This window comes from Amblyomma maculatum, chromosome 2 (assembly GCF_055883805.1).
Source record: "Amblyomma maculatum isolate TAMU_Amacu chromosome 2, ASM5588380v1, whole genome shotgun sequence".
NCBI classification, from domain to species: Eukaryota; Metazoa; Arthropoda; class Arachnida; order Ixodida; family Ixodidae; genus Amblyomma; species Amblyomma maculatum.
In genome coordinates, this window is record NC_139345.1 from 10,945,367 (window position 1) to 11,089,545 (window position 144,179).

The window sequence follows — 144,179 nt, forward strand, 5'->3', positions numbered from 1 at the left end:
AACTCGTGGAGCTAGGCTATAATGCCATAAGCTAAGCCTGTAATTTTTTCGCTTTAAAAGAAGCGAACAAGTCGTGACAGTACCCCACAACGGCCCCGTAGCTTGGGAGCGTCCAATGAGTGGGCGTGCCCAGCAAGAAAGCCCCTGTTACGTCATTGGGGAGGTTTGCACGCGGGAATCTGTCGCCCGAATCGGTTGCGAGTGGTTGTCAGGGGCGCTTTTTAAAAATTACTTGTGAATTATACGCTCCACGCTAAGCTGTTAAATATTACTCGAAAACTAAGACCACCACTATGGATTTGTTGCCTTATAATATCGCAAGCAGCATTTTGGGGCCCTTTTAGGGGCGCCTTGCGGAACGCATCCTTATCCGATTGCATATATGATATGGTAGCTAAGCTATACCAATTAAATGTTTCAAACATCTCCGCATGTACTTACAGTTATTCCAACAATAAAAAGTTAATAAAAATGCGCGCTAACACGCTTGCAATAGGCTAGAACTGCGAAATCAATAAACTGCTTAGAAAGAATATAGTTATTATGCATTTCTATGGCACCAAAGCATACTTTTTGCGCCTAACCGGCTGCGGCATCCGCAAGTGTCTCCTTTGGGTGCTTGCATATACACTTCCGTAAAATTCAGCCAGTCCGTAGGGTTCCGCCAGAATGGGAATGCAAAACTGCACGCTCCTTCATTCATAACAGCTGCACGGTGGACAAAACCGACCAATTCGCTGAAGCTCTCAACGTGCACCGCCATGTTGCACAGCGTTAAGGAGCCACTTGAGGTAACTACCTCTAATGCTCAGCTAAACTGCTCCCAAATTCAGCTTGGACTAAAGCAGACCGTTAATGGCAAGGCCTGCTTTTAAAACGCGATAAGAAGCCGAAAATGTAAAGAACTATAACAGTAAGGGGAGATCGATTTACGAATACAGCGGTAAGAGGGGATTGCATTGCAACAGGCTACCATAGAGTTGGCCGTGGATTAAGAGTGGAATAACTGGATGATTGCGGTAAATTTCGCTTTCACTTAAGTGTCCTCCGTAATTTTTTATGCACGAAACGACTATGTACTCGACGTACTTGATCATGCTACACTCACCCTTTTTCCACCTATTTCCCTCATCTTAAGCAAGTGTGTGGGCAACAAACCGCCTGACAAACGTTTGCACCGGCCACTGCGGATCATTCTTCCTCCAATGTAGTTGAGTTGAGTTTAGTTGTATGCTACAGGTGGGATTAGCCTAGCTTATTCTGCCGGCAATTGCTCCATCGTAGCGTTACATATGTGTTAGAAAAAAAAGTCCTAATATCTCTGAAATCTGCCGCACTATGCGCACTGTCACTTATAATAGCACATATTTCACTCCAGTAGGCCCCTTATATGCACACATTCCCTCCCAATATAACATGGTCCACTCCAGAAATCATCATCACACATTCACTCACAGTAAAACACAGTCCCTTCCAGCTGCCACCATCTATGCACACATTCACTCACAGTATAACATAGTTCACTCCAGAAGTCACCATCTACGCACATATTCACTCACAGTAGAACATAGTACATTCCAGCTGTCACCATCTAGAGTCAAGATCAGTGTCCTGCAGAAATTGTAAAAGAAGGCGTGAAGCCTCCCTTCTACATGTTTGGTTTCCGCTCGGGTAGACAATGTCCTGAAGTGCACTGTGAAGGGCTCCTGTCTTCTTGAAGGAAGCATGCATCACACACCTTTCCGCGTTGTACTCTAGACAACACATAATATAATGTTCTATATCCCCGCACACACCGCATATAGAACATAGCGGAGGCGATAAATCGCCCGTCTTATGAATCCAGGCAAGAGCACGAGCAGAGCACGTGCGAATTCGATGTAGTAGAGTGGCCTGATGTCTTTTCAGTCCCTTGGTCACACATGGACTGTGGGGCGCACTCCACAGGGTACTAAAATGATTAAGTACAGTTTCTCTGAAGAGTCTTTTTTTATCTTGGGGGTCCTTTTTTTTTTTTGAGGATGTACCTGACAGTGTTTTATGGGCGAGACTGTCTGCCACCTCGTTGCCTCTGACATGTGTGAGGGCACCCGTTGGAAATGTATAGTAAAGCATCTGCTATGCAGATTCTGCACGTAGCGTAGAGAGTTTATAGACCTCAGTAGGGAACCTTTGGAGGATATATTTTCAATCTGTTAGGATGACAACAGGTTGAGCCAGACAAGATCCTAGCTTCCGTAAAGCCACCTCAATAGCAACACTTTCGGCCGTTATGGAGGACACGACTTCAGTAAAGCGTGCAGACCTCGTATAGTCCATAGAAGAAATGTAAAAGCCGCTGAGTTAGTTTCTTTAACCTTGTTTGCAGAAGCATCAGTGTAAAATGTGAATATGGCGGGCGTACTCTCTTTCCAAGTGTTCGTGTACGAGCGAACGCGTTGCCGCTGAAGGAGAACCGCGCTTTGCGCTCACATGGGGAATCGTGACCTTACAGTCAAGGGTTGGAAATGACCAGGGTGGTTTCAACCGTTTCTTTTGCCTTCGAACTTTAATGCCTAGAGAAGTAAGAGTATCAAGTGCCAAGTAAGCTCTCGACTCAGGTTTCTTGCGGGTCCGCTGAAGAAGGTAATTGGCCAGCTACCGTGTCTCCAATGCAGCCAAGTTGCATTAGTAGTCTCTGTGAAGCGATTATTGGCTAAGAGGTTTCGATAGTGACTCATGAAGTGCTGCATGTGTTCGCTGCCGCCTGAGAAACTGCAATGGCTCTTCTTCGGCCCCTTCTATGGAAAACGTCTAGACGTGCAAGCTGTGACGCCGAAGGGGAAATTAAAGGTAATTGGTACATTATGCGACTGATCACCAGCGCTTCATGAAGTTTAACCATTTAAGAAGGATGGCTCCCTCATTGCTAACTTGCAATTCTTCGGATCACATTAAGACGCAAAGATGGAGATGAGACAATCACGTCGACAGCTTTTCGCCAGTGTAGACGGGAGTCAATAATGACCCCCAGAAAACGCGTGTGATTGAATTGGCCAATAGAAGAGCGACCAAGGTCTATCTTTAACCGCGCATAACGTCTTCCTACACCTGTAAACAGAACAAAGCCGGATTTTTTTCCACTCATGGAGACAATTTCCCACACCTTTAACCGATAATAGAGCCTGTCGAGCTATCAGGGCTAATCAGTTGTGTTGGTAGCCAGCAATCCAAATACAAATGTCGTCAGCACATATTGACACCATTTTTATTTGGATTCCTCCAATGTATGCTGACCGAGACCAATGATGCTTAGCTTTGGTGATCGCATTTTGTGCAAAAAGCCACATGGATAGCATATACACTTACCGAATGCTGGGACCCATTTTTCACTGGGGCGTCTTCTAATACACATAAAATAAAGATATGCTACTATAGCCTCCCAGGTCATTCAGTACCCCCCGCTCGAAAATGAGGACGGGGTTCCATGTGACATGATTAGGATTCTGAGCCTCCACAACCTTTGTGAAAGACGAGAATGGCAATCGTGTACGCTGATGTAAATGTTTTTTGAGTGTGTGAAAACTTCATTGAGAGCACGGAATATTGCAGGATGTTTACAGAGTTTAACTACAGCCCGCCGAACCGTTTAGCTCACTTGATTTCGGAGCATATAAATAGTTTTAGTTTCAACGGCACGCCACTGGCGCTTAGCTCTTTCTGTTGTGTCTTTTTTGTGCGCTGCGCGCCTCGTCTGGTATTGAAGAAAAAAAAAATTGAGGGGTTTAAGGCTGCTGAGCAGAATGTGGAGAGAAAACTTTGGCCACTAACGACCGAGCATTGCATCGAACACAATCAGCGTTCCGCTGGACGCATCAAAGTTTGCCGGCGTTCTATTCGGAACCCACTTTCATGACCTGCGCATGCAATGCCGGAAGACGCTTTTCTGCTCCACTCAGCTCTCTGTGGCGGCGCGCGCATGCGCAGTGCGGAAACTAACACACTACGCCGGCGCATGCATCTTCTGATATGTCGCTACCTTCTTCCTCTCTGTTTATTTATTTATTTATAATACCCTCAGGGTACAGTTGTACGTTACAGAGGGGAGGGGCGCATACAGGATATATATTTAAAACAGAAGGTTAACAAAAGCGCACAAATCTGAAAAACAAAGCAAATAAAAAAGAACAAGGTACATGTGCAATTTAGGAAATTTAGGAAAACGGCATAGGCGTTAAAAACAACAATATAAAAATATAATAAGCAACAGTATACAATGATGTTATGCAAATAACCATACAGTAAGTTTTAAAACTAGGCAAAAAAGAAAGATTGCAGCGTGAGCACCACGTACCTGACGAGTCACTTGGTGACCCATTAACAGTTTGCGCATGCGCAGTGAGGCTGCAACGAGGCATATGACGTCATGAGTCGGCGCGGCTGGTCGCCATGGTGACGGCGTATGCACAGTTATGGCCTCGGTCAGACACGGCTAACCTTGCATCTACTAACCTAGTGTAGCTTTCGCTACAAATGCGTTGGGTCCGTGATTAGTGCGCTCGGCTGTTAAACCCCAACACACAGTGGCCGCGTTTTGAAGGACGCGAGATTAAAAATCCGCCAGTGTACTATGCGATGCCACCGCGTGTTAAACGCGTTAAACCCTAGGTGTTCAAAATCTTTACGATGCTCTTCATCACTACGCCACCTCGCGCAATCTTCCTTCTTTTACTGCTTCCTCCACCCTCTCGTTTGATGTGGTTGAGGTGCACACCACGAGTTAGGCGGTTATTGTGCCGTTCCGTTTGACAGCAATACTAATTTTCCTGGACATCATCTCTGCATTTTCTCGCTTATTTCTTCCCCTTTATTTTCTTCAGAACCTCGCCATTAAGCGTTGCTCTTTTGATTTATTTCGCATGAATGCCAATGACTCTTATCATTCTTCTCCAAATCTGCTAACAGTTTCTTCACAAACAGATGTGGCGCACCAATTACCATGAACTAAACCCTCAGCCATGTGGGGCATATGCGGTTATGTTCATCCGACGATGAGCAGACGAATAGAGTCGAACTGAATGCACATTCGAGATATATGGCACAAGCACGTGGAGACGGCTTTTGCCAGGTGAGTTTCCGTCGCAACGCCTCCTTACTTCTTATCGAGCGCGGGCGATACGAGAAGGGATGTTTCGTGCGTCTGACGAAACTTTGTCTCGTGAGTGGTGTTGCATCCTTTACGTGTTCTGAAGCGCTTCGTTGAGGCAACAGCACAGGGCATGACATCCGGTCTGACAGCAGTGCTGATAGATCACCGGAAAAAAACTCCTACTTAATGAAAGCAAGATTACAGACCTTTGGCAGTTTCTGCCATATTTACCCGCGGTGTCACAGCGCCACCACAGCACGATAGTCTCTCCACTTATGAGAGTTTAAATTCGCGCTTAAAAATCTTTGAAACATTTAATGGTTGCGGCTAACGTTCAAAGTATCGAAAGTAATCGAGCCAGTGGACATTCAGCTGAAGTGATGAGTGTGAAGTACTGCAGAATGGTTAACGTTACTATATCCCGTTAAAATACGCCGAACAGCGTTCATTACTTAACGACGCTCTATTCAAAAACCTTAAATTCTGGCCTATATGATGCAAAATTACGGGCCCCGTAACACTAGAAGGAGTTGCGTGTGTTCGGTGCCAATCAAATTCCATCAAAATTCACAATGGATCCCTGAGAAGGTCACTGTCACTGCCCCTGGTGCAACACAAAAACAACAAAACATTTTTTTTTTTCTGGTACAACAAAAAAATTGCCCTCCATATTGCTTGGAGGGTTCAATATGCAGTAAGTCAAATGTTACCTTCAATGATTCTTTGTATTGTTCAAAGATGCATATTTATTTCGCAGAGAAACCTGAAATATTAGCTAGCACCTGTCACACGGTAGCCCCGTTTCTTCGGTAAGAGCAAGTCTATATGGAAGGTTGGCACGTTGTATTACACCTTAGTCATGCAAGCGAACTCTACACAGCTAAAACTAGCCTTCTGATTCTGCTTTTGTGTGCTTTTACTTACTTTTTTTTCTCACTCTCGGCATTGTCTCTCCCCGTGCCTCTCAATATTATCGGCTGTAGATGAAATCACCGGCTGTCGCCCCTCAACTCACATCGCTACTGGCGATACACCATCTACCTAATTCTGTGCAGCGTACGTCAAAAGAAAGAATGGCGAGCAAGTGTTAGAACACAACCTGGTTTTATTAGATGTACAGTAGGCCACGCTTCAAGCAAAATTCAGCTGCGATCACTCTAATTCTGCAGTATAAAAGTTCGATATACTGACTACACGAGAGGCGAATAGCAAGACACGAAGGTTTCCTGGAGAAATATATCAGGTGCCACTGACAACTACACTGACGCGGAATTGTACACGTCTGCAGCATATTTTCTTTCCTGGATAAGCTTTGGCTCCAACCTCCGCAGCGCTGCACAGAACTGACGAGGTGGATTCGCAGAGGGAAAACTCAGTGGTTTCCTACCCTTCCTTTTTTTTTTTCTGCGAACCGATTTGCTTTATCGGACACATTGAGCCACTGGACTACTAGTGAGCGACGGACTATTCGGCTCGTATCATTTGACGCTGTCTCAACGCAGTGACGGTGGTGCGGTCAGCAGCGTGCGTGGCGCTGTGTGCCATGTTCGCGACTGTAAAGCCGTTCGGCGGACTTTTCAAGCCACAGTTTGCCTGCACCATCATCGGCTATGCCAGCGGGGTAAGCAGCGGTGTGTTGGTAGGAAGTGCGTCCTCAAGTTTCAATTTAAAGAGCTGTACTCATTTCTTCGAGCTTTTCATGAATAACTTTCAAGGTTGAGATTGACATAAGCGTAACAGTAAATTATAAACTCGCAAACTAAGGTGCGCTAAATTAAATTTCTGCCACATACTGACACAAAAGCGGTAAATAACTCAAATTTCGGCATTTCTTTTGTGGGAAAAGTTTCACCATTCAGTTAAACAATTTGCCAGGAGATTGGTGCATGCTCGTGGATGCTAACAGCGCAGGCAAAAACATTGGCTAAAGTGTAGACGCACACAGAAAATAACCCTGGATATAGCGAACTATTTATTTTTACTTACAGTTTTGTCCTTGTCAAAGCCGTTAACGTTCTCTTATGTTACATTTTTGTGCTTGTCAAAGTCGTTAAAGCTCTGTAATGTCTACACTGGATCATTTGCGGAGATACATTGGGGCCAAATATTTAAACAGAGGAAAACGGAGTGGGTTAGCGTAAACGGCAAATATAAATTAGCGATTTTTATTTCTTATATAATTGGACATGATACCTGTTATTCTAGATATACTAACTGCTGCTCCAGGTATTTACTTCGTGTGTCAGAAGATTTTAGCAAAATGAACAAAGGTACGAAGGTAGCTCTCGGTCTTAACTCTTGCAACTACACTTATCACTCACGATTATACAAAACACGACTTTGGTGCACTTACATATACACTTAGTGCCACCTTAAATCTTAGAGGATGAATTTCTGGTCCCCATATGGTTATCTGTGACGCGTTATATAAAAATCTGTCCGGCTACAGTTCAACGTACGTATCTGAACAAATATAGCAACTTCACAGCGTTCGGGAAGGCTATGAGTGAGTTGATATGCGTGAGCGAGTAACTGCGCCTTCAGTGTCCTCAACCTTCTCCGCTAGCGCTTCTCTGGGTGCGCCAAGCGTACGCCAAGCGTGCGCCGCTCATACACACATGACAAGCCACGAAATCCCATGGAACTGCTTACGTACAGAGGGCAGAGCATGTGCTTTTTGCCCTGATCTCACAGACCAGAAGGAAATGCTTCTTATGCCATATCTGTTTTTCAAACTTATGCACGTAGTAGTTGCAATATTTCTGACTTTTTTTTCTTTGTATAATGGCAGGCCACCTGGCATTGTCTAGAGTAATGAAGTTGATTCCAAATTTCCTTGAAAGTCCGGGCAGCCAGACATGCGCAGGCTATCTGAGATCATGAGAGCGCCTGCTTGACTCTCATGCTATTTCATTCATAGTCGCTTTGATGACATCACGCCGGATTCCGAACCAACAATATTCATGATCTGGGGCGATTTCATCTTCTCCGCTGCTTCTCCTCACACGATATTCTTGACTGCTTCTGAGAGCCTAATCGATTATCTTCTATTCTTCGTTAGAAAAATATTCTAACAATATTCTTTCTGAGAACCTAATCGACTGCTTTGATTTTACCATAATCATCTGATTACAATCATTTGATTTTACTATCATGATTTTGCTATCATTTACAATATCTGTTACATTTCAGCGCATAGGTGATGCATTCATGCTTTATGGGAGCATGTCATGTGTCAGTAAAGCCTGTGTTGGGTATATACTCATGTTATTGGGGACATCAGACGTTCTTTCTCTAACACGCTCTGGGGCAAGCAAACTCGATGCTGAACTAACTCATCCTTTCTGTTCTCGGTTACTGTTAAACAGTACAAACCGACCTTTCCTTAATAACAAAGACGAAAATGTTTACTCGTGATCTTAAAAAAATGGTTTTCTTGCGATGCAACTTTCCTGTTATGTTTCTGTGATATATAGTTTTGCTGTAGTCACTCGACGTGTCATAGCTCAATGAAGAATTGAAAGCGTTTTATCAATGCAGAAAATAACATTTTAGTGATTGTGCCCACAAATGTAATTAGTCTAAATCACAAATTGGGGACAAATATTCCAGCAGTGTGGGGTGGTGTAAGGTTATTGCTGCTTATCCCCAAGTGAGCGCAAATATTTGTGCGGCGGCAAGGGACCGATTAAAAAAGGGCTTAAAGACTTCGTACCCGCCGAATTCCTGCACTGAATGCTGCACACCGCACACACCTTCACTGCCAAATAGGTGGGGGAAAAAAAAAGCAATCCCAGTTTTGTTGGAAGATTATTCTATTTAGTTTCGGGACTACAGTAGCAAAACCCTGCCAGCTGTGGCTTCTGCAAGTGGTGTGCTGCCGCATGCTGCCGGGTGGCGCATCGCGGCGAGAAGCGCGTCGCTATAGCGTATACAGCCCAATTCTCGTTTACGTATTAGCTTATCTATTCTATTTCATTATTATTTAGTTATCAATATATCGAACTCTTTCGTGATACACTCCGGGTGTGATATATGAAGGCTGAGTGTGGCAATATCCTTGATTTTGAATAATACCTAGACGTATTCAACTTCACTATGTAAATAACAACAAAATTTACTTTTTGTTTGCGCGCCATGTTTCTCTGATTTTTTTTTTATACTTCTTTCATATTTCAGCTTTCTTTTTAATGTATTAAGGTACATTTGGTACGCTTCGTACCTTTCGTAAATGAACGAGCAGACAGACGCCAGTATAGAAGCTACTGTGTGATTTCAAGCGATGACGAGAACACACTGCCACATAGTCGTAACAACAGGTACGCCAGCAGGCTGGCGTAGATTAACAAGCGTTGTAGGCGTAAAGCTTGAGCCTAAATATTTGTTTGAGGGAGCCTGTGGCCACGATGTAAAAGAAAGAGTCTATAGGCAGTCGGCTGCAACCCAAGCGTGGATTGGTAATCGTAGGGTCAAAATGCCTGCGAATGTCCATCGTACGACATTTAAAGAGACAGAATATTTAAGATAACTCTTCAATTCTCGCAAACACTCCTAGGTACCGCACAATCGGCCGCATGTGACCACGATCCTTTGGGAACTGTCCTGTCGTGTCAATTGCGAAGTCATGCCGGATAACGTTCACTGCGCCTGGTGTTCAGAAAGCGATAAGTCCGTGAACCGGTTTCGATAATCTAGGAGCACAGTTTAATCAAATAAACGAGGAAACACACTTTATTGTGTTGTATGGGCCAAATTTCTTGGTGATATTGGCCTTGCTCAGTATTCTAGGCAAATTTCAGCATCCCAGCCCGTATTCTTTCTATTATATGCCACATCGACATTAGTTGAAAGCAAAAATTTGTCCCGAAAGGCTGCCCTTGTACGTGCCTACCTCTTTCTTCCACACAATCACAACAACCATTTGCAACCCATTTGCAGACGCTGAACGCCCGACGAAGGTCCTCCTCCCACCACGGTAGTTAGGACGCTCAACTTTTGAACCCGAGGTTTCGACCCTGATGGCGGCCACGTTTCAGTGGAGGCGAAACACAAGGCCTGCGGGCTGACGGGGTGCGTTAAAATGTCCGAAGTGGTCAAAATTCTTTAGAAGCCTTAAACTAGCGCCCATCATGGCCTACATCACTTTGGGACACTAAACCTTAATATACTTATACGCAAGTCATCGCCAATACTACCCCGTCTCACCAAGCACTTCCTCATCAATGACTTCCCCAATGCCCCGGAAAACTGGTCTTTCCCGACGCCTCTGCGAGGGTCACTGCCGAGTTTTCTAACAGTTGGCAGCCTGTTCCAGCACCCGCGTCCTTCTGAACTTCACAGCGCGTCAATTGTCGATAGTACGGTGATTACACGTTGATTAAATATTGTGCATTGCCCTCCCCACACAGTGCATGGGGCCTCTTCCTTTCCCTCATAGTTCCGGTTCATTAACATCATTCAAAATCACAGCTTTCTGGTCACATCAGATGCAATAAAGAGATAACCGCGGACATCGACGGCGCACCATTAACCCGGTTTCCCGGGTAACTTAATATGCCTTCAGTTCGGCTTCGTGCGCTGCAGCGCCGGAGTACAAGGAAAGTAACATTTAAAAATAATTAAAATCCAGCCCCAAGAGTATTAAATTAGCGCACTGGCTTCTGCGCATTCTCAAGCGGTGGCAGCGGGCAGCAAAAGTTCGCTGTGGCAGGTTGCAAAAGCACGAAGCGCTCGAACGAAGAGCAGGCCTCCTGAGCTATAGTTTTATCGCACCGAAGCGCCATTCGGTCCAGGCCGCGCGTCTCTTAAAAGTGCGCAGTACTATAACAGCTAGCTGCAAATGGCGACAGCTTACCGGTTCCGAAATCCGCGCAAGTTCTAAGTGTCTTGGTTGTGGTATCAATTGACCGTCGCGATTGGTGAGCACAATGGTAGGCGCAGTGGTATCGCCCGACCACGAACTGTCTTTTGGGCCTGCAGTTTTAAGGCCTTTAACGCCTGTAATGGCCTTTAATGCCTCATACAGCCGCGCCCGGCGTTCTGTCCCACTATCGCTGTCAATAATCCTAACAGCCACGTCGGGCACGTGAGAATCGTCTTCGTTCTTGTCTAGCGTCATGCCAGCGCGTTTGCCATGGAGACCGCCACCGCTAGTTAGCGGTAGATAGTGATCAATAATGATAGTTAGTGGTAGTTAGTGATAGTGAGGATGATAATGACAGAGATGACTATGGCGTCATCACCTGGTGATGTCACATCCGGTCATGACATCACGACTGGCCATGGCGTGACTAGGCGATTGACGCATATACGAAGCTGACCCCGCCGGGACCTCAGTTGGTCAGCAGCCCCAGTCCGGGTCGCCGCAAGTGCCAGCCACCTTGCGAGCACGGCAGGCCAGGCCCTTTTGGACCCGACCGACGAGCACCCAAGGAGGAAAACCTCCCAAGCCTTTTCAGTGGGGGTGGGATTTGGAGAAAAATGGCCTTTCGGCTAAGATCAAAGTGTACAGCGGGTATCAGCGACGTTTCAATATATGTTGGTTTACAGGAAAGAAAAGGCGCAGTATCTATAACTATTCTCCGCGGACACCTTACTCTATCCGTAAGGAAAAGGAGGAAGGTGGGAGTGAAAAAAAAAAACAAAGAGGAGTCATAGTGGAAGGCTTCGGATCGCCTCATCGCACTTTAGTGGTGCATAGTGCCCCTTAGAATTTTTGTGAAGGCGGCCGTTGATAGCTGACATCGGCATATTTTGAGTAGCGCTGCATTTCTCTAGTAACGAGTTGAGACGTAGTATCAGTCCCCCGATTATTTCTCACCATTTATTCTGTTAGCCGCTATCACCACTTTCATTCCTCTGCGTCCGATAAATTTCGCGAAGCATGTGAATAGCGTCGCACGCTTTCCATTAAATAGCTTCTTGAAAAAGAGGCTAGAAGGTTAAGAAAACATCATTTTTTGTGGAGGGTTTTTTCTTGATATATCTAGAGGCCGTGCGTGTGCTTTCGAAGTTTTGACCTCTGGCGCTGACGAGCTCATGGTTTGTCAACGCTAACGCTCAATAAGCAGGGGACAGACATTTCAGTACCAACATCAGCGGCGTCATCAAGCAGCTGCTTGCTTGAGACTTGTAAAGACCACAGCAGTACTCCAAGGTCTAAAACGAACAGATTTGTGCCCAGCTATAAGGTTTCTAATGCGCAATTTTCTGGCATCTGAACCGCTGGTCACAAATGCGAAATACGGGGTCATCATCACCCATCATGTATTATGCCGTTAAAGGCCCCGGGCGGAGTATTACATATGGAGGGGGGGGGGGGGGGGGCTGTAACACATAAATATAACAATTGTTGATGGTCTAATCAGAGGCAGAAAGGCAAAATGCTCAAATACAAGCAATTGAAATGAAAGAGGCGCTGCAATAAAATGAAGAGGAAGCAATCGGTTGTGATGCGAAATGACATGTCAGGCGTTCTTTGAATCTAGTAGGGACACGTTCAATTACAATATGTTGGGGGAAACTGGTTCCATTCTTGAATTTCGGCTGCTAGAAAAGATTTGTTAAAGGAGTTAGTAGACCCATGTAAGAGCTGGATGCTCATGGAGTTGAACAGACGAGATGACGTGCGCAATGATGGAACTAGTAGAGAATCACGGAGATGGCAGAAGTTGTGGTGCAGTTTATGGAACAGGCACGGGCGAGGAATGTTGCGTCTTAGGCTAGTGGACTAATACCGAGAGATGCTTCTGATGCTGAAGCGAAAGTCATAATGTGAAGATATAAAACGAGCAGTACGATTCTGGATGGATTCAATATTGTTAATTAAGTACATCTGATGAGGGGACCAAATCGCGGATGCGTATTCGAGCTTAGGGCGAATGAAAGTTTCGTACGCAAGTTTGCGAATGGGTGGCGGGGATAGTGAAAGCGACAATTCTAATGAAGACCAGAGTTCTCAAAGTGTCAGCAGCTAGTTTTCTGATGTGCTCATTCTATGTTAGTTTATTGCTGATTACGACGCCAAGATACCTTTAAGATACAACCGGTGATATGATAGTTGCCTTTAGTTATGTATAGTAAATGTTAGAGCATTCACGTAAGACCTCCATGAATTTGCATTTGGTTACGTTCAGTGTCATCATCCATTCTGAGCATCAGGTTTCAATTCTACATAAGTAGTTCTGAAGGGTCACTTGGTCATCGTGAGAAAAAATGCGGCGGTATACCATGCAGTCGTCGGCAAACAGACGGATGGGTGATGTATGCCAGAGGGGAGGTCATTTATAAAGATAAGAAATAGCGATGGCTCAAGCGCGGATCATTGCAGCACGCTCGAGATTACCTCGTTAATGGCGGGATAATACCCTCCGACGACTGTGTATTGAAAGCGGTTCATGAGGACAGAGTTAATTCAGGATAAAGTCATTGGATCAATACAAAGGTGTGAATGCTTAAACATCAGTCTTTGGTGGGGGACGCAATCGAATGCCTTGGAAAAGTCAAGGAATATGACGTTGATTTGGAAGGACGAATAAAGATTAATGTTAACGTCAGTAGTGAATTCAAAGAGTTGGATCTCGCATGAAATACCGGAGCGAAAACCATGCTTCTTAAAGAAAAATGATTTATTATCAAGGTGGCTTGCAACTTGGGAATAAATGATGTATTCCATGAATAACATCTGGCGAGAAAGCCCATTTAATTTATCATATATACTTTTGTTCACAGACATTTATGCAAACGGCGTTCGAACATCGGCCAGCGTAATGAACCTACAAATAAATGCCCTTTACTGTACTTTTTTTTTATCTTAGTCTCTGTGACTCATCCAGTGCTTGTTTTTTCTCAACAGCCTTTAACTCCAAATTTAGAATGCCTTAAATAAAGAATTGTCCACAAAACAGTGTTGTTGTTCTGATATGAACTGCAAGCCCATAATGTACCGCTTGTTTCTATGCCTGATTCTTCACATAAGGTTTTAATTCGGTGATGCGACTGTTTAACAGCAGTGCCATGTTTTCGGCATAGTGCACGCAACAAGAAAAAATAACTGGATAGTAAGTTATCAGAACCTTCGGTCAACAAATGGGTAGGCACAAAAGAACAGCGGCGGTGACCATGGCGGTGGTCAGCATGTTTTGCTTTTTGTGGAAACACGGACACTTATCAGCCAAATTGGCTGAAAACATTAATGCTGGGTCTTCGAAGCTTGTGAAAAGGAAGTTGTCGAACTGTGTAAACAACAGCTGCCTCTCGATTGCATTCTGTGAGGTAAATTTGGTCTCGAATTACAGACCAAGCTGACACCTTTGCACATTTATCGGCAAGCGTTATCATAATGACACATGTTTCTCCTTCTGCCATTGTATTCTCTGCTTGGTACGATAAAAAAAAATGGCTTCAGCATGCATTGTTTTCTCTATGTTGACAAGTGCCGTTGTATAGAAAGACGCTTTGCTCGCAATTACACCTATAACCGCAGAAATATGCGTCATTCAGACGTGATGCATGTATGTTTGTGCATAGTGTGAACGTATATTTAGTACTCCGACGTGTCCAGAGTGTGTATATTTTTAGTACTCTGGTAAACATGAGTGAGATTCTTAGTGAAAAAACCCCTATGAGTCACAATAACCTCATACAAATTCTCATACTAAACTCGTACAAATATCATACCATCTCATACAAATCTCATTCAGCCTATGAGAAATATGCGAGATTGTATGAAATTTGTATGAGCTTACTATGAGAAGTATGTATGAGGTTATAGTGACTCATGCGGCTTTTTTCACTAGGTATATGCTGCACCTATTCAGACTATAACAAAATATACGATGCATCTTGCTCAGCCTTACGAAAAACTAAATGTCTCTGTAACACCAGTGCAGCCACGAAGGTTGCTAGAAAGCAAACTTATGGGGCATTTGATCTGGCAATCCCCAACAGCTCTCCCGATCTTCCAAGAAGCAAGATGCCCTCTCAGGATGCAAGTCGAAATCGTCCATTGAAAGACGCTCTTCGGTTTTGCGGAGAAAGCAAACCTTTTTCGTATCACCAATTGGAATATGACATTAGTCATCGAAGAAAGAAGAAAAATTCCTCCTCAGCCCGAGACTGGACCCGGAACTATAATGACAAGATGTTGCAGCCGCGATACCAAATAATGTAGCCGGAGTATAGGTTGATAAACGACAGCGCAAAGTCATCAGCAAGTATAAGCGGAAACATTGGAAGGTTGAAAAAACGAAGTGTTTATCAAATTCGCAAGGTGATGGTGCTGGATTCCATTTTCTTTTTCCTTGAAATGTATTTTCCGAGTAGGAATTGGGATTTAAAGGAACCTTTCCGTTCTTGGCCGCAAGCTACAGTTGCGTGAGACACAGAATTCTATGTCAGCATTTCCTCCGCCAGCATATTTCTGCAAATAGTGACTTGTTAGCATCGTTTGCCGGCTTAACTCGCATTCGAAGTATCTAATATAGAGGAGCAAAATGTAAAAAAGAAAAAAAAGCTAAACAGGCTATGTATGCCCAACAACCGCCTCTACAATGGATGACCATTCATCCGCAGTGGTGTAGCGGTTAGGGCGCTTGGCCTCTGTTCCCAAGGACGCAGGATCGAATCCCGGCAGCGGCGGCCGCTTTTCCATGGAAGCAAAAAGCTAGGCACACGTTTGCTGTGCGATATAAGTGCCCGTTAAAGAAGTACAGGTGGTCGAAATTTCCAGATCCCTCCATTATGGCGTCTTTCATAGCGCTTTGGGGCGTTAAATTCCATAAATCAAACAAATTTATGATCGGATATACAGTGCTACGATTATAGTCACCAAGCATAAATGGGCATGAATCATGCGCTTGGGCATTCCGGCTAAGCCTGCACTTCGATACAGCCGTACTCAGCCCTCGTCGCTTCTCGTGAACGCAGGCGCTGTCGGTGGCCGTCTCTCTGGGTGCCTTCCTGCGCATCATGGTGGCTTCCAGTGACAGCCGTATCATCCCCGACTACCAAGGGGCGGTTAAGGGTAACCAGCATTCACTTGACCTTCGCGTTGTCCCCTATGATGTGCCTCTGTGATGCACTGCTGACTGATATCTTTCACTGAATACGCTTTTGTTGTTGTTACAATATTTTGGTTTTCAGCTAGGAAAATTCGGTTGCCGCACACAATACGTTGCGTTAATTGTCCGCAAAAGGCTAGAACAATCCTTTCTCCGTGAAAGATTACTGCGTCACTTCAGCTACCTGTATCACCGCTTGCCATTTATACCTGACGAGGATTAATTACTCACGAAATATAACTAGCTAGTCAGGGAGAAGTGAGTAGCGTCGGTTTCGAGTGGTACAGCATTGGCTTGTTTACGCGAAGTGCAGCCAGCATTAGCTTTTGAAATTGAAAAATGTTTGCCGGAGAATGTGCGTCTGTTAAGCAAACTAGGGAATACTGAACTCGGATAATTGTGTGTTCCCAGTACGCCGGAAGTGAACTCCTATAATGGCATGTTCTGCTATCCGTGACGACGAGTTAATAAGAATTTTAATTGTTTTATTCAAACCCACGCGCGCTTATCGTAATGCACACGTGTACCTGTTTCTTCAGCGTGGTCTATATCTTGATCTCTTTTCATTTATTTCTGGCCCTGCTAACTTTGTTGGTTGCAATGACTCATCGTAAGCGTGTATCGAGTAAATAGTAAATGACCTAATAATAATAATAATAATAATAATAATAATAATAATAATAATAATAATAATAATAATAATAATAATAATAATAATAATAATAATAATAATAATAATAATAATAATAATAATAATAATAATAATAATAATAATAATAATAACAACAATAATAATGGTTTTTATTTCCATCAGTAAAATGTGATGGAGGAGGTGAAAATAAAAGCGACAGGCACTTGCATGACTAAGTTTCACCCAATACAATGAAATTTACGCCATCGATGCCGTGTGGAAACTTTTCTGACCTGCCTTGTGCAATTTGTATTTTGTTTCCTTCATTTTCCTTTAGTGAACACGATGCTGTTTTTATTTCCTGGTATATACTGCCTCCTGAGAACTACAACCTGCATTCTTCTCATCTGGGGAACAAAAATTGTAAGTTCCATCGAAGCTGCAACTCGTTTCACATGTGTATACTCGAGTAGAATGGCTTGTTAATTTAATGCATTTCTCCGAGAGCTGAGCCTTCTCGTTTAGCGCTTTGTACACATTTGTGTGGAATACTGTTTTAAAAATAGGACGCACGATAACAGAAATGCACTTCGGCGACTGCGCATTGGCTAAAAAGAAACCATCGCGAGAAGAACTGAGGAGGCCCGAGCTTCATCCTTCCGTGAGCCTTCTTCAGTACACGCTCTTTTCGAAGGCGCAAAGAAGACAGCACTAGAACGACGACAACAGATGCGCGCACTGCCCAATGCTTACTTTACAGAAATTTATTTGTGTGAACTAAACAGTTTCAGGGGCCAAAGGGTCAAATATTGGGGGCGGACCATCCCAAATTGGAGCTCACCGCTGTCATACTCGATTTAAATTAGACGTCTATTTCGGTCGAATTCTGAGGAGGCCAAATTTTGGGATTCCAAGGGCCAAATTTTTGGGATGGCCTGTACTAATTTTGAGCAGACTACCGAATTGGCCACAGTCTAATTGGGCTAGACATCAATTTTGGTCCTGACGAGGTCAAATTTTGAGGGTCCAGGAAGCCAAATTTTTGGTGTGGCCCATCCAGATTTGGAGGGCATCACCGAGTTTAATATGCTCTAATTAGATCAGATACCAAATTTGGTACTATTATATTAATTACCCAAGCAATTAATTATTGACAGTTCGTGCGGACACGCTCTGTCCGCACAGTCTGTCAATGCTCTCTATCGATGCGCTCTGATGACGTCACCCATGAGCCTAGAAATGATCACCCAATAGCCCGTTATACTGAAGGAAGGGCTCTTTCCTCGCTGGTCAGTTTTTCTCAGTCAGCATGCACAAAGTGTGCTAGGAAGCCACGCTTTTCAATTCAGTGTTCACTGAGTTTCAATATCCTCAAGGTGTCAAGTGCGACTACATTTAGGGAAAATAGTGCTCTGTTACCTGTTGAAGGAGTGATTGAATGGAAGCGTTCTGTTCCGTCAAAGAATTGCATGTATATGTGTTGTATATGTATATGTGATTTGTGTTGTCCCAGAATAACTAGCTTAAGGATGTGGTTGGCCGGCAGTTTGTTCATGCGCGTTCCAACTGCTTCATTGATAACATGATTGCGCGATATCAACCTTAAACAAGTTCCCCCCCCCCTCCACCCCCCCCCCCCTTCTTTTTTTCGAGCTTATACAGTACTGCAGCTAAATTTCTGAACACTCCCATCCAACACATTCAAAAAAAAATCAGCATATAGAAGATATCTGAGAAATCACTCTAGAGATTCGTGGTGGATGTTGAGGTACATGTTCCGTAACTGCCTTCGACTGGATTTCATTTGTTTAGAATTCATGCAATCCTCAGTTTAATTGTTTCGGCGCCAGCACAACAACAACAAAAAAAAAATCATAGATGTAATAAACTTGCCAGCGGCTCTATCCACCTCACAGGACTGTCGTAGGTGACTACTTGCGCATAAATGGCTACTGTACGACTTATCTGGAGTTAAAACTTTCAGATTGGTTCCTGACTACTTTTGTGCAATTGAATTTTTGTTTTGGCGAATTATCTGCCTTTTTTATTAACTGCAGGGAAGCAGGCCAAAAAGGCAAGCCACTATTTTCAAGCCTTTAGCTGTCGTCGCCGCCTATTTACTCACGCGATGCGTTTGGCATGACTCCATACGTGCCACTGGCGTTACGCAGCATCTGGAGAACGCGATACATTAGAACCTATTTCCTCCGTCACGATCTCGCATCCTAGCCACGTTGACGGCCAGCCAAGAGATGGCCGGTCGCCAACTCACCATTTGTCCGGCCACAGAAAAATTTCCCGAGAGCTTCGTTATTCAGACCTTGAGGAAGTTGAGGATTCACATGACAGCGCAGCTCACGTCGGCTCGCCCATTAAGTTTATCTGAAGCTTATCTAACAGCTTTGAGGCTCCCTTTCGGAAGATAACACTGCGTCGGCATTTTAGCAGTTGTCGACGTCGTGAGAGAAAATCCCGAACATGCCTCTGGCAGAAACGTCACTTATCGGTCGGCGGTTTTTTGCAACGTCACGATACCACATGATCCGATATGTTGGTAGACGCTTTAGGACGAGACACGAATAGAACCTGAGACCCTTGGGAGCATTTGGCTACGCAGCCACGTTCGTACAGCTTTGTAAAGCTTAGCTTTATATTTGTCTCGGGTTGCCTTTCATGATGCGGCAGCTTACAACAGCATGCCAATGAGTATATGCAAGAATATAAACGCGCATATCGTCACGTAGTCGAGACAATGCCGAGGAGAGCAAACGAAGTGACTGGTGTTGTAATGAGATTAACACTTTATTGGACTGGCTAGCGCCCTCAAAAGAATTAAGCAACTTGGCGGTGGCGATAGCATCAAGTGTGCTCGTCGATGGCCGAACCAAGACTGCCCATTGCATTCGGCGGTGCTTAATTTAAAGTCGGCGCTGAAACATGGAGGTAAACTATGCAAGGGATATTGAAAATTTAGAAGAACAGAAAGCTAGGCTAGTTGGTTAACAGCGCTGTTTTAATATGGATACTGGAAAAGTCTTAAATAATACGGAAACAGGTGTGCTTACCTGCGGTCATTAGAAACTGATCTCAGTGCGCCTTACTCTACAAAGGAAAATGACGTGTTTCACGGCACCGAGCATGAAAAAAAAAAAAGAAATAGCACGAAATCACTCCGTGCGCTATAGTCAAAGTGATAAGACCGCATGCCGGCGGCTGTTGAAAACAACAAAAACTATTTCAAAAGTTCGCTGCACTATGATAAAGAATTAGGGACTAAGCGCTTTCAGAGTGCATGAACGCCAAAGGAGAATATCAACAGCTGTCGCAGATGGGGACTGTTAACGCAGTCGTCTCCTTTCCATCGGATGAAGGAGCTGTCCAAACGCGTCGTCTTTGAACCGCTGAAAAACCGTGCCGCTGTGGCTTCCAACGTGCTAGCACCAAGTGAAAAAAATGCAGTCCAGCCAGATATGTGGCGGCGCCCAGTGACCAATGTTATATACTCTTAAAGGCGGAACCTTAGCGTTTTCCAATTTTTGTTTTATGCGATGCGATTTACAACAGAGCGCTTGTCCGTGTCCCCTTTCTTGTCAATGTGTTGTTAGCGCTTCATCCATTTTTGAAATGTTGCACCACCTAGCCCCGCATAAACGTTCTTCTAGAAGAATGACTGCTCAGCAGCGGCATCGCACACGAACACTTGCATAGGAATGGCCTTTGCCATGCTTGGCACAGCGCGCACGCGATGAAAATTTTGCTGCTTCCAATTGCTAATGTTTACGAGGAGCATGTGCTCAATTATGTGAACTTGACAAAAACAGAAGCCCACGAAAATAAAGCTGCGCTTGCTAATGGTCACTCTACAAATTAGGCTCCATCTACGAATTCTAGGAAAGACGGTTTTAATGTTTACCATCACAACTTAACTGTGGGCTAAAATGAGCTAGGAAGTTATTCTAGCGAGAACACTATTATTGATCAAATGAGTGCACGCGAACTAAACATTTAATTACTTGTTTGTTTGCAATGTACATGCTATAAATGTGAATTGAAAACGAACCAACCCTTTTGCTCTTTATTATGTTTCCGAATTCAGATTGCTGTCATTAAAATTGTATTGCTGTTTATTTATTTATTTGTTTATTATTAGCTTTAGGTTTGCCTACTTTTGGAATTATTCCCCGACGGCAACGCTGATTCTTGACTACTTCTTTCTCTTTGTACGAAGCATGAAAACATGCTTTTATCGCGAACCATGCGATAGCAGCAACAGTAGCAGAACCCTGCACTGGTGGCACATGTCATTATTCCACCATTGAAGCAGCGAGCACAAAGCTGATAGCGAGAGCTTTTCTGGCAAAGAATAGTTTCACATATTCCTTTATGCCCTGGGGCAATAAACAACGTTATATATATATATATATATATATATATATATATATATATATATATATATATATATATATATATATATATATATATATATATATATATATATATATATATATATATATATATATATATATATATATATATATATATCGCAGCGCCGCTACGCATGACCAAGTGAGAGGAACAAGCATTTTTTGGGCGCATCCGCAGTGTATTTCACGCTAACTGCGTGCATTTACAGGCATGCGTTCGCGCAATGTCGAAGTCACGCAGGGTTTCTAAGTGGACTACGTTGTGGGGCGAGGCACGTTCTAATCCTTACGTGGTCGCGCATTTATCGCGATCCATCGGATCACGGCAGTATACTTTGTGGGCGCGCAACAGAGAATTTTCAGCGCGACCTCGGTAGTGCAAGTTTCCTATATATACCATGAAAAAAAAAAAACAAAAAAAAAAACATTCGCGCTCCAATTCTCCTAGCTAAGCCGCGAGGTATGACGAAAAGCATATTTTGTCGAAAAATTCTAAAGCCCGCGTCATGGGCAGGAGTTGCCAAAATGGTTCTGCCAAGGAGATTCTCCACAAACCAATGTTGGCACAAGCCGATATGAGGCAACAGGAAAATAAGAGTGCTGTTGGCGCTGTACCAGGAGCAAATAAGGTGCTTGGAGTGGCTGTGGTGTCAAAAACATCGACCACTGCTTTGATATGAACGAACAATGTGAACTTCGATTGTCTCCCACGCTGTCCTAGAGGAGAGTGCTTTAATTTCCCATCACATTCAAAGCAGTCTGCAGGCGGTCCCTATCGCACTGTACCGTAGTATACTTGTCCACTATCACTGGATATAAAGTAGGTTATTGACCTCTACTCTTACATTTACTCTTCACTTTATTATTTTGTAGCTTGTTTAGAGTTGAACCTAATTATATGTCCGAGAGCATGGACGACAATGCCAGTGAAGCCGTAACTTTACAGGTCACATTGTCAGCATCAGCTAACAGTATGCGGAGACAGCGCTGCTTAGGGATGGAAGCGAAAATTCTTTAAAACCCTGAACATAGAAATTACTGCATCTCCCACAATCGAGAGTAGATACAAGAATGAAATGGTTACCGGCTCCGTGGCGGCCTTGTCACCTTAGCGAGTGGCCGCATAGTCATGGCGCGCTCGGCAAGAGCTTTAAATTTCGGGGATGACCCACCTAAATTTGAAGGTCACTACTGAATTGACCATACTCAAATTAGATTGGACACTAGTTATGGTCAAACTCACAGGGCGCCCAATTTCGGTCTCCAGGGGCCAAACTTTCGGGGCAGCCCACCAAAATTTGGAGGTCAGCACTGAATTTGTCTGTACCGCAAATTAGGCTGGACGCCAGTTTTGGTCAAACTCGAGCGAATTAAAATTTCGGGCTCTGTGGGACAAATTTCGGCGGTGGCTCACCTGCTTTTGGAAGTCACCAAGGAACTGAACGTACTTAAAATGGACACCACTTTCGGTACAATTAGGACGAATCCACATTTTGGGGATTCAGAGGGCCCAATTTTTGGAGTCCTTACAAACACTTTCTGGGAAACTTTTCCGGTCCTGTACGAGAACTTAGAGAGCGGCAACCCGTCTCATTAAATTTCGCTCGGTGCCCGGATGTTCCCGTTTCGGTTCCAGAAGACGGCTCTCAGTTTTAGCTCGACGTCACCATAATCGCCGACAACGGGAGCTTAAAGCATTTCATGCTTAAAACATTCCCCATTGGTGCTTGTGTGGCGGTCTTGACCTCTCAATGCGAGGGAAGGACAAACCTTAAAATAAATATATTGCTGCCCATCGGAGAGCAGGACGATTTGCACGAATATCCTTAAAACGATGTCTTACAGTATTCAAGGATCGCCTCATAATTAAAACTGTTGTCCAATTAAGGAAGCTGGTCTTGGCCGCGACTTGAAACCTTTTGTGCAGTTCACAGATCCTGTTTTCTGAGCCCAGCCGATGAATTCAGTTTCGCAACAGCCGCGCGGGAAGTTGTTAGGAGCATGGTAGGTAAAATGATATACGTGAAACTTCTATACAATTAAAATTTAATTAGTTAATTAGTGCCCACGATAAAGCTTCTTTGTTTCTTCCATCCCCTCAACCCAGGAGCGTGCTCAGCTGGTGCTGCCGTGGATAGTAACGGGCATCATAGACCTCGTCCTTTGCATCGTCGGCATGGCGGTGCTCGGAATTGCCACTGTAAGTTTCTGTCAAGTTATAATTTCGTTGAGGATGCTTTACAAGTGAGAGTTGACGGCACAGAGATATGTACCAGAGTTGTATTCTTGGGTGGCACCTATTTCGCCATACGTATATAGTTGCGCGCATTATAATCCGCTGCACACATGGTGTAGTGTGGGCACCAAGTTGCGAACTTGATGAAAATGTGTAAGCCCGCGGTTGCCCAATTCCCAGACAGCATCTTCTCCGAGGCGCGTAAGTCGACCATAAAACCGCTTTCTTGTCGGTAGAAGAACACTAGTTTTCATTTGTCATATATACAACATATTATGCAAGTCACGGGTATCAGAAGTCATTTATAAAGCTGTTGAAAATACTGTTAGATTCAGCTACTAAAAAGCACTAATACGCGTCAGCAGTTGTTATTCCTCCACCAGGTCTGTAGATATTCTTTAAAGAAGCATCAGTTTTTATACCTCATACCGAACTGCGCGTTCTTTGGCACTGCTGCTTCATTTTACATATTACTTTTAATTGCGCGACAGTTTTGCCAATGTTCCAAATGGCTCGCATTTTGTATTTTCACTCAGACTCAAAGTGGTGCTGAAGTCTTCGGGTACGGCTACTCGGAATGGTTTGCTGGGGGAGCTGGATTGTGCGCGATCCTCTTCGTTGTTATGGTGAGGAAAAAATGTGTTTTTTTTTTATTCCCTTGCTCTCTCATCCTCGACCTAAACAATCGGTTTTCATTTGTAACAAGAGGTTCGTTTGTGAAGAAAAAAATATGCGCATCACGCTCGATCTGTCATTCAACAAATTTATGATTCCATATCAGATGGAAGTATCTGTTCGCACTGTTACTGTGGCGCTGTTGATTAAAAAAGGTGGTTTGCTTAACCATCACAGAGCAATTACCTTGCTCTATTGCGTGCATAGTTGCGTCGTGAATTTATATACTTTTTCTGTATAAATACAAGGCGTGGACGACATCGTCAGACTTGCTCAAAACGAGAAACAGTTAACTCGAACTGCAACCGCTGCAACTGGCATTTTGCGTGTGCTATACGCATAGCTCCAGTGTAAAATGGAAAAATCAATTTGCACACATGTACTTCAGCAAACGCAGAAGACTACTAGAGCAAAAGAAAAAAAGTGCATTTTGACTCAAGCGCAGAAAGCAATCATGGGTGTAACAAGGATGTTATGTTTCTTTTTGTATTGGGGCTGCCCCTGTACCTAAAATATTCTGTTCGGACTGTGGAGTTTCATCCATATGAGTATAATAAATTTACATGCTTGGAATTACACAGTTGTATGCGCGTAACAAAACCCGACATCAAACTTTCGGTTTCGTTAACGTGCCAGCTTCAAGATTACGATAATGCAAGAACAGACTACCGAATTTCTTGAAATGATTATCTGCTGGAGCACTGGACAACGGTGTAAGCTATACTTACAGCAGCACCAAGGGCATTTTCAACTACAGCTTGAGAACAGGAGAGCCGTACAAGCAGGCGCTTTCAGAAAACCTGGCATTACTACAGGTATGGTACAGGATACTGTGCAACGTTTCGCAAACCAACGCAGCCTATACAGCAACAGCCCTGCGTAATGCACGAAAGTTGTGTTCTTGATGGTGGTGATGAAGATGTCTTTATGATGTGATTATTTACAAAACTAGCGATAAGGGTTACCACAGCCTCAATAGGCTTGAATGGCAGAGCCTGACAGGCCGAAAGTAAAAAAAAAAAAAAAAGAACGAGCCATGGATCTCAATGAAAAGAAAAGTATTACGGGGAGGTCAACCCAATTGACAGCGAAGCAGCTTTCATCCAAGTGGATTTTTGCCTCGATCATTTTGCCCCAGAATCAATCATTGCCAATAAATTTCCTCTATCACACAGCATGTCCTGAACCAATCGCGGTAAGCCGTTTCATGTCTTGCACCAAAGCGAATGATGCGGCGGCGGTCCGGAAAGCGCTGTTTCTATACATTACACAGCAGTGCATGCTGCAGTGTTCTGTAAATATATAAAAATATATCCTTTTAAGAAAGGAGATGTTCAACGTTAAGGATTAAAAAAAAAAAAGAAAGAAAGAAGCGGTAAGGATGGATAGCTGCTGTGTTTATTTTTTCTCTAATGAGCGTCACCGGGACAAGCTGAAGTTAACCTAAATCCCCGCGCCCTGATGATATTAAGGTTATTTTTCCTGAAGACAAAGCTTCTATGTAAGATATGGTCGAATACGGCTTTAAAAGAGCGACAACTGGTAACAACTGGTTACGCCAGTATTACAGCGCTCACTGACTGCAACAGCAGGCTAACTCAGTCTTTTAATGTTTTACAAAATCAAACAAGGAAGACGTGCAAACATTATGTAGGTCATATATTTTTCTGGCGGTTAGCTTTTTGTTTTGGTAACCAGAAAATCTTTAATAACGAACTGCTATTGTTAACGGGTGAAATCTGTGCGACGGTCACTGCAGACTTCAGAATTGTGCCCGACTATAGAAAAGGTTATAAAATGATACACAAGTTTTTCACCAACTGACGGCATCTTGAAGCTCAGCTGCTTCTTTTCCATTTCTCCCTCGTGTCTGTGCTGGTTCGCTGCTTTTCCCTAGAATGCTTCTAAACGGTAATCACGGAGTCATTCTTCGTCTTTCTGTCACGTGTCCAGCAGCGGCGAAACAAAGATATTCACCTTTAAATCCGAAATTTTCTGCAATAGACGCTATTCAGCAGCAAACATTAGCGCAGCCATTACAAGAGTCATACAATGAGATTTTTACAAATAAAAAAATTGAATCTTATTCTGGGTGTCCTAAAAAGAGGTCGACTAACTCCGCCGTACTCTTGTGAACGAGAAGCCGGACGACAATTTTGATGCAGGACGCTTGTGTGATACTGGCGTCTGAGCTACACCTCTCCCTCTCTCTCTACCCAGGCGTACTTCGTCATCTGCGTGATGTCTTACTTCGAAGACTTGGTCAAGAAGCCCAACACAAGTAAGCATTACGTCGTATTAGTTCTCGAATTCTGAAAAGTTTATTCCATTTGGTTTTGGTGCATTAATTTTTGCATTATATTTTAACGCTTTCCTTGCAATGTTTCGCTCCTCTTAATTACTGCCTGATTTTGTACGTCTTCCTGTTTCATGTTCTTTGGCTTCCTTTTACTTATTTGGTACGAATACGAATTGTAGGTTATCTTCGTGTGTGCAAAACAATGTTTATTTTGTGTGGAAATACTGCGTGCTAGGAGGCAGTACTAAGTATCTGCTGTTGCAACGTGACATTATTCTAGCGCGATTCCGGAACTTATTTCAGGCTAACGTACTGGCCGTAGACATACCTCAGTAGCTTGCGGCCAATGGTTGCTACTCCTCGATCTGTAGTTGTTTCTCCTGAGGCGCATGGCAGAGGAATGAAAGAAAAATATACATTTGTCTTTTTTCTAAGGCTTGCTTTTCTCTTGAGCAATACACGCCTGAAGTCAGATGCCGAAGTGAAAACAATTTTTCTTTCATCTAACACGAATGCCGGCGAGAATCGATTTTTTTTAGATTTCCCCCTTCTCGTGAGGAGTTTGAATCCAGCTTCGAGGAAGCAAAATGTGCACCTTTAAATTATTAAATTGTCTACCATGAACACTATTCAACAGCAGAGCAAACATTACCACATTAGGTCGGGTTTGGTTTGGCTTATAAGGTTTAACGTCCCAAAACGACACCACAGACTACGAAGACAACTGAGCCACCGCGGCGGGGCAGAGTTATATGTCCATGAGAGAACAAAAAAAAAAAGAAGAAAAAAAGAAAAAAGAAGACTGTTAATATCAAAAAGCTTTCTTCATGTATGTTGCAAACATGAGGCAACTAAAGCCACTTCTAAGGGAACACATTTCATGTCGTTCGACCAGAGGCCAGATATGATCACCACAGAAGTGTCTCTCACGGCCAATTTGGCAAAGGCGGCTAAGCTGCTTTATTCGTGCACGCACTGAGCGCCTGTGAACTCTTTATCGGAAGCCTGCTGCAGTTTCCTATTGTTTTAGGTTGCAATGCTTTACTGAAGGTGTATTAAATGGCTGTTACATAGCGGAAAATTCTTAAAACGGTATACGCGTGAAACTTGGTGCCCAAATTTTGGGGGCTGACGCCGCTCCCTCTCCCGTCTTCCCGGCACAGATTTCTTCAAGGGACGCGCGTGGAGCGCTGTGATGAAGGAACGGCGCCACAAGGAGGCTGCAGAGGGCGCCACAGTCAACACGGCCTTTGAGGCATGAGCCGCAGGCCGGGCACCGCGGGAATCTCAGCGGGCAACGGCACACATGCCGCCACCCACTTTCTACATTGCCATCGAGAAAAATTCTTTCCCTGCTCAACGCACTCGTCATCATCACAAAAGCCTGCCTTCGCATCCGCCTCGACGCTGAGCTCGGTCGCATTATTACTGTTATTCGCTGTTGAACCGAGCCGTATATTTTGCCTTATGATTGTTATATCGAAAGGCTGACGCAGTGCACTCGAATTGCTCGGTTCCCCTTTAGGCTTCCTGCTCACAAATGTCTATTCATTTGTTCATATAGTTAGTTGTCAGGCTCGATGAGGTTAAGCGCAGGAAACGGCCACTCCATCACGTGCTCTCAAGTACACCAAAGTTTTGAATCCATTTAAATCACGCACATCTGTGTCGTTTACGTCCGTTTCCTTTTATAAATTTTACGCTATGTCCTAACCCAACAGTATTTATAAATAAGGCATTGTTTTATGTCATCATGGATGAAGGTTGTATTTTTATACTGTGAATACTCCTCTCCAACACGATGTCAGGAAGTCGTCTTGAATAAGCTCCGCGCCCATGCGGCTTACACGCCACGTATCATTTCCTATGTGTACTGGTGTCAGTACGCATAGGAAATGATTACGTGCCCCCACAGTACGACTCTAACGCGCGGCGACATGTCTCATCTTCTCTGGGATTGCACTGCTTTTTCTATTGGACGCTCCGAGATGGAACCTTACCGCCTTAAAGGTCAACTCCGGTGGTTTTTCCATCATTCTGTGTTTTTGGTTGAATTACAATCCTCGGCACGTCCTGACTCGAACACAAAAAACCGTTTTTCGAAATTCCAATTAGAAGTATTTTTAAAAAGAAAAAACAGCAAATCGAAACCGAAACTGCTTTCACGACCAGAAACGACATCCCAGGTGACGAAGTGGTGACGTCACACTCAGTATTAGAGAAACACTCGTACGTGCGTTGGATGGTGCAAATAAAGTATGGAAATCATGAAGCATTGCATAAAATGTCTTAGGTACTTCAATATTAGCCTCACAATTTCATAATCATGCGGGAAGTGGACAGTAACGCCGGTATACTGATTGTGACGTCAGAAACTCAGTGTTGCCGGCAGAAATAGTCTCAACTTAAGCCATGAAAACAGCATATTTTAAAGTCGTGTTGCGCGCGAACGGATTATCGTACGGCGCCCAAATTTTGTAGAATGCGTCAGGACGGAGAGGAGAATCTACAGTAAAATTTTTATTAGAATATTCGAATGTCAAAAAACCCCCGGAGTTGCCCTTTAACTACCGTTCCATTCTAGCAACTGACTAACCCGAAATGATATTTGCCAAGTATGGCTCCCTTAGTGACCTGGTCAGAGCAATGTGTGATGACTGACGACCTGTGTCTGCCTACTCCGTTACCCCCATCCATCGCCATGAGCCTTCCTATAGTCAATAAAGGATTTTCAGCTCAACTCAAAACGCCTGTCCTCTCCATGTGAGGCTTTTTTTTTCTGCGCGACAAGAAAGCCTTGCCTTAATTCAAATAATAATTTCGCATCACTTATGTTACGCTACCAGCCATACTGGATTTCTGCTCACTTGTTTTTGTGAGGGACACGAAAATGACGTCCTTACAGACCAAAGGCTCCAACGTGCTCTAAAAGTATAGCTAGCATCAGCAAAGAACAATGTAAAGATTATGGGCGTTTTTCAATAAAAAATGTATGTTTGTGTGAGTATTCATGACTTCGATTCATTTTTATCGCTCGAGTAATCTACAATGTTAGGGAAGCTATTACCGCTCTAGCGAAACCATAATTATCCCCGACAATCCCTTTGTGCACGATGATTAATTTCTAGAAATGCGCAAATGCGATCTTTAGCGGCTCGCTCATCGAAAATCAACTCACAGGCGGAATCACCCCCACAAAGCATTTCTGCAGAAAAAAAAAGAAATTTGCCGCCACCGTCCGATGGTAGTGATAGACGGTTTTTTAGTTATTACAGCATTTGAGACGTGTTCTGTGCATTGTCAGCGCACGTTAGAGATCCTCATGTGGACGAAATTATTCTAGAGCCCTCCACTAAGGCGCTCCTTTCCCTCTTTCATTGTGGTCACGCCGGCAGCCGACGAAACGCACAGCGCTAGAGGCTAGCGCTTCACTAGGCGCACTGCTGCACTCCAGGGACGAAGGGTCATCTCCAGCGGAGCAGGCCTGGGACGCATTCACTCGTGGTATATCTGCTGGCTGCACAGAAAAACATTCCAGCTGTTTCTTTGTAGAAATCCATCATCTCACTGTTGCAGTGTCACGCCGTCGCCACTGCATGTACGCATTGCCTGATGATGATGATGATGTCACTGTCGTGTCTTTTGCAACGGATGGACGCCTGTTTAAACGCCTGTTTTAATGAAACCGTAAAGTCTAACGACATAAAAAAGAAAACAGTCAGTACGAGCGGTGCTCGGCACGTCCCATCCAAGGAGGTTATCATGTGTCATACCCTGCTGGTAGGCTGCCACTGCTACCGGTTTCACGTGGCCAAATCCGAGCGCTTCAGACAGCGTTGCGTCGTCGCGAGCCCCCTGCAACTGAGGGCGAGGTGCTCCATGGTTTCCAACTCCCAATAAGCTCATGGAAAATACCGCATTTCTTCTCCAGCTGGTATAGGCAGCGTGTCCACGTCGTTCAGACGCATGTTGCCGACAAGTATTCAAACACCCGGCGGGCCCACCGGTCTCTGCACAGAAACATCAGGCGGCCGAGTTAAACTAACTTGCTCGTTGCCTCACAGGCTTCGAATGTCAACCACCCCAGGTCGCCATGAATGACATCGTTCGCTACCCAGCCATGGCATCCAAGCGCGGTGCGGCCCACCTCTCGCTGACGCCGCTCAGGCAAATCCCGTGTTGCTGCCGAGGCACATCACCGTGTTGGCCAGTGGGAGGCCCGGCACATGGACCAGCCTCTACAGATCTCTAACCATGATGTAGCAGTTGTATCCCCAGAAGCAGCGACGACGATGCATGGACTGCGCCTGAGAGCAGCCTGCTGAAGATACGCCTCGTGGAGGTCGTACATGCCCGCTCCTGCGATTATACATACCCCGAGGTGCTTGAACGCCCTGCACACCGGAATACTCTCCACGCCCAATGTGAGATCCGCTCTTTCCGCCCCTTTTCCCGCCAGCCAGACGACGACGGACTTCCGGCTGCTAAACCTCGGGCCTGCTTGATTTCAGTGGAGCAGACGTCCAGCAGAGCGTGCATGTTCCCGTGCGACTCCGCCGCTAGCGTCATGTCATCCGCGAAGGCAAGGCCCGGTAACCGACGATCCTCATCAAACCCGCTGGTTGAATACGGAAAGCGGAAGTCAGAGTGTGCCTGTAGCAGGGCCCGCTCAAAGCTGCATACAAAATGTATAAAAGTGGAGAGAGGGGACATCCTTGACGTAGGCCTTTCACTAAGATGATGGGAGCCGATACTGCGTCGCCGAAGTAGGCAATGGCTTCAGTCCTGTCATACAGGCGGCAAATGGTGCTTAGCAACTCTTCAGGCATCCCCAGCTCCGACGGCCGTTTGAACAGGGCGGCACGTGGAACGTTATCATAGGCCTGCTCGACGTCAAGGAAGCAGCATAGTAACGAGCGCCCTACCCATCTAGAAATGTCGGAACACTGAGTGAGAACGAAAAGGTTATCGTTCAACCGGCGAACCGGGTGAAGGCCGTTCTGTAGTTGGTGAGAATACCGGCCATCCGCTTAGCCACTTCTACAAGACGCGCACAAACAGCCGGTAAGCGACACTCGGGACAGTGGCTGTGCGATACGATCGAAGACTGTCAGTGCCACCGCCTCACTTGTGTATAATGACTCTTCCATAACGGCAGTCTTCAGGCACCGAAGCCCCCTAATTATGCTCGTAAAAAGGCCGGCAGGTTGTTCTCTGGCCTCCGGCCCAAGGTCTTTTATCAGGCCAGCGGGGAGGCAGTCAGGACCTGTGGAGGAAAGGCCACTCAGGCGAGAAATGGCTCGGTCTATCGTGCGTGCTGAGAAGGCCCATCGTGATCATTTGCTGTCCGGCTCTCATGGTGTGGAATTATGAGGTTAGCGTCATGTCATCCTGTCTGTGGAGATGGGGGAATGCTCTTCATCTGGTTTCCTATACAACTGCGGGAAATGCTGGACCTTGCTGACCAGCAAACCTGTTTCCGATTCTCTTAGTGCGAGTGGCCTTGAAGCGCTTCTGTCTATACGTCCAGAATCTCTGCGCACCAGAATGCCCCTCCGCTCGGTGAGCCGTCAAGGAGAGCGGACACGTTTCACGTCGACTCCGTGGAATTAGCTTTTTTTCTGGCTGAAAACGACAGTGGACTGCTGATAGTGTGTGTCACTGACATGATAAGGATCCTCTGGACACCATTATCAAAACTGTAAATGAATTTAGGACTTTATCGCGTATTGTGTGTTCGATACGCCGAACGCCTCGCTCAGCGAAATATTAGGCCTAGTGCCGACGTGGCCCAAGAGGCGGCTGAGGGCTTCCGGCTTCGGCTCGTAGAGATTGCGGCGTCACCATGACGATGCAAGTGAGTGTTGGGGGGTAATCAGTCTTCATTCCAATGCCACTCATGTGGCAGAGACCGCTGGCAACACACAGGGTCCCTGAAACTGACCGTTATAGTTTTGTTTTGTTTTTTGAATCTGTTTGAACAGTTTCGAACCGGAACAGAATGAGTCTCCGAAGCCGAAACCAAAAAAATTCCAGTTCGACACCCTGACTGTCACTTCTCGGTGGTCACCCACACTTACAATTAAGGTGCACATGTCATCGGTTTGAATCCCTGTCGCAAGCAAGAATCCAACTGGACCAACAGATGGATGCATTGCTCGGAGCAAAATGACGACCCCACCGTGAACATTGCAAAAAGGGTGGTGCCACATTTTTCATATTTTTCATCAGAAACCATGCACACCTTTTCTCCGTGTATCCGACATGTCCTACGAACCATCAGTCTCAAACTAGGGTATGGCAACGGCTCTTCACCCAAACGAGCCCATTATGCTATTGCATAAAACATTCAGTTATGCTCCGCAGCCAGTGTTCTTAAACCAATGGTTTTAACATGCATGCACATTAAGTAGAAGGAAAGCCTGTTGAACTTTATTCAGAACAAATCTTTTCTCTGTCCAATGAATTAAGCCAGGAGTCAACCTCCCACGTTTTGGAGCGGATATTGTGCTCAAGTGGGGGACACCTGTTCAAAATTTTTCCTTTCCTCTTCGTCATTTACAGGTCGCCAATTTGTACACAATACTTGCAACTAATTAGCACCACCCCTCCAAATCAATCGCGAACTCTACAGTATAAATAAAACTCTACAGTCCAGGGTCCTGCTTGGACCCTGAAATGGGTCTGCAGTATGTACTAAATAAATAAAAATAAATAAATAAATAAATAAATAAATAAATGCTAAATTGTTGCCATGAAAATATGGTGTGCAAGTAATATACTGGAAGGCATTTCTGTATTAAAACAAGTGAAGACACCATAAGGCAGGCAGACTGATTACCAGGTTTTTTTTTATTTGCCATGGCACCTAGGTTTACAAGGGGCATTTTTTCACCCTTTGAATTATGTGCCCGATTGAAATAGCACGTCCTATACAGTATAAAAAAATTTAAATTTAAGTTACTCTTTGTAAACCTAAAGGTAGCCTGCAAGGAGCTTGAAAGGGGAGAGACATCTTTGCAAGGAAAACAAATTTAGAACCCCGCCAAAAAATTTACAGGTAGTATTTGCTTTGCAGTGTATGTACAATGGTCCTCCTTGGAGATATTTGTTTTCCTTACAAAGACTCACCACGACATCTAAAGAGCATCAAGACGCCAGAACTTAAAAGAAAAATATGCACTGCACACTCTCCGAGAGACTCATCAGGACCACCAGCTAGACAGGAAAATAATGCAACAAAAATAACAAGCATTTTTCTTTTCATCTTATGCTGTAACATGCAGTCTTTCGGCAGAGAAAAATAATTTAAGGCATAAAGCCAACCACAGACATTAATTAGTTGACACTACCTGTCAGTTGCTGTCAACCCAATCAATACAACAGGTGTTCAAAACAGGAATTATCACACCTTGATGAACTTGATTCGAGAGCTGAGCAAGCTACGTCTACACCTTGCACATCACATCAGTGACCCCTAGGTACAATTTCAGTAAGGCCTATTAAGGGGGAGTTTGTTGAGCTCATTTTGCACAACTCTGCACTGGCCGCAAGTTTAGTGGTCCGGCAGAAAATATGCTTGCACCAAACACAACGATTCGCCGTCACCAGCTTAAAAATGGCAGCTGCCAGTAACAAGCACTATTTAGCAGCAAACACAGCGCTCCAGGTTTCAACTTCAAGTTCACCAAGCTGTGCCCAACAATGCACTGGATGCACACATGCACGCACACACACACACGCATGCAGCACCCCTGAAACAAGGCTCACGAGGAAACAGAGGGGTTGAAACTGCAGCAGGTTACACTAGACGCATAGTGCACTGTACATGTATGCCATCAAAGTTGTCTACAGGAGGCCCAGAGAGGCTAGAGCAGGAATGCTACCTAAGAACAACACTAAGGACTGCCAGGCCCCATCTCCTGCACACAATTGCACCCTGGTTTGAATGATCCATCAAGGTGAGAGAGAAACCCCCTTTTTTTTTATCGGACAGCATATATCACAAGGCGGTATTTCGATCCACTTGAAGATGGACGTTTGGGAAGCTTTAACATGGCGATCCCTGCATACAGTCAAACTTGCTGCAATCTGCAATTACAATTCTCTGCCCTGATTGGTTATTTTCCCTGCCAGGGCAAATGAGTGGTCGTTTGAGCAATTTCATTGTCAGCACCTAGCGCGTATGGCCAGTCCACAAGGGTGCCAGAAGAATGCTGCTAGCACTGAAAAGAACTCTGATAACATGCTTTCACCTATACTTTGAGGATATGGCAATCGGAACACTCTCCCATGCTCTTTTCTACCATTTCAACACAGCAATTCTTCCAAGTCACAAGCTTCCATAGCAAGACCGGTCTAGCTGTGCCAAGAACCCAATAGGGGTACATCGGAAACCACAACACTAGTGTGTGACATGACTGCCTGCCTCAAAAAGCTCCTGAAAGCTAGAAACACCAAGAAATGTACATAACCAAACACATAAACACATGACTATTGCATATTTACGAAAAATTCAAGGACACAACATAATTCAGTAATTCACCGCCATATGCTACCACTAATGCCAGGCCATCAAAAGTTGCAAGAATGCTCAGAATGACAAGGGAGCAATCGATTTTTAATCGTTCACCTCACAACACACAAATAGACAACGAAAAAAGTGACAAAAAGCTTCTGGGTTTTCAGCAGGCTCAAAACAGAGCATTACTGCAATAGCAGTCACTTGGGTCAAGCGTATGCTTGCCCGGTTTGTACAAAGGTTTCTCCGAATTGTGACACAAATAACCTGTGTCCTCACATGGCTTTACAATTTGTTAATAATACATGAAGCCTACTTATAAACACCTAATGTTTTGCTAAAAAAGTCTGTGCGAGAGCAAAACATGATTGTGATTAAAGCACGCACAACGACCCCCATTGCAATCATGCCAAGACTTAAACCAAAAAGGTTCCTTCTGGCAACATTAGAGCAACTAATGTGTGCTGTGAGCTGGACCACATCAATATTTACACAAGATTCATGCCACCAGTAGGCCCACCCAGGGCGTACCCCAATCTCAGACATGAACCATTTTTTTCTTAAGACTGCTTTGGGAGCTGCTCGCAAAACCCAGATGCTTCCGCATGAACTGCCACTGGGAACAACAAAAAATGGAAGCAGCTTCACCTACAACTGGGCGCACTGGGCGCATAAGAAAAAAAAAAAAAAGAGCAGCACAGTGGCAAGCATTAGTTCCATGGCTTCAACTCCACACACTTGCAGATTGGCACTTCACACTCACTGGCCATGTCCAGCAATTTTCACCACCACCCCGCAGAGCAGTGGTGTCGCCTTGGTCTTCACCCACTGGTCACAAATTTTGTCCCCTTCGTTTTTTATCCAACTTCAAGGGCACTATAGGAAGCTTCCCGGAGAACTTAAGGCACCTGGATGAACAAATGATCTTCAGCAGTGCTATATATTTTTGTGTCCTCTCCTCCTCCTGCAGCTCTGGCCATTGTGCTCAATCAGTCCAGAGGTTTTCCTCATTCTGCAGAAAAGTGGCAAAGTCCACTTCCACTGTGTAGCAGCCTTTGATCGCTTTGTTGCATGATGTCTCCGATATTTGGCTTTAGTGAGGCGCCATTTTCGTCTTCTTTGATGGCCCGTTTCCACACAAGTTCGCCTGCGGCACTTCACAATATGAATAGGCAGTAATTACACACTAGCTTCTCTCTCCTCCCATCAGGAAGCTGTTGAAGTATTAAGACTTACGAAGAAACCAGCATTCATTAAAAGAAGTAAAAACAACAAGTTCACATAAAGATCCGAAATAATTCTGCCTACGAGCACTAATTTGCATTCTCTTCTACAGTTTGTGACAGTCATTCGCAATTTTTGTCTTCTCTCTCCTACTTCTGCTCTTGCTTGCCAAGATACAGCTAGCACAGCGCGCAGACTGGCTACAGTATACGACAGCACTTCTGCTGAGGACAAGACATCTGACACAGCAACAAATGCTTTTCAAGAATGCACACACACACACAAAGACAACGAGAGGAAAAGAAAAGGGGGAGGGGGGGGCAAAGAAAGCATGCAGTTTCACAGTGCTTGGTCCATTTCTCTCCAAGGTAGCACCAGGCATGGGCGACAAAGACAAAAAGAAATAGAAGGAAGGCTACAACCCATGTCAAAGAAAGAGAGTAGAGAAGACGACGGACAAGGCCACAGAAGAGGATGCAGAAGGTAACAGAGGACAACACGAACAGCTACAACCACCTCTACAGTCTAGCTTGACCGGAGGTGTCTGCATGAGAAAGGGAAAATGACACTAACAGGAGAGTGGCGGCAACAAACACTGGCGTGTCAAAGCGCCGGTGGTCAACGGTGGCCGACAAGGGTGCGGTAAGTGTGCAGAACCAGAGGGCGCCACCGGTGATTCACACCTCCACAGAGACTGTCTGAGACATGGCCTTCGTTCGCTCACTCTCCCCCTGCGCACCAGTTACACACACTGCCACTTGGCTGCTGCTGCTGCCAGCTGCGCTTGTTGGAGGTACCGCTCCTTCTCTCCACTCTTGTCCCAGCGGCAGCAGCTTTCCTCCCCGCCCCAGCCGTGGCAGTAGTCACGGGAGGCCCCGAGCCTGGCCATCAGAACTTGAAGCCATCCGTTGGGATGGATGCATTGGGGTCAAACTGGTAGCCCTGGTCAGAGCTCTGCGGCATCAGAGAAGGATCCTCATCCACCTGCAGTGGAACAGTGGTGTAAGTGAGGAAGTAGGGTAGAATGCTAGCAAAAAGAAAAGAAAAAAAAATGACGTTCTGCATTCACGTTCACTAGAAAAAAAAAAAAAAAAAGAACAGGCAGATCTGAGCCTAGCTGCAAAAGCATCAGCTGATACAAGAGGCACGCATGCTGTTATGCTACAATAGCGATGAGTCAAATGTTGATATTCGTTGGCTGTATGCACCAAGCATTGGCATGCTTTTGGGACGGGCTTTTGGCTACATTGCAAGGTACTGCCCTTCCAACGAAAGGATGATGCTGATTGTCCTTTTCTCATTGTGGCAACGCTATGGCTGCGACTCGGCTGGCTTGCATGCATTACACAGCAAACCTCCGAGTGGTGCCATAAATCAGCAGCAGATGCAGCCTCTGAATGCCCACTTTTCTGCTTATCTTACAGCCAAATATCGATCCTGAAGATTAAGAATTCACACGTTAGTAGAAAAACGGCATCAGATTTTGAAAATCCTCTTCCTGAGAGATTTTTTTCACAATTTTCTCACCCAAAAGAGCTGCCACACCCCTTAAGTTCAATAGAAAAACAAGATTTTTCACAAAAACTTTTCACGTAGAAACCTACAGATAAAAGCGCTTCATAAATGCCAACTGTACTGTATGCAGGTAGACTTTTACACTGGTACTATACTGCACAGAAGAATTACACCTCCACGGCGTGGCTCATTGCGTTAACAATGCTGCAATAACCATCAAGATGCACTGCAGCATGCACGACAGAGAGGGGAAGCACCGTAAAGCTCTGAAACCTGACACTCACATCATCCGAGAAGTACTGGTCAATGATCTCGTATGCCAGCTTGTAGATTTCCTCATTCTCATGATTCTGGAGGGCCTCTATCTTGTCAAGGCCTCCACATTCCTCGATGCTGCTGGCCACCGCATAGAACTGGGTTCCAGCTATTTTAAGGATGTTGTTGAGGCCATCCAGAACCACCTGCACCACCTGGGGATCACGCACGGTCAGCAGGTTGCAAAGAGGAGCTACAACCCCCTGCTCCACCAGGTAGGAGACCTGTGCCTTCGTCCCACTGATAGTCAGGTTGGAGATGGCCCAAGCCGCTTCCTTCTGCGTCTGGAACTCGCCCTGCACCAAAAGGCAAACATTTTCTAAACATTCTTCAGAAGAGGCATTTCTGCATGGATGGGAAAATGACGGCAGTTCAAAGCAAAGTCTCAACAGAATAGCACGCCACTGGTTTATACAGTGCTTTTCAAAACACGCTCGAAGAATCTGAACACAGCAGAGAAATATGTGGACATAAATATTTTGGGTGCAAAGCAAGATTCAAACATTAAAAACTGACTGTGAATCAAAAACAAGTACTTTTTTTTTTTGCATGCTGCAAATTCAAATCACACTGAGAATTACATGTTCTTGGGTGCAATGTAAATAGAAATAAAAAACGGGTTACAGATATAATTCAGTTCAGTTCAGGCGTTCAGTCGTGTCCGACTCTTCGTGACCCTATGGACCATGTCACGCCACGCTTTCCGGTCTCTCACTATCTTCTTAACATCACATAGCTTCATCTGCAATGCCTCGAGAATGCCATCTAACCATCGCGTTCGCTGCCTACCCCTTCTCCGGCGACCCTCAACCTTTCCCAACATCAAATCTTTCTCCAGCGACTCCTCTCTTCTCATCAGATGACCAAAGTAGCTGAGCTTTAACTTTAGAATTTGACCCTCCAATGAGCAGTCAGGGTTTATGGTCGACAATATCGACTGATTTGATCTTCTGGCAGTCCAAGGAACTCTTAAGAGTCTTCACCAGCACCACAATTCAAACGCCTCAATTCTTCGGCGGTCAGCCTTTTTCACAGTCCAACTCTCACATCCATACATCACAACTGGAAAGACCATAGCATGGGTTATACGGATCTTGGTTGGCAGACTAATGTCTCTGCTCTTTACTAGGCGGTCAAGGCTAACCATTGCTCTCTTTCCCAGAAACAGGCGTCTCCTAATTTCATGGCTGCAGTCTCTTTCCGAGGTAATCTTGGCGCCCAAGAACAGAAAATCTGTCACAGCTTCCACTTCTTGTCCATTGATGCTCCAGGACTTGATAGGGCAAGACGCCATGATCTTCGTCTTTTTAATGTTCAGTTTAAGCCCAAACTTCTCACTCTCTTCTTGTACGCGCATCAGAAGTCTCTTGAGTTCCACTTCACTTTCTGCCATTAAAGTGGTATCATCCGCATATCTAAGGTTGTTGATACGTTTTCCAGCAATCTTCACTCCAGCTGAAGACTCGTCCAGACCGGCCTTCCTCATGATGCACTCTGCATATAGGTTAAATAGGCAGGGCGACAGTATGCAGCCTTGCCTCACCCCTTTCTCAATCGGAAACCAATCAGTAAGACCATGCCCAGTTCTGACTGTGGCCTCTTGCCCTTCATAAAGGTTCCTGAGGAGACAGATGAGGTGAATTGGAACTCCCATCTCTTGGAGAGCTTGCCACAATCTGCTGTGATCTACGCAGTCAAACGCTTTCGCATAATCAATAAAGCAGAAGTAAATGGGTTTCTGGAACTCTCTTGCTTTTTCCATGATCCAGCGAAGGTTGGCAATTTGGTCTCTAGTTCCTCTGCCCTTGCGAAACCCAGCTTGCACATCCGGAAGCTCCCGATCCACATACTGCTGCAGCCTACCTTGCAGGATTTTTAACATCACCTTGCTAGCAGATATAATATTTTCGTACAATTACAAAAATAGCCAAAATACTTGAAAAAGCATTTTACAAAGTTACAATAAAAAACGCTTCAAATAATCTTGTTTTCACTCATTGTTAACATATAGCAGACTCCCGTTTAAATGAGCTCTGTTAAGATGAATTCTCTAAAAAGATGGCCAATAATAGACCGTTCTGACACTGAGGCATCCAGCACTAAGCACCGGGTACAAAACTGCATCACAATGTTGCATGCCAAGGAAGCAGCATAATCTTGCTAGCTGGCGCTCAGTGCAGTGTTAGGGACAAGAAGTACCAATGTTCACTGCTCTATCACGAGAATTGTTAGGCCGGCAGCATTCACAGTTTTTCACTTATGTGCTACATATTTAACAAAGGCATCAAGCTATGCCTTTCAAAAATGGATTTGAAATGAGGAAATCAAGCTCTAAACGTGATAAATTGGCTCATCTATCTCAATATTAAAAAAAAATGAAAAAAAAAAAAGAAAAGGAAAAAAAAAAGTGGTTTCCAAGGAGTGCTTTTTATAACGAGGGATAAATTTTAAATAAAAGAGTCACACTAATAAAATCTTGAAAAGGGCATCTTTGCACGCTGGCTCCAAATATGTCTTTTTGCTGAAAACAAAAAATCTTGAAGGGAATTTGCTAAAATGTATGCCACTGTTTTTTTTCTTCCGAGATCAAGGAATACAATAAGGGCAAAATTATCATGCCTATCACAGAAGCTGAGTTGCAGGATTTTTTTGATGTTGCGACACAAAAAACTAAAAAAAAATCTATACTCCTGTTTTAAAGTGACAACTTCTTAACACCATAAAATCAACATCTATGACAGGCAGAATGATAATTTCACCTTTATGGCATTCCTTATCTTCAGAGAAACCAATGGTATGCATCTTTGCAAGTTCCTGCTTCCATGTTTCTTAAAGCAACTAGAAAATGCGCGCGAACAGTCAATATTCTCCCAGTCCTAAGCAGGAAAGAATTTTCAGGCTAGCCTCACTAACACCAGACATTGGTGATCAAAAATAGTGCCAGTGCACAAGAAAAAATAAACAAGAAAGGTTGTGACAGTACCCCATAATACCCCATCCTGCCCGGTTAAGGGGGGAGACTCTTTCTGGAGAATGAAATTGCATATCCTTAACTGATTTCTCGATTTCAAAAATGCAATCGCTTTGTTGATAAACCAATTAGTTTTCAAGGTACAATTATTTAACCCTTCATAGTTCGCAAGAAGAATATCACAAAAAAGGATAAGAGAGAAAGGTAAAAAATAGATCAAATGGAACATGGTTAGACTAGAAGGAATATGGAACGCAATGTTTTTTTTTTTAAATTTTACCATCATTACTAATTTTACAGCACAACGAAATTTCCACAAAAAACTGACTAAAATGCACTCAGGAACTTGGTCACTAAAAAAATTTGAGCCTTGTTTAAAAAATTCCCTCCCACAAATACTGCATGCTTGCGTCACCTGGCTACATGCTAAAAAAATGGTTCTCTCGGCTATAGATGCAGAGATATGCCACTTAGAAATTTGCTCAGAGTCCCAAATTTGCAATCCAAGTAAAACGAGAAAAACAAGCAGAGTGACGTTTTTTAATGGGGGGAGGCTGCTCCATGAGAAAAATTCTTTGTTCCTCCACCAAATTTGATCAAAATGCACACCTTTGGCTAGTTTTTCACGCTCATTCCAAATAATTGCTTTTATGATGAAATAGGTTCATTAGTTCCCATCCAGTCACTCACGAAAGAAAAAGCGACACAATGTTATAAACAGTTTTTCAATTTCATCCTCAGAGGCGATTTTTAAAGTGGCTGGTTTGTTGGTTTGTTATTTAATTGAAACGTAGGGTACAAATAGTATTTGACATGCAATCCAAGAACCAGAGCATTTTAAAAGTTTTCTGAACCTGAATTTAACATTCTGCTCCCAACATTCTATTTTCTGCAGATCCAGCTAAATGCTAAAAAGATTATTATGCTCCTATCTGCCATATATGCCGATATGTTAGTTCAGGATTTGCTGACAGTCCGAAGTTTGCATTTTGCAAAAAATGACAAGAACAGACAAGAGTGCTGTTTACTGAAGAAAGCTTTGAAAGAATCATTGTAGTGGCAATAGGAAATCGATAATAACCTCTTGGGAAGTAGTCACACCTACTACAAACATTGAAATTACCCTGGGAAGTAGTCACGCCTACTAATCACATTGAAATTACGCCTTCTCTACTGCCAGAGTGAACTCTACGCAAACCTCCTGAGCATATTTCGCGCAGTCTGAACAGTGGAAAAGTTGACGTCTGCCGTCCCCCGTGGGCATCAATTTTTCTTGAAACATTTCTGCCATGTTTTTGATATGCAGACCGCAGTGTGATATATTCATAACTGAGAATATATAATATGGTGGTCCCCCGTTGACTGCCCCGCACGCTCAACAATGTTCACAACAAATGGGTTCATCTTATGTTAGCTGATCACAAGCCACAAGCGGCAGAAATGATAGTTCGCACAGGATAGCGTCAGTTTGAAAGCAAGGCCGACTCGCTGCAACAGTAGCCAATTATCACATCGCCACTGCAAACTAAGCTGCAATGGATTCACTGGTTGCTGGCAGTACAGGTCGCATTCGTCGCATCATCCACAAATTGATCACGGAATCTTCTGTTCTACCAAGAACACTGCCTTGTGCTCTGTAGCTGCAGTCTATGCCTGTGCCGTCTGTTGAAGTTTCACATTTTTCTCCCCATTGCAACTGCTCTGCGAACGTAACCACTGTGCGGTCCGAACATCCCGAATCTATGCAAGTGGTGGTGCATCTACGACGCACTTCTTGTTAATGAATAACAGCTTTTCTTCCCAAACCTCTGCATGGTGCAAAACTTTGATGTCAACATTGTTCTGAACTGCATGTGATACAACTGCCGCATGCGGCTCGACACTCGCCGTGACAGCAGTATGTCAGCCAATTGGGTGACAGGATTCAGTCACACATGCCAACTAGCGAATAGGAGCGCACGTTGCGACTTCTCAATGAGACTTTGCAGCAATGGCGCGAAATTGAAAATGAGAAGCAGCTTTTTTTAATAAATTAAAACCAAGATGGCAATGACTGCTACCAAAGAATGGCAGCTGTGCGTCAAGGAAATAGTAGCACATTTTCTTCCTTCAAAATCAAATCAGATTCAGCACGGATCTATGTTTTCTACTCACATTACAGTGGCAACTGTGGAGATCACAAAATTTACATACTGGTAGACAGAGAGCTCAATTCCGAATATTATATTTCTGAAAAACTGACTTTTTTTTTTTATTTCTCGGCCAATAATGCACCACATACTCGTGGACTAGACACACTACTCCATCTTGGATAGGAAAGGAGGAGAGCGTAAAGAAAGAAAAAAAAAGAAAGTGTGCCATTCAGCAAAGCCAGAAGTACACAACAAAATAAGCTTGGCACAGCAGCTGCTGTGGCAGAGAGGTGAAAGAAACAAATGCTGGAAAAAAAAAAATTGGCGGCTTAATCCATGCTACTCCTAGATTATTCCACTGCAGAAATGCATGCGTGCTGGCCCACGTTCTGTTGGCATAAACGAAGTACAGATTGTAAGGAAACTTCGTTTTAATCACGCGTGTACTCCTGCGCGATAGCACAGGACAGCGAGTAGCAGCATGTGGTAACTGAGGTAACACACATAGTTCAAACTGGTGCTGTTGCTCCGCTTCTGAACTATGCGTCCGACGCTTTCGCAGGCGATCATGCTCATTGTTTAGTGTTCTCACTTGTCACTTCCCAAGACTATTGCGTTCTCAGCGATTGCCAGCAGCACTTGTGGAAGGTTTCCCTTTTCCCTTTTCACAAGTGCTCGTTACTCTCGTTACTCCTGACGGCAGCTTAGCCATCGCGCCAGGTCGGCGAGCTTGGCATCACCATAAACGTCACCGCGGAGGGACACACCATCACAGAACAAGAACTACTGTCCAGTGAGTGGATCCCCGCACTGTACCGCTCGTAAAAGACGCGCGTAGCAAGGCAAGTGGCGGCAGTGGTTCCCCCTGTATCGCTTGAGACACCCAGCACTACGGGGAACGCTAACCAAAACACCAGCAATACCCCGCTCTCTATCGCGAGCATGACGCCAAACGGCGGTGCGGCACTACGACGGGCACTACCAATTACACGCGCTTCCTTCCTCGTCTCGCTGTGCAACAGTTGATTACCGCCCTTGCCCTTCGAGGCAGTCAGGGTTGTCTTTCGCCCGCGAGGCGAGATCCTCATTTCTACCATGCCCGGAATGAAGCTACGTGCAGCAGTTGAAGCCCAACTACCCAATCCTCTGCCAGCGGACGCAGCAGAACCCTCCGATGGAGCCAGACTTTAAGCTCTGGGGATATCCAAAAGGAAGAAAAGGAAAAGGAAATCGTTCAAGCAAGCTCACCTGTCCGGTATGTCCCTACCAGATATTTAGCGAGTGAGCGCGCGTGCTACACTCGTCGGGAACTAGCGAACGGTTTACAACAATAGGGGGCACCGCACGGCTGTTCCCTACTCCTTTCTTCTCATCCTGAAGTCTATTTAGCCCCCCTTTTTTCCACAGTTTGGATGCCCTTTCAGCTCTCCTCTGTTTTTATCACAGCTTGCAATTTTCTTAGTGTGAGAGGGCGAAAGAGCCAAGGAACATGGAGATGCACTCAACTTTTCCAAAGCCTGCCGTGGCACTGGCATGTGGAAAGTGCTTTAGAATCTCCATTAAAAATCTCACGCCTTCGCAATGCCATTATTGGGATAGTAAATTAGAAAGGCTGTTCACAGAGAGTACTTCGTTGCCCGATGATATTTTGAAGTAACACTTACCACGACAGCAGAGAATTTCTGATACTGCTCTGGTGCCTTGGTGGACGGCACAGTGACGGACAATAGAAGATGAAAATGTAGAAGTTAAATGCATTCCTGCATTAAAAGCCATTGCTGCTACCCAGTGGGGATCATGAGACCACGTCATCACAACAGTGCTGCCACGTCCCATCTACTACCGCATATGCTGTCAAGTCGTCTTGAGGTGAGAGTTGTTTTGCTTTCGTACGCAATGTGCATATTGTGTCGCCATTATAACCAGTCGGCTAGCCACTAGGAAAAACCTGTTCAATTTTGTACAAAGACCGACATTATTGAAAGGAATTCACACGGACTGGCTAAGCCAGTGAATGATGGGGAGTGCCGGTTACTGGTGCACTAGAAGATAAAGAATTCTGTGACGCGGAAGTTTTTCTCAAGTCTGCAATAGTGACTTGTAATGCAGCTGATGCTTGCCGTATACTACAATGCAGTTTTTGTTTTTAACTATGCGAGGGCGCTGAAAAACTTCTTGGAAAGTTGAGAGGTATCCACTTTTGCAGCAACTTCCCAATTTTCATGCCAAACACACACACAAAAATATAACAGACTGCGTGAGAGTTCATGATGCTTTGCTGGACAAAGGGAAGAATGCCATCAGCTGTGCAATATGGTCCCTTCGAGCTCGCCTGTAAAAAGAAACTACTGCACATCCTTTGTAGGTCTGAAGTCGGTGCAGCAGTGCATAAGACAAAAACCTCCACATGTTCATACTACAGTTCGTTGCGCACATGGCATAAAAGAGCAGCTCGCATTTGTAGCCACAGCTACAGAAGTCGCAGAAGGTGCATTTGAGAGCTGATGTGTGCTTACCTTACTGAGGTGGTGGATAATCATTGGTATCAGACCAGCATCAATCACAGCCTGGACCTGCTGGTTGTTACCAGCAGTGATGTTCGACAGGAACCACACTGCCTCCTGCGAAAGTAACAGAACGCCATGTATTACACCTTACAGGAGAGGCTAAATAAAACATGAAGTCATTCCCTCTTAACTCCTCAAGTGTTTTGGCCAAGCAGAGCTAATCATTGCAAAGCCGTTCCCAAATCATTTCGGATAAGTGGGCCAGGGGACGCTGCACCGCTCTGTGTGCCTTTTTGAAGCTAGATCAGGATGTCTTAGAACCCGAAGCTACAAAAGGAAGTTTAATCAAGAAGACAAAACTTGTGCTATGTGCAGTAGATGCACAGAAACAATTGAACATCTTATACTGGAGTGTGGCAGTATCCATCCAATGTTGATGCGGACATAGTCCCTCTAGCCAAGGCCCCGAGGTTTAAAGGCAGCAACAAAGGAAGCGAGAACGAATCAGCGGTGGAGGTAAGCAAGAGACATTGGGAAAATTGGTGGATAAATAGCAGGGAGGGGGCACATGGAATCTAAATAAAAACTTGACACGGGTATTTAAAGATAACCTGAGACTTTTATAAAAGGAAAGTCATTAAAGTTGACAGATTATTTAAGTTAAAAACAAAAAAAGAAAGGTTGAGCATGGTGATGACTATCACTACCCCGTTTCAAAGGGAACATTCCTAACACCCACTCACCCACCTAGCCACCCACCCACCCACAATTTAAAAAACTACACCATCCCGTTTCAAAGGGGACACTCCTAACACCCACCCCACCCACCTAACCACCCATCCATTCATCCACACACCCACAAGCTAAGGGGGGAGGCTGCCTTTGAATACCAAATTGTTTGTTCCTTGAGATAACGGAATAAAATTTTCAGGGTAGACTCATGGCACTGACATCTGAATAACTGCAAAGTTTCATGGAGTTGTGCACACTGGTACTCAAGTTACAGAATTATATCAGAATGGTTCGCATCGGTTCCTTGTGACATGCCTGGAGAACTTGCAGGATGTGTTGGCACAGTGAAATTTATTATGAAGGTTCCTAAATAGGTACGATAGGGCAAGACAGAACCTTTTTTTTTTTTTTCCCCTTGCTAAAAAATTTTAGTACAGCACTGAGGTTAGTGCCACTAATTGGACTTGCATTAGCCTAATTTTGATTGCCCATTATTGTCTTGCCCTCAGAAATTTATTCAGGCCCATAATTAAAAATAAACGGGTGGAAATCTGATTAGCGGTTCCAGAGATACTACTGGTATAAGCAACCATACCACGAAAAAAAAATTTGTTCTCAGAAAATGGCCCTTCAAGTTTATAACAACATTTTCAGGTCTAAAGTTTGTTTTTCACAGCAGCACGTTGTGCTCCCACCTCCTCGATTTCCTCGGGAGTCAAAAAGTGCATTTTCATGTGTACAGTGGACGACGCTGACGACGCGTTATCCCTTGCGATGACGGACGCGATACGGGAGGCTGGGATCACCGAGGTTGATATGGTAGGCACAGCAGACAAGCTTCAAACGCCATCTCCTTGCGTTGACGCGAAAGATACACCGTTGGAAGTGGCAGCGCAGTCTGTCTAGTAGTGGTGTAGCAGAGGCAGCACTGCTGGAAGATTCTCCGTGACCGTTGGCAACGCGCTTCGCCAACTTCGCCATGTGGACGGCATTCACAGAACTACGCCGTGCACCGAACGCATGCAGTGTTTTGAACTTCTTAGCGCACATCGTAACCGACCGTGCGATGATCCACAAGGTGCACAAAACTGTTCAAATCATGCCACCAGAATCCGTAACGAGCGATGATGACGGCGATCTGAAAAATGGTGAAACGAGACGCGATTCAAGCGAGCGCACAAAGAACGCCAGCTCAGTAGGCAGCCGGAGCAGACGACGCGCCGGGAAGGAACCACCGTGTCAGCGCGCGCAGCAGCCAACAGCAGTCGTGCGATCCCCCGCATTCTCACGAAGCAAACGCTTCGTTCAATCGCAGCTTGAATTCGTTACACGGAAAGCTCAACAATCCCTGCGAGGCCCCAATCACAAGCGAGCCATGTTTTTGCTACGCCACGGACGCCGCCGGCAAAGGCAACATAGAAAAGGGCAAGCATTCACAAACAAAACAAGACCAAGATGGCAGCCGAGAAATGGTACGGGCGTGAAGTTTGGGTACTTTTGTCGTTCGCTCGCGGCTTGGGGGCTGCCACGCCCAGTTGTATATTTAATATCAAGCAGTTCCACGGTGAATTAGGCGTTCATAATTATAGAAAAGGTAGTTTATAACATATACAGCCAAGATATGTACTTTTTGGAAAATAAACTTTTTTTTGCGATTTTTCGATTTTCGAAGTCCACGTCCCCTCTTAAAGACAAAAAAAAAAAAAAAGAGGTTGAGCATGGTTATGATTATTACCACCCCGTTTCAAAAGAGACTCCTAGCATCCACCCGCCTGCCTACCCGTCGCTGTGCACTCGTCACTGTGTACACACGTAGCGATGATTCTTCATGAAAAAGCTGTGGACCCTTTATTCTCTAAACAGCGTGGACAGAGACATCGTCAGGGCTTCCGCATTATTCTTTACTCTCCCATACCTTAACAACAAAAGAGGTGCTGCCTCGGGTACATCAAAATACCTGTTGCTTGCCTCTCGACTTCCGAGTTGCTAATCCGCGTTCATGTCTTTTCTTTTTATGCATTAGAAGCTGCCAACAAGCGCTCTTTGATAACAATGTTTGCGGTAATCTTTTTTCAGATCTGAAGCGGTGCACAGTGACAACAGTCTATCAGTTAATCATAATTTCTAGCTTTCAAATAAAAAACGTGTTTCAAACCAGCCTTTGTCAGCCGGAGAACTGAAAAAAGTAAAGATGAGAAACCCCACTGAAATATGAAATATTTCAGTGGGGTTTCCGAAAATGAAATATTTTCTCGCCCCCGGCAATTTTTTTATTGCAGGGCTGACCTGTATTCGCACACTCCTATCATTTTTTAAGTTCTCTTTTAACTAATCAGATACTTCAAAGAAACTTTTTTCTTCTTACATTCATATTCAGCTAGTATTCTGAAATTTCATTATTTGCACACCCCTAAACACAACTGACTGCTCGATTTTTCAGACCTTGTTCGCACTTCCTGTGGCATCGCACCTATAGCCAAGCCTCCATAATGTGTATAGTAACTAAGTCCAAAGGGGTCGAAAATTTGATAATGCTAGAATGGAGCATCTGAACCAGTGGGGATGTTATTCCCTGTGTGTTCACGCATCATACACACACGGTTGCAAGCTTTTAAGGGGAGATGCTCCTCGAAAACATTTTTTTCTTAATATTGATGCTAGGTGAATGAAAATTGCACCACTTATAGAGATTGATCTCCTCTTTCTAAATATGCTTTTAGTTTTAAAATAGCTTAATGTTTTCATATTCTAAATGCCATGCATAAGTGAAAAACAATGCATGTTTGTGCAGCTGCTGTACACAGCAGCAAGCATGGTAGGGCAGAGCCAACTAGTTCTTCTTGTCCCCAACACTCCACTGAGTGCAAATAAGCAACATAGCAACATTCCCTTGGCATGCAATGTTTTGAGACAATTTTATATCTGGTGCCTTGTTTTTAGTGGCTAGCACCAGATAATTTTTTAAATTTGCATGCCCAAAAATACTGCTGATTGCATTTAAACCTAGATACTTGCATTCTACACATCCTAAAGATTATGCATGCCAAATTTGGTGTTGATTGAACTAAAATAACGACATAAAATATTGTGCACAAAACTCATATTCGGCCCAAAATACGAATTCGAGTAAAATGCGATTTAAAGATACAAAAGCTGTTTATTGCTGTTGTAGCAGCACTATCTGCATGAAAATTGCACACAATGCAGGCCAGGGTATTATGATACAGTGCACAGTTTTAGAATTCACCAGCATCATATGTTGCTCCCACAGTGACATTGTGAGCAGCATTCTCAAGGCGTGTTTTCTTGGCTATTTAGTGATGCTGAGAACTTGCTTCTGTCAGCCACTGCTTTGTAACCACAAGGTGCACATTTTTTGTTATGGCATTAAACTCCTTATGGTGCACTTGTTTCGGCAAACCAAGAACCACACAAAATCGGGAAAGTTGATTGTATCCAGCACCAATAACGAGCGCCGCAACCCCTGCATTGACGTTCACGGCAAAAATCTCCCTCGGGCTGGCTGAAGGGCGTCGTCCACCGGAGCTGCACACCGCGCAAGACTACGACACAACGCACGTGGCACACGCTACACTGCTGCAACGCAGCTCTAGAAACGACGAGAGTCCTTTTCACTTCTTGGCCAACTCGCGAACGAAAAGTTAGCAGCGTCCGCGCTCCCGACATGCTGCTCGCTCGCCAGTGCGTTCGCGGCACCGATCTCGCCGATAAAGGCACTCGCCGTACTAGGTCTCCTCAACGATCGAAGATCCTTATCTTCTTATCCAATGCACTGGCGAAATCGTCTAAGCTGTCACTGAAACTTCAGTGCCCAGCCGGCTTCGAGCTGTCAAAAGTGTCGCCTCCGCCGAGGTTAGGCCTAGCTTCCGCGGACGTCTCCACTGCTGCACGCCGTTTCACTTTGCCGGTGACTTCCCTTGAACGCGTGGTTTGATTGGTACTTTCGACACCGAAAGTCACGTTTCTTCTCGGATTCTATCGCAACGACGAGCACGAAGATGCATGAAATTTGAAAACACGCCGAAAGAAAACTAGCGGGCAAGCGTGACAGCGAGCTACGCGTCGCATGAAGAGCAGACGAGCTATGGCCGCTTCCCACACTGACAGCCAATGGCGTGGTCGAAATCGCACCACGTGATTTAAATGGCCAGTGAAAATGTTAGGTTTGGGCGGCGAAACTTTTTTTTTTTATTACTTGCTGGGGGTTTGTGAAGCGGCAAAGCCAGCTTTAGGGAGAAAAAGCGTAGGCCTGCCGCCTTGCAAAATTTCAGTGGCGTGCGACGCCGCAATTTGACGCGTCACGCGCTTGAACATGGGTCGTATCTGCCCCTTCTTTAGCCACCTTGCGTGCTTTAACAGACTTTTTAAATGATTTCGCGACTGTTTTCGGCTCTGATTTTTTTATATATTAAAGAGGAAGGATCAGTGTTGCTGAAACAGTCAAAATCACAAAAGTGACTTTTTTACTGAAAATCGCCGTTTTTCGACCCGCGTCTCCCCTTAATGTTCTCATACATCATCAATTGCCAAGCTTGAACCCTTGTCAAGAGTAGGCAGAACTCATCGGCGATCAGTCCTTTTGTGCGAAATACTGTTCAATCTATCCCTATCGAGATTTGCATCGTGCTATGTTCAAGCGACCATAAAGCACATCACTGATTTCAATATTGATTTTCAGCTGCAGTCGCTAGGCCTAATTATGATGGCCAATGCCAGCAGCCCTTCCTTTTTTATCTATGGCCCCACTTCACGAGTTCGTGTTCTCCACCCTTGCACAGTTCCTGTAGCGGGAGGTTTGCATTCGTGTGACTCCACCTCAGCCCGCCCATTCGTTCGCAATGTAATACAGCCTTCGAACACCGGGATTGTGAAAGCGATTGCCATTAGTCTGTGCAAACAATGCACAGCAAGACAGTCTTGAAAAGAAGTAGAATGGGCACAAGCGTTCTCACCATTTCCTCCATCATGCTGGCGATTAGATGTTTATGTAAAGTGATCTTCACTAAAAAAATTTGGTTGTTCAAACTGCTCAATTTTTCATATGTCCCTAAGTCTAGAAAATTGGTCACTAACTGTACTAGCGCATTGCCCTAAAGAGCAAAAAGATTTTTAAGATCACTGCAGAATCTGCACTGAAGAAATGCATAAGCCTGAGTATTGCTTTGCTGTTTGTCCGCAAGATGTGCCAGCGGATTCCGCGAATGACAGTGTGCTTTTCCTTTCCTGTAAACAAATTATAGAACACCGGTGAACTTTCATGTGTTGAACGGAACACTGTCGACAAGGGGCACGCAATGTACAGTGTGCAGCAGCAACTTAGCTAAGGTTTTCACTTTTCTGCACAGCAGATTCTGCAGTGCTCACAGAATTTTCAGACTGTAGTTGTTCGATTACCTCTCTTTACACACTTCCTAGCCATTCCCATCCATTTGTGCACACAAATCGCCCTTTCCCACTCATTCACATTTAAATATTTTGAAATGCGGATTTAATGGTCGGCTGGAACGTCTAGCACTGGCAGTACTTTGGGCACAGCAGGGTCGAATACCAGCCGCAGGGCACAGCTTCAGCGCGAGCGAGATGGGCGCCGGAGACCAGCGATGGTGATGGCGATGCCGCAGCGTTTTTCTGTTCTTTGTCTTCTTTACATTTCCCCCGCGTGAAGAAGTCGCCATCCTGGCGACTCAGGGAGAAGAGACGACCAGAGGGTTGTAATATGGCTTGAGGCGGCTAACGTGGACAACCTCGCGGCCGCGACGGCGGTGGTCGGAAGAAGGGGTGACTGGCTCGATGACGTAGTTCACAGGGGATGTGCGTTCCAAGACGCGATAAGGTCCGTGGTATTTGGTGTCTAGTTTGTTGGTGGCAGGAACGCATAGCCAAACAAAGCTGTCGGCCAGGAACGTGGGAGCAGGGGTATCGGTATCATGCTGATCTTTGCGATAGCCTTGAGTGTTGGAGGTAAACGTGCGAGCAAGCTGACGGCATTCCTCGGCCTTCTGTGCAATATCTGACAAAGCACTGTACTCAGAGGCATCTGGATGGTATGGCAAAATTGTGTCCAGAGTACAAGATGGTTCACGGCCATATAAGAGAAAGAAGGGCGAAAACCCAGTTGTTGCTTGGGTGGCAGTGTTGTACGCGAACGTTACGAATGGCAGTACCTGGTCCCAGTTGGAGCTTCCCGATTCAGATGTAACATACATTGCGAGCATGTCCCCAAGCGTACGGTTGAAGCGCTCCGTGAGGCCGTTTGTTTGCGGGTGATACGCGGTTGTAGCCCGATGTATCGATTTGCAAGACGACAGGAGCTCTTGAACTACTTCGGAAAGAAAGACACGACCTCTGTCACTCAGTAGCTCGCGAGGGGCGCCGTGTCAAAGAATGAAGTGGTGTAGAAGAAAATGGGCTACCTCTCGGGCTGTCGCCGCGGAAAGTGCAGCAGTCTCGGCGTAACGGGTCAGGTGATCGACTGCGACGATGACCCATCGATTACCAGCGGCAGTGCATGGTAGCGGACCATAAAGGTCGATTCCCACGCGATCAAACGGGCGAGCTGGACAAGGTAAAGGCTGGAGAGGGCCAGCGGGGTGACGAGGAATCTTGCGTTGTTGACAGGCGGTACAAGAGCGAATGTAGCGCCGTACGAAATTGTACATTCCCCGCCAGTAGTACCTCTGACGAATTCGATCATATGTTTTGAGGACGCCGGCATGAGCGCTTTGAGGGTCAATGTGATGGTGGGCACAAACCTCGGAGCGGAGGTGGCGCGGAATGACAAGAAGCCACGTTCTGCCGTCTGAGTTGTAGTTCCTGCGGTAGAGAAGGCCGTCACGAATGGCGAAATGGGAGGCCTGTCGGCGGAGTGCCCGAGGATGCGTAGCCGCGGAAGTAGTGCCAAGGATATCCAGCAGGTTAGAAACCCAAGGATCTTGTCGTTGCTCGAAAGGCATATCCTCAATGGTGAGCGCTGACAAGAATGCTTGAGGAGGGGACGATGAGTTAGGCGAGCGCACCGGTGACCGAGAAAGAGCGTCGGCGTCAGAGTGCTTGCGGCCAGAGCGGTACACTACACGGATGTCGTATTCCTGAAGCCTGAGAGCCCAGCGCCCGAGACGGCCAGACGGATCCTTGAGAGACGCGAGCCAGCAGAGAGCGTGATGATCTGTAACTACCTCGAAGGAGTGGCCGTATAAGTAAGGGCGGAACTTCGTTACAGCCCACACGATTGCTAAGCACTCCTTTTCGGTAACGGAGTAGTTGGACTCGGCTTTGGTGAGAGCACGGCTTGCGTAGGCGACAACGTATTCGGAGAAGCCAGGCTTGCACTGGGCGAGGACGGCGCCGAGGCCGACACCACTGGCATCGGTGTGAAGTTCTGTAGGTGCAGTAGGGTCGTAATGGCGAAGGATTGGTGGTGACGTCAGAACATTGCGCAGTGTCGCGAATGCATCATCGCAGGCTGGCGACCAAGAGGAGAGGTTAGGGGTGCCTTTCAAGAGCTGTGTAAGGGGGGCTATGATGGTTGCGAAATTCCGAACAAAACGACGAAAGTACGAGCAGAGGCCCACGAAGCTTCGCAGTTGTTTCAAAGTGGTCGGTTTCGGAAAGTCAGCGACGGCGCGCAGCTTCTCAGGATCAGGCAGAACGCCATCTTTACACACAACATGTCCGAGTATTGTGAGCTGGCGGGCACCAAAGCGGCACTTTTTGAGGTTCAGTTGAAGACCGGCGCGGGTTAGGCAGGTGAAGACCTGGCGAAGTCGAGTCAGGTGGGTCGGGAAGTCGGTTGAAAAGACGACGATATCATCGAGGTAGCATAAACAGATGTTCCATTTCAGGCCGCGCAGTACAGTGTCCATCATTCTTTCAAATGTGGCTGGGGCGTTACAGAGTCCGAATGGCATAACATTAAATTCGTATAGTCCGTCTGGAGTAATAAAGGCGGTCTTAGGACGATCCGCCTCTGCCATGGGCACCTGCCAATACCCGGAGCGTAAATCAAGTGAGGAAAAGAATTCTGCGCCTTGCAAACAGTCTAGGGCATCGTCGATTCGTGGGAGGGGGTACACATCACGACGAGTGATTTTGTTGAGGCGGCGATAATCAACACAAAATCGTATGGAGCCATCCTTCTTTTTAACTAGGACCACAGGAGACGACCATGGGCTACAGGATTCTTTAATTACTCCGCGTTGCAGCATGTCATCGACTTGTTGGGCAATAACACTGCGCTCAGTTGGGGACACCCGATACGGCCGCTGATGGAGAGGTGGATGAGCGCCAGTGTCGATGAGGTGGGAAACGGTCGTCGTGCGGCCCAAGGAAGATTGCGGAATGTCGAAGGAGGCGCGGAATTGGTGTAGAAGGCCAAGAAGTTGCTCGCGGTGGCGCGGTTCTAGAGCGCTGTCCACGGAATGGTCAAAAAGGTCCCGCTGTAGCGGATCTGAAGCCACACGAGTTGGAGTCAAGGCGTCAACTTGGCAAACAGGGAATGATACATCATCAAAGGTGAACAGAAGGTCCACGGGCTCGATGCGGCCGAGGCACTCCCCTTCGATCAACATAGCGGGAGACGGAAGAGGATTGGCTACCAGAAGTGTGCTAGCGCCGTTTTTCATGTCAAGGACTGCAAACGGCAGCGGTAAGTGGTGGCGGCGGCAGACAACTTTAGAGGGCACAAAGAGGACTGTCGCGGCGGTGGTAAAAGAGGCAGTGAGGGGAACCAGAACAGCGCTAACGGGTGGGATGGTTGTGTCATGTGCTACGAGGAGTTTGGTCGCAAAACGAGGACACGGCTCGTGGAGCAGGCCATCAGACGGTGCATCACTCGATTCAATGAGCTCTACTTGAGGACTGGCGCAGTCAATGATAGCATGATGCTGGGACAGGAAATCCCAGCCGAGAATGACGTCATGAGAACATGTGGGGAGAACGACGAATTCGATGATGTACAAGGCTGCAGCAATGACGACGCGAGCAGTGCAGATAGCTGTCGGCTGTATACTGTGAGCGGATGCGGTACGAAGCGATAGTCCCTCGAGAGGCGTAGTCACCTTTCGGATGGAGCGGCAGAGTTTTTGCCTGATAACTGATACAGCGGCACCGGTGTCGACGAGCGCAAGAGTATGAACACCTTCAACGATGACAGGAATAACATTCGCGGGATTAAGACGAGGACTTTGAAATTCGGTCGGATACGCAGTTCGTGCCTCGCGAACTGCGGCGGTTCGTTTTCCGGCTGGGTAGCGGGTCGTCGGCGCATTGGCGAAATAGAGCGGCGACGTGGTAATGGCGAACGACGAGGGCGGAAGTCCGGAGGTTCAGGGGTTGCTGTTGGAGGACCCGATGGGACTGGGAACTGGGGGGCCAAATAAGGTGGCGCAGGCCGTGCAGCAAAGGCCATATTTATTCGGCGCCTGCAGTAGCGTGTAGTGTGCCCAGGGATGCCGCAGTGGTAGCAAATAGGCCTGTTGTCTGATGTGCGCCATGGAGATCGTGTCGGAAGCAAGGGGGGAGCAAAAGCTGTTGGTGCCGACCGCATGGAGGATGAAGCATAGGCATATGCTGGCTCAGGCGGTGGACTTGAGGTGACTTCGGCATACGTGCGGCACAATACTTGAGGAGGAGCCGGCGTGAATGCTGGAGCGTAGCTCAGTGGCGCAACGCCGGACGATGAAACTGTGGGCGTGAGTAACGGCATTGAAGGTGCGACCGGAGCTGGTTGAGGAACAGGATTAGGGAGGACTTCAGATACATGCTGTTGGATTGCATGGCGAAGCTCCGGAACAAGGCCAGTTGTTGACGACTCCTTAACATAGGGCTGCAGGGACAGTTGTCGCGCGACTTCCTGGCGTACAAAAGCCTTGATGTCTTCAGAGAGGCTAGATGACTCCCTCTCCGCGGCTAGTCCAGCAAGTGATGTATGAGGCTGGCGAATCAAAGCACGCTCCCTCCGGAGCTCGTCGTAGCTTTGACAGAGGTCATAGATTTCCTTGACCGTAGTGGGGCCTTTCGCGATGAGCATGTGAAAAGCGCCGTCATCAATTCCTGTGAGGACATGACGTATTTTAGCGGCCTCGGTCATGGTCGGGTCAACGCGACGACACATATCAACAATGTCCTCAATGTAACTGGTGAACGTTTCACCGGGCAGCTGCAGTCGCGACCGAAGACGCTGTTCCGCGCGGAGTTTTCGGACGGCGGGGCGGCCAAAGACATCAGAAAATTTCGTCTTGAAATTCGCCCAGGTGCCAAAGTCCACCTCGTGGTTTCGAAACCACAGATTAGCGACGTCGCTCAAGTAAAAGATGACATTGTTGAGCTTACGGTTGTCGTCCCAGTTATTGTGACGGCTGACCCGTTCGTAAGTGGTCAGCCAATCGTCGACGTCGTCATCGCTGCTTCCACTGAAGGTAGCCGGGTCCCGTTGACGAACGGCACCTGTGCAGGTGACTGGCGGAGGTAGGTGCAATGAAGTCGGCTCCGTCATTGGGGTAGTCAATGTTCTGCTGCGAAGTTCCAGGGCGAGATTGGTACAGGGAACCTCAGATTGACCTCCACCAAGTGAAATGTGGATTTAATGGTCGGCTGGAACGTCTAGCACTGGCAGTACTTTGGGCACAGCAGGGTCGAATACCAGCCGCAGGGCACAGCTTCAGCGCGAGCGAGATGGGCGCCGGAGACCAGCGATGGTGATGGCGATGCCGCAGCGTTTTTCTGTTCTTTGTCTTCTTTACAATTTCAAAATTCCCGCCCCCACAAGTTAGGCTTACGTCAGGCCCGTTTCACATGCAGCAACTGCAGCAAAAATTTTCAATGCTGCCGGTGACACCGCAGTGCAATTTCACACAGCGCTTTCACATCCAGCGAACCCGAGCGCGAATTCGGTGAGAGATATCTCATGGTTGTTTGATGCTTTGTAGAAAACACATACGCCGAGCGTGTTGATTTATGAAAAATGGGCAGTCTTTCAACATATAAAAAGCGTGTTGCTGCACCGAAGAAACCACTCGGACGTGAAAATAGGGGTGTCTGATGGAGGCGCGTGCTCTCCTTCGATACTGGACGTGCCAGCTTGTTGCACGTCACCATATGTCACATGATGCTGCAGCGCTCCTCGCTCCTCATTGGTCAGTCGCAGAACAACCGCGCCGACGCTGCGACGCTCGCTCTGCGGCTAGACCAACGAGAATCGCAGCTTCGCAAGGCAGAAATCGCATCATGTGAAACAAGCCTCACCGGAAGTCGAGTACCACATGACCTTTGAATGCCGACATTACCATTCCCAGCTATTTTGAAATCTGACTTAATTGGCTCTAATTAATTGACCAATTAACCCAAATGCACCTCCCAATTTCCCATACAAGACTTTTTGATGCTCTATCTTATCAACTATAAAATCATTCGTTCGAACATAATCACACAGACAAGCTCGTGATCATACGAAACCGCAAATATGACCGTGGCATTTTGATGCCAAGGTTAGCTGGTTGGAATATGAACCACTTTCAGTGAAAAAAGTGCTCTCGTCAGCACAACTTGCCAATTTTAATAATTTGATGTTAATATAAAAAAAAAAAAACATGCCCTTTTGAACAAAGCGAAACGCATATAGATCCACATCTACCAACAGCTTGAGCCCTTCAACTCATTCAATTTTTGCCAACCAGATAATATATAAATGGCATTAAGACCATACTAGGAAAACAGGCCCAAGTCATCAGATTCATGGGTTCAAAATGTGTATTATCAAAATTACGGAAACAGTGAACGACATTTAACGTAAGCGCACCTACGCATCCACACCCCTGTATTGGATTCGACGATGCAGGTGCCTAGTGCTTGAGGTGATGTGCTTGAGAAACACTATTTGGTGATAATTGAAGCTTATTACGGTCAGAACGAGACAGGGGGCGACGTAAAGCGGTGTTCTACCCAAGCCAAAGCAAAGGGAACTCCGGTCTTGCCTCCTGGACTCATGATGAGGTGGCGCACCGCTCCTTGCTCACCGTGCAAAGGGAGCTCACCAGCCACATAGGAGGGCCTCATTGTTCTTTTATCACCGGACTGCACCTGTCCACTGCAACACTTCAACAAAGAAGTGGCAGTCAGCAGGGTCACTGTCCTCAGATGCACTGCTATGTCAGCCACACAAGGCAGATGGCCAAGTGATGGGAGCCCCCAAAGCTGCCAGGCTCAGCAGAGGAAAGCACTACCGCCTCTCATGAGTCTCGTCATCATTCCTCCAACAAAACTGCTGTCAATGTGTAGCAACACAGTCCCTCTCTCGTTATCTTAATTTGTGATAGAATGAATGTTAAGGATTGACACAGGCCAATCAACTTACTATCCCCCTGACTGCAAGTCTGACTGAAAATATCAGGGCTCTGGCACCTTAGCACCTCCCAACAAAAAGTGACACCACACAGTTTCCATGACAGGTGTCGCTTTGTTGGGGTGCCATCCCAGGTGGCAGACAGAACATACCTTGTGCAAACCCCCCAACTTACCTTGTTGATTTTCTCTTTGGGATGAGTCAGCAGTGCAGGGAAGTGCGCTAGCGCATCACAGTTGAGCACCACCTGTGTCTGCTCGTCTGTGCCCGTGACTATGTTGCCCACTGCTCTCAATGCTGCCGTCTGCCAAGGAAAGATAGATATGTCAGTGCCCAAACTGCAGCTACAATGTAAAGAAAAAAAAAATGACATCATAATGTGAATGTGCCCAACTCAGTGGCCAAGCCAGCCACAAGTGATGCATTTTACTGACATTCAGCCAAAACAACCCCCTCCAAAAAGGCTAAAAAATTTAAAATCAATACTACATTTAGAAAAACATAGGCCAGAAGAAATCATGCTCTATTTCATCGACACACTTTGCCCAATACCATCTTGTTTTAGTTGTTCTCTTATTGCTTTTTAGTAGAACAGAACAGTTCCAAACTCAACTCCACCCCCTGCAAAGCGCATGCAGAAAGCAGTAACTATCCGTGCCGCAACCAAGCTTAAGTTTCGTATGTTACGTGAGGTGCTCTACCGTACCTGCCAACCCAATGAAATAAAAAAAATCGGGAGGTTTTTTTTTTTTTTTTCATTCACACTAACAGAAGGAAACTTTTGGGCAGCGTCCAATCAGTCATTTTGCCCAGACCCTTGCAGCAGAATACTGCACGGGTCTTGCTTTGCTAGCTGCAAAAATATTTCATAGTACAGTGAAGTCTCGTTACTACGAACACCACATTAACAAATTTTTCAAGTTAATAAACTTTCTAAAAAATTTTTAAGCAGAAACAAAGCTATTCATCGCATTCTGGTACCAAACTAGAATCCTTACAAGATTCGAAAAGTGCAATCATATGCGAATTGTACGATAAAAACAACACAGTTTTATCTAACAGCCTTTCCTGTACGATGCCACCATACTAAAAATTCAGAACTCACAGGATCATTAACTGACTTTTCCAGAAAGCCAGTGAAGCACATGCGTTAGCATACCTGTACTTTCACCTCCTTGTGGCTAAGTAAGGGCACCAGCAAGGGAACCACTCCAGAATCGATGACCCACTGTATCTGCTCGTTGCCACCGTCCGTTAAGTAGGAAATGGCCCACACTGTGTCAACCAAGATCTGCATCACAAAGCACAGAAGTAATGGCACCAGTTCAATGTTCTGAATACAACAGACGACAAGAACACACAGGGTGCATACAGTGCAGCCAATGACCAAAAATTCAGACCCCTGATTTTCGGAGATGACTACTACAGCTTTTCTCCAGCATCGTGACATTCCACATAAACATCTCAAATTCTCCTTCTCATGCTACCCTTATCTCGAAATGAACGTAAGCATGGCTTAGCCTCTGGCATCTTTGCCCTAATATCACTGTGAAAGCACACATTTGATTTGCAAAATTAATCAGTAACAGCAACACTATTTTGTTTTTAGGTCAAAAGCTCTAGTTTAAGCAGGAAAGGGCTCTTCGTCATTAGGATGTGGCCCCATATCAATAAAGGCCAGCTTCTATTTTTTGTTAGTGAATCTTTTGCGTTTTGTCAGGCAGAAAACTGCATTTATCGAGAAAAATGAAAATATTCATTTAAAAATTTCGCCACATTTAAACCATCAGTTCAGTTCAGGCGTTCAGTCGTGTCCGACTCTTCGTGACCCTATGGACCATGTCACGCCACGCTTTCCGGTCTCTCACTATCTTCTTAACATCACATAGCTTCATCTGCAATGCCTCGAGAATGCCATCTAACCATCGCGTTCGCTGCCTACCCCTTCTCCGGCGACCCTCAACCTTTCCCAACATCAAATCTTTCTCCAGCGACTCCTCTCTTCTCATCAGATGACCAAAGTAGCTGAGCTTTAACTTTAGAATTTGACCCTCCAATGAGCAGTCAGGGTTTATGGTCGACAATATCAACTGATTTGATCTTCTGGCAGTCCAAGGAACTCTTAAGAGTCTTCGCCAGCACCACAATTCAAACGCGTCAATTCTTCGGCGGTCAGCCTTTTTCACAGTCCAACTCTCGCATCCATACATCACAACTGGAAAGACCATAGCACGGGTTATACGGATCTTGGTTGGCAGACTAATGTCTCTGCTCTTTACTAGGCGGTCAAGGCTAACCATTGCTCTCTTTCCCAGAAGCAGGCGTCTCCTAATTTCATGGCTGCAGTCTCCTTCCGAGGTAATCTTGGCGCCCAAGAACAGAAAATCTGTCACAGCTTCCACTTCTTGTCCACTGATGCTCCAAGACTTGATAGGGCAAGACGCCATGATCTTCGTCTTTTTAATGTTCAGTTTAAGCCCAAACTTCTCACTCTCTTCTTGTACGCGCATCAGTAGTCTCTTGAGTTCCACTTCACTTTCTGCCATTAAAGTGGTATCATCCGCATATCTAAGGTTGTTGATACGTTTTCCAGCAATTTTCACTCCAGCTGATGACTCGTCCAGACCGGCCTTCCTCATGATGCACTCTGCATATAGGTTAAATAGGCAGGGCGACAGTATGCAGCCTTGCCTCACCCCTTTCTCAATCGGAAACCAATCAGTAAGACCATGCCCAGTTCTGACTGTGGCCTCTTGTCCTTCATAAAGGTTCCTGAGGAGACAGATGAGGTGAATTGGAACTCCCATCTCTTGGAGAGCTTGCCACAATCTGCTGTGATCTACGCAGTCAAACGCTTTCGCATAATCAATAAAGCAGAAGTAAATGGGTTTCTGGAACTCTCTTGCTTTTTCCATGATCCAGCGAAGGTTGGCAATTTGGTCTCTAGTTCCTCTGCCCTTGCGAAACCCAGCTTGCACGTCCGGAAGCTCCCGATCCACATACTGCTGCAGCCTACCTTGCAGGATTTTTAACATCACCTTGCTAGCATGCGAAATAAGCGCAATCGTGCGGTAGTTGGAACAATCTTTGGCACTGCCTTTCTTTGGAATGGGGATGTAAACTGACCTTCTCCAATCCTGTGGCCATTGCAGGGTTGTCCAAATCTTTTGACATAATGTATGCAGTGTGTTAACAGCGTCGTGGTTGAGGTTTTGAAGCAACTCAGCTGGAATACCATCAATTCCGCTAGCTTTGTTCTTAGCAAGGCTGGCTAAGGCCCATTCAACTTCACTCTTCAGGATGCCCGGCTCGACATCAGTAATCACAACCGTCCTATGTTGGGTTTGCACATCCGGGTCCTTCTTGTACAGTTCTTCTGTGTATCCCTGCCACCTCTTCTTTATCTCTGAGGCTTCAGTGAGGTCCTTGCCTCGTTTGTCCTTTATCACGCCCAGCTTAACACAGAAGATTCCTTTGATATCCTTGATTGTCTTACACAGAGCTCTTGTGTTCCTTAATTGGCTGTTGTCCTCAACTGCTTGACACTGTATGTTCAGGAAGGCATTCTTATCTCTCCTTGCTATTTTCTGAAAATCCGCATTGAGAACCTTGTATCTTTCTCTTTCCCCCATACCTTTTGCCATCCTCCTTTCCTCAGCTATTTGCAAAGCCTCTTCAGATAACCAGTTTGCTTTTTTGCATTTCTTTTGCTTTCGAACTACCTTAGTAGCAACTTCTTGTATTATATCACGAACATCAGTCCACATCTCTTCGGGCTCTTTGTCTTCTAGATCTAATTCTTGAAATCGATTCCTCACTTCCACAGCATATTCTAATGGAATCTGATCCAGATCATACCTGAAAGGCCTTCTAGTTTTCTGCGTTTTCCTCAATCGAAGCTTAATTTTGGCAACAAGAAGCTGATGATCGGTGCCACAATCGGCCCCAGGCCTTGTTTTTACTGCTTGTATAGCGCTTCTCCATCTCTGCCGGCAAATAATATAATCGATCTGATTCCTGTACAGACCGTCCAGTGAAATCCATGTGTACAGGCGCCTCTTGTGCTGTTGAAAATGAGTATTCGCTATGGTCAGGTTGTTTTCTTGACAGAACTCTACTAGCCTCTGCCCAGCTTCATTTGGCTCACCAAGACCGAACTTGCCTGTAATTCCGGATATTTCTTCACTCCCGACCTTAGCATTCCAGTCTCCTATGAGAAAAACGACGTCTGATGATGGGGTGCGGTCTAAAAGGCATTGTAGGTCCGCATAAAATCTCTCATCGTCAGCTTCTTCAGCAGCAGTGGTCGGTGCATAGACTTGGATAACTGTTATGTTGAAAGGGTGACCTTGGATCCGAAGTGAAATCATTCGGTCGTTTTTGGGGTTGTACCCTAGCACTGCTTTGCCCATTCTTCTGTTTACTATGAGAGCGACCCCATTTCTTCTCTTGGATTCGTGCCCACAATAAAAGACATAATGGTCGCCGGAGTTAAATTCTCCCATTCCGGTCCACTTGAGCTCGCTGATACCCAAGATATCAAAAACCATAGTGCGGTGCAACCCAAGCCCAAAAAGGCAGACTTCTATCAAAAGAGACCCTCCAGTCAATAGCACCAGCAGACTCGTGATGTCAACTGTCATGAATGATCAAAGCTGTCATAAGCAACACATCATTCCTCTTTCAAATATAAAAAAAATCAGGCCTAAAAATGACCAGTAAATTATTTTAGAAATCAGCTAAAACACTCTCAGCAGCTAATAGAGACTCAAATCTGAACTACTTTTCAAGCATGTGATGCATGAAACCACAGTGCCACCTGCAATCAGGTTTGTGTAATACAATCGACCTATGCTTTTTCTTTTTCGCTTTCTGTACTGCTTATGTACTTGTGCACTTCAGGCTTCATCGCACTGCTTCCCTACATGGTTGACTCAAACAGCATCGCATGCAGCACAGGAGTGCAACAAGTGATCCCGTTTGTTTTCTTTTTCGGTCCCGTGTAAGAGGGTTAGTTTGGTTTATGGGGTTTACAGTTACAAATCAACTCGGGCTACAAAAGACGCCGTAGTGGAGGACTATGGAAATTTCGACTACCTGGGTTTCTTTAACATGCACTGACGTCTCACAGCGCACGGACATTTTGCTTTTCATCTCCATCAAAAAGTGGCTGCTGTGGCCAGGATTCAATTCTGCATCCTCAGTCATAGCAGCCGAGAGGTGTAACGAATGCATCACTGCAGCAGGGTCCCATGTAGGATGCATCAGCTGTAGTTTTACGAACCTAATTGGACACCAGCCATTCAAAACAGTACACTAGATAAAAAGTCTCAAAATGATGAACACTAAAGGAAGAACATTAATTTGCCTAGTTGTACACAACAGTGTTTTGCAGGCAAAAAAACCATTCTGCACTGCTCTGTCATAGTACTTACTGCTACCACAAGCTGCTCAAGTGCGCACCATTTCTTATTTAGGCTTGGCTAAAGTAAGGTAGGAAAGCATGGAGCTATCTTAGAACTAAAAATTGATTTGTAAAGAAGATTGGAGCCCTGTAGCAAGGGGTACAATTTTCATTCACCTAGCTAATAAGTAGTGCAATTTCCATTCACCTATCATTTGCATTGGGTGCGAGCGCCACCACTGGAGCAAACTGTGCTAGTGTCGACCTAGGGAATCAAGTGGGATCACATGACTCCGCTCACTGCTGTTCGAGCAGACGCTCGGTTGAATTTGTGCGTTCTAAAAGCTAATAGTCGCATTTTGTTCTGTTGTTTTGTTTGATAACGAGTGCCAGCAGAGCACTTTTTGATCTTGCACCACTGCTTGTCAACTTCTCGTCAACTTCGATAGCTCTGACTCAGAGAAGTGCTTTCTTGCCGAATGAGTGTGTCTAATACCTCAAATTAAGCTTATATAGGCCCAGAACAAGGTGTATATTATATAAATAAATTGATGTAATACTAATACGCACTAAACTGCCTAGGAAAGCATCCTATATATATATATATATAATATATATATATATATATATATATATATATATATGTAGCAAGACTAACGTGCATTATCCCACTTAGTTCGTCACACAGGTGCTTTCGACAGGTGGCACCTCTGTATGTCCTCGCGCCCAAAATCTCGGTAATACGAATTTCAAGATGATGCAAATTCACAAAATTCCCCGGACGGATGCATCGTGTACAATGTGCAAAATTTTGGATGTTCCAAACACCTTCCCACGCCACCATGGATACAAACGCGCGAACTGCGACTACAACCTTGAGCACTACACACATTGTTGACTGCGACTGCCAGCTGCGCTGTATGTACACATCGTGAACAGTTTGCAGTGACATGTGATCCGCACCCTACCGACGTTGCAATTGTCTGTCGGGCTTATGCCACGAAAAGCTTTCAGCGGCGCATGGATCACAAGCAGCAGGCGTCGCAACCACAGCAGCTCACGGCTGTGTATGCGACGGGCATGCACGGACTGCACATCGCTGGCTCTGCTATTGCGATCGGCAAGCAGTTTGCAGCACCGCACAGCCCGCATGTCACAATCTCCTGCCGTACTGTACGTGCAGCGAGAAGTATGTAGAGGCAGGCGGACTGCACATCGCCGGCATCGCAATCGTTTTCCACACCACAAAAAGCTTGCAACAGTGCGCGGCCGTGATTAGTAGTCGCCGGCTAACATGGCGGGCACACACATCACAGACTTCACAACCGCTTGTCACGTAGCATCATGAGCAGTCTGCGGAGCCACGCGGCCGGCATATTGCCATCTCTTGTGCTGATGCGCCACGACAAGTCCACAAAGGCACGCGGCTCGCACGTCGCCAACACTACGATTTCATGTCGTGCTATGTGCACCGCGATTGGCAAGGTGTGACCGCGCGACCTTAATAAACCTTCTCGGACATAAACAGATCTGCATGACTGCTTTTCTCATGCTTCTGCATTCTTATTTTCTTTTGATTGGCGATACGAATGTTCAGATGATACAAACTTTTTTTGTGACCTCGTGAGATTCATATCACCGAGGTCCTACTGTATAAGCAAAACATAGTTTTCGAGCAGCATGTCTCCCAAGTACTAGGCAGTTCAAATCAATTCCACGTGTTCCACACAACGAATACTAAACACCTATGCCCGAATTCACAAATGCACCTCAACTCTGCGCTTCACCTCCACTCCGTGGAGTCCAGAAAACAGCCGCTCCTCCACTCCAGGGCAGATTTGTATTCATGAACGACCCTTGGCGTTTTCTCCGACAAGGTCTCCTTCGAGAATACCTCCTCCACTCAAAGCAGCGCAAATGGCTTATGAAGATGAGATTAAGGCGAAATTTCGTACCGAAAGCTGCGTGCTGTAAGTGTGTAACCCACCCAGTTTTTCATGTAAAGTCTCCTAAACAACTTTCGCAAGCAACCTCAACTTAACAGCGTAATGAAACTTGTTTTGGGGGCTGGATGAAAAAGGTGGCTGTGAAAAATAGCCAAAAATGCTTTTGCATAAAACAACAGTTGCTGCTGGTGACGTAGAGTTTACGCAGAACATGACGTACGCTGTGAAAAATGGTGTGAATACTTCGGTTAATTTATTTGAAGTGAGGTCTACTCTCGCCCTGTGATGCCTCGCCTTTTTTTTTTATTGCCAGGCTTTGACAGACATCAATATACACAAAAAAAGTAAAAGCCGCCAACTCCTACGAACAGCTCTGGCCTTTGGCTCAAGGCTCGGGGCAAGGAGTGAAAACATGCATACTGCTTTCCAGCGCGTTGCAGCGCATGCAAACTGAATTCGACTCTTCCAGAAACAAATGCTGCCTGTGGTTTTCAAAGAAGTTCGGAAACCGAAAGTGAAAATGTGCTTGAAAAGCCATGCCCTTCGCCGACCACGAATATCCGTCCGTAGGACGAGCACATGAACATGCTCCCTCGACAGCGTCCGAAGACGTGCTTCGTACCCTCTGGCGATGGGCTAGCCACTGATGCGTGGGGCCCAGCACAGATGTCTGCACAGCCCCACCGAGCCTCCAGTGCCCCCAGCTTACGGCATGCAACACGCATGCAACAGTGCCCCCACAGCTCACCACTGCTCGAGTACGGCAGCAGGCGAGCTCACCATTAACCGTCAAATGCGTGCCTCAACCCTGCACTCAAGCACTCAGTAGGCTCCAAAAAGTTGTTCACTTATCCGGTGGAGACTTGAAATGTGCTCCCGCCGCAAAAGCGTAATGCGATGATCAACAACAGCACTGGTGCTGGCGGCTGATCACGGTTATCCTTGCTCGGCGTGAGCGGCAGGGACTGCAGGAGGCTAGCCACGATCGCACCCGTAAAACAGTAACGTGCCAGAAGTCCCAGGTCACTGTCACTCTCAGCCGATGCTTTAGAGAATGGTTCGGTGCATCCTCGTCGTATCCACTTTCGTGAAAGTTTGGTAGAACACTAAGTCCATACAGCTAGCAAGCTATGCGTCATCCGCCTTGTTTACAAGCGGAGTGGCAGTCGAGCGGACAAGGTAGCGTCGTTGCACACTCGAGATTCTCAAGAAAGTTTTCTCCAACGCTGGAGGAGCGATTCGAGTGGCAGGTGCTTTCTGGAACAAAAAAGAGGCCTCGAGGGCCGCTTGGAGGAAAAGTTCGAGTGAAGGAGTGTTTGTGAACTAGTGTTTTATAATGTGACGGGTAGGACTTACTTTTACTAGGGTCAACATAAAGGTGCACCATCTACGGTACAATAAGCTCTCTTCCCAACGTCACATTGCTGCCACTCAGCACAGGGTGATCAGCTTCACCCATCTCTGAGCATACATATTTTCCAAGCATCCAATGTTCAATTCAAATATCTGCTGCACCATTTTACAACACCCTCATGTAACCTGGCTCATTTTTGTGGCACACCCATTGCAACTTCAAACAAGTTCAAGCCAAGCAAGCAATTAACATGTAAAAGCAATACTGCTCATTAAAAAAATTTTGCCTGGAAGCCTGAAATCATAACCTATAGTGTCAAACCGATTCTAGGAAAACAAGGGTAAAAAGAAAGGTATGGCTCACATTGTTGTCTGTGTGGTGAATTAGGAGGCAAAGGGAAGGCAGAATCTCCCGGATGGTGTCCAGGGGAGGCGGAGGATCTTTGTTTCGACATAGGTTCACAATGACCCACGTAACATTGCGCAAAAATGTCAGTGGCATGGAGGGCTTGATGAATGACAGCAGAGGCTCCACCACACCTAGCTTGATCACATAGTCTCGAAGCTGGGGCCCATCCCCTGCAATCATAACAAAACATTGAGCCGAGCCACTCAAGAACACAAAACGTTCCAACACCAATTCGCAGCATATAATGCAAATTATCAGGCACACACATCACCAAGCTAGTCTTCCCTTTTTGTTGATGACAATAATATTAAATTCCACAATTTTGACATATCATAAATACTGAACCCCCCCTCCCCTAAATAGTGCAGTTAGTTTGGCTTGCTTTGTGCAAAGTGGGCGTATGATACTATGATCGGTGCGATTAGCATTTCACGGGACCAATCACAGTAAGGATTTAACCCTTTGAGTTTTGCCATACGGTTACCATAGCCGAATTGCGTCCCACGGGGTTTTTGCCATATGATATGTGTACTACTCTGAGCGTGCATTTGAAATTTTGTACCCTTCTAAGGGAAGCACTTACTGGGAGGTGCTGCCACGTTCTAGAACAGATAATAAAAATTGTCTCCTCTATCAACTTGCGGAAAAAAGAAAACTGACCATGACCGTCATGCTGCGCTCTGTTTACGGCGGCGTACCCTCGCGGTTTCGGTTTCTCCACTGATCGCAACAGACGTGCAAAATTTGATGTCTGCTCTCTTTATTGGAACGCTAGTGGAAGCCAGTGTAGACCTTCTAGGAATTACAAAAAGTGCTGCAGAATTTTTTACTGCCATCTTGCAGAGGAAAAAAGAAAAAACAAAATCTGGTTGTGACCTTTGGTGTTACGCATGGTTTGCGGCGACTCACCCTTGCGGTTTCATCTTCTATGTACAATTGCAAAAGAAACATGAAAGGATCTCCATCTTTGCTGGGACACTAGCAAAGGGAGGTGACGGCAGATTTCTATCTTATTGATACTCTCTCAGCTTATCGACACTCATGGGGTGTCATTGCTCTTCCACTTCGTTTCACTGATGTAATGACTAAAAACCTCTATTTTTTGCCTATTTTTCCAGACTTTCACAATTTTCTTTACAATAGATAAAACATTTTACCCTAGAAGTAAATTCTTTTTGAAAATGTTTGACACTAAAATGGTTAATGTCCAAAAGTCACATTGACTATCAGGAATGCCAAATGGAAACCTCCAAAAATTTGCACCACATGGGGTCCTAACCTCTAGCGACGTCGCAAAGCACATGGGCATCTTGCATTTCACCTCCACTGAAAAACAGCCCCCGCAACTGGGATCAAATCCGTGTCCTCGTGATGAGCAGTCGAGCACCAACCCCTAAGCCACAGTGGCAGGGCGAGATAAGGCGAGACTTATCTCAAGCACAAAAGTATAAGCCCTGCAATTACAAGCAAAAACACTTGACTAGCCCAGCGTGTCTTTGAATGCCAGCAAATAAAATGGATGCTCCAGACAGAGTTGCTATAGATGTCGGAACAACCCTCCACAAGTTGAAACACATGCTTAAAATTATTAATCCCCTGGGTGCTGCAGAGGACGAAAAGATTTTTTTTTTTTTTTTTCAAGCCCGTATTGCCTCTACAAATAACTTTCACGTTCTGGCAATGTAAGATTTGCTTTTACTTTCCAGATGGCAGAATTCACGCAAACGAGCTTTCTGTGCTTGTAAAAGCTTTGCTGCACTGAAACTGCAATGCAAAACTATTAATTAAATTGAAGGGGAAAAGCACATCAGAATGAAAGCAAGAAGATAAAACAAAAAAATTGCTAGCGGCTTGGCACAACAATAGCATGAGCTAAGCGGCATTTGCCATTGAAAGGTGTGGAGCGATAGTAAGTTCCAGATCTAAGCCAGGAGCACAGGCGGCAGACTTTGCTCTCTACCGCTAGTGAATTGGGTTAAGGGCTCGAGCAATGAAAGCCCTATGCGACCAACTACCCTCTCCCCTCTGAGATACAAGGCAAGTGTAATAAGGGAGCAATTAAAATAGAAACCTGAACATAAAATGAGGTTCCCTTCCCCATTTTATCAATTCCGGCATCATTATTAATCAGCGCTATCAGCATCAGCTTTCTGGACACTGGAGGCACTATTTAGCCGTGGCATCGGCTGAACTGTTTCGATGGTTTTGGTTTCACCACGCTGAACCCGCCATTCTCATGGCCACAGAGCCCAGGACACACACGCAACCGGAAGAAGGTTGATCGTACCTTGTACGACTTAGGCATGGTAAAGCAACACTTGGCGCATTGCACAGGTTTCTCATGGGCCTCTCCAGCCATGCTGGCCACACCCTACAGCCGAATCGTGGATCCTTGACCAGCATTCCCAAGGAGCACTTCGATCACACTTTCAAGAAATGCGGGATACTGAACGTGTTTAGAGGTACTGAAATATAGTTTCTGCAGAAAGATGTCTCTAGCAAGGAACTCTCAGCAAGCAATACACGCACCAGACGACGCCAACGGAAACCCCGAATCTGAGAACACTTCTGAAGTGCACACTCCATGTGGTGCTAGACACAAACAGGCGTGAACGTGGCGCATGAAGGCCAGCATCTGTGTTGCTATCCCCCGCCTGAGCTGGAAGCAGCCTACTGGTTTCAGAACAGTCGGAGGACCACATGGCTTCCGCGATTGCCGGGCGACGTGAGCTGCTTTTACCCGCAGAAGGGGAGCGAACCAGGACCAGCACATGTTTGGTCGCACTATTCTACGCCTAATGCAGCACTGCATGGAACACGAAACCGCAGAATGCATTCGATTCGCAGGGCAATTGTAAAATGCAATGAAAATAATCTTGCTGATCTTTCCTTGCTTGAGTTAGGCGCAGATTGAAAACCTTTTGTTTTTTGTAACGAAATTACACCTCTTATTTGCAGGTCTGTACTATACGCGATTTTATGGCACTCATAAGCATCCGGCCGAGCGCAACCATAAGGCTACAAAGGAAAGCTATGCAGATTTATCAGAAACAAGTAGAAAAAGTTGCATATCTTCCTTTCTAGCCATATGGTTGTCATAGGATGGATGGTAATGAGTAATTACTTTATTACAAATCTGCTCCACATTGGCAGATTCCTCTACAACATTTGACAAGGGCACTATACTCCCGGACAAGTTACTGTGGCTATGCAGCCAAAGCTACAGAGCCAAAACGCATCAGCTCAGTGCACTTCAGAATATAGCCCCTTGATAAAATATGCGAATAGTGCTCTGGAATAGTGTATCATCACAGAAATCCCTAGTAGAACCCCGCTATAGTAAACTCTGATATAGTAAAGTGAAACAGAAGTCCCAGTTCATTTTCCATAGACTGTACATTTCTTCCCCTTTATAGTAAAGATATTTTTTGTAAAAATCGGTTATAGTAAAGTGCGCCCGACAGACGACTCCCATGATATGGCATCGCCGCTCGTGCACTAACCAGAATAGCTAGGCAAAGATTTTTTTTATTTGAAAACAGAAAAATAACCCAGAGTGTTCTTTTAGGTGCCTTTACCACCAGGCTTAGCAGCATTCAGGAGAGCCTACTTTACGAAAGCCTTGGAGCCTTGACGGAAAGTACGCAGCACATAGGAAAAAGAACGTAAAGCTGTCTACAAACATGGAAAGGAGGCGGGGCGGTCCGTTCAGAAAGTAAAGGATAGTAAAACTGCCGCAAGAAATGGGGAAGGGGAAGAAACGGACGAAGATTCACATCACTGTGCAGCACAAAGCATGAGGCAGCTGAGTGAAGGCGTGGCGTGTGTGGTCTTGCAGCACTTGACTGCCACACGCATTTATCATTTATTGCCTTTTAAAAGACAGAAACAGCGAAAAGTGACACCGTGTTCATGCAAGGCTTTGGTTTTCACATGAAATCCTACTTGGTTGTATTCGTAGCTATGTTGTCCTCATGTTTAAGAGGTACTTCCACAAGATGTCAAAAAATTTTATCACTGAAAAAAATTTCAAGAGATGAGGGAGAGGTGGAAGGTAGTATTTTTTTTTTTTCTTTATTAAGCAATAAGACGTGTTCAGTAAGTACCCATTTAACTACCAGACAGCATCTTCGGGACCATGTCATCACCAACAACTGATAAAGACCCTGATATAGTAAAGATTTTTTGCTGGTCCCAGTGACTTTATTATAAAGGGGTTCTACTGTATTACATTAGGATTGTACTACAGCATAGGCCAGTGCAGTGCAGTGCATTTTATTATCGGTACACAATGATGTAGCTGCGCCATCTGCCGGAAATGTTCCGAAACGTTCGTCACCTGCTGCTGCTGCGTCTACCCGTCGGTTTCTGTGTGCTATCCCAATGTTCTTGTTTCGGCAGCGAACGTAACCTCGAATACACGTTCACTTACACCCTAAGTAGTGTGAAGAAAGACATTTCTGCGTCGTTGCAAGCTTGGAAGCCATTATTCCATGTAAAGGCGAAACTGAAACCAAAACCGTACACGAGGCCAGACATGCCAGAACTACATGGTGTAGTAACACCACGATGAAAGCTCCGCACCCGTATCCTTGGCTCCTTAGCCACAAAAACTTGTCTGCGAGTATAGGCACGCTTTCGTGAAGCTGCCGTGCTCTCAAGTTTTGGCTTGCACATACAAGTGCATGCGTGACCCTGATTTAGGACTGACCTGCACGTGAATAAGATGACGATGGACAGAGCGAGAAGGTGGCTGTTTAACATGTGCGGTGTCAGCTTATTCGTTTAATGCAATGGCCAAGGAAGCTGGTCTGCGCGCTTCACCATGGGTTCAAATCCCGTTGGCAGTCATAAGCTATTTAATATTTTTCTTCATTATGTACAAAGTCCCACTGTGACAACAACAATGTGGCTTCAGTGCGTTGCGCTTCATACCGGGAATCCGCAAGCGTTATTTTTTTGTTCTGCACATGCAGTATACTGTCGCACATGCGCAGATCACAAGAGGGCACTTTGGCGAATGTCGTGTAGACATAATTGTCTCACTGGTTTTTCCGGCAACCTTAAGCGATAGAGCTTATTTTGCAAAAATATGTTGCACTGTAAACTTTTTCATATTGAGATGCAACTGCATAAACAACTAGCTATGTTCTGTCAGTTACAATATTTGTAAGGATTACTAAGGCGCACTCCACCTGGTCATAACAGACAATGTATTTGAGCACAGGAAATAGTCAGTGTAATAGGACACAAGATCACTGTGCAACCTAGGAGATACAACCTTGGAGGACTGCAGTGAAGAAGCACTCTGCTAGAAGCAAAAAGCAAGTGCACAACTTACCAATTATATTGCCTAATGCCCAAACCGCTTGTTCACAGACGTTCTGGTGCGGCGACCTCAACAAGTCCAGGAAAAGTGGTACTGCCTCTGGACATGTGTGCAAAAGCCATAAAGAGGTTATTAATAAAGAATAAGCTTGAGAAGCAAAGCAGACACCAAGAAGTGCACCTAGGAAATAATCCTACCTGCATTCACAACTGCCTGTGTTTGCTGCGATGTTCCTGACGCTATGTTTGTTAGTGCCCAGGCAGCCTCAAACTGTAATGAAGGGCTGAAAAAAAATGTGTTCACCTTGAAATTTCCCGGCCAATTTTATGTCACACATGCAGCAAGTGATATGACAAATAAGCCTGCATGGATCATCCAGGTAATAGATACAACTAAAAGATTAAAATAAACATTAAAAAGAAAACACATTTCCACCCTTCTTTTAAAGAGAATAGCATACCACACTTCACACTAGTGCCAGGTGTGGCCAGAATATTACGGAGCATACTTCAGCCTTAGAAGTTTTCTTATGCGTTCTGCAAATAATTGTTTTCTTTTTCCTCGAATTCACGCACAAGCCCACCAGTGGAATGTGTGGATATAGGTTTAGGTTTAAAGTACATCCAAACTTTCGTTCAAAAAAACCACAAAAAGAGATTGACTGCTGAAGTGTGCCCCGCGGAAACACACAAAACTAGTAATTTCATGATGGCATGGTTATGCAACTCTACATGTATTTCCCACTTATAAAAAGTTGTCAGAGTACTATATTGAAGAGAACTAGACCACCACTTATTTCGCATATATAATTACATCCTCCCAATGTTAATGTTTCATTGCGATACCAGTTGCAATTGATTACGCCTGGTTGCACCAAGACATTATGGAACAGGGAGCATTCTAGAGCAAATAAAAATTATCACAATACAGCTGCCCATAGATTTTTCGGACCCTCAAGGGGCCAAGCGTCTGAAAACTCTGGCAGTCTGAAAAAAACGAGTTCAAACTAAAAACATCACTTTATTTATCGAGCAGCTTAAGAAATTGGTCAACCTGTTTCTGCGGCGGAAAAACCACACAACAATCGGAGTGGTCCGATATGCACAGAGGCGCTGGACACCGACAAATCAATACTGCTCCATGACTAAGTAGGAGTACCATTGCCTCGTCATGAAGCAAGCCCCTGCCGTGCCTCTGCCACTGCGGCCAACCCGTGCATGCGTGCTACGCTCCCAGAGTCCGTTGGCTCCGTCGCACAGATTGTGCGCGGAGGCAACATCCCTTCTTAGTATTCATTTTCGCTCTCCAACATGCAACAGAAAAGAGATTTCATGCTTATACCAAGCCTTTAATTAAAGAATTGTGCATTTTTGCACCTTTAAGTTGTCCATATTAGTGCGCATTTTGTTTCGTTTGATTAGCAAACTTATTTAAACAAATACTGAGCACGCACTTTTATAACGAATATAGGATATAATGAACAAGTTTTCGCGCTCTGTACTACTGCGTTATAACGAGGTTAGACTGTATTTGCCACCGCCAGCTGCTATCGCAGAACGCCGCATTACACAGACGTAAAAACCATCGCCTATTTTCATTTTTCACCTTTCAGTTGTGTCACCTATGCTAATACATCGTCAATAAAGCTATGTCTCACAAATCAGTCAAAACACATTTAGGTACTCACTTGTCGTGCCTCCGTAGGGCCTGAACTAAGATGGGCAGGATTCCAGAGTTGATAAGATCATCGATAGGTGGATTACGGTCACTCGAGAGTAGCCTCCTGAGAAAGGGAAAAAAAAGCACAATAGTTCAATCTGTGTGAATGGCCAAAGAGGTTTGGACCCCCACTTGGAAAAGAACAGCGTGTGTTTTGGAGCAGCTGTGCAGCACAAATATAATCATATTACAGCAGTATTATCATTTTGGAGCAAATTTTCTTAACGCACAAATCCTTAAAACAAACTTAAAATTTCTCTAAAAGATTTTCATGCCAAACAAACTAACAATTGTTTGTCGCTGCTAATCCAAACAGTTTTTGAGATGAGAAACTGATATGTTGAACTGCGTTACTTCGCTACCTACAGCGCCGTCACCACGTGACAGTACGACACCAGCTGGAATGCTGTACAATAAACAGTTGACCGCAATTGTGATACAAATGTTGAAAAAGCTCAGCAATGAATAGGTCCGGATGCATCGAGCGATGCATCATGGATGTTGATTTTGCTGCGCGCATCACACGGACGCTTGACGATACCCTATCTTTAACTTTCTTGCATCACTAGGATATTTATTGCAATCTGGCAAGATGAACGAACAACAAACATCGCTGGCTTTTCTCGTAATAGGACATGCGATGGTTTTGGATCATATCAAGCCAATGGATACTTTTCGGCAAGCTCAACATTCACCTCATCATAGTTGTACATCTTAGCACTGCTAAACGGTGTCCAAAAATGCTCAGCCGACTCAGCTGCAAATGCAAAGGATCATGGCAGCTGCATTTCGAGAAACACCCGTTGCACAAGAACAGCGTGCATTTCGACATATGAAATGTTGTGCTAACGAAAGTTCAATAGACATGAACAACACGGCGATCTTTCACACTAGATCTTTAAGGGGATGTTCAGACAGTATGATATATCTGGGTTCAATATATCCAGGACAGACTGTATGCAACAATATTTAAAAGCTTATGTTTTTCCTAGCCTTCTTTTCTTATAAAGTGCCAGGATGTAAGAAAGGTCCACACTGTACAATAAACTGGTACAGTAGAACCTCGATATGTTCCCGGTTCATACGATTTCCCATTTCATACGTTCATAATTGCGAGCAGTAAAACATCTCCCATTGAGTAACACTATTTTTTTCCCGGTTAGTACATTCCCGGACAACACGATTTCCCGGCTACTACGATCGAAATTTCGACAAACTGTGGTCGTATAATACGTTTTGCGATCAACCGGACATATGCTAACGATCACTAGCGACGTAAAAAACTAATAAGCGGTGATCACCTGCTGCAGTTGCTTTCCTGCAGTGCTTATTTGCAACGGGGCGAAGCATCAAAGAAAACCAATGGGCCAGTATATGACCGCGAAAACATGACTTCATGAGGAAAAATGCGGTGGCTTCTTTTGCGGTGCCTTAATGGTATAGAGATGAAACATTTGATAACTACAATTACAGTGAAGGCTCGTTAATTTGAAATAACGGCGCGGCGGCGCCAAAGGGTAGAGGTTGGTGGCCGCGACGGCGGCTGCCTGCTCTTCTTTTTCGTGCAACCTCCAAAGCTTGCAACTAAATACTCGTTAATTCGACACCTGTTAATTTGGAAATACGGATAGGTACATCTGTCGACGAAGTCGCAGCTAATGCCCATGAAAGGCTATACGACGTCGAACGAGCGCTATGGGTTTCCAAAAGAAAACGAAATCAATACGCGGGAAAAACTTTTCTCTCTTTTTTTTTGTGATAGTTGTCCATACTTCCACGCACAAGTCATCAAAGCATGCTGTCAGTCGTGATCATGACACCAGTTTTAAGCACCGATTGCTTCAAAAGGCGTTTGCACTATCACGCTTTCCTATGATTGTGTGGCATTGGATGACGCCCGCCCCAAACGAGACACGATGAAGCGAAAAAGAGGCCTGCACAGCTGGACGGGAACTGGCAGTTCGCTGCGCAGCATCTTGGCACACTGCCAAGAATGCACGATGGAATGCAATGGTGACGGTGTGAAATGAGGACGCGGTAAAGAACGCTTTTTCTTTCTTTTTGGTCAAATTTTCAGTCGCAAAAGTGTGTGTGGGTGGTGGGCGGGGGGGGGGGCGGTCAAGGGGGTCGTTACCTGAGTAAATACGGGAAATTTACCATGCTGCAAATGGTTCTTGCGTTTTTTCGAGACTGTTCGATAATTCTAACTTCTTTTTCCGATCCAGTGAAGTTCAAATTAAGGAGCTTTTACTTGCAAACGAGAGGGCCGGGTCTGGGGGAAGCATCATGAGCAAATGCGCGCCGACTGCGAGCCATCTAAGGAAGCGATCCCGGGTCGTCAATCCTTCTGCGAACCAGATCTGTCGCTAGATCTCTTAGGACAATGTAAATACGGACTGAATTCTGCGAAAGATAAAAAAAACAGTTGTGCATACTTCGTGTCTATAAATGCTAATCTACATTTTTATACAGTGAAAGTCACAATTCTAAATGTCTTTGTACCTCATTAAGCCATTTTTTCTCTTAGTTTTAGGCAGTTCGGATCGTACATTTTCATGGGTAATATGTTTTTTTCCGTCCATTTTTTTAAAAACATATCAATGAGGTTTCACTGTATGCACAAGCCTGTACAAATGCCAAATCAATTTTTTCAATTTGTGGAGGGGGGGGGGGGGGGGGGTGCGCTTGCCAAAGTATGTACTTCTTCCAAGAACTTGGACTTCTGCTGCTAAGCACTTGCAAACCAGGACATGTCAAGACCAAAGCCATGCAGGCATGCAGGGGTTGAAGCAGTCTCTAGCTTTTTGGAGCAGGTACGGGAGGAGCAAAAGCCCAATATCGGAGCATGTTTTAAGCAATTTATGGGCTATTTCAGCGCACTTTGGAAGAGGCTGACAGCATTGATTGCTACTAAGCGCATTTTTTTTTTTTCACAGTTACAGTCCATCCATTCTATATAATTTGGCCTCCAACAGAGTAAAAAAAAAAAAAAAAAAGGTTAAAATCAACCTAAAGTTTGAATTATCTGATGAAATAAAAGAAATTGCCAAAAATAGTTTGCATTACAGTAATTTTATCTGATAAACAGCCGTATGACGGCTGTCAGAATGTGAGAGCAAACCCAAGTGAAAACTAGTTTTCCTCTGTTTAGTCAAGCACTTTGCTTTGTGCACCCACACACTGGAGGGGATATTGAAAGATTGCTCAAGCACCCTAAAAACTCCGCTACCCTTCTCGAAAGAGTATTGATGCCTCTGCACAAACCAGTCCCCTCACATTATAAAGACACCACCACGGAGTGGTACCGCGAAGTGCGGTGAAACTGCACGTGACCAGCTAGAAGCAGAATGTGGATGCACGCGCGGAAAATATGCGTAAGAACACCGTGACACCATTCCCAAACAAAAATAAAATAACAGTGATGCCTCAAGCAGGATCAGATGCACGTGCCCATCGCAGCCGCGGGATGGTATGAAGTAAAAGCAAATCTAAAACTATATGATTAAGCTTTATTTCGAAAATAGTGAACTTCCGATTATCGTCATACCCGCTACAGCGCACACGATCTGAACGGACACAACTGTTACATGCAAGTCAGGCTCGGGAGGCCCATTTCGGCAATCGCTGACGGAGCGTGTTGCACGCAGCCCGCCATTCACATCTACCCAGTTGGACTCAGGCAAAGAACTTGATCGGCCGCCACGCTGAAGCTAATCGCGCTCACTTTTCGCAGATGTGTCCCCTTTAAATGGGCATCGGCAGGGCTGCACTACCAGTTCAAATTATCCAAAGTTCTGATTTAACTAGGGTCAAAACAAAGAGAATCTACTTTAGTCTGAAAACTGCATGAAAATTCATTCTGTATCCCATTAGCCAGATTTATTTGTAAAGATTTTTGCTCAACTTCATGAAAGAAAAACAGATAAGTTACATCTACTGTAAAACAGCAGTAGAATCTATTTGCTGCAATCAATTCAAAAAGACTTGTGCCACCAGCCTTTCGTGAAAGCTGCGGCGATAACAGCTTCATGACAAACACCAATGGTAGATCCAACCTGTCGTGGATGTGGATGCATTTGCATAGTTTTGTAATGAGCACACGGTGTTGCTCAACAAACGTTATACTCGGCTAAATTTGGCACTGCATACTTGCAGTGGTAAATCATCGCGTAAACTGCCAGTTAGGCGCAGCTTGGCACAACGGGTGCGATTGGCACAGAATGGCGCAATTGGTGCAACACTTCCATCACTGGGACATGCAAGAGGATGTCCCGAAACTGAAACATACTGAAATGGAACTGGCCGCCTGTGGCACCCGAGTGTAGGTTTTCTGGCTTCCAACGTTTAGGTGGCCTCTTTGCAGTCATCTTTTCAAGATAAAACTGCCCTAACAGTTTCAAAACAAAATATACTTCACAATTCAGATTTACAACTGTAATAAACATTTCTCAGCCTAAAAGATCCCTTGAACTTGAGAAAATGGGCTGTGGTGCTAATGCCTGTATTTCAGTTCTAGCTCATTTCTACTTAGCAAAACCTTTTCTTGCAGTAAGAGTGATCCCTTTGTGATTAGGAGTTGGTAAAATCTCCATGCAAGCCAATCTGATTTTCTCCTTAGTGTCCGTTTAATGGCGTAACCCTAAGTATGGGCTGAATAGAAGCTTTTACCTGGCCGACTGGACAGCACTGAGTTGAACGTTTGGGTCGCCACTGCTTGCATTGTGCACGATAGCCTGGAGGTCTGGGTGGCCGCGATCAACTTCTTCGTCATCCGTGGAGTCCACTTGGGGCACATTACGCCTCTTGAGCAGTGATTCGTCTCTCTTGTTCTTCCTTAATTCCACAGTCACCTCATTACGCCTCCTCCGCATCTCCTGTAAAACAAAGCCGTCAGCACAACTGAAGTTATGCCTGAACTACAGCAAAATAAAACTAGATGCTACTGCAATACTTTCCATTACACTCTCGTCAGCACAGCTAAAGTTATGCCTGAACTACAGCAAAATAAAACTAGATGTTGCTGCAATACTTTCCATTACACTCTCACATACAATGTTCGATGTCCATTCGAAAATATTTAAAATGTTGATCTCGAGATTTGCTTTAAATGTAGACAGCATGAAAAAAAAAAAAGAACGCAATAGTCCCTTATTTTATGCTCACAGACCATCATGACTCGAATCAATGGTCAGTTCCGAACACAGTATGGCTAGTCATGTCATTTGCACTTCTAGTGATACAAAGCCTCTAGTACCTTCCACAACAATGCTGAGTCCATAAACCAATACAAACTGTGATCGAGGAATTTCATAGCACAGTCTCTTTTGAACTTCACATTTCTTCATTAATCCAATGAACAGTATATGGCCAGCTGATGCTTGAACTTCATTACAGGAATGCACACAAAATGTGCAAATGTTGATAACAATCAAATCAAACACTAACTTGGAAAAAACACTAATTTTACCATTTAGTACTACTTCCAATCCCGAGTGTTACAAATTCACACAGCCTCCATGGACCAAAGTCAACTTAAGGACACTAAAAATCTTAGATGTCACATCCATAAGGATTATGGAAACACACAACCTCGTCGCAGGCTGATGCCAAAAAATTTAAAAGCGAGTAAGCTATTTCCTAACGGCCTGAGAATGTGTGTTATGCACATTAACAAAGTAGCACAGCTGGACCAATTTTTATATGAAAATCAAGAGAAAACTACTAATTTAATTTCTTTCAATTACTTTCAACAAGAAGTATAAGCTTACTCTCACTATTAAATAAAGATGCTTAAGCAAACCACTGGACATTGACATAATCATGAACGGACACCCGATTCATCAGACGGATAAAATGAGAGTACTAAGGCTGTGGTTACAAGAAGGAGGCAAGCGTGATCACACGATCAAATCTCTTACTACTGTAACCAACCAAATCCCTAGATAGATAAGCAGGATAACAAAAGAAGGGGGATCAAGGAACAAGACGCAATACGGATAGCGACAACCCTCGTCATCCTACGCCTCACCTACAGTCTCCCATACCTAAAAACAACCAAGACGGAAAAGAACAAGATAAACGTGCTAATCAGGAAGGCATACAAATTGGCTCTGGGATTGCCACCATATGCCTCTAACAGCAAGTTTGACGATCTGGGCATGCACTGTACCTTTGAAGAACATAGCAAAGCTATGCTCGACTCCCAGATCAGAAGACTTAAACAGACCAAGACGGGCCGTGCTCTCCTTACAAAACTCAGTTACACCTTTAAGATGACAATAGCGCAGAAACCAGAAATATCGCACCAGACATCAGAGACACTTTCACAGTCAGACCACTACCCAGACTGCCCTGTCAATCATTACGGCAGAAGGAACGCCAGAGCCAAAACCCTTGACAAACAACTGAACACAAAACATTTTGTGATGTACGTCGACGCAACAAGGTACAAAGGCAGAGAGGCGACCGCAGCCGCGGTCACTGACTCGCGAGGCAAGCCCATATACGGAACAAGTATACGAACCAAATGCATCCGCACAGCGGAAGAGGTGGCAATAGCCCTAGCAATCCCAAGAGCCAACCGAAGACAACACAGTTATTGGATAGTCTCGGACTAGCAAGCCGCCTGTCGAGCCTTCCAAAACAACAGGATTCATCGCATAGCAAACAAGTTTCCAGCAGGCCGGCCAGAAGGAACAGACCCAAGTAGGCAACACATGATTGTTTGGGTCCCCGACACTGGGGTGGAGGGTAACATTAGAGTAGATGCCGTCGTCCGAGGTTTCACTAGCCAGGCAGGGAAGCCCTTGTTGTCCGCAGCATGGCCGAAACAAGTTTATTAATTGTTAAGACTCTGGACGGCGACATCATTATTTCAGAAGGAAAAGAAAAGCGGGTTGGGAAAAGGAGAGACAAAAAGAAAATACCGTGATAACTGCTGGCTCAATTAAAAAGAAAGCGTTTTTGTGGATTCGGAAAAACATTTAACAAAAGAAAGCTAGAAAAATATTGTTGCGAAAGGCCAAATAATCGATCTGGTCCAAGGACTACACCAAAATGGCCATGCTTTTCATTGTGTTTCGTTTCCTTTTCTCGGCGGCGCAGATTACAGCGGTAGAGGTACAAAATTAATGCACCTTAAAAAAGAGCGATGGTATTTTTAAATTACTAGCGCACTAATATTTTAGCGCATAAATTAAACATATGGCATAATAACACTTGCTTGTTCATGTTTTTGTATCATAAACTTGGTGTACATGAGAGTGCTCGTGGCGCTCCTCGGGGCAACGCTAGCCACCTTGTGCAACATTTGATGGCCTTCACGACCTCGATACGATAGAGTTCTGAGCTGTTCCGTTGACCAGACAGACTATAGACTCAACGGCCATTGAAAACACCCGTGTGGCAGCGTTTGAAGGCCTTCAAGTCGAAAGACAATCAGTTTGAGGGCCTTTGAAACGCCCGTGTGACAGCGGTATAAGATACTTTAGAAATAAAATGTTTACAGAATAAACAGAACTTCCTTGAGCTTCTTGAATGGTTGCAGGACATTATGACAGAAACCCTCCCATAACTAAGCTTGAAATTCCAGCACTTACACCAACATGCTACATAAGGACTAAATCCAGCCTTTTCAAAACCACTCCGAAAGACACAAACAATGAAATACAAAATCAATCCCGCTCTAATGACACTGCATATACAATTCTGAAACATCCCCTCTACAATGCATAATTTATTTATAAGGAATTAACTTTTTTACATGTCTACACCAAACTGCACCCATGAACTACAAGGAACCTCTGTACTCAAATCACCAGACGGGAGCAAAACACTGAGACAAAACTGAACGCCTTGTGTATGACCTAAAGCATTTCTGCTCAGCAGAGACACAAGACTGTTCAGGTGCAGTAATGCAAAAGCATTTAGGCGTCATTTTACTTCCTTCACCGTTTTATGATTCGTTCCTTTAAAAAACATTTTTTAGTTTCCTCAAGGCTTTAAGCTAGATAATGACCATCACAGACACGCTCTCAGTAAGTCAGTGTAGAATAAAGGTTAGCGCGCTCAGCTGGGATATGGAAAGATTGTGATTTGATTCCTGGCATGGACCTGATTATTTTTTTTTTTCTTAATGTCAGTTGATGTAGACATGCTCTGAAAACAGGCTCTGCCAACACTCACTGGTGACTCCACTCAACGAGACAAGGAATGGCTTTGCATTAAAAATGGTGACTACTTGAAATGTCAAGTCTGCCTCGCATCCTGGTTGGCACATTCAGGTTTGCACTTTCATGCAGCATGATTGTAAGAAGACTGATTAAAATCAATGAATGGAGACTATTGCAAGAAAACATAGGAGCTAAGCTTATAACATACTGCGAGAGTACAAAAATGGTTTATTTTTCAGTGTGTTGTAAACACAAGAATTATGCCAGTACTTCAAAAGGGCTCTGTCACCTCATAAAATCAAAAATAAGGTCCTTAATGTGCGAGTGTAAGAAACATGACATCCAACACATAATAACTGAAATTAATCTGAAGTCATCTTTCAACGGCACTAAAGGACGTGTAATGCATAGGACTGACAAAAGACAGCTTAGACTAAAAGAACATAGACAATAACTTTGGTTGTGTGTCCGTTTTGGTAATGATGCACAAGACACAAGGAAGGATAAATTGCCATGTGGAATTACCATTACCCCAGCTAAAGAATTTCCACTAGGCATATTTTTGAATATTATTCAATTTCTATAATGGCAATATAAATCTGACTTCAAATCATGGCAAGGGTATTATTTTTTATGTTTTGTTACTTCTACCATTGCTTCAGCTCTATGGTACAATGTTAGATTTCGCAACACAATGCACAAGAACATATGGCTACAGCTCATGCAATGGAAGGTTAGTTATTGGAAATCACTCAGCGCTCCAAATACAGACAGCCATTACAACAAATAAAAATACATATGAACAAGTTACACACTAAATATAATGACAGAAAGATGCACAGCCTTCCTGCATCCAGGTGCATTTCATATGTATATAAGCCCTCGTTAAGGAGAGCATAGTAGCTATCAGGCACAACACACTACTCAAGAAGGCTTTCATGTTATTCATGATGTACCCAAAAATAAAGGTGTCCAAGTGTTTTTCAGCATCTCATTCAATTAAATGTACTTCTCGCGGACTCTCAGTAAGCAGCTACTTGAGACTAAAAGGACGCAGCCAATAACTTTGGTTGTGTGTTCGTTTTGGTAATGATGCACAAGACATAAGGAAGGACAAATTGCCATGTGGAATTACCATTGCATAAAAACAAATTATTGGAAATCACTCAGCGCTCCAAATACCATCGTAGTTACACGTTCCAGAGAAATTACTGTCTCTCCAGTAATCGAGAGCAGATGTAAGCATATGATTATGGGTACAGCATGCGACATAGGGCAGGCATGACAAGAATGTAGGAGAAGCGGCACATTCGAGTGCTCCCCGAGCATTTATACATCTATCTGCCTGTCAAAGGGGAAACATCACGAGCCAGCGTAGCACAGTGACAGACTTCGTCCCAAATGCCTGAATGTGCTTCAAACTGCTGTGATTCAACCAGTGGTATTGTGCAGTCTTCGAAGAGCATGAGTGCATGAAACTGTGCCACCATCCTTAGAGATGGCATGGAAGCCACTGTTCCGCGCTGTGCCCAGGCCTCAGACAGCCAACAGATGATAATGAAGTACATGGTGCCACGTATCTGGCTTTTGCACACCTTATTAGAAATGACAAATTAAAATTCAGCCTACTACAAATACACAATATGTCAACAAACACCAAAGCGAAATCGGTAACAATGATTTCTTAATAAGAACGGCACGCAGTGTTTGCATGCCAGTCCAGTATGAGGGTTTAGAGAGCAGAGAACTCGTCTCATTATATCTCGTTCAGTGCCTAGATGATCCCGTTTCAGCTCCCGCATGATAAGAAATTGGAGTCTGGATGTTGGATCTTGCTTTTAGCTTGATATGCATCAAGGTCAACAATGGCAGCTATAAAAGCATTTCATGTTTAAAAACAATTCGCACAATTTATGAGAGAGAGAGGAGAGACAAAAGAACGGAAAGGAAAGAAGAATGGGCCACCCGATAATGTAAACAAATTAACCTGTATATGCCGAGAATTTATTATAGTCAAATTTTTTATTAAATTGTTTGTCACTTCTGAATTATAAACCATTTTAACGCAAACTTTTAAGCCATCCTACGATAATTGACACTAGTCAAATGTGCTATCTATTAGTAAAGCTTCAATCACTTGACTGTCACACATTTCACGAGTGGTGGTTTTATTGGGACAATGCAAATTCTGTTTCCTTTTCTTGCAGAAACAAATGGAGTTGATGAGACAAAATCAGCCGACTGCTTCCAGAGAAGGCTGGCAGCTCTTTCTGAATGCACACAATACACACCTTGCACAGAAAACGTTCAGGGCCCTCCTGAAGCTCTGCTATGGTCTGACAAGTCAAGTCTGCAGTGACAACCACACGCAATTCTTCCACGACAGATAGCAGCTGATATTAAATCTTTTATGGTCAACAAATAAAAAGCTAAGCACCAGCTCAAATTATGAACACAAGAATTTCTAAACCTGTGGACTGTTTGATGTAGTCAATTTTCGTCTACTGCTCAGCAAAGTAGAGCATACAATGACCCATAGTTGGCACTTACAAAATGAACTTTTTGAATTGCTGCACAATAAAAAGTGGCATCCTACTTGTAAGGCACCATGAAATATTTCAATGGAGGCATAATTAAAAAACAGCCATGCAATGTGCAATTATCTGTGCACGTAACTCATAATAAACAACAGACCTCCACCATGGTACAGTTAACACTGTTACTGCTTGCATGCCCATCATAGCCCATATGCCGATTTTGGATGTTAAACCACTTTTCAATTTGTACCACTGCATACAGCTCCTAAGAAAAATAAAAATTTGTTGCGCCATGAAAAATGTGGATATTCCGGAAACCAAATATTGCTCAGCAAGCAGGTAAAAGGTTTGTGAAATTCACTTGGTGGAAAAAAAAATTGAATATGCTTTCCCCTTTTTAAACACTTTAAATCGGTTGCCTTTATTTTATCCAGATTTCTTCTGAGAATTTGCGCCATACGTCGACAGACCATATCAATTCCGCTTGTACAAGTCCACTTGCAGAAGTGAAAGTAGAATTGTATGTGCCTATTTCTGATTCGATACGACACGGGACGTTAAAGACTGAGGACGACATGAAACCACGGCAAAAATGCGTTAAACGCGCATTATTTCAATACAAAATAAGGGCGCCAAGTGAATGAATCCATTCAGCTACTGCTACACGTGCAATGCGAGATTCTTATGCACATTTTCTTCCGCTTTTTGCCGAAAATACTCGCTTAGATGATTATTCACGTTGTCAAATAGCGATTTGCATCCCAGCGCAAGCAACCAATCGGTGACAGCTACACGACTCGTAAACGGCGCTGGCCACGATGCGCATAAGTTCCGACAATGGACTGCACAGCGGACTCACTGCGCTGCGCACTACAAGAGCACGTGGCGACGTAGCGGTATCAGCTCATCTAGACGAGTGGACAGAGGCTAATTCTGAAAGAGCAGCCACCCGGACGATCAGTGTTCGCACAGGCGAAACCCAAATTAACACACATACGTATATCAACGCACCCTCGTGAAGCGAAATTTGGTTCGTCTATGAAGCATGCGGGGATCAACGGGCCGATTTGGCAGTGAACTGCCGACACTGCATGTTAGGAAGTCAGAGCAATTCCAAAGAGCTAAATACGTCAAAAACAGCTGGACGAAGTCGATCATTCTAAAATACCAACGAAAACAAAAATGCGCAGCCGACACACCGACCGCCCCAGGGCCTTCATATGATCCGCTGAGAAGGTTTCAGTGGCAAAGGAATGTTGTCAAAATCCGCGATGTGACAGCCTGCAACCGGCACACTACTCAGGGCAAAGTAATCAAGGCCAGAAACTACTTTTACATGAATGCGCAGTTACAAGGGAAGCGGGTATCCGAAAACCGCGCAATGAATGATTACGTTCAGGTTCGGACCATCACATAGGCCTAATATAGAGAAGCAATCCGAGTTTCATGGCACATAGCTGCCATACCTCAACAAGTCAGCGCGCAGGTAGTGTGGTTTTCAAGTCAACGTCACCCTGAATTACAACTGAGCCATTATGGCACTCCCGAGGTCGTTCACTCTACCAACGAGAGCAAGCTCTTTCACAGAGCACGGCAAAGCAGTTAGGCCTAGGGTTACACAAGTAAAAATGATACGTTGAAACGCTGGTGTACGCTTACTTCTTGATCCTTGCCCTTGTTTTTGAAGTGCTGCAACCTGGACTTCTGTAGGCCATCTGTAGCCATGGTGGCTTCTTTGCTTTAGCCGCGGCAGTCTTTGAAAAACGGATGCTTCCAGAACCAAACACGTCTTTCAAAATGCCGGTCTGCACTTCATTGATGACGTCACTGGTATTTGAAGAACAATGCTGCGAGGCTGGGACGGCGATGTGGAAGTTTTGATCAGAAAACCTGACAGAATATAATTTTAAAATGTGTGATGAACGCAATAGCGTTGTAATACAGCTTGTACATAGATTAGTAAAGAAATAGTTCGTCTTGCGACAATGGTCGTACCGTTTTTACGAGAGAATGTTTAGAAGTCTACTGATTCCAGTTCGGCCAGAAACAAGAATGGCTTCGAGTTATCACTATAATTGTGCTCCTTCAACAGCTTGCAGGCAGTTTTATCATGAAATGGTTCAGCTCATAAATATCCCCTCAAGAGGATGACAAGCTCAGCAGCGTGGCAGCATTACGCGTGCTGTCTAGTGAGTCTGTGTCTGCGTTGTGCGTTGTCTGCTGCACCGAAAACGCTGCTTAGTCTTGGAAGCAAGTAGTAAGTAGGGAACCATGGCAGTTGTGTGGGAAAAAGGTAAACGTTGAGCATGAAAATACAAAACGCAACAAACTCATGTGAAGGGAGAAACAATAACAAATTTTTCAATACGCTGTAATGTATCTATATGTGTAAGTTTTAGTCACTGTCTCGTTGTGGTTTCGTAGTGTAGTGGTTATCACGTTCGCTTTACACGCGAAAGGTCCCCGGTTCGATCCCGGGCGGAACCAAATCTTTTTTTTTCTTTCGAATATTATAGTCAATTTAGTTACGCTGTTTTCTACCCCAATAATGCGACAAGCCTAGTGTGAATCTGCTTCACACCGCTCGGAAAAGAGGTACACATGTGAGGCTTCCTTTATCGCAAATAAATGCAATGGGTTCCTGAAAGCACTCATCCATTTGCAAATCACATTTATTGTCTAAAAGAAATATAGTCATTTAGAAAAAAAATACCTTAATTACTTATTAATTACAAAACAAAAAATTACTGTACATGTAATACAAGTCGTTTGTCTGGCCTACCCCAAAGAGAGAGAGAGCAGAACTTTTTATTTGCCTCCAGCGGATGAAGAGGCTCCGGCCCTCCGTCGCTTGGGATGGATGGCGGGTGCCCCGCCTCAGACGTAGGCCGGCAGACGCTGTTGGCCGGCGGCGTCCCAGGCCAGCTGGATGGCGGCTAGCTGGAACCCAGGGTCCGAGCAGCGCAGCATGGTCTCGCAGAGTTGCGGCGTCAGATTTAGACCCCTCCCGGGAGAAAAGGGGCAGTCCCAAAGGATGTGTTCGAGGGTCCCCCTCGAGTCACAGTTTGCACAGAATTCAGATCTTTCTCCTGGGAGCATATGGCTCACCAGGAGCGGGTGTGGGAATGTCCCAGTCTGAAGGCGACGGCCTGCCTGCAATTTAGGGTAAGGGCTGGCGCAGCAGCCACCCGTCTACTGAGTCTATAATGCTGCAGAATTTCTGTGTAAGATTTGGCACACTCTATGCTCCCCGCTCCAAGCCCCCCCCCCCCCCCCCCCCCCTCTCTCTGCCGCCGGCTCGGTGGTAGAGCCCTCGAGCCATGGCATGGGCGGATTCGTTGCCGGGAACGCCAGTGTGCGCTGGAGTCCAAATCAGCTGTATAGTTCGCGATATTGGTGACTGCTGTAATATTCGAATTGCCTAGGGAGCAATCAACCCACGACTGTAATTTCGTATGGCAGTTTTGCTGTCGCAGATCACGAAACGCGCCTTTGTCTGGGCGCAGGATAGAGCTACAGCAGGAGATCTAGTTTTCAGGGTGACCGCGGTGATCGCGGTCTACCCGACCCATTCGTTACCGCTGCAACCATAAAGGGGCTTGCCCCTCCGGCAGCATCTACAAAGGCTACTTCCTCCGGCGGCAAGCGGCTAAATTTCTTACCGAGCATTTGAGCTCTTTTTTCTCGACGCTGTATGGTGTTCGGGATGCATGTTTTTTGGCAGCGGAGGTATCTATAGCCTGTCCCGTACAGCCATGTCTATTTCAGATTTTGTCTGAGCGCCTCCCCAAGTGTCGATGCCCAGTTTTTCTAGAATGAGCTGCCTGCGGTGGTTAGGCGGAGCCGTTCTACCTGTGAAGTGCGCACCGCTTCTGCGATCTCATCCCATGTGTTATGGATGCCCAGTTGCAGGAGGCTAGCGGTGGAAGTACAGCGCGTGAGTCCAAGGGCTATTATAATACTTGTGCAGATGAGGCTCTCTAATTTCTGTCGTTCTGCTGCCTTAAGGGGTAAGTATGGCGTAGAATAGCTGATTCGACTAATGATAAATGCCTGGATTACGCGCAGAAGATTCTTTTCCTTTAGTCCTCTGCATTTACTCGAAACTCGGCGGATGAGGCTACCCGTTTGAGATACATGCCGCTCAATCCTGCTAATAGTTTTTCCGTTGTAGCCATTATCTTGGAGAAGGAGACCTAATATACGGATCTGCGATACCTGGGGAACTTGATGTCCTTGTACCGAAATCTGTATATCCACTTTACGCTCGTTCCGCAGGCACCGTGGATTGTAAATGAAGAGTTCTGATTTTTCCGGCGAGCATGTAAGTCCACGTTCTCCCAGACGGCCATAGACGTCCGACGGTCGACCGACGGACGTCCGTTTTCGGACCTTCGGACATCCGACGGAAGTCCGGTTATGTTCGATATACGTACAGCGGACGTCCGTCGGACTATCGTTCGTGGATCCGGATAGCGTCCCACGGACGTCCGACGGGCAGCCGGAGGCGGACATTCGGACGTTTCCCGTAACATGCTTGCAGGGCCCGCTATTCGTGTAAAAACTTGCCAATAACATTCGTGTAAAGCTCAGCAAGCATGTGCCATGGAAATTTCAGTCACATACTAGTGCTCAATGCCTTTGTCGTGAAAGTAAAGCAGACAATAGAATATGCAACAGGTTCAAGTTTCCTGTTGTCTGCTTTACTTTCACACACAAAGCACTGAACAGTAGTGTGCAATTAAAACTTCCATCAAAGAGGCACATATGCTAGCTGAGCTTTACACAAATACACCATTCCTGAAAACATGCTAAGTGCATAGGCATACCAGCATGCGAGGTTGTAAAGCATTTTTTTTTGCCTTTATTGCAAAAACTGCATGCATAAATAGTCTACACTAAAAAAATACCAATGTTAAGGAATGGCATGGTAAAATGCAGGCCAACTGGAGTATTAAGAATCTACTTGAATAATTTTTTTTAATTATCCTTGGCCGTGACAGCTCTTCCCTTGGGGAGGTGGTGGAGGAAAAGGTATTTATTGAAACCTAACATTTCGGAATTAGCGAGGAGATGATCGAGTTCTCTGTGGGCGGCCTCCGCAGGCCGGGATTCCAGGAGCAGTTACTATCCTGTGCATTTGCTCATCAGCTGTTGCTGGTCTTTCAGGCCTTAAATGGAAAGAGCAGGTTGGGCTCCTCCTGCAATAGAAGGCAAAATGAAATTCACGTTATCTGTGCTGAACTTTGATTACACATCTCCAAGGGCAACTGCCAGTTTCTCTCAATTGCTTTTTCCAGATGGCACTGTACGCATGCATCTCCATTCAGAACTGTCACGTACTATATAGAAAGGTCATATAACTGCAGCAAAACCCATGCAGAATAACAAAAGACACAAACGTAGTTTGACCAGAACCTGGCATTCAGTATTTTAATGTTTTTATGTTGACTCTTTGAACATGCCACTCTGACCAAACATGGCATGTTATGCTTGCTGCTATGCGCCCCAGCAATGCCCAAGTCATGGAGTGCACATGCAGAGAAACTAAGCATAAAGGATGCTGTATATGAACATAAAGCACAGCCAGAGCATTGCAGTATTACACAGGTACGCATTGGCGGCAGAAACCTGCATTTTGAGCGGTTTAACAGGCAGATTTCTAAAGTCATTGTTCCTGCTCTAAAAAGAAGTGATCAATAATAACATCATTTAAAATTGTTACCTTTTTGTTCTGTAAACTGCACATTTCGCTGGTTTCCATGTACCCTCTACTGAAGACATTCCCTGGGCGTGTCGGGGGTATATCGACATCAACATCTAGGCTACAAGCGTCTAGAAAGCGTCTCCTTAGAGCAGCTGCGACTAAGTAACTTATCTGATAACATGCAAGCTGCTGCAGCAGAATAAAGATAGACATTTGACATGTGGCTAAAGCCCAATGTGGAAGCATAGCCCGCCGCAGTGATTGCGCAGTGTTCATGCTTCTACAAGAGTTAAAAGTAAAGTTATTTGTTTACCCACAGCGCTATATGTGACATTACAATAGCAAGGCTTATAGTTACACAAAACACAAAAAGCTGACAACCACAAGCTCCTGATGTATTACCGGCAGCATGCAGCATGGATGTTAGCTACTGAAATATGGTTGCATAATTCTGGCAACCAGCTGTGCATGTATGTCATGGATTTCTCAACTACGCACAACAAATTACAAAAAAATAATGGTATTTATAAATGCAGCCAGCTGTTCACAAGAAACACTGTAGTGGGCGCCAAAGAAACTGCCCCTGTAAAGGCACCTAATTTGCCCCTATGTAATATCGGGGACAAGTGTGTGGACTACACAAACTGCAATCAAAGCACATAACTTTCACATCGACCAGGAAACTCGGACCATACTTGTAGATGTGAAAGTTGAACGTTAGTTCTTTCATGTGTGCAAGAGAAATAAGGTCACAATTCGTTTACATCGCGATTCTAGTCCAAAATCTACAGACATACTGTCCAGACTTTCGCCCCCGCAGTATAAGCCACCACTTGGGTAAGAGATTAGTAAAAGAAGTGTATAAAAGACATTAGTGCTGTTGGACAGCAATAGCTATAAAAATGGTATTGACATTAGAGTACTACCTTAAGGCGGGGCCTAGGGCATTACAAAAGCAAGAGTTAGTGTCCGCTGGTCCTCATTTGAACGAACAAAAAGAGTGGGGGGGGGGGGGAAGAAATCTACCTCAACTACATGTTTTGAGTGACACCAAGCCGCAGTTAGTATTAAAGATATCACACAGTTTTGTGGAAGATTTGGGAGCGCTTTGCTGCTTTCTTACAGGATTGGACCAAAGAGCTCACCATCTTCAGAAAGGCACGTTATATAGAAACGAAAATAGTGAATTTACTGCATCTGGCCACAACAACTTGCACACGGAGAGGAAGATGAACTGAAAATTTTATACATGAATGTACGTATTTACAACAGGTGAAACAATGACCATGATCTATGCCGAAGAGTAAAGAGATCAAAATCTAGCTCAGAACGAGTTCTCCAGGCCGCGGGGCGGTTTCATTAACTTCGGGACTCCGCCCACATTTCTTCTCCCCGATGACAACGAACTCACACATGACTGGCTAACAAACATTTTGGCATGTCTTTCCACTTTCATAAGTTCTTCACCCTCTCCCTAATACAAGCAATGCAAAAGGGACAACAAATTCGTTTCACAACAAACGGAATTTAGAGAATGGACCTCGAAATGATTGGCTCACTAGGTCACATGCCAAACTCTCTCCTCTAGGAAAAAAAAAAGAAAAAAAAATAGAACCCATCAAAACGGTGTCCCACGTGCGCAACCATTGCCCAAAGCTTGCATCCTTGGCGGCTCCTTTTACAGGGCAATTATTGCAATTATTGGCGTCCGAGTCAGCACCATTGCGGACCACATCAGAAGAGCCAACCCACATCCTCCCGCTCCGCACCATACCGTCACTGTTACACACTTGCCCTTTTTCAACGCCGCCATCTCCCACCATTGTTGACATCCAGGGTTGGAATCCCCAACGAGACCCCACTCAGCGCGCCTGCACTGAATAATTGTCACTTTTATGGGCTCCCCAACAAGGAAGAGGGCCTTACACCCTTCAACCTGACAGTGTTTTTTTTTCTTTGAACGATAAGCAGTTCTTCCAAAAGAGGCACCCCGCCGGGGTGGCGCAGTGGTTACGGCGCTCGACTACTGTTCCCAAGGACGCGGGATCGAATCCCGGCCTCGGCGGCCGCTTTTCGATGGAGGCGAAAAGCAAGGCACCCGTGTGCTGTGCGATGTCAGTGCACGTTAAAGAACCCCAGGTGGTCGAAATTTCCGGAGTCCTTCACTACGGCGTCTCTCATAGCCTGAGTTGCTTTGGGACGTTAAACCCCACAAACCAAACAAACCAAACCATCCAAAAGAGGTGCTCGTTTCAAAGCTGTGCTGCCTCCGGGTGATGGGTCCAGTCAGCGTACTAAGGACCCCTTAGTTGTACACTGTTCGTAAAGCTCCTTAAATAAAAATGAGCCCCCTACATGACACAGCAACGAGAACAAACTGCCTGTCCCCGCGTCTTCGAGTGCGACAGCAAAGTCCTCGGAAGAGGGACTTCTTTCCCTCTCTGCCTACGTTTCCGTTAAGCACTGTAGCTGCTGTAGCTGCCTCTGTGCGCGTCTCTCCGCCTCCTGTCCGAGGGCAAGTGGGAGACGGCCGCAGCTGGGCATTGAACAGGTGACCCAAAAAGAGCAGACTAATAATGGTGCCTAGCATACCCACCGATCCCTTACAGAAATCATTAAAGAAATGAAAGCAACACATCAGATAACGCTACAATGTTTGTAAGTGCAAAGTCGACAACTCCAAGTCATATAAATATATGTACATCTCCACACATTAACTAGACAGAAACAGTGCAGAGTAAACTAATAATTCAGTGTCTAGCAACACTATTAAAAGGGGATAAAGGCCACGGGGGGCTACGATTATTAGTACCGTTTTGCCTTTAAACTACAATAACATACTTGTTGCAAGCTTAAAACCAAAGATTCACACCTGTCCCACCCACAGCAATGGAACACACCTCTGACTCAAGTCTGCAGAGAAAGAGCAAGCTAGACTATTGCAGACGCACCCTTGGTTATTTTTCTGGCATTTCTGAGGGTGAAGAATCTGACTTGTCAGTAGCATGTATATGAATAAGAATCCTATGACAGTAAATGCATCAGATTTTCTGGAGTGGCTTTTCTTTGCTGACCGCATATGAGGTGAGCTATAATTTATCCAACTTGGCCTAGGTTTATTCTATGAATAACAAAGCTATAGCAGGTACACAGTCGTCCACTCAGGCTGAACATGCGAGTGCGTGGCATGCACTTTTTGAGATGCCACTGCATCCATCGCAGCTGCACACCGTAGCGAAGAGGCAGACAGCGTGAAGTACCAGCCTCTAGTCCCTCTACCACTACTGGGGTCCCAAACTAGGGACCCCTTGTTTTTGTCAGGACAGGACCCCTCAGGGTCAGCTAGTGAGTAACCTCCTGTATTTGTATCTGATGGCAATGTTTTCCACCACCACCCACAATACGCAGCTGCGCATCATAGCAGATGTGAAGCAACAGCTCCTGGTCCTTCTATGCATAAGCCACTTTGCCTTGATGCATGCCTGCGCACCATAGTAAAGAGGCAGACGACATGACGCAGCACCTCATGGTATCTTTACACATGAGCCCCCAATTGTACTTCGATACGCACCATAGTAAATATACACACTACGCCACACAGCTGCTCCTGGTCCCTCTATGCATAAGCCATTTTGCCTCAATACGCACCTGCGTACCTGAGCGAAGAGGCAGACGTGAAGCTTCAGCTCCTCGGCCCTCCATGCACAAGCCACTTAGCATCAATGCACGGCTCTGCACTGTAGTAAAGAGGCGAAGGACGTTAAGCAACAGCTCCTGGTCCCTCTACACATCAGCCATTTTGCCTCGATGCGCATCTGCGCACCGTAACAAACAGCCAGATGTGACAAAGAAGCTCCTGGTTTCTCTACACATAAACCACTTTGAATCAATGCACGTCTGCACACCGGAGCAAAGAGGCAGATGACGTGAAGCTGGAGCGGCTGGTCCCTCTACGCACAAGCCACTTAGCCTTGATGCATGGCTGTGACGGATGCATTGCTATTTTGCAAACTGCATGCCACACATTCCCATTCAAGCTAAGAGTGGACGACTGTGTCCAATGACAAAAAGTAACATGGTGGACAATGTAAAAAGAATTTGCTGCATAAAGTTTGTTGAAACCAGTTCTACATCCTACATGTAAACAAGCTAAAACCTTAATGTCGAAGGGATGTCCTGTGTGTTTAAAATCATCACACTCAAACAACTTCAACACTGACAATCATGATTCAATATTAATAATATAGATAATGATACAATACTCACTTTTAGCCATACCAAAGAAATGAGAATGCAAAGGGATATTGCTGTTTTTCCCCCGTGGATGACAGTTTTCCATGTTCAAAGTGCTGCTTCCTGTTGGCCTACGAAATCGGCTACAGCAAATGGCATCTGAAAAATTTTTGGAAGACTCATGCTAGTCTTCAACGAGAAAAGCATTGCCATACAGAAGCAGAACACAAATACTTTTACAACACACTAAAAGCACCAACTGCGGTGCTGTTTTTAGGATGACTAGGTAGAGGTTTTGCTGTAGCAAGCCAAATGTTAGCCTTCAATAAGGAAAGCATTCCCATACAGAAACAGAACACAAAAACTTTTACAACACATTAAAAGCATCAATTGCACAAATGCTTGTAAGATGACCAGGTACAGGTTTCTGCTATAGCCCACATCATGTGACCAGCGGTTATCAGAAATCTTGTATGTGAGCATGATGCCCTAGATTCAATTTATGGCTATCACTGTATTAAAAAGCATGGGTTTAAAGCTACTTTAATATGATAATCTAAGAACATGGTAAGAACTTTCAGTGCGAGACATGAGCTCAGTATCATGCACTATAAGGTGCTGCATGGCTCTAGTGTAGCTTTGGCATTATCTCGCTGTCAATAATGCAACGAAGTTCTGAGGAGCCTTTGAATATCTGTAAGGACAAAGCAACAACAATTTTGTTTTCATCTCACTTTTGCTGAACTCCTGTTTTTTTTTCTTTTTTTTTCTTTTTTTTTTTGAGCCCGCGGCTTGCATGGCCTCCCAGTATGCCTGTTTTGCATAAAAGAAGGCGTTGCAGGCACCAGAGCTCACAGCCCAACTGTATCGCGGCGGCGGTATGTTAAATTCGTGCCAGAACAGCGCAGAACAACGGGTCAAGAAAAAGACAAGTGCTGACTTTTTTTTTTCTCTCATCTCATTGTCCGGTTGTCCCACCCGCGATACATTAGTGGTGCGGGGAGTCTACTTCAATTAGACTCAACTACACTCTGTCCGGTTGTCCCACATGCATAACCAACATGCGCAAGGTGCTGTCCTGGTTTGTCAAAGCTGAAGGAGAGTACTAAACCTTTAGTTATTTAGTAGCTACAGCCGTTCCTTCTAGAAACTGCAGTTGCCGTAGAGCTCGAGAGAGAAAGATCAGCGGCTGTCCATTAAAAAAAAAAAAAACTCGCGACGTTTTCACAAGTGTAGGCATGTCGCACGATAGGCTCGAGGAGTGCAAAAGTTTTCTCGTATAGTTTTTACAACTCAGCACGTTGCGCATGGTTAACAAATTAAGGGGGGACACGGCTCTTTGGCACCGAAAATCGGCCTGAAAATCGGATTTTCAATTTTTTCATTTTCGTATTCCTCGCACCATTCCGCATCTGCACGCAAATTTTCATCCTTATACCCCGCGTATTTATGAAGTTATAGCGAATAAAAAATGCAGTACCACACCCACTGCCCTTTAAATTGTGGACAAACGACACCCAATTTCGATCGCCCGGCGCATGAGAACTACGCGCTCCACCGCGGCGATTTTGGTCTCGTTCGAAAGCGCGCGCTTTCGGCTTATTTTTTCTTTCGGAAAGCAACCCTGTGCGCTCCGCCTTCCCCATAAAAAACAAACAAAAAGATAGCATGCAGCGCGCGCTACTATTGGCCGGTTAAGGCACGTGATCAAAATGGCGTCGTTTGGTTGGTTCCGGCAAGCTAGCCCTGAAATGCGGACTCCCAGTGACGCCATTTTGTCTTTCTGCCGACCACGCTAGTGCAACGCGAGAGTCATGCCAGGCGCGAAGAAGTACCGCTCTTTGCACAAGTTCGGGCGAAAGCAACCAAAGAAACGCGTTAAGAATGCGACTTCGTTGCATACTGTGCAAGAAGCAAGTGCCAGTGCTGCGGGATTGTGTGACGATCACGTTGCGGGCGGCGACGCTTCTCCGATTCCGCTGGACAACGGCGCCGTTCTTCGTGCCGACTGCAGTCGTGTACGTATTGATACCGCGCCTGTCACTAACAGTGACATAACTCAAGTGAGTGCCCGTGAGCAGGCTACGCTTGATAGACTGGTATCGACGCCGGCGACGGCACGAAAGACCGCGCTGTTCGCCGATGCAAGTGGTGCGTCCGCAGAGTCAGATGCGGACGGAACAGCCTCCTATGCGGTAATTGACCTCAGCATTGTGAATATCCTTCTGGATGCCGTGCGGTGCAAAACGTGTCGTGGATGCGTGCGTTTAATTACCAGCGACCGGAGCTATGGCCTCGCCGTAAAACTGATCGTGTTGTGCGACAACTGCGGTGAGATTGCGGCCGAGTGGAACTCGCGGAGGGTTGACGGCGAGAAAAGGTGCAATCCTTTTGAGCTGGATATTCTGGCTAGTCGAGCAATGCTGTCGACCGGTAACGGCCAGACAGCAATGAACGATATCTTTTCGGCGATGGGGTTGTCGCGGCGCGGGATGCACAACAAGACGTTTCAACGGCATCTGAAGAACACACTGCAACCCGCTGCTACCCGAGCCGCCACGACCGCTATGGCACAAGCCGCGCAGGCAGTGGCGAAGGTCTACGATGACTTGTGTTTTGGGCATAGGGGGAACATTGCCGTGTGCTACGACGGCACATGGATGACGCGCGGACACTCATCACATATAGGCGTCGGTGCCGTGGTGGAACTCTTCACTGGTTACGTGCTTGATTATGTGGTGTTGTCAAACTTTTGTCTGGGCTGCGAAATTGGTCCCAAGCCAAACACTGACGGCTACGAACTTTGGAAATCACGCCACCAGTGCCAAAAAAACACCAACTCCAAGGCTGGTCAAATGGAAGTAGAGGCTGGCAAAATTCTGTTTGAAAGATCTCTGCAGCGCCACAACATGCGCTACACAACCATGCTATGCGATGGGGACAGTCGCACGTTCAGTGCTCTTAAAGATGCTGCAATCTATGGCTACATTGAAATAGTCAAAGAGGACTGCATAAATCACGTGCACAAGCGTATGGGAGCAGCTTTGCGCAACCTCTTGCAGAGACACAAGGGTGCAGGGAAGCAAAGTCTTGGTGGCAGAGGAAGGCTGACAGCTGATCTAGTTGACAAGCTGGCAATATATTATGGCCGAGCGCTTCGATCAAATGTAGGTGATGTGGATGCCATGCAGCGAGCTGTGATGGCGACATATTACCACATCACATCTACTGATGACTGCCCCAAACACAGTTTGTGTCCTACCGGTGAGAAGTCATGGTGCCGCCACAACGCTGCAAAGGCAAAAGAGGAGCCTGCACCAAAGCACAATTACAGTCTGCCAAGAGATGTGGCTGATGCTCTTTTGCCTGTTTATAGTCGTTTATCAGAGAAGAGCCTGCTGCAGAGGTGCATTCGGGGGAAGACCCAGAACTCGAACGAAAGCTTCCACTCGGTCATCTGGACCTTGATCCACAAAGAGCGGCACTCATCACTGTTTGCTGTGGAAGCAGCCACAGCAGAAGCTGTGCTGCGCTTCAATGCCGGCTGCAAGCATACAGCAGCAGCAATTCTGCAAGAATGCAGTACAAATGTGACAGCAACTGGGTCCAGGAGAGCTGAAGAAAAGGACTTGCACCGTAGCGTACGTTCTGCAAAGAAGCGGGCGGCTTCGCTTGGCGTTGCTAAAACAGAAAAAAGAAAACACCGCGACAGCATGCACCCCGACTATTCTCCTGGTGCATTTTATTAGCATGAGGTCTTTGGGGTTGCCCTTCCTGATTAAATGCCGTGAGGCTTGAGTGCTTCCGACAATCCCCCAATTTTGGTAGTGTTGCATTTTTTAAAGATCAATATCTCTGGTCCTGTTCTTGCTATTGCTTTAAAAATTTTTTTTCTAGAAAGGGAATCCTGCGAGTCTCATGAAACCAAGGTAAATGCAGTGACGACAAAAGAAAATTTGCTGAGAAGGTTATGTTGTCTTCGGTACCCAAATGGAATTTTCCTTTCAAGCGTTTCCTATTGCGTAACTTTGGCTCAAATTGGCATAGGCCATTAATTTTCGCTTCAGATCACTTTCCACCTGTTTCTGATCTTGTTGACATATCAATCATTGACATAATTAACACCTACATGCTGTGAAGTGTTTTCCTCGTTTTCTCAAAACTGCAATTTTGAGGGTGCTGCAATTTTGGAGAGAGATATCTCTTAGTCTATTTGTGCTATAGCTCTCATCCTTGTCTTGTTAGAAAGAGAAAACCTTCGACAGTGCCGTAGGACAAAAATATGTACAGTTATTATGCGGCAACATTTACCGAATTAATTATCAATCTTAGGTGCCAACCTGGGCTTTTATTCATAAAAGTTTGACTTATGTAACTTTGGTTCAAATTCTTCTACCACGTTAATTCATGACTAGCGGCACTCTACGATCCTTCTAGATCACTCTGGCAGGGCTATTCTCCTCATGCCATAAAGTGTTTAGTAATTAACTCACCTCCAAACGAAGAACATGAATTAGGGATTATTTTGAAAGCTATTTCATCTACAAGAAAACTAATCAGATATTTGAAATCAGCATGCAAAAGTACATTAATGGTGCAAGTTTCAGTCAGATCCACCCATAAATAAGGAAAAAAGTTTTAAGAGGGGTGTCCCCCCTTAACTCCTTTAAAGATCGGGCAGGCACTCCCTTTATCAGAGACACAGAAATTGCGCGGCTTACTGGCGCAGCGTCCAGTAATGCGAAAAGATGGCCCTCAGACTTGAGGCTGCACTTTAGTTAGTCGGCGCGGAGCCATCCTGTCAGTCTCGCCTAAAACAATCGACCGTTCGGCTGCTGTACAGAGCTGTTTCCTTACCCAAAAGCTCACCACTATCGGTGCATCGAAAAGTTCCACTAAAGAAACAAAAGTTCGGTGAAATACTTACTTTGGAATCGGCGGGTGAACAAAGTGTGCCAGCCGCACCAAGCCACAGCAAAAACAATACTAGCAGTGCATTACAGCCGTAGGTATTTGTAACTGCGCAGAAAGCAGAACACGGAAACGTGAGCCATCTTCCATGACTAAACTTAACTTGTCAGGTGGATGGATTGGCTCATTTCAGATTTTTTTGAGGATAGGGTTCGGTTTCGTTCTTTTGAGCTTGCTGCGTCTATTCAGCCACCGATTAAAATTTCACCGAAGCATCATGATAGAAACATGTTTAATGGTCATTTAACTTTTAATCAAAAATTTTTGATGGAAGAATTCCACGATGAAACATGCGGAAAATAAAAAAAACCTGTTTAATGCATGGAAACGCCATGGAAACGCTTTCTATCGCATCGATTCGCTCTGGCATCATATAATGCAGACTTGACGGCATTACTGATTTATACGCAGTTCAGACGAGCACGACGACTACAAACTATATCATAGCTGTGTAAAAGCAAATCCAGTGGCGGACGTACAGCGGCTGTCCGCTGGGCGAACGGATTCGACCATCCGCTTTCGTACGTACGCCGGAATTCCGGCGGACGTCCGAAATCGGCCGCCGAGTTGCGGCCGAGTTCGGTTGTCCGTCGGACGTCAGTGGCCGTCTGGGCTGTTACAAACCGCACGATCGTGTCCACCGCCTCTTGTAGCGTGTGTTCAATTACGGCATCGCTACCCCGGCTGATCATAGTGTAATGTCGTCAGCATAAATACTAAAATTTTAATGAGGGTAACGTCGTATTTTTTTTTTTGTACGCAAACTTGCCATAAGGCATATTATATAAACTCATGTAAATGGTTTTGTTCTGGTAATTTTGCCATTACTACGTTGAAGAGCTAGAAGAGGCGAGAGTACCGAGCCCTGAGGAGTACCCCTACTGCCCAGAGGGAAAAGTGATGATGTGCTATCGCGGAATTTAAAGCGGGCACTACGCCCACTCAAAAAGTATTTGATATAGTTATACGTTTTTGTCCCTACATTCAATGCTGATAGGCCGTCCATGACTCCCTGGTGCGAGATATTATCAAATGCCTTCTTTAGATCGAGGCCAAAGATGGCCTTAGCATCTTTACTCTTGGACCGGATAATGTCATGTTCCAACTGGACCATGAGGTCCTGAGTCGAGAGATGAGAGCGGAAGCCTATCATTTCCCGCGGGAAAAGGGAAATGATAGGCAAAGGGAAGTGTTGTGTCTATCAGTATATTTGGTGAGCCTGGTTAGGAACATGCTCTAGTAGCTTTCCCAAGCATGATGTTAGGGATATTAGCCGTAAATTGTCTATCCGAAGTGGCTTACCAGGCTTGGGTATGAGAATAATGTCGGCCGTTTTCCACTGCTGAGGTATTTCCCCTTTCTCCCAGCCCTCCTGCACAGGCTGAGTTAGTGCGGCCACCGATTGGTCATCTAGGTTTCGCAGTATTTTATTATTGATACCATCTGGGCCCGGCGCCGTGTTGGTTCTAAGCCTAAGAATCTCTGCTCTTACTTCTGCCGTGCTAATAGGGGCATCAAGCTCATCATTGGCGTCCCCTAAGTAATCTGGAAGGGGCATCCTGCTTGTATCGCCAACATACAAGTCAATTGCAACTGTCGAAAGAACTTCTCGTCATCTCCTGGAAAGGAGTGTCTAATCTTCATGAGGTTAGTGCCTACTTGAACTTTCGAGCTCTCAGGGTCCAGAAGGTGACGAAGAAGTCCCCAGGTCTTAGGCATGCTCATATTATTCTCCATGTGTTCGCATCGATCCCCCCAGTTTTGCTCGCATAGCTTGAAAGCGTAATCTTCAATGGCCCTATTATACCGAGCTATCTTGAGCCTTAGGTTAAAATTCCACCGCTGCCCCTTAAGTCTCTGTTCCATTCGTTCCTTTGCCTCCCACATGCGGAGAAGACGACTATCCACTAAATCCGGAGCGTTAGCGTCATCGAGATATTTAGTCGCTGCCTTGACGTCGGACTTTAGGTTGTGCAACCCACGTGTCGAGGTCGGTTATTTTGCCTTCATTGTCGCCTGTCCTGTTGTCCCGAAATTTGTCCCATTCCACCATCGCCGGCTTTGCACGACGTTTGGGGCCGGGGCCACCCCCAAGTTTAAGCGCGATTATGTAGTGATCGCTACCGAAGTTCATGTGCGTGTTGTTCCACTGGGGACTGACGGTGCGCCTAGATAGTGTGAGGTCGGGGGATGTATCGACGCTAACACTGTTCCCAATTCATGTCGGACAGGTAGGATCTGTATGTATAGTGCACCCTAGGTCTTGTATATCCTCCCACAACTGCCTCCCTTTAGGGCAAGGCGTACAGTATCCCCACGCACGGTGTCTTTCATTGAAATCTCCCATAATCACTAACTGATGTTCCCCGCTGACTTGCTCTGCTTTTCGGAGCAAAGTCCTGTATCTAGCCTTGCGCTGCCTCGGTGAGCTGTAAATATTGAGGAGGATACTGGCCCTAGGACTGGTTCCCAGGATAATCTCTACAAAAACATTTTCTATCTCTGGCGATGCGAGATCGTGTTGTACTGCTGCCATATTTCTTTTAACTAAAGTTGTCACTGCCGCCCGCTCCCCCTTATCGCTGTGGAATGCTTGGTATCCAGACAGTTTAGCCGGGCCCCCGGTTTCCTGAAGTGCTAATGCGAGAGGCGCATGTTCTATCGTTGTGAGGAACTGCTGCAGCACCGGCCGTTTCCTTCGGAATCCGCGACAGTTCCACTGCCATATCTCATACTTAGCCTTGCGAGCCATGTTTACTCGCAAGGATCTGTTCGATGTTCTGCTGCCAGACGTTGATATGCCTAGCAGCTCGTTCCGTAGTACTTGAGACTCCTCAGCTTGTTTTTGCACTGCCCCCACAAGCGTCTGGAGTTGGGAGGTGATTTGATTAGGCGGCTATCGAATCTAGCACCCCCCCAATTCGGGTCATCCGTTCTTCTACTGACTTTTCCTCGGAGGGATCCTCGCGTACCTTCCGTTTTACAGGTGGAGGGCTTGCCGTGTCAGTGATCATGCTATCCTATTTAGCGTTCTGCGTATTGGGCCTGATATTGAGATTAGCGGCTGTGCCAGATCTGGACTGCCCCTGCTGTTGCAGATTTTGAATTTGACCTCGAAGGGAATCTACTACCCCATTAAGATTTTGTAGCATGCTTCTAAGCTGTCTATTTTCATCTCTTAGTTTTGCCAATTCCTTCTGGGAGACCATATCTGCGAAACTCACCCCCTGCTGCTCCTGGCTGCCGCTCCGCCGCCAGGCGTCCGCCGGGTCCCGTGAGCTGGAACATTCCACCATTTCCGTCTTCTTGCCGTCTAGCCGGGGAAAGGATTCGTCCCTGGCCTTGAGCTCTCGCCCTTGCTTGCTCTTTGATCTGCTGCGCCGACCTGTCGGGGGTTGGCCTTGAGCTTGCGGCTGTTAATGTTGCTGCTGTTGCTGTTGGGTCAGTTTGTCCCATGCCTTCTTAACGTGATGCGGGGTGCGATACATTTCCTTGCACTTCTTGTCTCCGAGAATATGGTCTTTCCCACAGAGCATGCACTTTGGCTCACAGCGATACTCCTGTGGTGGGAGCTCCATGCCGCACCCCCTGCATCTTATGTTGTCGGGGTCCGGGCAGACATCTGAACGGTGTCCAAGTCTCCCGCACGATTCACAAACTTCATATTTCTTGCGATAAAGTTGGCACTTCAGAGGCATATGCCTCCATAGAAGATCCATCGGGGCACCTCCGCTTGCTCGAAGAGTATAAGCACCGTCTTGGAGTCTTTTCCAAGCCTCCGGGCTCCATTGATTGATTGATTGATTGATTGATTGATTGATTGATTGAAAACATCTTTATTTATTCAGTATTCTCAGAACATGTGGGTGGGCCGCCTAGTCCGGTAGTCCATTGGCTGCTGCTGCTGCGCTGGCCCTCCCCACCAGCCAATGCTGACGGTCAGGATCATCGCTGAGCAGAATAGCCTCCCACTGCTCCTCCGAGGGGTTGGGAATGGGGTCAACTAAGGGATTAAATTGGCATGCCCACACCATATGGTAGAGGTTAGCTACCTCTCCACAGTGTGGGCACTGCGGAGAGTATAGTGTAGGGTACCACAGGTGTAATTTAGCTGGTTTTGGGTATGTGTTGGTTTGTAGTCTCCTAAGGATGTTCTCTTCTAACTTATTGAGGGATTTGTGTGGTGTTGGGTACTCCTTTCTGGCTGTTCTGTATGGCGCGAGATTGTCAGCATACACTGCTAAACCTATCAGGTCACGGCACCCTTCATGGTCATCAGGGGGAGACGCCCGGTATAGAAGAGCTCGGGCATGCCTGTGAGCGGCTTCGTTTCCTCCTGGTAGTTCCAGGCGACCGGGAAACCAGATGATTGATGCTTGGTTGGGTGGGTGCTTAGTTAGCAATGACAACCCTGACTTATGAATTAATCCGTAATTGAAGTTGCGACAGGCATTCTGGGAATCAGTGAGCACAACGGCGTTGGGGTTAGATGCTACAGCTAATGCAATAGCTGCCTCCTCTGCGTGAGTGGGGTTAGATGTTTTCACCGAGGCGCAGTTCACCATCGACCCCGCAGGCGTTGAGACTACAATAGTCATGACTCCATTCTGTGGTCCTGCTGCGTCCCCGTAAAGGGTGTTAGTCTGCTTGTCCCATTTCTTCTGCAGGGCTTCCCCTCTTGCTATCCTCCTCTCGATGTTATATGCGGGATGCATATTCCGCGGAATGGGGTACACGTTGATGCGTCTTCTCACATCGCGTGGGACCTCTTCCCTTTGGTCAATTGTATAGGGCTGATTAACATGGATCTTCTCGAGCAGTTCTCTGCCGGGTGTTGTAAGTGCGAGCCTATTGAGTTGTGAGAGCCATTGTGCTTCCCACATCTTTTCGAGGGTATTATGTACTCCTAGAGCCATGAGCTTGGCCGTTGGCGTGGAGTTCGGTAGCCCCAGGGCCGTCTTGTAGGCTTTCCTGATGAGTGTCTCCAACTTTTCAATTTCCGACCTGGAGAGGTTAAGGAATGCCGTCCCGTACATTATCCGCGAGATCACGAAAGCTTGCACTAAGCGGATGGTGTCCCTTTCCTTCATGCCATGGTGTTTATTTCGGATACGATGTATCATCCGGAGGATTTGCTCGGTGGATGTTGTAAGCTTCTTCATTGTGGTGGTGTTCTGTCGCCCCTGCGGGATATACTGCCCTAGGATCTTGATCTCCGTGGGTTTCTGTACTGGGTGGCTCTCTATATACACCGAGATGTTCTGTGCTAGGGGTGTCCTCGGGTTCTTCAGAATTAGCAACTCGGACTTTTCCGGCGCACACTGGAGGCCTCTCTCCCTGGCGTACCGGGCCACCGTGTCCGCTGCTGCTTGAAGACGCTCCTCGATCTCGGCGTCACTCCCCGAGTTGCACCAGACAGTGATATCATCCGCATACAATGTGTGTTTGATGCCGGGAATTTCGGAAAGAAGGCCTGGTAGATCTTTCATAGCTAAGTTGAACAAGAGGGGTGACAGTACCGCCCCTTGCGGAGTTCCCCTCGGGCCTAGAGTGATGAGATCTGATTTTATTCCACCGAAGTTTATAGTGGCTTGCCTGGCTGATAAGAAGTTTTTGATATAGTTGTAGGCTCTTGCGCCACAGTTGGTATCGGCGAGGCTTTGCAGGATATTTTTATGTAGAACGTTATCGAACGCTCCTTTCAAATCAAGTGCCAGGATGGCCCTTGTCTGTGACTTGGGAGGTGTCTCAAGGAGGTCTTTGTACAAGTACAACAGGGCGTCCTGTGTTGATAGGTGTGGGCGAAAGCCGAATTGAGTGTTAGGTAGGAGGTTGTTATCTTCTAAGTATCTACTCAGTCTCGTGTTGATGACCCTCTCTATGAGTTTCCCCAAACACGAGGTCAGCGATATCGGTCTTAGATTATCCAGTTTAAGGGGTTTGTTCGGCTTCGGAATAAACCGAACCTCGGCTGTCTTCCAGGATATTGGTAACGTTCCTGTAGCCCAATGCAGCTCGTTGAAGCATTCCACCAGCGAGGTGATGGTGTCATCACTGAGGTTAAAAAAGAGCTTCGCTGTTATCTGATCTGGACCTGGAGCTGCATTTTTCCTCATGGCCGCGATTTCTGCTTTGATTTCTTCTTTCGTGAGTGGGATGTCCAGCTCGGGATTCGGCAGCCCAGAATACTCCGGCTGTTCCACGACTTGGTCCGTGCACAGATACCTGGTCTTGAGCTTTTCCATCAACTCTGTGTCCGTACCCGGGGTGGCGTGTACGATCTTCGTGAGCCTGTCTTTAGTGGCCGACTTGCTGCTGCTGGGGTCGATTAGGACACGTAGGAGCTTCCAAGTCTTTGACACCCCTAGCTTCCCCTGAATACCATCACAGAGCGAATTCCAGTTCTGTCTGGCTAAGGATATGGCATAGGATTCTGCCTTTTTGTTTATCTCCTCTATTTTTTTCTTGAGTTTGCGGTTAAGCCGCTGTCTGCGCCATCTCTTTGTCAATGAGTGCCTCGCTTCCCATAAATGTAGAAGGTGCGGATCGACCGCTGGGCAGTCCTCTGTCGTGCAGACCTCTTTTGTAAAGGCTTTCAAAGTGTGCACCTCATCTTTAACCCATTCCTCTAGGTCGGTAATAGGGTTTGCAGGAGATGTCTGGGCCTTTCTCCACCTGTCCCAGTTCGTAACTCTTGCGATACCTATTTTACGCTTGCACGCATTTGTGCTTATCTCCAGAGAGAGTATGAAGTGATCGCTTCCCAGGTGCTGTTCGGTATTCTTCCAAATGGCGCTTTGTATGTTCTTGGTGAACGTCAGGTCAGGACACGTATCTCTACTGACACTGTTTCCAAGCCTCGTAGGGTAAGTGGGATCGGTGATGGTCGATAACCCTTCTTGCGTCACTACTTCTTCCAGTTTTCTGCCTTTTGGTGTCGCTGCCGGGTAGCCCCATGAAGGGTGTAGTGCGTTGAAGTCTCCCCCAATCACGCAGGGGGAATGGCCCACTAAGGTCAGAAATTTCTTTATGAGGAAACCCAATTTTGCGTGCCTGTCTTTAGGAGGGCTGTATACATTCAATACGTGCGTGCTTGCCGCTCCTCTTTGGAGAGGAAGAATAGTTATATAGCAGTGCGCAATATCCGGCTCGAAAGGGTCGTGCAATATGGCAGTGTATAATTTGTGCACTAACGTGGCAGTTAACTGGTCGTGCTGGTAAGTGACATAGTCTTGGAGTTTAATAGGTATTAGGTGGGGTTCTTGAATTAGGATAGCTGCCGGTGGGTCAGGACTCCTGAGATATAAGTAGATTTAGAGCAGTCTGCTTTCTCCTGTATCCCCGGCAGTTCCACTGCCAGATCTTTACTCTAGGTTTGGCTGGCATGTTGAATCCGTATCGGATGGCTCGTCCACTTGCATTGTACGAGCGAATTTCGACTTATGTCTTTTATACGCATGTTCCTTCCGAAGTGCAGAAATTGCCGTCTCCGTGTATCGTCGGTTGTTTGCAATCTGCTCTCGAATTTCTTGGAATTTGGTGTTCACGTAAATTGGAAAAGCTTGAAACTCCTCCTTGAAGGACCTCAGTTCTTGGATAATTTAATGATAGACCTCGCCTAAGGCGGGCTGGGAGCTAGGTACTACCTGCTGTTTTTGGTTTTGAGGAGTCGGCTGAGTTACCGGGGTTATTGCGTTAGTAGTAACTCGCTTAAGCTCTTGGTTTTGGATTGTTAAAGCATTGACTTGTTTTTTCAGACTTTCTATCTCTTTTTTGAGTGCTGCCAACTCCGTGTTATTCTGAGGGGAGGACGAGGGGAGGGGAGGCCACTCTGCAAAGCTCACCTTCGAATCTGAAAGCTGACCCGAGGACGTCTTCTTCGGCGCCCCGGTGGTATTGATGAGGTTCTCCTTCCCTTGTTCTTTACCCGCCTCCACGTGACTGGCGTTCTGGGTGGAGCCTGTTGCCCGGCGTCTTGAGCTGGAACGGCCGCGGGAGGCGGAACGAGAACGGGAGACTGATGACGACGCTCCTCTGTGTCGCTGTGCAGGCTGGCTCCAACTACTCGAGGATTGTTGAGGCAATCCAATAATAGAGGTATGCCATGTATTACGCCTTTCCCACAATTTTCAGGAGACGCTAAGTAGGCAAATGTGTCGATGCGATTTTCTCCGCAGGGGATATGTGGGTAATTTTTGAATACTTTGCCACCTTCTCCAAATGTTTGATTTTTCAAACACTTCAACGACTTCGTTTTTTCTCTCTCTTTTTTTTTTAACAGCGCTAGAACACGGACCGATAGGAGACACACTCGTTCTGTCTGTCCGTGTTCTAGCGCTGTTTTATTATAGTCTGTGACTAAAGGCACCGTGCAGGCGCTCGCCCCTCGCAGAGGGAAGAACAGTTTGGCAGGGGAGACCACGGCCGGTCTCGATGGAGAGCACTCGCTCTCCCTCGAGACCGGCCGTTGGGAGACGTGCGCCCGGCCGTGCTGCGAAGACGCGGCGGATCTTCTGTACGTGGGGCGCATTCACCGTTCGTTCTTTCGATTCGCGGCATTCTATGGTCACAAATGAATTGCTAGGTTGCAGTCCTTGGGTTTCTGCTGTTGCACACATTTTCACTGGCCTGATAAAATATTTTTCGCGTCACCGAATAACCTACGAAGCGAAGCGACGCTAAGTTTGGACGCTGCCGTCCAACGAGCAGTGAGCTGGCAATCATGCCCGGGCAAGAGTGCACTCACCTCTCTCGAATATGGGACAGCCAACCGAATACACTGTAGATAGACGCTGCTGGCCCTGTTAACGCGGACATATGGCCATTACCGTGACATCTCCAGCGGGCACTCTCCTCAACTATGCCAATTCGCACCACCGAACCGAGTATTGCCGAAGAATTGCAGATCGCTCTGACCGCCGCCACTAATGCACAAGCTACCATATGTCAGATTCCCGCACGGCTGCCGTAACTGTCTTCGCGGACGCATCGGTGCCGCAAACCGCCGAATCCTCGTCGCTAACCCTCCGAAAAGGATCAGTGTAATTTGGATTCCGGGACACCAGTCGATGCCAGGCAATGAAGCTGCCCATCGACACGCTCGCCCGCTCCTTTCCCGAGCCTCCCCTCTCCCGGATCACCCGTATGCCTCCCCGATCCTAACATACACAAAACTGCTTGAACACTACAGGCTGTCTCGCCGTACATTACCTCCCCTTTCTCCCACCCTGTCTACTCAAAAAGCAGCAACTTACTGCCGAATGCAAACTAATATCTTTATTACACTATTTCTCCTAAACCTCTGGTACCCCTCCCTTTATTCCCCTGACTGCCCACATTGCGGTGAGCGGGCAACGCTATACCACATGGTTTGGGCGTGCCAATTGTTACCCCTTCTCTAAGCTCTCTCTGCCACCCCTGCATGGAAGATTGGGAGGCCGCCCTACAGGAGCCCTGCCCGGAGTGCCAGCAATGGCTGGTTCGCCGCGCTGTTATTGCAACCACGGCCAACGGGACCCTGGACTGAGGGTCCTCCCCCACTTCACCCTTGCTGACTAAATAAAGATGTTTTGTCCTCCTCCCTCGGGTAGGTCATCCTCATGAGTAAAGGTTTATGAATGAATGAAGTGTCTAAAGATACGTCCGACATACCCAATCGATTCTCGATCGTAAAGATACGGCGGACGTCGTCGATATACAGGCTCATGGCTATATGTCACGAAGAAAAATGCACCATATCAGACGTAAACACCTGATTGGGTCCGTCCGCTGTACATCTGAAAAATATTTCCCGGATCCGTCCGACGTATCAAGAAAAACGCACCGGGTCCGTCAGACGTACCTTTAAGACCATTGATCTGGTCCGTCCGACGTGTTTCAAGGGACACTAAAGACACCTAAATATGCTGTCGAAATCTAATAAACGGCATTTGGTGGCACTTTCGCCGCATATCCGGCAGCGAAAAATCATATAATTGCTAAGATATTGCAACAAGAAGTTGAGTTTTTTTGTTTGTTCCCTCCTGTCGAATTCACTGTTTTCTCTTACTACGTAGTAGGGTAGCATGACGCACACTATGACGCAAGAGGAGACTCCGTGATTGCTGGCGCGCGGGGAGCGGAGAATACTTCGCAGGTGCGTGCTAAGTCATGGCGTTCATTCGCATCTGCTGCTCCGAGGTTGTATGTCAGGTGCGGCCGGTTCAAAACAAAACTATCCGAGCACGCACGAAGTGCCTGAGCTGGAACATAACCGAAACTGAAGTGGACGCCTGTGGCGCCGCCAAGTATATTTTTATATTTCATCATCATCATCAGCCTGATTATACCCACGGCAGGGCGAAGGCCTCTCCCATATTTCTCCACTTAACCCGGTTCTGTGCTAGCTGCATCCACTTGACCCCTGCGAACTTCTTAATCTCATCCGCCCACCTAACTTTCTGCCGCCCCCTGCTACGCTTTCCTTCCCTTGGAATCCAGTTTGTTACCCTCAGTGACCATCGGTTATCCTCTCTTCGCACTACATATGTCCTGCCCATGTCCATTTCTTCTTCTTAATTTCCATTAGAATGTCGGTAACTTGAGTTATTTCTCTGACCCACTCTGCACGCTTTCTATCTCTTAATGTTACCCCTACCATTTTTCGTTCCATAGCCCTCTGGGTTGTCCTCAACTTAATTAGAACTCTCTTGGTTAGCCTCCACGTTTCAGCCCCATAGGTGAGTACAGGCAAGATGCAACTGTTGTATACTTTCCTCTTGAGCGATACCGGTAAGCTGCTAGGCATAATCTGCGAGTGCTTGCCAAATGCGCACCATCCCAATCTTATTCTTCTTGTCATTTCCTTTTCATGGTCCGGATCTGCGGTTACTACCTGTCCTAAGTAGACATATTCGCCTACTACTTCCAGTATTTCGCTACCTAATGTAAACTGCTGTTCCTTCCCGAGGCTGTTGAACATTACCTTAGTCTTCTGCATATTGATTTTCAAGCCTACCTTTCTACTTTTTCTGTCTAGGTCATCAATCATTATTTGCAGTTCATCCCCCGAGTTGCTTAGCAATGCAATGTCATCAGCAAATCGCAGATTACTGAGATATTCTCCATCTACCCTTATCCCTAACTGCTCTCATTCCAAGTCTCTGAATACTTCCTCTAAGCAAGCTGTGAATAGTACTGGGGAGATTGTGTCTCCTTGCCTGACACCTTTCTTTATGGGAATTTTGTTACTTTCTTTATGCAGAACTATGGTTGCTGTGCAGCCACTATATATATCTTCCAGCACTTTCACGTACGGCTCGTCTACCCCCTGATTTCGCAATGCCTGCATCACCGCCGAGGTTTCAACTGAGTCAAATGCTTTTTCGTAATCAATGAATGCTATGTATAAGGGCTGGTTATATTCCGAGCATTTTTCTATCACCTGGTTGATGGTATGGATATGATCGATAGTAGAGTACCGTTTCCGAAACCCTGCTTGATTCTTTGATTGATTGCAGTCTAAGGTTGTCCTGATTCTATTAGCGATTATCTTAGTAAATACCTTATACGTAACAGACAGTAAGCTGATTGGTCTGTAATTTTTAAGGTCCTTAGAGTCCCCTTTCTTGTGAATGAGGATAATGTTTGCATTCTTCCATGGTTCCGGTACCGTCGATGACATCAGGCACTGCGTATACAGGGTAGCCAGTTTCTCTAGCATGATATCCCCCCCCGTCCTTTAGCAAATCTGTAGTTATCTGATCCTCTCCAGCTGATTTCCCCCTTTTCATAGTTTCTAATGCTTTCTTGACCTCGTCTTTCGTCACTGGTGGAACGTCTGACTGTTTTTCCCTACCGCCAATCTCATTACGGTCCTGACTACTTTGGCTGCTGTAGAGATCTGTATAGAACTCCTCCGCTACTTTGACTATCTTGTCCATATTAGTGATGACGTTGCCCGCCTTGTCCCTTATCGCATACATCTGGTTTTTGCCTATGCCCAATTTCTTCTTTACCGCTTTAAGGCTTCCCCCGTTCTTTACAGCATGCTCAATTTTGTCCATGTTATACTTCCTTATATCGGCCACCTTGCGCTTATTGATTAGCTTTGATATCTCGGCCAATTCGATCTGGTCTGTTGGATTGTTAGCTTTCATACTCTGGCATTTCTTAATCAAATCTTTCGTCTCCTGAGACAGCTTACCGGTATCCTCTCTAACTATCCTACCGCCTACTTCTACCGCGCACTCAGTAATGATATCTCTGAAATTATTGTTCCTTGCCTCTAGGGTAATGTCGCCATCCTCAGTTAGAGCTGAATACCTATTCTGTAGCGAGATCCTGAACTCTTCTGCCCTCCCCCTCACCGCTAATTCGTTGATGGGTTTCTTTCTTATTAGGCTGTGGCTAAAGGTACGTCCGACGGACCCGATCAGTGGTCTTAAAGGTACGTCCGACGGACCCGGTGCGTTTTTCTTCGGGATCCGTCGGACGGATCCGGGAAATATTTTTCAGAGGTACGGCGGACGGACCCGATCGGTAGGGTTCTTCCGACGGACCCAACGCATTTTTCTCCGATATGGGCCTTGGGATCCGTCGGGAAAGCCGGACGGATCCGAGATCCCCAGATGTGGTTGTAGCAACAACATGGTAGCCATATGTAGCCAAATCGAAGTTGGTATGAGGTGTACGCATGGTGTACATACGTACGAGGTGCAAGAAGTATGTATACATACTGCATGCGTGAAATGTGAAATTACAAAGAATAGTACAGTGGCAAGAATAGTGCCTAGAATGGGTGATATACTACGTGATGGCATGATGATAGGTTTAAGTGAGTTGGACCGCGGCAGGGTGGCAAGCACGACCAGAGCGCAAGCGCATGTAATCGCGGTGTTGACGGCCAGCCCGCGGCCCGCACGCCCGCTCATTTGGTCCTCGTTATCATGTGTATTAACGTCTACGACGGTCGTTATGTAATTATGTAGTTTTGATTCTTCAAAGTTTCCTCACTTCCATATGTGATGAGATGCGTCACGTAACGCATCGCTTTCTGCTCGCATTGAGGTTTGGTGCTGCAAGTTCTACGTAGTACAAGCGGCGCTGAAAAAGCTGGGCACCGCCGGCGTGTCTCTAGCCCAAGCATCGCGTCATTCGTGTTTGTTGTACAACTGGAGGTGTGGTTTGTGCTTACCGTGAGATGCTGTGATTACGGATTACGTCATACTAGAGTGCTGTGTGAGACTACGAAGAGTGCTGTGATGAGTGCGCCGATGCCCGGACGGACATCAGTGTGTCCGTTTATGATCGGCGATGTTGCACATGCATGTCAGTGTTTATTAGGTGCAGTAGTAATTTATTTACACGCGCTCTGCAACACTCAGACGAAAATAAGTCATCGACAATTTGTTAGCCTGTACTACAGAGCTCAAAACTCGGAAAATGGGAATGCACATGATGCAGTTTTCGCATGTTGGAGTGGACCGAAAAATAAGTGCCCAGCCCACACCGCCGGAATGCGCATTCCTACAGGTGAAATGGTTCAGGTTTCTGTAAAATAGCTGCCTGGCACAGCACCTTTCGAAATTTTCAGGCTTTGTACTATTGTTGAAGGCCACTTTATCATTAATAAAGGAACGAATATGCTTTATGTGTTAATGACTAGTGTTTTTTCAACATATTATGTTCATTTTTTTTCGCTTTTCCTTAATTTCCTTTGTTTTTCATGCTAGAAAAACACAAATAGTACACTTTTAAACTTGTCAGTCCAAAGCTGAACATGAATATCTGCCATGCATGTGACAGCTTTAATGCTAGAAAGGTTGACATGTATAGCATGTACGTACACGCTGCGACATCTTAGTGGCACGTTCGGCTACTTGCCCCAAGGTCGTGATGTTTAATACCAGTGATGGCAGTCGCACTTTGGTGCAGGTGAAATGCAAATGCTTCTGTTTTCTGCAAGATGTCAATGCAAAGTACAAAGCCTGGGCAGTCAAATTAGTCTGGAGCTCTCCACTACGGTATTCTTCATAGCTACATATGTCACTTCAGGATGTGAAACCCTACATGCCACAGGTAGGCTGCATTGTTTTTTAGATTTTGTAACCTCTCATCTATGTTTTGCAACATTTGGCTAATTTTAGTTCCCAAACAGTTGCTAAAGATGAAACTGAAGCAGTTCTTGGCATGGTTTGCTGCTTAGATTAATTTTCTAATTGCAGTTCTTTGAAACTTGCATCAATGCTGGACAGTTCAAATAGCAAGCAGTTGAATTACAGAAATGATGTGGATCATGCATTTCAGTTCTGACAAGTGGAAAGTAATGGTCCCCTCCTTGCATGCATAGGTGCCTTTAGACAAATACATACTCGGGTGTGTGATTGTGACGCATATCAAGGGTCAACAGAAAGCCATGTGGAGCCAGTGTGATATTCTTCATGAAGGCTAAAGTAAAATTGTACAACAGCTGCTGTACCATGCAGAAAAAAATTGATCATTTAGTGTATGATTAACTGACCATGAATAGCATCTTACTCAGAGTATGATGTGATATATATCTGGTTTAGCATCCCAAAATAACTACGGCTATGAGGAACACAATAGTTGAGGGCTCCGGTATAATTTCGACCACCTGGGGTTCTTTTACATGCACTGACACCGCACGGTGCATGACAGCCTATTGTTTCGCCTCTATTGAAATGCCTCTGCTGTGGCTGGAACCAAATCTGCATCTTTGGGTTCAGCAGCCAAGCACTCTAACTACTGAGCCAGCACAACGGGGGCCAAGTATCAAAATGCATGCCATTACATTTCCTTCTAGCCTGTGGTTTTCTTCACAGAACTAATGTATACAAGAAAAAGTAAATAGCAATAAAACATTAGTTTTATTGCACATTATATTCGCATTTCAGCAAACATTCTCTAGGAAAAAATTTCTCATAATGTTTGCATGGAAACCATGAACATCTTACAAAAACAAAACAATGCACTTACTCCACTCCAATTATTAATGGGCAAGGTTGCATCTATGCTACTACACTGCACTTATCACAAAACCACAAGCCCCATCTGCTTTGGCCAATCACTTGATGAAACTAACGGAGACAGATGTCGCACACCACAGACTGGTCGTCTCGCAACATATCTCTGCATATGTTACATTTCAATTTCATGCCTTTCCACTTAGCTTCAACTGTTGCCAGCATTACTAGTTACCCATCTTTTCTGAAATTCCTTTTTTACGCTGTTGGGATCAGCATCCTTGTTAACGATGGTCTCTGGAATTTTCGATGCTATCATTTTCACATCTTCCTCATCTGGAAGAACGAAGGAAATGACAAGCGTTGAGCAGAAAAAAAATTAGGGAGACTCCTAATCTCCACCTTTAAAGGTATGGTGTGCCAGCATTAATGGTTCTTGTCTGCAGATCCCACTGTGGATTCCCGTTAATTTACATGCCCTTTGCTACAAACATAATTACTAATTCCTTAATTCATGTCTCTGTTATCTCAGATATACTCATTAGCATACGGTCGTAGGCTGCCCTGTTAGGTGATAGACAACCTGGCATAGACCTCTGTAAGCCTCAACCTTTCTTAATTGGAGCTGAAACGTCGCAGAACATATTTCAAATATAACTTTGTAAGCTTGACTTTACAGCTCCTGCCATGTCGTGTGGCCTCGTGACATTTGGCTCGTGGCACTTTTGGCTTGTGCACAGGGGTCATCTGTTAAATACTGGTTAACATGCATGACAAATACATTTTCACACAAACTGGTGGCAAATGGTCAAGTGGTGCACTGCAGATTCTGAAATGTATACCTAATATGCATGCAAGGATCGCACCATCACATAACATGATCAAGAGTTCTATCAGTACCTGTAGTTACATAGCATTTCAATGCCCATTAAAGGACCACCTCAGACAATGGTTGTTGTTACCACAAGACCTATTCTAGCAGCGTACTGACACCATTCCACTGAGCGATGGACATGTATATGCACACCCTAGATAGCTCATGATTGTGGATCTCATTTATTTCTACGACTTCCAAGGAGTTCCTGTCGTCAGAAACTCTACACTTTATGAAATCGGGACAGTTGTCTTGAAAGGTGATGAAAAGAAATAACTAGGTTACCTTGACGCAATGCTAAATTACAGGGGGTGACTATGCTGCATGAAGATACCAAGAAGCTTGTACAAAGAAAAGTGAGAGTGAAATGGCAGGATTTTTGAAACAATGAAATAAACTACAAACTATACTTGTCAAACCTGTCATTAAGGAATGGAAATCATGCAGTAATCAAAAACACAACATAGAGGCCATTTTAGGTCATCTTCACAAAACGCATATCCACACTCACACACACAGCTTCATACTTATGAAAGAGGACAAACCAATATGCAAGGAGTGTGAAGATGAACTAACAATAAACCATATCTTACACGTGCGCCAGAGTCGAGAAAATAAGAGGAAACATTTTGTACAATTTTGCAACAGATCCTTTTCCATACCAGCATGATTCTAGGAGAGACGTGAAAATTTCCTGCATTTTTGGTTTCCTAAAATGTTCCTAAACAAGCTACATCCTAAAGAACATTTTAGTCATTACACACAAAATAAATACATTACACCTTGTTCTTGGTGCATGGCAGCATTAGTTGCTTATGCACCATAAAAATCAATACAATGCTGTAAGGTATACCTTGATTAGCTATGTTATATGAGACAAGCTTTCGGTCTGGTGTGGTCCTTATTCACGTGACAGCGCTGTCATGAGGGTCTATGTCCCAGCGATCGGAAAGTGACCTATTCCAATAATTCTACAAACTGAAGACGATTCTACAGATTTCTAAAGACTGGAGTGCTCAACTGTTTTATCAACGTCCGCCTGCTTTGACAGCCTGGAGTGAAACTGTTGAAGAGAATACATTTTTTAACATTTAACGCGTTTCTGAAGGCGTTGCTTTCAATTACGGGGCCCACAAAAAGCAGCTGAATGTCAAACGCCGCCTAGGTAGGCTTTCTAGCAAGACAGCGGTGTAGCGTGGAAAATCGCTCCGCCGGTCCATCGCTGGCGCAGCTGACTTGACAGGCGAACTGTTCAAACTTACAGCTACTGACCACACCTGAAACACTGAATTGCGCATGATCAAGGCAGAATTTCTCTAGCACTGGTAGCTATCGATTTCACGCCCAATATTGTGAAAATCTGTCCTCTCTTCGATCATTGATACGTCCACGGTTGAACATTTATGCGCCTCGGGGTAGGCCAGCCGTTGGAATATGGATGCGTGGTTGTAGCAACGATCACTTGCGTGGCGCACTCTGCAAAATTCCAAGAGTCAGCTTCTGCAACGAAATGTGCAGCGCACATTTTCTAACGCGTACCCAAGTCCGCCGATGCATGCATATCGATCCCGATCGTTTCAAAGCTGCGCGGCCGTTCAGTCGGGTCATGCTAACCTCGAGCATGCGGGGGTTTAAACTACATGTACGCAAAATTCAACGACAAGAAAAAGATGCAGGCTAAGCACAAAGAACATTGCTGTTCACATGGAAATCGGGTCATTCGCGCTTCCGTCTTTCCGGTTGTGCACTCTTGCGGTGCGGTGCAGTAGGTCTTCGCCTCGACGAGTCGATGTGCAGCTCGCCGCAGTAGCAGCGCAGGCCTCTAGTAGATTCGGCATGTCTTCTGCCACGACTCTGAGGTAGAATTTAAACGAAGAATTTAGCTAGAAACATCCTGTTTCCTCGGTCTGCATGTGAGGAACAAGCATAATGCCATTTCACATACATACTTTGGACTGCTGAATGTTCTGCACGGCGAGGTGCGTGTGTGTTGTGCCAGCGCTAGATCTTCGGAGGTCGATGCACGACCTAAGACAGCGTAAATGCTAGGAATAGCTCGCTCGCATTACGGGCAGATCGAGGTGATAGTTTAGTGCGAAGCGAAAGCTGCTCGTGAATGTGCGTATCTCGATGCCAGCTGGTGGAGCTGGTGCAGTACGTAGCATCGCCTGCAGCTATGTGCGTGACAGCGATGCTTGCCGTACACAACCCTAAGTGAAGACCGTATTCTATGTTAGAACGGATGCACTCTTCGTAGCACCTCATCGAGAGTCCGGCTAGCTGATATCATAGAGGATAAGATCATTCACGCGTAGCAAGCGGAATGTGGCCGCGTTCGACGTGCATATAGCCATGAGCCTGTATATCGACGTCCGCCGTATCTTTACAAGAATCGAATGGATACGTCGGACGTACCTTTAGACACTTCGTTCTTATTAATTTGCTGCGTTCCTTCTTCAGATTTAGGCTAATTCGGGACCTCATTTTTCGCCTTGCAACATTTACGTTGTCTTTTCGCCGTCCTTTACGTGTGATAAAAGCATGATATCATATTCCAGGCAAAACCTATTACCGCATTCAAACGGCCAACGTAATTCGCAACTGCCAGCCTCCGGAATCTAGCGCGTCACGTGATTTGTAGTTGCGCGTCTCGACCGTGGCGGCGATACCTGTATTTCTGTTGCACCGTGTTCTGTTCTTCCTCTTTACTACTTTATAACAGCTCTGCTTTCAATAAGAGTGGCCTTTTTTTGTAACCAGGAACTGGCATTTTATCGATGCAAGCCCACTTCATTTTTCTCTTTAGTGCCCCTTTAACACTGCAGCCGTTGCGTTTCTTGGTGGAAGTTCGGCCGATTCGGGCACGGTGGCGGAGCAAGGCGCTGAAGACATCAGCCGGACACCGTGTTCATTCCCTACTTTCCTCAGGTTGCGAGCAGTCTTGTGGACATAGGGAACCACGACTGGCCTGTTGGTAAAGTTATCTGGTATTGGTCTTTTGTTTAGGAGGCGCCTTTAACTTCTTTACCAGCGTTTCAATCGCCAGGGAAGCCAGCTTCGCTCAAGTTTGAAATCTGCAGATCGAAGCTTGACTGCATGATATGTGTTGTGGGTCGTATGAGGGGGAATGATCTTCCGCCCCGCTCCTACTCCGCAGGTGCAACGTTCTCGCTAGCCACCCGCGGAGGGGAACAAAGGGGACGAAGGACGGGGACGACACATAGTTAATACTCGAATGCTATTGCACTTGCAAATAATACAGAGCATGGCCTGGTGCGCTGCAGCTTTGGCCGAACATGTGGCGCCGTCTGGGAGGCGCCGCTGTAAAACGCGGCTGTCTGGATCCGCAACCGTGGGTAGCACCGACGCTGTGTTCCGATTTTTTTTTTTGGGTCCCCGTAAGAATAAAAAAATAAACACCGACTGAAACAAGGGCCTGTACTTACTTAGTCATTTCGAATCTCATATCGCACCCATTGCTTTTCGTTAAGGCTGCGCATTTCCCACGTTTGTTTTTTTTGTACAGTACTTCACGCTAGGTTTTTTTCAAGCATGCACGAGCGATCGCTAGCACGCGAAAATCACAAAATATATAAACGTTTTTTTTTTTTTTTTTTTTTTACTTCTGGACCCAACTTGAGCTCTAAAAGGTGTGACAACTACTAAAAGTTGTTGTAACCAGAGCTGGCAGGCCTTCGGACACGGCCTGTATTGTAGAGAGCGCGGAGCCTTCCTGCCCAACGGGAACTTTTTTTTTTTTTAACGAGTTCCTAATGATAGTTTCCAGCTGTTCTCGGCGCTCGCTTTTGGGAAGCCTAGCCTGACGTAGAAGACGTAGAAGCACGACATGGAGAGCGAAGCACATTGGAGGAGTGCGCGCTTTCTGTCTTGCCACACGTTCAGAGAAAACGTCCTTTTAAACTAACAGCTCGATCTGCTCTTGTGTTTATGGGTGTCATAATAGCTATAAAAAAAAAAAAAAAACCATCGGGAAGCAATCGAAAATAGTTTTTTTTTGCGATTTCCTTGGAAATCATACGAGAGCAATGTGTCGCATCGTTAACAGTGGCACCCGGCCTTGCAGACGCAACTGGCATCCGTGATATTGCGTGGGTTCGCCAACAACTACATAAAAAAAAAAGAATTACATATGTGGTGAAGAGATGCCGAAAGGGCCGAATAAAACTTACCTCCAAGCTGACGTCGTAGAAGGCGGTTTTCATTTCGGCAGCGCATTTTCTGAAGATATCCGAGGGCGCTGCACTGTGAAGTTCCCCGCGCACTCCATGCACGCGCTGGCTTCGTACAGCTTCTTACCGCGCACCAAGCAGTTATTCTTAAATTAAGTCTCAACATTCCCGATCGCCCGAAATCCCCCGAACAGCACGCGCTGTGGAGCTTGCTTAGCCATGGCTGTTTTTCCGCGCACTGAACCGTCACCACTCGTTTCGACGCATCGAGTAGAAAATAAAAACTACGGTAGAAATGCCGAGCGCCGAAAAAGCACGTGCACGAAAGGCCCGACGCCTTAGGGTACATCTCCATATACAGCCTGCTTGTCCCGTCCTGGGGAAGACTTTTTTTTTTTTTTTTTTTTTTTTTTTTTTTTTTTTTTTTTTAGAAGCCTTTCTATTGACCACCGGAGCCCAGCTCTCGGCTGTCGCTTCTGGGGGGTCTAGCATGCCGTTTCCACATACACTAGCTGCCACCGAAGCGAAAAGCCAGTGCTGCGCATTGCACACTGGCTTAGTTTGTGTTTTATTTGTTTTTTTTCTTTCAAAATACCATATTGTTCGGGTTCCGAATTCCTACTTCAAAGAAGAAAAAAACCCGTAGAGCCGCCAGCAGAAGCGCTTGCGCGCCGACGATGCGCTGCGCCCAAAGCGCCGGCGGCCTTCTGCCAGACGGGTCTGGCATGAATGGGTAGCGGCTTTCTTCGCTTTGCTTTTGCTTTATTTTTCAACACACACACATGGTACATGTGTCTGTTATGTACGCGTGTGGCAGGAGGCAGGAAATGACCGACAAAAGTTTTCTTCTCACAAGGTTTCTGCCGAGAAGAGTAGACTTCGCGTTCACTCCGCCGCCTCTCTCCGACGAGCAGACATACCACATATGGGTGCGCCGGCGGGAGGTGGCGCTACTTGTTCTGGAGCAGTGGCGCCTTCATACCAGCGCACTAGGACCGATTTTTTGAAGTCATGGTGGTGTCGCGTTCTTGAAATCGCTTATTTTTCAAGCTGTAACGCAATTTTTTATTTCTTTCAGGTGCCTTAGCATTCGAGAGACTACATCATCGGGCCGAAATCCGCAATCTTGGAATCGAGGGCTACCTGGATGCAGTCAATGTTTGGATTATGTGCCAGTATGCGTTGCCGCTGTCATTGTGGAATAAAATGTGTATACATGCACCTGCTGCGTAACTCATCCCTAGAAAATGGAACATAGCTGCCCTCTCCTTTCAGGTGTCCGGAGAGGTAAAACACCCGCAGCTACTCGATGAGACCAATGTTCCATAGGGCCTACAAAACCAATAGGAAGCCTACTGGTTTTGTAGGTCTATCAGATTATTGACAGCTATGGGTGTACTAGCATTACAGACCTATCAGTTTATCAGATGCCATAGGACCGATAAAACCATAGCCTATACGACCAGTAAACAATTGACCTATAAAACCAATACTCCAGTAGACGTGTAAAACCAATCGGCTAGGATACCCATAAGACCAATACTCTGGCAGACCTATAAAACCAATATCAATAATCTGATAGGCTATTAGTTTTCTATCGGATTTTTTTGCTAGGGGATGCATCCGCGCGTGTCGAGGCCCCGCGGCCTCCCGGTGCGAAGCTGGCGCAACCTCTCGATAGTTAGTAGGGATATATAAGAGGGCCTATCGGTTAAGGGAATAGGGTAATAGTAAGCGCGAGTGCGCTTGCCCAGTGATTACTCGCCTGTCCATCGCAATTTATTCCGGACGTGCGCACTGTCACCCCGCTATTACCCTGTCCCCGTATGTGGTTGGGCCACCCTATGCTAAAGCTAATGCAATTACCGTTCCCTGCACAGGAAAGCAGACTTTATGGGGACGAGCGATATCGGTCCCTATAATCTATGCTAGGTCTTTCACACAGTTGTAGCATATGCCTGACTGACAGTCTTCATGAGTATGTGCGAGATAATCACACGCACATATAGAGAGACCACGTGGCAGAGTGCATGTATGGAACAAGGATCAGCCAAAGGACCCATTAACGCTGCCCATGATGGCAGCAATGTTTGATACTATATTAGCTTTGTTTTAGTTCAGCAATCCACTCATGCTTGCTGGCCAAAACTGTAGGTGCTGCAAAGCAAACCTCACTAGTGTGCTGATATCAACACATTACAGCCAGTGTCAACTATGTGGCCCGACCACTAATTCGTCTGCCTGCATGATCCCAGCTGCAGCCGTGAACAGACGGACTTGTCACCTTGTTAGCACCTGAGATCTTATCCTAGCAGTTTCACTCACTTGTTTCAACACTGAAAATATGCTATAGATCAACACCGTGTTTACAAACAAAGGGGGCTCTCGCAGCGCGGCAGCCCACTGAGGTATAGTGCCGAAACTGGGGTTGAAAAGTAGGGTTAGCGCCCTTAGGAATACATTGAACCGAAAGATTTCAAAGCAGTTTTCTATTTTCACGGGGAATCTATGATGTCATTATTCGACACAGAGCAACCATGAACATCCTAGAACAGATCGCGAAAATATGAAATCTCATTAGCGAGGCGAAGTATTTTTAAAACACCGCAAAACGTATGGGGGTACGAGTAGGGAGGGTAACCCATAGAAATACATGTAAACACAACCGCAACATTTTTCTCGTTTCACAGAGCACCAGCAGTGGTGGCCGGTCGTTAAACGTTAGCCAGCGCTTAGAAGAAATGTGTGGCAAAGCATGCTGAGTCATTGCGGAGGCACTCCACTTTAGAACTTCTAAAAAAATCTATGGTGTGAATCCGGACCGCCCCCCCCCCCCCCCCCCCCCCCCCCCAAGGCTCATGCGAATCGCGCAGTTTTGTTTACAATGTGCTATGCTGCCGCATGGAGTAAATTAGATTGATAAAACTGTCGCTCAAGCGATACGTCCTAGACAGAATTAAGTTTAAAAAAAAAAAATGTCAAACGCCATACGACAATATTTGGACCGAACGTGAATCACGCATTGCAGCAGACGACGGCGCAGCAGGCGATACTTGCCGCCTCTAGCTCCGGAGCGTCTGCTAGCGACGGCGGCGGTGGTGCGTGATCGTCTGCAACTGTGCACCCGGACCCCCTTGCTAGCCTGAACGCATTGCGAAGTCCTCTGAACTGACGCGGGCGCTCTGCCACCATTGGGCATGGCAAACATTGTAGTGTGTTTGTAGAGAGTAGCTTCACTGCAAAGATCATCCAGACAGTCCCTGGAGGCCTACACTCATGGTGGGTGCGCGCAAGGTCATCAACGGGCATATATGCTAGTTAGCTATTTTTTCGTTTATTTTGTTTTTCCCCGTGGTATCTCGATGATTCTCATATATCGTTCTGCGCTTTCTGTGCGGCTTCCTCGTCCTTTTTTTTTTTTCTTTCTTTCCGTACGGCGCAGGCCATCCAGCGCGTGCACGGACTTCGGAATATAAAGCCTCTTAAAATGTTTACTTATGACTTACTCACCACATTATTGTATCGCGACTCAACTACATATGCATTCATTTTATATTACTGCCTTTACTTAGCCACGATCTTTGCAGAACGGAATGACGTTGTGCCCGTTATTTCGAGTTTTATTCATCTCAATTTACAAAATGAACTTTGTCGACGGCATCATTACTCAGCTCATGCGCCTCACCAGCACTTGGAATGCTTTCTTTTACTTCCGACATATGCAACATGTCGGGGCGTGGCCCAAGATATTCACCCCAAAAAATAAAACGCCGCTTGGGCGACTCGCCTCCTAGACGTGGGTTTTCGTCTGGAAACGCGCCGCACATACTTATTGATAAATGTGCTTTACAGAGATGTTAGACGCGAAATGTTGCACACGTATATATTAGAGACATTTAGTATAGCGTACACAGACACACGCAGAGGAATAGCTCACACCAGAAATATCGTGACGCGCAATGCGCATGCGTTATATACCCGAGACCGAGTTTTATCGTACGATCGGCCAGCGTACGCCGAAACTTGAGTTTATCGTGCCTGGCCCTCACGTACGAAGTCTTCGATACTGATATGGTACTCCCCTGGTGGGGCTGAGACAGGTAGGCCACCGCCGCTGGCGGCGGGGGCTAGCCTGCCATCAAATTTTTATCTGTTGTAGTCCGTCATTGCACCCGCCACCGCTTCGGTGGTGGACGACGGCTGTTGTTGCGGTGCGCGTCTTTCTCTTCCTCTTTTCTTTCTTCTCTATTTTTTTTTTCTGTCTGCGCGAGGCAGTGCTGGCGGCTCAGCTACAGAGCCAGTAGCAGGGCCGTGCATTTTCTTTTCCTCCTTCGTACAGCCATAAGAGCGTTGACAAGATAGCGGCGTCCAGGCCGCCCGCTTCAATGTGAATTTGTCATCGTTACCACGCTTCTGAGCGCGCTGCCGCCTATAAATGGCACACGGGATCTTCGCTTTGCCTCGTGTAGCATTGAGCACAAATAATTAGCGAATATTTACCTCTGCTTTTTATTTTGTACGGTGGCAGCGCAGTCCATAAGCCTGACGAGTAGCGTTACTTCATTGGCATGGCAACGCCATGAATGCACATGACTGCTTGCACGTGTGTATCCGTAAAAATACGCTTGGCAGAACGGGCATGGAACGGGGCTGAAAGGAGGCCGCTACACACCATGACATACGCCACCGTGACGGCAATACGAGGTAAAAGTATTCAACACGGTAATACCAAAGTTGGAGAGTACAACGAAACTGCCGTAGCAAAGAAACTGGCTAAAGTCCCGGTTTGACTTACTCGGGTTGCGAGCAAAAAAAAAAAAAAAAAAAAAGCCTGAATGTGTTTTTTTATTTTAAATCTAGATGTCGCTACCGTAGTTTGCGTTCGCGTTTTCGTTCAGTTCAGTCGTGTCCGACTTTTCATGACCCTATGGACCATATCACGTCACTTTGCGGTCTCTATCTTCCTAACATCACATAACTTCATATACAGCGCCTCGAGGATGCCATCTAACCATCGCGTTCGCTGCCTACCCCTTCTCCGGTGACCCTCAACATTTCCCAACAACAAATCTTTCTCCAGCGATTCCTCTCTTCTCATCAGATGACCAAAGTAGCTGAGCTTTAACTTTAGAATTTGACCCTCCAATGAGCAGTCAGGGTTTATGGTCGACAATATCGACTGATTTGATCTTCTGGTCGTCAAAGAAACTCTCAAGAGTCTCTGCCAGCACCACAATTCAAACGCGTCAATTCTTCGGCGGTCAGCCTTCTTCACAGTCCAACTCTCGCATCCATACATCACAATTGGAAAGACCATAGCAGAAGTTATACGGATCTTGGTTGACAGTGTAATGTCTCTGCTAGGTGGTCAAGGAACCAGGGCTCTCTTTCCCAGAAGAATCTTGGAGCCCAAGAAGAGAAAATCTGTCACAGCTTCCACTTCTTGTCCCTGATGCTCCAGTACATGATAGGGGAAGAAGCCATATATTTGTCTTTTTAATGTTCAGATTAAGCCCAAACTTCGTACGGCCAACTAAATGCGCCGATGCAACACATGGAGTAACGTCCCATAATTTGCTGGCGTTTATCGTACAAAAGTGTTCATTACTAAAAGTCTTTATTCATGGTCTTGAAAGAATGCACCAGCTCTTAACAAACGACTGCTTTTGCCTTTGAGTCAGCTTCTTTGAGAACCGTTGTTTGCATATATTTTGTATGGGTCGCACTACCGCAATGCATTTCTAACTCAGATTCTTGACGAGGGGTTTTAAAAGTAGATTGCCTCCGCAATGACGCAGCATACTTTGTCACACACTTCTTTAAAGCACTGGCTAACGTTTAACGACCGGCCACCACTTCTGGTGCTCCGCGAAACGAGAAAAGTGTTGCGACAAATTGAGGTTACGTGTTTCTATGGGTAGCCCTCCCATTTCGTACCCCCTTACGTTTCGCGGCGTTTTAAAAATACTCAGTAATGAGACTTCATACTTTTACGATCTGTTCTAGGATGTTCATGGTTGCTCTGTGCCGAATAACGACATCATAGGTGCCCCCAAAAATGAGAAACCTGCTTTGAAAATTTTCAACTCATGTATTCTTATGGGCGCTAACCCTACTTTTCACTCCCATTCGGCCCAGCCTGGCGACAGAAGCGCCACCGCATCTTGCCTACGTCACAGACCGGTGTTGGTCTATACAAGACTAAAGAAAAAAAAAAAAAACCTTATATGTTGCTTAGCACCTGCCATTTGCACAAACAAAAATTGTTGGATGTGACTGTGTCGCCAAAGTACAGAATAAATGAGCAAGTAGCAGCACCAGCATCAATATCTGGCACATTAAGTGGTGCGCCTGCCCTGTTGCATTCTCCCTTCAATTCCATGTGAGGTGTGTTCCCTTGGGAACATGCAAAAATGTACCAGAAGTCCAGTAAAAAACCACATAATCGACATGACAGCTTTCATCTTTTATTCTTAAATGCAGATGTGTTCGATGATACAATAGGCTACTCTCAAATGCTGTGTAACCGGAATAGCTCAATTTAGAGATCTTTATATATTTGGTTAGGTCTAGTAAACAACATTTGACATGTTTATCACAGCTGTTAAAAGGTCACTAGATTAACCCTGCACAGACAGCACGAACACTACATGCAAATCAAGTTCTCCGATTCTTCCTTTTAGGTGTGGCATAGTAAACAAAAAAAAAACAGACATGAATTTCTTTCAGTTTTGGACCCACGCTAGAAAACATGGTTGGGACAGACTACTTATACAGGAAATGTATGAAGTGTGTCACATATGTTGGCATGTTTAAAAAAAAAAAAAACCCAATTCACAAAAAATATTTTACACTCAAAAGGAATGTACCCACAGCACATGCAGCAGGTTGACAGATATTGGGCATTAGGCTGCACCAATGTTAAGAACGGAGTGCAAAAAAAAAAAAAAAAAAAAAGCGAAATGAAAGAACAGTTTTGCTAACACATTCCCTAGGCTAGCCGTAAGCGTAACCTGTGCCAAGGAACAAAAGTGCTGTATTTTTATGGTAGCAGCTGAGGTCTAGACAATACAGAGGTAGTGCAAAAATTGAAAAAAAAAAAAAAAAAAAAAAATCAACTAAGAAAACTCCTAAGCCTGCAGCAGTTTTGAAAGAATGAAATGGCCTAGCATTGCCATGTGGCAATGTAAAAAGACCTTGCTGGATTGAGAAAACATGCACAGTAAAATCTCCAAAATTGACAGTCTGACAGCACAGCAAGTTGCATGCAGCAGACTTTCAAGACAATGAGACCTGAGATTCTGATTTTGAAACTATGATGGCACAAGAAATTGCTTTATGGTGTTAACGAAGGCTCATTGCAGAAGTTATCTAACACCACTCACGCTTTCCCCAAAACAACAAAATTTTGCTGTAATTGCCCAATAATGATCTTACTCTGTAAAGCTAATAAACATATTCCACAGGTACATACCAATCACCACAGAACAATAGAACATTCCAAAGTGGGATTCCTCCACCTTAATTGCACAAGACTGAACAAGCAGTACAAGTCTGCTGCAGAGCTGAAATGAGGCTAAGGTGTCAGTGTACATACAGCCTTGAATGGCAAAGCACATTGTTCTTTTGCGCAACCACAGCACCATACCATGAGTCACAATGGTAAAAAAGAAAAAGAAAGCATGCCAAAACAAGCTTCTTGATGGCAACTCTGAATTGTTAACAGATGAACCACGCACAAATGTGACGCACGTACATGTCACATTACTCTACTAGATGTCATATCTCCATTAAAAATAATTCTGGAAGCAGGAAGATATTTACCAAAACACAACACAACTGCAACTCATTTTTCAACAGGAAAGACTGTGTAAACCAATGTACCTTTGTCACTGGCCACCTTCATCACAATTAGAAGAGCAATCAGATACAAGCAGTTTCTACAAAAAAATGTGACTCTCTTAAACAAGTGCTAAGTTGTGAATTCGGAGTGTGAAAAGCAAGTTGGTAGCCACCATGCTGAATCCATGATTTGAGCTCAGCCAACTCCACTGAAGAAGCACTCACAGAACACGAGCATTTGCTAGCATATGACCATTGGCATGCTTTTCATAATTCCCAGATCTTATTTCCCCACAATTCAATTGTAGAATCATTACGGTCATACTCAACAACTGCTTTCAGCGGCATTTTATCAGCGATGAGTGCACGCTTGCTAAAAACAAGCAGACATTAAAAAATGTGAACACTTCTCACAGTGAGCAGAAAGAGTTGACTACATGGCTTCAGCAGGCTGCAGCGATGACTCACAGGGACTACTAAGCCGGTAACTGGGTTAAACTGGCCTAATATTAAAAAAAAAAAAAATTAAGATCACAAATCTGATGTCTAGACTATGTGGGGAACTACAGAATTCAGGTTTACATATTCTGGAAACGTGAAACAAATTATCTCATAGCACGTCCAGGTACACACCGTACACATTGCGAAAAAACCAAATTGAATGTCTTAGGTGAGAACGACACGTCAAAAGATAAGGAAAATTACACGTTATACCAGAAGCTATCATCTACATGTAAGCGTCATCAAAAATGGCACTTTTAGGGACACTTTGCTCCAACAGCAAGCCCAGAGATATCATACTTTACACACCACACACACACGCACTACAGTACAACATTGCAAGCTCGGGCAGAAATAACAGAAATAAAAGGCAGCTGCAAATGTGAACACTCCAAAGCACAAGTGACACAAAGGAAGGCATCAAAACCCACTGTCACCTTTCAAATATGGCAAATAAAGCTCCACTTTCTGAATAACTTAAAAGGAAACAAATAGTGTTCAAAGTGCAGAATAAACTCAGTATACATACCATCACTCCAGCCACCGTGTGGCAACAATCTACACACTCCACGTGAAGTGAGCAATCAGTGAGGCTCAGCGATGCATACCCTCAACATTACAGCACTCGACAATCAGCAGCTGCAGCAAACACTTCTCTGGTTTGGCAGAGAGGCCCTGATTGCACCAATTGACAGAGTTGGCTTGTGTTCCAGTCTGTCAGACGGATGCACCTTGGAAGAAAATCAAGTGAGAAAGAGAAGAAGAAAAAGAAAAGCAGGCATGCTGTCATAACATGGCACTTTCAGGAACACTGAAAGGAACATTGGTTCCTTGCGAGAAGTCACGAAGTTGCATGAAGCAAGCGCATTTGGTACTGCGGGGTGCCGAAATTGCAGCGCACCCTCACAGAGCCCAAAACAAGGGAACACAGAAGAGGCAATGCAGCCTGAACTCTGCCGGGCCCTATTTTGCCCTTTCCTTATCGGGTATGCAGATGCGAGAAAGACGTCGCAGCAGATTGTGAACAAGTAGGTAGAGATATCAGCTGTGAAACGCAGTGTCCACAACCCTTTGCAAGCAGGAGGCACATGATAGGTTACAAAGTGAGCACCGCTGTCCTGCTGCCACGAGTTACATTCAGGATAGGAGAGTACAAGTGAGCCAGATTTAGAGGTGTGTGCAAGCGAAAAAAGAAAACTGTGGAATGGTTAGAGAAAGCTGCAATTCTTGAAATGCAGTCTGGCCATACAGTAAACCAGTAAATTATGCAAATACCCTTTGAACAAATGCTTGCACAAACTGTAGGCACTGAGCATTTACAGTGGGTCACAGTGATGAGAATTGCATACCTGTACATACATACTCCTGTTACAGCTTCTCCCCTTAAAGCAGCCTGCAAATACATGCACATTTAGGAATTTGCAAAAAGACGATTTTGTTACAATGCAAAAGGCTGTTATATTTTTTATCACAAGGTATGGCCAGAAAAAAGAAAATCTTTAACACTGTTACATGGCTTGTTTATGCACAATGCGACAAAGTGCTCACAAAAAGAAAGAAAGAAGAGAAAAAGCACATAGGTGCCTCTGTCATTTTGGCTTAGGTAAGCGGCATTTCGAGATGTTCAAAGAAAGAACAACAAATACAACAACGAAACATTATCGTAACACACTTCAAGAATTGAAAGCCAAGTTAAGAATGACCATGTTGGCTGAATTTCACATCACGGACAAAACAATTATACTTTGGACAGGGCACTTCACAGCTAAAATTAGCAGTGGCCACAACCCCTAATAGGCTTTTGCACCTGCTTGAAAGTGCCAGTGTTCACCATGAACGATTTTAACAAATGTCAACACACAACGATGGGACAAACATAAGCATTGACACTAGCATAACAAACTCGGTTCTGTCTTGCACAAGTGGGCCAGGCCTCATCGCTCAAATCCTGCCACCTTTTTTGTTTTGGCACACCTTAGCAAATCATTATTGGAAAGAAACCACAGTGCCAACAGAGAAAAGGAGCCAACGATTCCAATGACTCCCCAATGCTTGTGCGCCCACAGCTTGTATAGCTCGGACTTGTGATATAGCTACTTGGTCAATGCCCCAAAGGCACTAAGTTTCTCAGAGCCCTACTCTAGGCCACTTTTGTGTTAGAAAGTCACTACATGCTGTGTGCAAGTAGTCAAATGGTATGCCAAATGTGTAGGCACAAATACACGCACACACATGTCAACCACTGTAGAGAACTGTCGATGCCAGAAAGACGTTCAGAAACGGTTCCACTTACAGTGATTCATAAGACCACTGAGAAGGGATAGTATACTAGTATACTGTATACTCTATGAAAAGCTGCATACACAACAAACACTTTCGGGGACTAGTACACATGCATGCATTTCTGAGAAGCAATGCACACCACACCATGGGAGACAGAAATACAAGGACAAGAACAGCTGCGCTTGTCCTTATGCGTTTGGTATGGTTCACGTCATGACAAAAGATGAGCAATTTTCTTTCTTTTCTTTTTATGTCCAGATCAATGACGTTCGACTAGATGAGTGATGTGTGCCTTTCAAGCTAAGTATGTAACACAACCTTAGTTGGCATAGGATTACAGTGTTGTTGGTGTGCTTATCTGTGTGTTCTTGTGCCCAATCAAACGAAGCTGTTCAAGAGAGGAAAGGAGGAAACTGAGAAAGAGGGGAACAAAGGAGAGGCAAACCTGAGACACCGATAGTTAAGCAACCCCAAAATGACACATTCATCTAGCTATGGCAGCTTTGCAAGGCACACTGCTGTACACATTTTTATTCTCCATCTGACTGGTGCACTGCAGACACTTAGTGGCTCCTACGGCATACACCAACCTTTGTAGAAACTAGGCATAACATGGCTTCGCGGAAGATGTTAGAGGTCAGGCTCTATACCCTCAAGTAGCTTGCAACCTCTCACACCAATATGCATGTGACCAGTGCATCACAAGGAGGTGGTACCAGTGCCTTTAGAGACAGCTTTATAAGCTAAAAACCAGAATATAAAAGCCAATTGCAATATTAGAGAAAACAGATCCGTCTGTTTATGGAAGCCAACACAAAAATAGTGACAAAATGTGAAGGGATTGTCAGTCATTTCTGTAGCCTTCTTTGAGCATGTGTGCTAACAAAGCAAGCGTTCGCTGGACAATGACAAAGCAGTCACAGAGATAGCAGAGCGTTAGCATAAGCCCTGGTTGCAGATATACTACAAAAGTAAATTTCATGTAGTAATAACTTGTATTGAGCACTTTCAATGCATTCCGCATGAGTATCATGGAAGCAGGCATGTTGGCTTGCATCCACGCAAAGTAAAAGCAATTGGTATTTGCATGCAATACAGGAGCTGGCCTGCACAATACTATAAAGAAAAGATGAATTATGACTGCTTTTCCTGCAACTTGAGACGTGATTTACCAATGGGCACAAAACAGCAACCAAAGAAAGAGAGTTCAAACAGAGCTTCATATACTGGTTTTGTTGGCCAACCTAAGGAAACAACACCAATCTGAATGTGAGCTCTCTGTGTAGAAAAATGCCATTAAGTATCCTGACCAATGTTGATACCAAAGATTTCATTCCATTCTCCTAATAATAAACAGCCTACCAAGCAGTGCCCATCAAGTTGACCCATCATGTACTTTAAAAATCAAGTTTACTGGCTTATGTGGCTGAGAATTTAACAAAACCAATCAGGTTTACTTGCTGACGTAGCTGAGAACTTAATGCAGCATAGCACTTTCATTAGATACCCTTTGTGCAGCCTTGCAAGTTGGACAGTACTTGCTCCAAGGTATAGACTATCACGTCTAGAGGAGTGCGCCAAAGGGCTTCTACTCTGGCAGCACAGAAACAATATGAAACTAAGCTGATGAGTATTCTCAAAGGCCACTCTCGAACGACACAGGAGCGTTAGGCAAACAAAACAAAAATGAGCGCAAACATCACCTGTGCCAGCTGCCAAATTGCACAGACATTTAGCTTCTTCAAAGTGTGTGCAAATTTGCTGCTGCCAGCTACTTTTGTGCCCACAAGCATGCGGCAAATTCACTTAAGCAAGCAAGCACATTTGAATAATGATCCAGTGCCATGCATCTTGTGAGGAATGCCTTACTTTCCAATCCACTACAGCAACGCAATAAATCTCGCAAACTTCAAGTGTTTAAATATTTTACTGACCAAAGCATGTAAAATTGCCATCATCAGGCAATGAATTGCTCAGGATAAGTTTCTCACAAAGGTGGAGGTGCCAGAGTGAAGAAAGATCTGCTCCATTTGAAAGTAGCATGCCCAATGCAGTTGTATAATGCTTTAAATGTGTACGCAAAGTACAAAGCAGCTCCATGATTCATAAAACCTTTTCAACAAACGTGATTTTACTTAAACCGATGGTACTAACAATTTAGAATAGATTAAAATAACCTCCAATTAAAAAGGGTGCTTGAGTTCAAAGACTCACTTGGACTTCCACTTTACATACTGATTAAAACTGGCTGTTTCAAAGATGAGGAAAGAAAAAAACACTAACGATGAAAGAGGAAAGCAAGGATCCACTCAGCAACAAGTAAAAAATCACTGGCAACAATTGCACATTGTTCGAAACTCTCTTTGCAGTAGACTTTTGCACTTGAGGCTAAACATAAAATGAAGACATAACCCAAATTTGTCACACACTGAAGAGATTTAAAAAAGAAAAAAGAATGCAAGGAGAGCTTTATGTCTTTTAAAGAGAAAGACATACAAACAAGCAATCTAGTCTTAAGATGTCTTGCTGAAGTCTGTTAAAATAATATGACTACATCCCAATAATAAAATGTAGAGGCTGAACTATTATAATAATAATAATAAAAAAAACAAGGCAAGAACACTTTAGTTTTCACTTTCTATTTAAAAACCAAGAAATAATAATTGCATGGACATACTCTTTCCATAACGAAGTTGTTATGAGAGAGTAAGGCACAAGATCATGATGACAAGTTCATAAAGATGGGGTTGACTAATTCACACAACATGCACTTTTTTTCCCATGGCAATTTACAAGCAAATGCTGGTGACGGCCCAAAATGCAATTAAACAGCTTTGAGTAGTAGTTCCAGGCTGGCCAGCTGACCACGCGTGACATATATACTTTGCACATTGTATTGTATGTAGTATGCACTGCACATTCAGTAGAGATTTCCCCAAAACTGTTTTCGGCAAATAAAAAAAGTAACAATGCCAAGTTGGTCGGCAATTCAAATTATAAACAGCAGTCAAACTGTTAACAGTCTTGTACTTTGCCCATGGTCGTGAATGACTATCTGAATTTGTACAGGGTTATTTATGTGCCAAGGATCTGCTACTACTACCAGCAGCCTTGCAGTATCAGCCTTAAGAGACCCTGCAATGGAGACTGGGGATATGTCAACATGAAAAACAAGCCAAGCCTTCGTACAGACGTAAAAAAAAAAAAGGATGAGGATGTAGAAATCCAAAGAGGTCAAGGGATGCCAAGCTTCTACATAAAGTCACGGTGCAAAGGAAACATCCAATGAGAATAGTCCTCACAAAAACATCAATGACAATCACTTTGGAAAAAACATACTCTGAACACACATTCTTGACATGGAGTATGTTCATCCTTAAAAAAATGGCAACTTATAACACATTCCTTACTTGGCATTTAAAGAGTGGCACAGCAGAGGTCCACACCAAATTAAAAGGAATAAGTTCAAAAGTAACATCCCTGACCCCAATTTATTTCTTTGCCGGTATTGGGAAATCCACAGCACAAGCTGAAATAAGCTTCATGTGCCGCTCTGGTGTGCAAACTACTGGTGCCAAGGTGAATGTGGGTGTTGTAATTATTAAACGAGTGTGTCCTGAAACATCCCTACAGTGAGTAAGCTCAAGCACTAGACGTGGAGACAATTTCCACTGTCACCTGCTAATCTTGCCGGCATTTCACTCCAGTTTTAACCGTACTTTGTCTACTGCACGACGCATACCTTATTACTCTTCCCACCTGTGTGAAGGTAAAAGTACGCGATAATGACAGTTCAGCCCATAATCTTTCCTTTCTGCTGAGCCGGCCAGATATGTAAGAAAGGGGCTGAAACACCACACTTGCTTCTCTCTCCCATAGTTCCATCAGATGGTAGAATACAGCTTAGAGAGCTTTCGTCATACTGCATCCCCCCACCCCCCCCCCCTCCCCTCAGACTGTAGCAAGTGCGAAGTTATCGTTTTGTGCACTGAATGAACAGCTTCTTGCATCCGCTTGCCTCAAATTCTTCTTTCCCTCACACTCGATTCATGCCTGTAATCACAGAGAGGAATCTCAACTAGCTGTGCATATCACAGGAATTGAGAATGAGGAAGGGGCAAAAAAAAGAAAACACACGAAATGAAGGCTGTTATCGCAAACAACATGGTGTTGACCATGCTGCTCGTATGCCCAAGTTTAGGCAGCCCATTGGGTGAGGCTTTGGTACACAAAACTAGAATAATATTTAATACTATACACACAGTATCACCAGATGTTGTACCTTATTTACATGACCGCCAAGCAAGAGCAATAAATTACGCTCAAAATGCAGAAAGTAAAATGCAGCAAAATGAAGGAATGCGTTAAATACAGAAGAACATGCAGGATTTCCTTTCAAAGCCAAATGTAGGAATGTCTTATTGCTGTAACTGCCAAGAGGCACACATGACTGCCTCATACAACTGGGCTCCAACATGTGCTCAAATATGTTTCCTGGGAATAAACTGCCACAGGTGTGCAAATGCTGTCCATCAAATTGTTAGCTGATCAAATGTCAAGCCAAATACAATAAAATCTAGTTAATTCGGCCTTGAAGGGACCAGGAAAAATGTTCTAAATATTGAACGGCCCTAGAGAGCTGCCGATAACCGTTTCCACCATATTATTTCTATTTAATGAACACCTGTAATATATCTGCCTACACTTTTGAGATGAAAATCAAGGAAGACCACAATTTTTCGCAGCTTTGCCAAGTCTTTCGTACTTTGTGCACATCACCGGGAATGTCGAAGAAATGCTTCAAAACTGCAAGAGTATCTCTGGCCCATTTTGCCACCCTACACAGTTGCAGTGGTGCCTCTTCACAAACGACTCAGTCACATTTTAAAGATGCCTCACTGCATAAGGCAGTGCACGAAGCATCCTACGCATGAAGTATCCAAAAAATGCGATTGTTAGGCATACTAAAGAGCAGAGGCAGCATGAGGATGCGAGAGAGAGAGAAACATGCCCAGGCATTAAAAAGGTGAGATGCTATTACAAAATAAAGGACTAGTGACACGCAAAGCAAAGCTGAAAACGGAATGGATGGCTGATGCACGTGTCCAGTAGCAGCAGTGGTGTGAATTGAAGAGAAGCGAAACAAACTATGTTGCAGGTTTGTTTCGGCAAAGAGCCCTTCCAATCATCGTCACACCTGCTATAGCATGCATGCCTAAGGTGCATGGTCACCACTGTTCCACACAATTCAGGTTTGGGAAGGTCAATTTTGCCTGTTGCTCAAATCGCGGGTTGTCTCCCCCCTCTGAATGAACAAGTGTACCACAGACTTATAGGCAGAGATCTTATAAGCAGAGATGATGACTGTGGTCCTAGTTCAAATTACCCGAATTAACAAGGTTTGTTGTACCTTTAAAAATTTTCTGAATCATAAAATACAACAAAGATATACCGAAATTTCGCAGTAGTTCCTGGTTGCGGTTGAACAGAAGTACAAATATTTCAAGCCTCAATTAGTTTCGTTCCACTTCAGAACTGTTATTTTTCAGATTTCAGAACCACCATGCAACAACTGCTGAATTCTGTGACGTGTTTATGTTTAGGGGATTTAACGTCCCAAAGCGACTAGGGCTATGAAAGGTGCCGTAGTGGAGGGCTCTGAAAATTTCGACCACCTGAGGTTATTTAACGTGCAAATGACATCCCACAGTACACAGACACCTTGCTTTTTGCCTCCACTGAAAAGCAGCTGCCGTGCGGTCGGGATTCCATCCTGCATCCTTGAGTACAGCAGTCGAGCGCCCTAACCACTGTGCCACCATGGCAGGGATGAATTCTGTGGCAACATTCAAAATACTGAAGTTATATCAGGTAAAATATCACTCAATCTTGTGTAGGTCAAGCCGTGGGCCAATGCATGAAGTGTTTTTAGCGATACCTGCCGACTGTATGCTTAAGATTCTGAACATATGTAACCTATAATTTTAATAGCCTACTGAAATTTTACTACAGGGCTGCTCCCGAGATTCTTGCGATGGTGCTGTGTTCCGATGAAACTTTGAAACAACTCATTTTCCTCTAGGTCCCAATTACTTCTCCGCCCCGGTGGCTCAGTGGTTAGCACACTCGACTGCTGAATACAAGGATCAAATCCTGGCTGCAGCGGCTATTTTTCGATGGATGTGAAAAGCAAGGTGTCTGTGTACTGTATGATATCAGTTTACAAGAACCCCAGATATCAGTTTACAAGAACCCCACATAGCTGAAATTGCTGGAGTCCTCCACTACGGCCGAGTCGCTCTGGGACGTTAAAAACCAACCAACAAATCAATTTTTTCCATCAACACTGACAGCCACACAATGCTTCATTTCGGCTCTAACTGATTTTCATGAGTGCTACTCCCGTGGCCTCAAGTTGAGATGATTTCTATGAAAAACACAGCATTTTCAATGTCCCAAACATTCCGCACATACCAGACCCAAGGTCGATAACAAAATTTTCAGGCCTGCATTAGGCAATCTTGCACACCATGTGAAAAAAATTTAATTTTTTGTACCTACTTCAGCGATTTATTGTGCATACAAGTATTTTCTAGTAATTTTTGTGATGACATCGCTGCGCCATGCAAAGCTTTGCCCTTGGACATAGAGAAAATTTTGGTTTTCATTTCCTGCTTTATATAATTACACTTAGTACTCTGAAAAACAATATTATCAATTGATGTTCAAGGAACACCTGGGGTTGCCCTCTGATATGCACATGAGAGGCTACAATGAAATATATTCTGAGCTGGGATTGGAACCAAAATATATGTTGATATGGCAGAGACTACTGCAGTGACAACAAACCATGCTCCAACAGCATGGCCATTCTCTACACATTCTTTCAATCATAAGAAATGGGATTTCTATGAACCCCATTCTACGTGCCATTTTTCGCACAAACTTTAGCAAGACTAACTTAGCTCCAATAAATTTCAGCAGGTAGCTATCACATAACAATGTTTTTACAACAAGCTTCGCCATGCTATGCAATTTTTCCTTAATCAAGTCAACATGCCTACGTTCAGCCAAATAAGATATTTTTTACCACAATAAATACAACTCAAATCCACCCACCAGGATTTTTTGTAATAGTAATGTAACAAATGACAAAAAAGTAGTGCCAAATGCAGAACATACACAGTCTAACCAAATCCAGCTGATGCGATTTAAAGATCAAGAACACTAGTTCCTCAAAGCAAATGTGCAATGTACGAAGTCATCTTTAGAATTCCTTAAATGCTCAAAACTTTAAACATTTGCACACCCATGCCTAAAAGAGAAACATTTCACCAGGTGCTTACTTTCTACACACATACCTCATGTAAGGTGCTAGTGAGCTAGGAATTTCCAGTAAAAGTAACTCAGTTCCTACTAGAGTTGCAATATATATATTGTTACGCCCTTAGCGCCGCGACCGAGACATTCTAGCCGGTTCAGTACGCTAGGTACACACAGCCAGCGGGAACGACACAGGTGCCACCAGACAAAGGTCGAACGGGCGTGCGCATTTCTTCCTCTTCCTTCTTTCTTCCTCCGTGCTTTGTTTGAGAACAAGTCCGTAACAATATATATATATATATATATATATATATATATATATATATATATAAAGCATATCAGCCTTGACAGCACTGCAGCTGTACGTCTAACGCACCAGCCATTTCTTTAGATGCTACATCAGAAAGAAGTTTGTAATACGCGGAAAGAAAAAATTAAGGAGTGCCATCTTCATATGACACTTTTCAAGGAAGCTGCCTGAATTTTCCCACCATAAATCTATTGCACCTGTACAACTTTCACAGCTGCCCCTCTGCACCTTCCATGCAATAACAAGCAGACGCGCACTATATTTTACAGTTACAAGCAATGAACTGAAATACTCGATCCTACACTACTCAGTGAGAAACAGAAATCTATGTAATTCATGTGCAAATACTGTCAAACCGCTAGCTCACAAGCAATATACATGTAGACACCACTGCTAGTGTATGCAGTTTCCAGATTACTTTGCGAAGCTTACCGAGAGCTACACACACCGGAATGCACACACATTATTAGAATCAGCTCTAGCTGTTGCATGTGCATATAGAGGCAGCCAGCATGGTACCTTCAAAAGGAACCTAGTAAAGAAAAAGCAAGCAGGACGCCACAAACCACAAGTGCACTCCATCTACGAAGCAATAAATTTGCGCAAGGCAGGTTGAAAGGAAGAGAGGACTCACAAGGAGGAGAGCGAAAGCACGTTTGTGTTAGGCTTTTGCAAAGGAGTGCAAGCGTAAAACTGCCAACACCAAAGCTATGGTAAACTTCAGGCTATGCTATAGCACTTGCATATTCTTCCCCTAGATCTATTAAGGAGGCATACTAACATTAAGTTGGGGACTAGTAGACGAGCAATACACTTGCAATCGAACCAAGAAGACTAAAAAAAGGAAGGCAAAAGTGGAGCATGAGGGACATGAGCAGTGCCCTACGCTGGCTCTCCTTGGGCAAGCACACGTTAACAATGCTAGAGCCTGTAGGACCTTCGTAAAGCTACACTGGCAAACACTGCCACCGCTGCAAAATTCAAGAAATGCGACCACCAAAGAACCCGTTTGCGGTGGAATGCATCATCACATCATATGCTTTTTCAAGACGCAATGGAGACAGTGGCAATGGCGGCAATGTTGGGTGCAGCCTAGGCTTGTTTTGTGGACGGCAGAAAGAGCACTTTTGCCGCCATCTGCTTCTGCATTGACATGCCCGGAGGGGTTGATAGCAAATGGCACAGCAGAACTGCAAGGCCAAGCATCTCTTGCTCGCGAGCAGTTCCAGACAGTAGGCTGAATGTCTTTGAATGCAAAGACGTCTCGGTGAACAGAAGTTTTACCTTTATGTCCAATAAAACAAGCAAACAAAGAAGCAGGCTATGCAGCCAGCTTGCGAATGTCAAGAAGCCAGAGGAAGGCTGTGACTGTCTCACTTTCCTGCCTTTACAAGATAAGAAAAAGGCACAATCTAAAACACATCAAAACAGCATGGCAAATACTATCTGGAGGGCTCCTGCATGCACGGAAAGCTAACAAGAAAGAGCCCAAGGGGTGAAAACAATGTTGTTGGCATGCATATCCATCTGCATAGGAAGGAGGCCCATAGAACAAAATGGCAACCAGAAAGAAAGCGCTCACGTCAATGGGTACTTCTATGAGAAGTTTCCTTCAGACACACCCCGAGGGCAACCTAAATTGTTTCTTTTTTTAAGCCACAATGCATGTGGTCAAAGAAGGAGGAGCTGTACACACATACATACACACACACACACAAAAAAGTCTGTCAATCTGTTTTCTACCTGACATCTCAACAGCTTTCTCAGCGAATACAAGATGCAAACAAGAACAAAGCTCAATGAAGGAAGAATGCAGCAACATTTGAATTTTCACTGCCTTGCATGGGGTGAAATTTTTAGGTGTTGGAAGAGACCTAAACCTCCACGGCCCAAAACAATGAGAACACCTGCAATAAAGCTGCTCCCCTGCCCTTTAACGTCTACCATGGCACAATTTTGGTAGGTGTTGATCACAAGCAGAATGAACAGAGCAAGCAGAGTGAATCTGAAATGCAAAGTTCCCAGCTGACTGATAGAGGGTTCTACACACTGTGCTGTCAAGAGCAATGTAGCAATTTCTCGCCGCCCGGCGCCAGTGGCCTCAATGTGGCATTGTGGCAGGCTAAGCAAGGGCCCCGGGAGCCTCCTTGCCTGCACCGCAACCACTGATGAGGAGCAACGCGGGCAGCAGCAACCGTCAGTAGTACTCAGAGTCAGAGCTCTGGCAGGGCTCAGAGCAGTCCCGGCTCTCGGAAGAAGACGGCCTAGCCCCAGTGTGGTGGTTGGTCTGGTCATTCAGTAGCTCTGACAGACGACCCCCTTGATGGTACAGGCCGCTCACACCTATAAGATAGAAGCCAATGGAAGCAAGACTATACACACACTTGCAAAGCTTTTTGAGGCTGTAATGAGAAGGCAGAACTGCCTCATGGTTGACAGCTGTCTGTCAAGCAGAGATGAGGAAAGGACCGAGAGGGACGATGGACGAAACAACAGCACATAAACATGTGGATGGCAACAAATTTAAAAAGATAGAAAAGATGTATTTACAAAAGCACACGCTAAATTTGCTACAGGCAACTTTTGAGTGCATCACAAGGAGGCTCTCTAGAAGTGCAAAAACTGTACTTGGAGTAGGTTCTGCTTTTGGTAATACGTAGTTACTGAAATAACAGATATAAATGTGACTGTACAGATATTAGAAGCCAGAAACTTAATTTTCAGCAGAGAAACCACAATCTGCCTCATACATGAAACACTGAATTAAACTGCAGCAAGTATAAATAGAGATGGTTGCTGAAAAATTAATGATATTATTATTATTATTATTTATTTATACTGTAAGCCTTTTGACAGGCTCATACAGAAGTGGGCAAAAAAAAGTCACAATTTCACAGACAGTGTACAATATATCCTATAAGACAAAAAAAAAAACAACAACAAAGGAATAACAAGGAACATTGGACAACAAGGAACATTTTAGTACCGACAATATATGCACATGAAATACACTCAAAGCACTCCGTGATTTGCTAGGGCAATCCGCATAAATGCCTCTGCTCACATTGTTGCAGTTTGCTGGGCAATAAATATTTCCACCTTGGTGATGAATTCATTTGCAGAATGAAATAAGACCAAAGTAATTTTGGCAGGATGTTACTTTTATATTTACAACACACAGTGATGCAATCGGTCAGTCATTTTGGAGCAGCTTTTGGAACAGTCAAAAGTGCCTTTTCGCAAAGATATACATCCCATTCCTAAATGTATAAGTCACATTTTTTCTCAATTTTAACGCAAACAGCATTATAACCTGATTACCCATAAAATCTGGCATCGGTGTTGTGAGCAAAAAATCATGGGCATGGCGCTGGCAGGAGGTAATTGGCAGATGAGATGGCAGAGCACCAATTTTTCAATGGTTTGACATAACGAGACAACATGATAACAGAAAGTTGAGAGGAGCTGTTAGCTTGCGTTACTAATTTGAGCTGGAAGGTGAAACAAGAATCAATCTTCCAGCACTCTTAGGTGCTGTATCAGGCACGCTACTCCTGGGCCATCTAGGAACATTCATACGTGTTGGTTAAAAATGGGGCATTATATGTCGAATGGTTGCCTACAACTAGCAAAAGGATAGTGTGGTAGCTTATTGATTTCAGATAATAAGAAACATGATTTATTAGTGGCACAAATTAAAAGATTGGTAAGTGTACAAGCAAAGAGTACATGTACGCTACCGCATCATCCCCTCAAGGCGCAGCTTAAGAGGAGATCCGGGCCCTTAACTGCAAAAAATGGCAAAAAAATCGTTATTCTGAAATATGTTTTGGAATTTGGAGGTTCTGAAAAATTTCTGCACTATTATGGTCCTCTGAATGGTATTTATTGCGTTATTAGATTTTGCAGATAGTAATGCAACAATGTTCGTTAAGAAGAAGACCCCAATATTGATCAAATTCAACCTCGCGCCCCAAGGCAATGGTGCAGCGGAGCGCGGCCATTTCGGCACTAAAATCTTCCACGCCAATGATGTTTTCGCACTATGTGAGGCAAATTCTGCCTTCTGAATGGATGCTGGGAAGCATCGTTTGCTGCAAAAAACCACATCATCTGCCATTTTGCCCTACTACCGCATTTCTCCGCTGCGATGTCTGGTTGAAAACAGAAGTTTCGAATGACTTATGCCTTCAGTAAAAAACAAAAACAGTGTGCCAAGCCTCCCAGCCATGAACGAGCTTTACCCAAGCCTGCTCAAAGCTACAGTTGCAAACAATTGATAATCAGTGATTACAAGACAGTTTCATTCATTACTCATATTGTTACTAACGAAGAAGAGGCGGGCAGTAGCGCAGGCAGGCGTGCTCGCACTAGGCCCGTCAGCCTTTCATTAAAGGTCATCTCAGTCATCGAATATCACCTTGCAGTTCTCTTTCTCCTGTGTTCACTGGCTTGCCACTCTGTAACAATATGACCGCAACTTGTCTGTGACATCACAGCCACCATTTAGCTCTTAAAGCCAAAGTAAAAACTGGATGAGAAAAATTTCATTATAAATTATTTAGCTGGCTTAAGTGAACTGCACGTCACGCCTCATGTATACTGCTGTCTTGCACACTATACTACACAAAAAATAGGCACTCAGAATTTTGCTGTGTCTACACATTTAACGAGGAGAAACAGACGAGACGTGAGGGCTCTGGCACAGTGAATCTGAGCACTTTACTGGCAAGGACAATGCCACCATAGTGCCACGTAAAAACCTGTAATGCTGCATTCACGGCCATTTCTACAAAGCCCACAAAGCACAATTTCCACAGATGATGCCACAATCAATAATGCATTATCCATTACATCTGGACTACTGCTCCTCTAGGACAAACAAAGACAAAGGATTGGTACACGGTCAATAATGATAATAATAATAATAATAATAATAATAAAAAAAAACTGATGAGCGGCTGAAAGATGTTGGCATGGTGTAAGATACCCTTGAAAATTTGCTCTCTCCGGAACACTGCACCAACACGGAAGGCACAACTTACGTGAGAAACCATCCATCCGGAAGGGACTTGACGAAGGCATCACAGCCAGGATGAGAGCAAGGCACTCAGCTACTTCGTTGCTCCTGGCACAGGAGAGGGCGGGCGTGTGGCCTGAGAGCAAAACAGAAGGAGACACAAAACATCCATCAAGCTGTATTCCAGTGCCTGTAGGGCTTGGGGTCCAAGGACCAAAGGTATAACCAAAGAGATAGAAAGTATGTGCTAATGTTGTGGGAGTGGTTCTCAATGGCAATTACTTTTCTTTTATTGCCCACTAGTAATCCACAATATTAGAAAAAAAATCACTTGAAAATTTGTACATACAAGAAAACACAATTCCC

The 144,179-nt window shown here is 45.2% G+C and overlaps 3 protein-coding genes, 1 long non-coding RNA gene and 1 other non-coding gene across 8 annotated transcripts in view; 2 read left to right on the forward strand and 3 right to left on the reverse strand.

Moving 5' to 3' along the window:
• The first annotated feature begins 6,636 nt into the window (after positions 1–6,636).
• Positions 6,637–29,453, forward strand: LOC146197930 (uncharacterized). The gene is made up of 7 exons (XM_084592543.1): positions 6,637–6,749; positions 16,055–16,151; positions 17,157–17,242; positions 23,351–23,443; positions 24,016–24,105; positions 26,375–26,435; positions 27,617–29,453. Exons 1-7 carry the CDS (start codon positions 6,672–6,674, stop codon positions 27,712–27,714), a joined length of 603 nt encoding a protein of 200 aa, XP_084448669.1. The 5' UTR covers positions 6,637–6,671; the 3' UTR covers positions 27,715–29,453.
• Positions 29,454–33,284: 3,831 nt separating this feature from the next.
• On the reverse strand, positions 33,285–87,439 carry Kap-alpha3 (karyopherin alpha3). The gene is made up of 11 exons (XM_084593206.1): positions 87,256–87,439; positions 79,557–79,762; positions 74,857–74,952; positions 73,367–73,452; positions 73,182–73,268; positions 67,796–68,010; positions 59,888–60,019; positions 58,904–59,032; positions 45,648–45,752; positions 37,998–38,324; positions 33,285–37,182 (listed from the first exon to the last, which is right to left on the reverse strand). Exons 1-11 carry the CDS (start codon positions 87,319–87,321, stop codon positions 37,087–37,089), a joined length of 1,545 nt encoding a protein of 514 aa, XP_084449332.1. The 5' UTR covers positions 87,322–87,439; the 3' UTR covers positions 33,285–37,086.
• A 571-nt stretch (positions 87,440–88,010) lies between these two features.
• TRNAV-UAC (transfer RNA valine (anticodon UAC)) lies at positions 88,011–88,083 on the forward strand. The gene has a single exon. It is a non-coding gene; the product is annotated as a tRNA-Val (tRNA).
• Positions 88,084–90,510: 2,427 nt separating this feature from the next.
• Positions 90,511–100,583, reverse strand: LOC146197933 (uncharacterized). The gene is made up of 3 exons (XR_014704915.1): positions 100,464–100,583; positions 95,570–95,695; positions 90,511–90,797 (listed from the first exon to the last, which is right to left on the reverse strand). It is a non-coding gene; the product is annotated as an uncharacterized LOC146197933 (long non-coding RNA).
• A 26,395-nt stretch (positions 100,584–126,978) lies between these two features.
• The window catches only part of LOC146197934 (uncharacterized), a 115,553-nt gene continuing 98,352 nt past the window's right edge, over positions 126,979–144,179 (reverse strand). For all 4 annotated transcript variants that reach the window (XM_084593210.1, XM_084593211.1, XM_084593208.1 and 1 more), the window contains 2 exons: positions 143,839–143,949; positions 126,979–141,136 (listed from right to left, as the gene is read on the reverse strand). In XM_084593210.1, coding sequence (XP_084449336.1) covers positions 140,991–141,136; positions 143,839–143,949 — 257 coding nt within the window. In that variant the 3' untranslated portion in view covers positions 126,979–140,990. The remainder of the gene's footprint in view (positions 141,137–143,838; positions 143,950–144,179) is intronic.

What these genes read in the sequence shown, in the direction of transcription:
- LOC146197930 (XM_084592543.1), top strand. Translation starts at nt 6,672, where the DNA reads ATGTTCGCGACTGTAAAGCCGTTCGGCGGACTTTTCAAGCCACAGTTT. An exon ending in CTACCAAGGGGCGGTTAAGG is followed by an intron (nt 16,152 to 17,156) that starts GTAACCAGCATT and finishes ATTTTCCTTTAG; the next exon opens with TGAACACGATGCTGTTTTTA. An exon ending in TCATCTGGGGAACAAAAATT is followed by an intron (nt 17,243 to 23,350) that starts GTAAGTTCCATC and finishes CCCTCAACCCAG; the next exon opens with GAGCGTGCTCAGCTGGTGCT.
- Kap-alpha3 (XM_084593206.1), bottom strand. Translation starts at nt 87,321, where the DNA reads ATGGCTACAGATGGCCTACAGAAGTCCAGGTTGCAGCACTTCAAAAAC. An exon ending in ACAAGGGCAAGGATCAAGAA is followed by an intron (nt 79,763 to 87,255) that starts GTAAGCGTACAC and finishes TTTGTTTTACAG; the next exon opens with GAGATGCGGAGGAGGCGTAA. An exon ending in GGCATTAGGCAATATAATTG is followed by an intron (nt 68,011 to 73,181) that starts GTAAGTTGTGCA and finishes TTATGATTGCAG; the next exon opens with GGGATGGGCCCCAGCTTCGA.